This window comes from Bos mutus, unplaced genomic scaffold, assembly GCF_027580195.1.
Source record: "Bos mutus isolate GX-2022 unplaced genomic scaffold, NWIPB_WYAK_1.1 CTG261, whole genome shotgun sequence".
Lineage (NCBI taxonomy): Eukaryota > Metazoa > Chordata > Mammalia > Artiodactyla > Bovidae > Bos > Bos mutus.
In genome coordinates, this window is record NW_027219763.1 from 1 (window position 1) to 141,941 (window position 141,941).

General features: G+C 41.6%; 1 pseudogene; it reads right to left on the bottom strand.

Moving 5' to 3' along the window:
* Positions 1 to 21,827: 21,827 nt before the first annotated feature.
* Positions 21,828 to 86,326, bottom strand: LOC102272248 (ATP-binding cassette sub-family C member 4-like; annotated as a pseudogene).
* Positions 86,327 to 141,941: the final 55,615 nt, after the last annotated feature.

A 141,941-nucleotide genomic window follows, 5' to 3' on the forward strand; every position in this document is an offset into this window, starting at 1 on the left:
GTCTGAACACTTCTCACTAATCTCCACCCCACATCCAGTCATGCTAGGAGTTGAGGGTTGGATTGTGGCCCCTTCTCCAAAAGGTAAGCTCAAACATGACATCTGGGAATGTGACCTTATTTGGAAACAGGGTCTTTGCAGATGTAATCAAGTTAAGATGAGGTCACATAGGAGCAGGGTGACCATACATCCAATAAGACCGATGTCATTATAAGAAGAAACCCAGACAGACACGGGGACAAGGGCCATGTGACATCAGAGGCAGAGACCACAGTGCTGCAGCTGAAAGCCCAGGAACACAAGGAAGCCCAGTGAACACCAGAGGCTGGAGAAAAGGATTCTCCCCTGGAGCCTCCAGGGAGAGCAGGGCCCTGGCAGCACCTGGATTTGGAACCTGTAGACTCCAGAATAGGGAGATGATAAACTTCTGCTGTTTTAAGTCACCCAGTTTGAGGTGCTTTGTTACAGCAGCTCTAGAAACTGATACTCTAGCTTGAGCCCACCCTTCTGTCTTCTCAGCTTTACTAAGACTTGTAACTGCTTCTGCTGTCCCCCCTCCAGTGACCATCAGAGGACTCTCTTAACTCCCACATCAGACCACATCCCTCCTCTGCTCTGGACCATCCAAGGCTTCCATCCCACTTCCGGTCCCTGCCCACAGCTCGGAGACCAGCTCCCTCCCATCCCCCTGCTCACTCTCCTCAGACACGCTGGTCTTCCTGCTGTTCCTCCAACCTGCCAGGTCAGCTCCTTCCTTAGGACCCCCTGCCTCAGACCCCCTCCCCCAGGTGACTGTGTGGCCCCCACCTTCATGTCACTCAGACCCCGTGAGGCACCAGCTCCTCAGGGAGGCAGCCAGGATGTCAGCCCACCTCTCTCTGTCACATCCTCCCCATAAGAACAGGAGCCCCATGAAGGCAGGGCCTTGTCCTCCTGCTGCACAGGCTCCCACACGTATCAGGCACATAGAGACCTGGGCAGGGAGACCAGCAACTGGAGACACCAGCAGAGAGGGCATCTCTGACCCGGGTGCTCAGTTACCCAACCTCACTTCTGGTGTTAATGGAAGATGCTCTTTAGGCAAACTATGTATGACAATCACCTGGATACAATCAGGTCTTGCTGCTGCTGCTGCTAAGTCACTTCAGTCGTGTCAGACTCTGTGCGACCCTACAGACGGCAGCCCACCAGGCTCCCCGCCCCTGGGATTCTCCAGGCAAGAACACTGGAGTGGCTTGCGATTTCCTTCTCCAATGCATGAAAGTGAAAAGTGAAAGTGAAGTCGCTCAGTCGTGTCTGACTCTTTCTCGACCCCATGGACTGCAGCCTATTAGGCTCCTCCATCCATGGATATTCCAGGCAAGAGTACTGGGAGGTGCCATCTCCTTCTCTGAATCAGGTCTTAGTATCCCTAATTTCTAAATAATACACTTTGACTTAAGTCGTGGAAGAAGAAAATTAAAAGTTCAAAATAAAATTGCATCATTACGTGTAACAGATTTCATTAGAAGAGTGATGATTCAGTAACCTAGGGTTATGTGGCTTAGAATGTGAAAGAAAGTGAAAGTCACTCAGTCATGTCTGACTGCAAACCTATGGACTACATAGTCCATGGAATTCTCCAGGCCAGAATACTGGAGTGGGTAGCCTTTCCCTTCTCCAGGGATCATCCCAACCTAGGGATTGAATCCAGGTCTCCCCACATTACAGGCAGATTCCTTACCAGCTGAGCCACAAGGGAAGCCCTAGAGTGTAGGCTTAGAGTGTAGTAGTGATATTTCTGGGCTTTCCAGATGGCACTAGTGGTAAAGAACCTGCCTGCCAATGAGACAGTGTTCAATGGTAAGACACTCAGTTTCAGTTCCTGGGTCAGAAGATCCCTGGAGGAGGGCATGGCAACCCCTCCAGTAGTTTCACCCAGGAAATCCATGGACAGAAGAGCCTGACAGGCTACAGGTCTTGGAGTCATCCTCCAAGGCATCAACACCAGCTCTGAGCAGAAGGGAACATAAAACTCAGGGAGAAGTGGGTGTTTGCCATGAATGCGAGGAGAGTGACCTGCACGGAGGTCTGTCCTTCAACGCAACTGAGTGTTAGCAATTCCACAGACTTCTAGAAACTACTTACATCTTTCAGTATCAGAATCTGGTTTGCATCTTTTTAGGTACTGCAACTGATGAGTCACTAAGATTGTGATCTTCTCCTGCAAGGCCTGGATTGAATACACCTACAAATGTAAAAGGCACAGTATGCAAAAGTACATTAATGGGGGTGCTTCAAACTAGAAACATATTTTGAAAACAGTAAGACAGACTACACAGCAGTCAAAGATCTGTAGTTTAAATACCAAATCAATAATAAAAATTAAATAAACATAAATCAATTAATTTGACTAGGTTCTTAAATTTATCAACAGCAAATCTGAACCTAACTCTGCTCAAAAATTCCAGTGAAGGAGGTACCAAGTTTTTTTTTTTTTTTTCTAAGTCAGCTTAACAATTATGTACATGTTTCATAAACAAAAATAACTGAGTAATACTGAGATTCCAAAACTTGACTGAACTAAAATACTATTTTATCACTATTCAGGAATGGGAGGACAAGTATCTATGTCATATAAAAATGTGTACATTCTTAAACGGCTTTCTAGATTATTATTTATAATGAATGATGCACATATTAGCAACAAAAAATTAATAGATTCTTGGTAATCTTTGCCAGAGAGCATTTGCTAGACACTTGTTCCCAAAGAATATTAGACAGAAAATGAAGGCCAATTTGGCCTCCATCAGTCTCCACAACATTCCCAGTTCCAACCAGGAAGAAAGTCTTCTTTCATTAGGACCGAACACTTTCCAAACATGAAAATAAAAGGACAGAATCCAAGTAGACAAAATCACAGTGGAAATCACCCAGTGGCTCAGAACACCCACCAGTTCTCTACAGACAAGATCCCCGCTCACTATTCAACCTTAAATTTTATTCACAGTTAAAACAAAACAAAACAAAAAACTGTTCCTCCATTTTAAAAAGCAGACCCCAAGGAACTCAGCCCCAGTCTCATCTCACAGGATCCACAACCCTCTAAGGAAGCGAGTGTCCAGGTCTGGGGCCCTGGTGACGTCGGGCAGGGCTCCAGGCAGGTACTCTGGGAGCTCGAGCCCCTCACAGAGCAAATCTCAGGAGCATGGGCCAGAGCTCAGCCTGTGAGTGAGTCAGATGGAGAGTTTGAGGCAGCAGACTGAAGCTCAGTCCCTCTCATGAGCCTGACAACATCAGACAAGAGACTAAACCTCAGATTCTTCATTTCAGAACAACGTCAATGACAACTCACCCACATATTCTGAGAATTCAAACCACCAACACGCTCAGTAAACATCAGGCCCTGCTCCTCCCTAACCAGAAGTGGTCCTGTGCTTTGGACTCAGGAGAGAAGAATCCTAAAAGGACACTCTGTACACTGGATCTGTGATCAGAATCAGGACCCTGGGACATAGACACACAAACCATCACTTCATTAAGTCCAAAAGGATTCATTTTAGCTTTTAACATGTGTTAGTTCAGTGTTCATACTAGGTTTCTTAATTAACACTTTTCTCAGATATAGTACTAAAGCTTTTAAATAGATTTTTTCTCCTTAATTCATAATTACCTGCCAGTAGTCTCTAAAGGTGGATGTTAATAAAATTTAATGGGCTGTTACATCCAAGATGGATGGGCCAACACAAACGTTTTTAAATGTTTTTTTTTTTCCCTTGGGGGAGGTCCTAAGATGGCAGAGGAATAGGACAGGGCGACCACTTTCTCCCCACAAATTCATCAAAAGAACATTTGAACGCTGAGTAAATTCCACAAAACAACTTTTGAATGCAGGCAGAGGACATCAGCCACCCAGAAAAGCAGTCCATTGTCTTCAAAAAAGGAGGTAGGAAAAAATATAAAAGACAAAAAGAGAGACAAAAGAGGTAGGGATGGAGCTCCATCCCGGGAAGGGAGTCTTAAAAGAGAGAGAAGTTTCCAAATACCAGGAAACACTCTCACTGCGGAGTCTGTGGTGAGCCTTGGAACAGAGGACAACATACCCAGGAGGAAAATAAATAAATACTTAAATCCCACAGATTATGTGCCCAGTGGTAACTCCCCCCAGCGGAGAAGCAGCACAGACGCCTGCACCGCCACTAGCAAGCAGGGGCTGGGCAGGGGGCGTGGGCTGCATTGCTTAGTGTAAGGACTGGGCCTGAATGCCCCGAGGACAATCTGAGGGACCTAACTTGAGCTAGCAAACCAGACTATGGGATAGCTACCACGCAAAAAGCCTAACCTAAGACACACGTCAGGCCCACTCACAGAACAAAGGACTGAGCAGAGCTAGCGGTTGCAGACCAGCCTATCCTCCTCCAGTGACAGGCAAGCAAGGGCAGCCAGAGCCGGAAGGGGGCAATCACGGCCCCAGAGAGGCATTATCTACCAAACTGCAAGCAGGCTACTTTGCTAACTAAGACTTCTTGGGGTTCTGGACAGTCAACATCCACCTGAGAAGGTGCACCAGTTGTACACCCAGAAAACCAAGCAGCAGGGACAGGGAGGCGGTAAGTCTCAGTGATCATGCTCACCAAACACCTGGTCACCTGAGCTGCTTGGACCTGGGAAGGGCACAAAACGTAGGCCCAACCGAATCTGTGCCTCTGAGGACCACCTGAGTACCTGAACCTGAGCGGCTTAGACCTGGGAAGTGCATACAACCCAGGGCCGGCCTCAGACAGTTCCCAGCAGAGCAACCTAGAGACTAAGCAATGTAGACTGGGAAAGCACACACGCGCTAGTGGGGGCAAACCCAGTGTGGCTGAGACACTGAGCACACACCAGCGTTGTTTGCAGCATCCCTCTCTCCCACAGCATGACTGAAGAAATGAGCCTAAAAAGTGTCCATTACTGCCCCTTGTGTCAGGGCAGAAATTAGACACTGAAGAGACCAGCAAACAGAAGCTAAAACAGAGGGAACCTCCTTTGAAGTGACAGGTGCAATAGATTAAAACCCTGTAGTTAGTACTGACTACATAGGAAGGGGCCTATAGATCTTGAGAAATATAAGCCAGATCAAAGAACTATCCAAAAATGAATTGACCCCACACTGCCCACAAAAACCAGAGAAAGTCCTAGATATATATATATATATATATATATTTTTTACTATTTTTACTATCATTCTTTAATTTTTATTTTTTCAATTTTAAGTCCTCCATTATTCCTTTAATTTTCATTTTTATAACCTACTACTACTTTGCAAAAAATAAAGAGAGAGACCCTATTTTTTAAAGCAAACTTCATATATATATATATATATATATATATAAAATAATTTTGTGACTCTGTTTTGGGTATTTTTTTCCATTAATATTGCATTTTTGAACATCGAACTTCTGCCCTAGACTTTTAATCTTCAGTTTTTGGTATTTGTTACCAATTTTGTACCTTTAAGAACCCAAACTTCAGTACCCATTTTTACTTGGGAGCGAGATTACTGGCTTGACTGCTCTCTTCCCTTTGGACTCTCCTTTTTCTCTACCAGGTAGCTTCTATCTCCTTCTCCCCCTTTTCTTCTCTACCCAACTTGGTGAATCTCTTTGTGTTTTCCGGACAGTGGAGAACACTTAGAGAACTGATTACTGGCCAGATCTGTCTCTCTCCTTTTGATTCCCCTTTATCCTCCTGGCCACCTCTGTCTCCTTCCTCCCTCTTTTCTTCTCTGTGTAACTCCGTGAACATCTCTGAGCAGTCCAGACTGTGGAGCGCACATAAGGAAGTGATTACTGGCTGGCTTGCTCTTTCCTCTTTGATTCCACCTCATTTCATCCTGGTCACCTCTATCTCCTTCCACCCTCTTCTCTTCTCCATGTAACTCTGTGAACCTCTCTGGGTGTCCTCACTGTGGAGAAACTTTTCATCTTTAACCTAAACGTTTTATCAATGGTGCTGTATAGATGGAGAAGTCTTGAGGCTACTGTAAAAATAAGACTGAAAACCAGAAGCAGGAGGCTTAATTCCAAATCAGGAGAACACCAGAGAACTCCTGACTCCAGGAACATTAATCGACAGGAGCTCATCAAATGCCTCCATACCTACACTGAAACCAAGCACCACCCAAGGGCCAACAATTCCAGAGCAAGACATATCACGCAAGTTCTCTAGCAAGACAGGAACACAGCCCTGAGCTTCAATATACAGGCTGCCCAAAGTCACTCCAAATCCATTTACATCTCATAACTCATTACTAGAAACTTCATTGCACTCCAGAGAGAAGAAATTCAGTTTCACGCACCAGAACACCGACATAAACTTCTCTAACCAGGAAACCTGGACAAGCCATCATTACAACCCCAGCCACAGTGAGGAAACTCCACAATAAAGATAACTCCACAAACTGCCAGAATACAGAAAGGACACCCCAAACACAGCAATATAAACAAGATGAAGAAACAGAGGAATGTCCAGCAGGTAAAGGAAAAGGATAAATGCCCCAAACCAAACAAAAGAGGATGAGATAGGGAATCTACCTGATAAAGAATTCCAAAGAATGATAGTGAAAATGATCCAAAATCTTGAAATCAAAATGGAATCACAGATAAATAGCCTGGAGACAAGGATTGATAAGATGCAAGAAAGGTTTAGCAAGGATCTAGTAGAAATAAAAAGAGTCAGTATATAATGAATAATGCAATAAATGAGATCAAAAACACTCTGGAGGAACAAATAGTAGAATAACGGAAGAAGAAAATGGGATTAGTGAGGTAGAAGATAAAATGGTAGAAATAAATGAATCAGAGAGAAAAAGAAAAATGAATTAAAGGAAATGAGGACAATCTCAGAGACCTCTGGGACAATGTTAAATGTCTCAACATTGAATCAAAGGAGTCCCAGAAGAAGAAGACAAAAAGAAAGACCATGAGAAAATAGTTGAAAATTTCCCTAAAATGGGGAAGGAAATAATCACCAAAGTTCAAGAAACCCGGAAAGTCCCAAAAAGGAAAAACCAAGGTGAAACACCCCAACACATATTAATCAAATTAAGAAAGATCAAACACAAAGAACAAATATTAAAAGCAGCAAGGGAAAACAACACATAACATACAAGGAGATTCCCATAAGGATAACAGCTGATCTTTCAATAGAAACTTTTCAGGCCAGGAGGGAATGGCAGGACATACTTAAAGTGATGCAAGAAAATAACCTACAGCCCAGATTACTGTACCCAGAAAGGATCTCATTCAAATATGAAGGAGAAATCAAAAGCTTTACAGACAAGCAAAAAGCTGAGAGAATTCAGCACCACCAAACCAGCTCTCCAACAAATGCTAAAGTATCTTCTTTAGACAGGAAACACAAAAATGGTGTATAAACTGGAACCCAAAACAATAAAGGAAATGGCAATGGGATCATACTTATAAATAATTATGGTAAACGTAAATGGGTTGAATGACCAAACCAAAAGAGAAAGACTGGCTAAATGAATACAAAAACAAGACCCTATATATGTTGTCTGCAAGTGACCCACCTCAAAACAAGGGACACATTCAGACTGAAAGTGAAGGGCTGGAAAAGATTTTCCATGCAAATAGAGACCAAAAGAAAGCAGGAGTAGCAATACTCATATCAGATAAAATAGACTTTAAAACAAAGGCTGTGAAAAGAGACAAAGAAGGACACTACATAATGATCAAAGGATCAATCCAAGAAGAAGATATAACAATTATAAATATATATTCACCCAACATAGGAGCACCACAATATGTATGACAAAAACTAACAAGTATGAAAGGGGAAATTAACAATAACACAATAGTAATGGGAGACCTTAATACCCCACTCACACCTATGGATAGATCAACTAAACAGAAAATTAACAAGGAAACACAAACTTTGAATAAAACAATAGACCAGTTAGACCTAATTGATATCTATAGGACATTTCACCACAAAACCATGAATTTCACCTTTTCTCAAGAGCACATGGAACTTTCTCCAGGATAGATTACATCCTGGGCCATAAATCTAGCCTTCAGTTCTGTTCATTCGCTCAGTCGTGTCCAACTCTTTGCGACCCCATGAATCACAGCACACCAGGCCTCCCTGTCCATCACCAACTCCCAGAGTACACTCAAACTAATGTCCATCAAGTCGGTGATGTCATCCAGCCATCTCATGCTCTGTCATCCCCTTCTCCTCCTGCCCCAATCCCTCCCACCATCAGAGTCTTTTCCAGTTAGTCAACTCTTCGCAAGAGATGGCCAAAGTATTGGAGTTTAAGCATTAGCATCAGTCCTTCCAAAGAACACCCAGAGCTGATCTCCTTTAGAATGGACTGGTTGGATCTCCTTGCAATCCAAGGGACTCTCAAGAGTCTTCTCCAACACCACAGTTCAAAAGCATCAATTCTTGGCACTCAGCTTTCTTCACAGTCCAACTCTCACATTCATACATGACCACAGGATAAACCATAGCCTTGACTAGACGGACCTTTGTTGGCAAAGTAATGTCTCTGCTTTTAAATATGCTATCTAGGGTGGTCATAATTTTCCTTCCAAGGAGTACGATCTTTTAATTTCATGGTGGCACTCACCATCTGCAGTGGTTTTGGAGCTCAAGAAAATACAGTCTGCCACTGTTTCCACTGTTTACCCATCTACTTCACATGAAGTGATGGGACCAGATGTCATGATATTCGTTTTTTGAATGTTGAGCTTTAAGCCAACTTTTTATCTCTCCACTTTCACTTTCTTCAAGAGGCTTTTTAGTTCCTTTTCACTTTCTGCATATCTGAAGTTATTGATATATCTCCCAGCAATCTTGATTCCAGCTTGTGCTTCTTCCAGCCCAGTGTTTCTCATGATGAACTCTGCATATAAGTTAAATAAGCAGGGTGACAATATACAGCCATGACGTATTCCTTTTCCTATTTGGAACCAGTCTGTTGTTCCATGTCCAGTTCTAACTGTTGCTTCCTGACCTATGGACAAGTTTCTAAAGAGGCAGGTCAGGTGGTTTGGTATTCCTGTCTCTTTCAGAATTTTCCACAGTTTATTGTTATCAACATAGTCAAAGGCTTTGGCATAGTCAATAAAGCAGAAGTAGACGTTTTTTGGAATTCTTTTGTTTTTTCCATGATCCAACAGATGTTGGCAATTTGATCTCTGGTTCCTCTGCCTTTTCAAAAACCAGCTTGAACATCTGGGAGTTCACGGTTCACATATTGCTGAACCCTGTCTTGGAGAATTTTGAGCATTACTTTACTAACGTGTGAGCTTGGTAAATTAAAAAAAAAAAAATTGAAATCATTCCAAGCATCTTTTTTGACCACAGTGCAGTAACACTAGATCTCAATTACAGGACAAAAACTATTAAAAATTCCAACATATGGAGGCTGAACAACACTGTGCTGAATAACCAACAAATCACAGAAGAAATCAAAAAGAAATCAAAATATGCATAGAAACAAATGAAAATGGAAACACAACAACCCAAAACCTGTGGGACACTGTAAAAGCAGTGCTAAGGGGAGGTTCATAGCAATACAGGCATACCTCAAGAAACAAGAAAAAAGTAAAAAAAATAACCTAACTCTACACCTAAAGCAACTAGAAAAGGAAGAAATGAAGAACCCCAGGGTTGGTACAAGGAAAGAAATCTTAAAAATTAGAGCAGAAATAAATGCAAAAAAAGAAGCAAAAGAGACCATAGCAAAAATTCAACAAAGCCAAAAGCTGGTTCTTTGAAAGGATAAATAAAATTGACAAACCATTAGCCAGACTCATCAAGAAACAAAGGAGAAAAATCAAATCAATAAAATTAGAATGAAAATGGAGAGATCACAACAGACAACACAGAAATACAAAGGATCATAAGAGACTACTATCAGCAATTATATGCCAATAAAATGGACAACTTGGAAGAAATGGACAAATTCTTAGAAAAATACAACTTTTCAAAGTTGAACCAGGAATAGAAAATCTTAACAGACCCATCATAAGCACGGAAATTGAAACTGTAATCAGAAATCTTCCAGCAAACAAAGCCCAGGTCCAGATGGCTTCACAGCGAATTCTACCAACAATTTAGAGAAGAACTAAAACCTATCCTACTCAAAATCTTCCAGATAATTGCAGATGAAGGTAATCTTCCAAACTCATTCTATGAGGCCACCATCACCCTAATACCAAAACCTGACGAAGATGCCACAAAAAAAAAAACTACAGGTCAATATCACTGATTAACATAGAAGCAAAATCCTTAACAAAATTCTAACAATCAGAATCCAAAAACATACATAAGATCATACATCAAAATCAAGTGGGCTTTACCCCAGGGATGCAAGAATTCTTCAATATCCACAAATCAATCAATGTAATACACCACATTAACAAATTGAAAAATAAAAACCATATGATTATCTCAATAGATACAGAGAAATTCTGTAACAAAATTCAACATCCATTTATGATAAAAACCTCCAGAAAGCAGGAATAGAAGGAACATACCTCAACACAATAAAAGCTATATATGCAAACACACAGCAAACATTACCCCCAATGGTGAAAAACTGAAAGCATTTCCCTTAAGTCAGGAACAAGACAAGGTGCCCAATTTCACCACTGCTATTCAATATAGTTTTGGAAGTTTTGCCACAGAAATCAGAGCAGAAAAAGAAATAAAAGGAATCCAAATTGGAAAAAGAAGAAGTAAAACGCTCACTGTTTGCAGATGACACGATCCTCTACATCAATTCAGTTCAGTCACTCAGTTGTGTCCTACTCTTTATGACCCCATGAATTGCAGCACGCCAGGCCTCCCTGTCTATCACCAACTCCCAGAGTTCATTCAGACTCACGTCCATCGAGTCAGTGATGCCATCCAGCCATCTCATCCTCTGTCGTCCCCCTTCTCCTCCTGCCCCAATCCCTCCCACCATCAGAGTCTTTTCCAATGAGTCAACTTTTCACATGAGGTAGCCAAAGGACTGGAGTTTCAGCTTTAGCATCATTCCTTCCAAAGAAATGCCAGAGCTGATCTCCTTCAGAATGGACTGGTTTAATCTCCTTGCAGTCCAAGGGACTCTCAAGAATCTTCTCCAACACCACAGTTCAAAAGCATCAATTCTTTGGCACTCATCTTTCTTCACAGTCCAACTGTCACATCCATACATGACCACTGGAAAACCATAGCCTTGACTAGATGGACCTTTGTTGGCAAAAGTAATGTCTCTGCTTTTCAATATGCTATCTAGGTTGGTCATAACTTTTCTTCCAAGGAGTAAGCGTCTTTTAATTTCATGGCTGCCGTCACCATCTGTAGTGATTTGGAGCCCCCAAAAATAAAGTCTGACACTGTTTCCCCATCTATTTCACATGAAGTGATGGGACTAGATACCATGATCTTCGTTTTCTGAATGTGGAGTTTTAAGACTCTACAAGAAAATTACTAGAGCTAATCAATGAATATAGTGAAGTTTCAGGATATAAAATCAACACACAGAAATCCCTTGCATTCCTATACACTAATAATGAGAAAATAGAAAAGAAATTAAAGGAAACAATTCCATTCACCATTGCAACAAAAAGAATAAAATACTTAGGAATATATCTACCTAAAGAAACAAAAGACCTATATATAGAAAACTGTAAAACACTGGTGAAAGAAATCAAAGAGGACACTAACAGATGGAGAAATATAATATGTTCATGGATCAAAAGAATCAATATAGTGAAAATGAGTATACTACTCAAAGCAATCTATAGATTCAATGCAATCCCTATCAAGCTACCAGTGGTATTCTTCACAGAACTAGAACAAATAATTTCATAATTTGTAAGGAAATACAAAAAAAAACTCAAATAGCCAAAGCAACCTTGAGAAAGAAGAATGGAACTGGAGGAATCAACCTACCTGACTTCAGGCTCTACTACAAAGCCACAGTCATCAAGACAGTATGGTACTGGCACAAAGACAGACATATAGATCAGTGAAACAAAATAGAAAGCCCAGAGATAAATCCATGCACCTATGGACACCTTATCTTTGACAAAGGAAGCAAGAGTATACAATGGAGAAAAGACAATCTCTTTAACAAGCAGTGCTGGAAAACTGGTCAACCACTTGTAAAAGAATGAAACTAGAACACTTTCTAACACCATACACAAAAACAAACTCAAAATGGATTAAAGATCTAAGCGTAAGACCAGAAACTATAAAACTCCCAGAGGAGAACACAGGTAAAACTCTCTCGACAGAAATCACATCAGGATCCTCTATGACCCACCTCCCAGAATATTGGAAATAAAAGCAAAAATAAACAAATGGGACCTAATTAATATTAAAAGCTTTTGCATAACAAAGAAAACTATAAGCAAGGTGAAAAGACAGCCTTCAGAATGGGACAAAATAGCAAATGAAGCAACTGACAAAGAACTCATCTCAAAAATATACAAGCAACTCCTGTAGCTCAATTCCAGAAAAATAAACGACCCAATCAAAAAATGGGCTAGCTGAAGTAAACATACATTTGTCCAAAGAAGACATACAGATGGCTAACAAACACATGAAAAGATGCTCAACATCACTATTTATCAGAGAAATGCAAATCAAAACCACTATGAGGTACCATTTCATGCCAGTCAGAATGGCTGTGATCCAAAGGTCTACAAGTAGTAAATGCTGGAGAGGGTGTGGAGAAAAGGGAACCCTCTTACACTGTTGGTAGGAATGCAAACTAGTACAGCCACTATGGAGAACAGTGTGGAGATTCCCAAAAAGCTGGAAATAGAATTGCCTTATGATCCAGCAATCCCACTGCTGGGCATACACACTGAGGAAATCAGAATTGAAAGAGACACGTGTACCCCAATGTTCATCATAAAACTGTTTATAATAGCCAGGACATGGCAGCAACCTAGATGTCCATCAGCAGATGAATGGATAGGAAAGCTCTGATACATATACACAATGGAGTATTACTCAGCCATTAAAAAGAATACATTTGAATCAGTTCTAATGAGGTGGATGAAACTGGAGCCTATTATACAGAGTGAAGTAAGCCAGAAAGGAAAACACCAATGTAGTATATTAACACATATATATGGAATTTAGAAAGATGGTAATGATAACCCTGTATGCGAGATAGCAAAAGAGACACAGAAGTATAGAACAGTCTTTTGGACTCTGTCGGAGAGGGCGAAGGTGGGATGATTTGGGAGAACGGCATTTAAACATGTATAATATCATATGTGAAATGAATTGCCAGTCCAGGTTCAATGCATAATACAGGATGCTTGGGGCTACTGCACTGGGATGACCCAAATGGATGGGATGGGAGGGAGGTGGGAGGGGGTTCAGGATGGGGAACACGTGTACACCTGTGCTGGATCATGTTGATGTATGGCAAAACCAATACAATATTATAAAGTAATTAGCCTCCAATTAAAATAAATAATTTATATTTAAACATAAAAATGAGAATAGAAAAAAAAAAAAAATAATGTTTTCTTCTTAACATTCCATCACAAATGAGGCAACCTAAATAATTAAAATGAAGTGATCAGTTGATGACTTGAATTTTTCCTGAATAATGCTTTTATCCAAATCATGAGGAAAATACACTATTTTCCAAGTTTTTCAAGTAAAGATTTTCAAGTCATGCTATAGAAATTATTGAGTCAGCAATCAGTTGTTTAGCTGTTATTTCTATACAAAGGCTGTGTTAATCTTATACTCCCACATATAATCATATACAAGGGCTGGTCCCTGACAGCTCAGTTGTTGGTAAAGAATTCACCTGTAATGTGGAAACCTTGGTTGATCCTGGGGTGGGAAGATCCCTGGAGAAGGGAAAAGCCACCCACTCCAGTATTCTGGCTTGGAGAATTCCAGGGACTGTATAGTCCATGGGGTCACAAAGAGTTGGACGTGACTGTGTGACTTGCACTTTCACTTTTTACTTTAAGAGAGGACACATCCCGTGGTGGAGGGGACACAAATGGAACAGACAGGGTCCCCACCTTCATTCATTCAACTGGCAGAGGTTTGCTGAGGAGCCAGGCACTGTCCTAAGTGCTGAGGATACACCCACAGGTCAAGATGGAAGACAATACTCTGTACTATTCACAGGAGGACACACTGAACAAGTACAGAAAATGCACCATTGAGCTGTGGCCTGTGCTTTAAAGAAAAACAAAGTGGGGGTGGGGCAGCTGCTGTCTTAGATGTGGAGACACAGGAGCCCTGAGATTCTCTGGGAAAAACATCCTGGAAGAAGACATAGCAAGTGCAGTGGTCCTGGGACAGAAGATGCTGGGCTGAGGCGCCTTCCTGCATTCACAGCTTGGGGGCAGGTGCGGGACTCATTAATGGTCAAGGGCACCCGCTGGGGCTGTGGGAAGACAGAGGGCACCAGTGCCCCTTGGAGGAGCCAGAGGGAACAGCAGGACCCACCTTCCTTCTGTATCCTGTGCACTGCTCCTGGCTCTGGGACAGAGGACCAGTGTGCACAGACAGACGGGTGTGAAAGGACCCCACAGAGCCAGCACAGCTGGACACTGAGTGGGGATGGATCTGGAAAGGCTGAGGGGGCAGATGGCAAGGAAGTCTGTTCTTTGTCTGAGGACCTGGAGCTGCTTCCTGAATGTGATGAGGGATCTGAGAAGGGCTGGAGTGGGAGGGTGAGCTGTGTAGACAGCAGCATGGGAGTCTGATCAAGACAGACCCTAAGACTTGATAATGCAGGAGGCGGGGATCTTGGATATGGGGCTGAACCAGGATAGGATCCATGGCTGGACACAGGTGAGACAGCATCAGTTCACCTAAGGCCCTCACCTTCTGCAGGTGGTAGAACCCATTTCAACAGCATAATGTAAAACTCATGAACATTTTCCTTCATGACTGAAGGAATCTGTTAATCGTAAGTAGAAGTGTGATTCATTCACTTTTAATACAAAACCCTTGACATGATGACTAAGCTTCCACATGACCACCATCTCTCACACCATACTGTTCCATCCAATTCTCTAACTTGAGAACACCCTCCAGTTGCTTCTGAGTGATTACTTAATTTGCTTTCATACTCTTTGCTTTAAGTCACCTAGAGAATGCAGTTCTGATTAGCAAACAACAGTCTTAAGTTTGCTTCTATCAAGTATATATCCAAAGTGGTACATCCAAAATATTTGAGAGGATTTTATAAATACCTCCTGTGCTCAAAACAGAACTCGGGAGAACTTCTGTGATCAGCACACAGTATGACACTAATTGCCTCCCTCTCCCTTCCTTGTGACATGGATGCAATGGCCAGGAGAATCTGTTCCTGTCCTGATGGGGAACTTGTGCAGATGGACACAAAAATGGGGCAACAGCTGTTTGTGAGTTCAGGGCAGGGTGCTGGGAAAAGGAGGCTGAGATACTTATGATGCCAGGAGGGTGGGGATTCCATATCACAGCACTAGTGCCTGTCACTGATCTCATGACAAGACACAAGGCACTTCTCTGAGGAAAACTTATCAAGTCATGATGAGTAGAGTGGAGAGAAGAGGATCAGAACAGAGAGCTAGAGGCCTTGGCACACAATCTTTATCTCTTGTGTTCATAAAGATTTAGTGCTACTATACAGGCTTTTTTTTTTTTTTTTTTTAATTGTGGTAAAATACACCTAATGTGAAATTTACCATTTCTGTCATCTTAAGCATAGAGCTCAGTGGTATTAAGTATATTCACATTGTTGTGCAACCATCATCACCATCCATCTCCACAAATCTTTCATCACCCCAACACTAAGGACATCCTACATTCGGGCAGATCCCACCAAAGACTAATGACCACTGCTTAGTGGACGTGGAATTCCAGCTCCTAATATCCAGAGCTCAGACTTCCTCACACGTCTCCCTCTCAAACACTGGACTCTGCTGAAGTCTCTACTTTGCTATTCTGGACTTTCTGTAAATCAATTGTGTCCCCTCAGATTCACCTGTTGACACCTTAGTTATCAGTACCTTAGAATTTGGTGACAAGGACTTTAAAGAGGTAATCATTACCCTTAATTATACTGGACCTAATCTAATCTGACTGGTGTGCTTAGATGAAGAGACTAAGACACAAGGACAGAGACACAAGCATGAAATCAATAAAGTTAGAACACACCCCCTCACCATGCACAAAAATAAACTCAAAATGGCTTAAACACTTAACCATAAGACATGACACCATAAAACTCCCAGTAGAGATCACAGGCAAAACATTCTCTGACATAAATTATACCTATGTTTTCTTTGGTCAGTCTTCTAAGGCAATAAACATATAAGCGCAAATGGGGCCTCCTCTGGTGGCTCACTGGTAAAGAACCCATGTGCCAATTCAGAAGACATGGGTTTTACCCTGGTCCAGGACGGTCCCACATGCCACAGAGCAACTAAGTCCATGCACCACAACTACTGGGCTTGTGCTCTGGAGCCCAAGAGCCTCAACCACTGAGCCCACACACCCTAGAGCTGCTGCTCAGCAACAAGAGAAGCCACCTCAGTGAGAAGCCACTGCAACTAGAGAGTAGCCCCTGCTCATCACAACTAGAGAGAAACCCCACAGCAACAAAGAGCCAGCACACCATAAATAAATAAAATATTTTAAAATTTTAAAAAATGGAATCTAATCAAACTTACAGTTTTTTTGCACAGCAAAGGAAACCATAAACACAATGAAGAGACAACCTACAGAATGGGAGAAAATATTTGCACTCTCTAATTGTGATCAACAAGGGCTTAATTTTTAAAATATACAAACAGCTCATACAACTGAACAACAACACCATCAACAACAACAACAACAACAAAAACCAATCAAACAATGGGCTGAAGAACTAAATAGACATTTCTCCAAAGGACATATACAGATAGCCAACAAACACATGAAAAGAAGCTCACCATTGTGAATTATTAGAGAAACTCAAATGAAAAGTACAATGAGCTATCATCTCACACCAGTCAGAATGGCCATCATTAAAATAACAATGGCTCAGAGGCTGTGTAGTAAAGGGAACCCTCCTACACTGCTGGTGGGAATATCAGTTGTTGCAGGCACTATGGAAAACAGTATGGAGGTTCCTCAGAAAACTAAAAGTAGAATTACTTTATAATCTAGTAATCCCACTCCTGGGCATATATCTGGATGAAACTATAAATCAAAAAGACATGCACTCCTATGTTCATAGCAGCACCATTCACAGTAGCCAAAACATGGAAACAACCTAAATGTCCATCGACAAATGAGGGGATAAAGGAGATGTGGGACATTAGACAAGGCAGTACTACTCAGCCATAAAAAGGAAAGAATGCCATTTGCAGAAACATGGATGGACCTGAAGTTTATCATTCTAAGTGAAGTAAGTTCAGAAAGAGAAAGCCAAATATCATATCACTTATATGTGGGATCTAAACTATGGCAAAAATGAACCCATTTACAAAACAGAACCAGACTCACAGACATAGTGAACGGACTTGTGGTTGCATGGGTGGAGAGCGGTGTAGGAGAGGGTTGGATTGGGAAATTATGGTTCAGTTTAGTTTGGTCACTCAGTCATGTCTGACTCTATGCGACTCCATGGACTGCATGCAGCTCGCCAGGCCTCCCTGTCCATCACCAATCCCCAGAGTTTACTCAAACTCATGTCTATCGTGTCAGTGATGCCATCCAACCATCTCATCCTCTGTTGTCCCCTTAATCTCCCACATTCAATTTTCCCCAGCATTACGGTCTTTTCCAATGAGTCAATTCTTCACATCAGGTGGCCAAAGTATTGAGTTTCAGCTTTAGCATCAGTCCTTCCAATGAATATTCAGGACTGATCTCCTTTAGGATGGACTGGTTGGATCTCCTTGCAGTCCAAGGGACTCTCAAGAGTCTTCTCCAACACAACAGTTCAAAGTGTCAATTCTTCTGCGCTCAGCTTTCTTCACAGTCCAACTCTCACATCCTTACATGACTACTGGAAAAACCATAGCTTTGACTAGATGGAGTTTTGTTGGTAAAGTAATGTCTCTGCTTTTTAATATGCTGTTATCAAATGCAAATTATTATTTGTAGAATGGATAAACAAGTTCCTACAGTATAGTATAATGAACTATATATTCAATACCCTAAGATAAATCATAATAGAATAGAGTATTAAAAAGAATGTATATATGTCTATAACTGAGTCACTTTGCTATATAAAGAAATTAATACAATACTGTAAATTAACTATATTTCAATAAAAAGCTTTTTTATAAGAAAGGACAGAGACACAGGGCTGCTCAAGGACAGAGGGGAGACCATGTGAGGACACAGTGTGGTGGCTACTGCCAGTGGGTGAGGAGAGCGTGCTCAGCAGAGAACAAAGATGCCCACGCACTGAACTCCCAGCCTCAAGAACTGTGGGAAAATTAATTTCTATTCTTTAAGCAACCCCATCTGTGACAGTTTGCTATAGACTGAATGTTTCTGTCCTCGAAATTTATGCATTAAAACCTAATCCCCACTGCCGGGAGCCAGCACGGGAGTTCCCACCCATGACAAGGTCACGCGGGAGAGCCCTGATGGGCAAGGCAAGTCAGAGCTCGAGGGCCCCCTTGGATCTGCCTGAGCGTCTACCCCAAAACCAGAATCTGTCTGTTTTATTATTTTATGATTTTTCACCAACTCTTCTGACATTAACGGGGCTATCCCCAACCACTTTTCTCTGAAGGAAATCAACTTAAAGCTCTAGTTAATTAGCCTCCTGGGCATAATAGGAGTGTTTCAATCCAAACCCCCTTAGATGGCTTTCTAACTTGCCTGACAGGTTTACCCGGACTCCTATAGCTACGAATACGATTGTTTACAGTCTCCCAACCGCGAGAGGCATGGGAAGCTTAAGATATTCAACTAGTATAGAGCCTCTCGGAGAATTAGAAATTGTTAGAATAGAACTAGTAGAAGATTTCATTGTTGGGCCAATGCTTGCTGCCAAGTTTCCACACCCCTGTATTGTATCCTTGGAAGTGTATTAATTAATATAGTTGGTATATAGAAAAAATAAGTAGTGGCCTTGGTGTTAACAACTTTAGACCCTTAAGGTAATAAATTATTTCCTTTGTTGTAAGCCCATTGCACCTTTGCCCTATAGGCATGCAACTTTATCTAAAACCTTCAGAGGATGGTGCCAAACTTTAAAATAATTATTCTTAGAGAAAATAAGTCTTATGGTTGACAAACCTTTATCAGAGTCATAAAGGTTAACAGGCCTTCTGGCCAGAAGTTGATGTAAATCACCTAAACCATTTGTATAGGATAAGTTTGCAGAAAAGAAAGCCTGGTCTCGATAAGGATCAAAGACTACTGACTTTGCAAGATTTCACACCCTATTAGCCTCTATGCACAACTTAAGGTATATAAGCTCCTTTGAAAATAAAGCTACAGGCCTTGCTCAAAGCTTGGTCTCCCAGTGTTGTTCTTTCTTGCTTCCTTTTCTCTCCTTTTCTTCTCTGTTCTTCCTTCAGGGTGACTGATGGGGGCGTGGGGGCTCTCTGAGACCACTTACTTGCCCGGGCTTCTAGGACCCACTTGAGAAGGTGCCTAAGGTGGGACACCTTCTGCTATTCAAGAGGGCACCTCGACCTCTGTGGTCAGAGCAAACCTGATGTCACAGGTTTTATTGGCTTTCTGTGTAAACCAGTTAGTTCACCTCTTTTTTCCTTTTATCTATCGTTTAATCGTCAATGCCGTCATCCCAAGGGAATCCCCTGGATCCATCTGGGGCTGGACCCCAGTACCCCACTGTATTGGTATTAGGAGGTGTGGCCATCAGGAGGTGATCAGGTCATGATTGTGGAGCCTCCATAAAAGGGATTAGTGTCCTGATGAAAGGAACTACATGACTCCTTACCCTTCCACCATGTGAGGATACAGGAATCAGACCCTCAATCAGACAGACACTGAATCTGTCAGGACCCTAACTTGGAATTTCTCAGCCTCCAGAACCTTGAGAGATAAACTTCTGTTATTTCTAAGCCACCCAGCTCTGGTTCCTGTGAGAGCAGCCTGGACAGACACAGTCCTAGAAACTAACACAGAACCTGACAGCGAGAATTTCCAAACAGCTTCTCTCTGCCAAACACCCCACCTCCTTCAGACAAGGACATACCTGCTGTTCTCCTCACAGCCCTGCTTCCTCCTCCCTCCACACCTGAGCTTCTACTCTTCCTTCAGCAAAGGACTGGGTCCTCTTCTCAGCCTCCACACACCTGCCCAGCCTGCAGGCCCCCAGGGCACTTCCCGCCCAGCCCTGGGCACAGGGAGCTTTCCAACTTCAGTGAAAGCCTCCAGCTGACACTTCAACTTCCACTTAGCATTTACTGTATCCTGTATCAAAACTCTCTAAACCTTGACTCTGCTGAGCTTTCCCCTGGCATCTGTCTTAACAAGCTCCACACAGAGACAGGTTCCTTAGTGGCAGGAATGAGAGCTGTGTCCTAGTCTCCCTTATTCTGCCCAGTGTGGGTCCTTCCCATTTCCTGGCTCACTGTCCTTCTTGTAAACTAAGAGGTTTCATGCAAGAAGCATCTGTAAGGGCATTGATCTCAGTGTATACAGCAGGGTGTTGATAGCACAGCTGGAAGGCTCATTGGCTTTACAAGGTGAACAACAGCAAGGGAACTATCCATGGGGCAAAGATTGGAGGTTGCTTCAGAAAAAGCGAGTTCATGAGACTTTCAAAGAGGCCAGTCTAGACTCCACCAGAGGCCTCGGTCAGCATGTGTTGGCATCAGAGCTGTTCTCCTTCAGGAGTTTTGTGGTCAAGAAAGAGCCACTGACAACAAATTCCAGATACAAAGTGAGAGTCAGGACTTCAGAAAGCCAAGATACTGAGTTTCAAATTCAAGGTAACCCTACACGTGGGCCTAAGTATTAATTTTAGTAAGGATCCATGAAACAGTGTTAAATAATTGAGTCATACTCAGATGTGAAATACATCATTTATAAATTCTAGATTCTATCGCTGCTTTGCTAAGTATTTCGTTAAACCAACAGAATCCGACTCTGTGTGACACCAGAGATGGCAGCCCACCAGGTTCCCCATCCCTGGGATTCTCCAGGCAAGAACACTGGAAAGGGTTGCCATTTCCTTCTTCAATGCATGAAAGTGAAAAGTGAAAGTGAAGTTGCTCAGTCATGTCCGACTCCAGCGACCCCATGGACTGCAGCCTACCAGGCTCCTCCATCCATGGGATTTTCCAGGCAAGAGTACTGTCCTACACACACTGGTGCCATTGCCTTCTCTGAGACTCTATTAAGTATTTCCAAATGAAAAGAATATGCATAAACTGATAGTCTTTCCATGAAGCCCTATGTCAGTACTGAAATATTTACTTAAAACGTGCCTTCAACAAATGATGGAGAAAAAGAACTGGCAACCAGTTACCAGGTTCCCAAGGCCTACTCTCTGATTTAAAAACTTTACAACATCCTTCTTATCCTGGGGTCTGGATCCATCAACCGCAAGTGGTCATGGAGGAATCTGCCATCTATCCCTGACTTCCTAAAAGCACAGATCCCACTGGCCCCCACACACTGGAAGCACCTTCTGTATTTTCCGTCCTGACCTCATTACAATGCAAAATTTTCTCTGATGGACCTTCTGTGGAGGGAAGGGAGGGGAGGGAGGGACACCAGGGCAGAATGAGCTGAGTCTCCTGAAGCACAGTGGCTTTCCTCCAGCTCTCTTCCTGATCTCTACAGGGTTCCTGGAAAGAAGAAATGATATAAAACAGGCACAAACTCACTGTTGGAACAAGTGTCTGCTGACTCCTGCATCCACTGCGCTGAGTGGATCGTCCAGGAGGTAAATGTCTGCATCCTGATACACGGCTCTAGAAAATGAAGAGAGACGTCAGGAGAGGACACTAAACACTCTCTGGGTCTTATCTCTGAATCATGACGGTGTCCAACAATTCCAGGTTCCTTCCAGGAGCTCAGGAAAGGACCAAGACCCTACTTCACACAGACCCACCTGGTAATCAGGGTCTCCGTGCTCACGTCCACTAGGAGTTGCAGAGGAGGAGGGGCAGGATGACAACTGAAACCCCATTTACCTGGAAGAAAGGCTGACCCGGGCTTTCTGCCCTTCACTCAGAGGGGTTTCTCCATCTCCTGTCATAGTTAGATCTCCATCCTGCAGAAGTTTTCAAATCCTGCATGGAGACAGAAAGGGAAAAAGAAACATGGATGGACCTAGAATGTGTTCTCCTCCTGCCATCCTAACCATCTTGTTGTTGTTACTGCTCAGTTGCTAAAGGTCCAACTCTAGCATCTAACCATTTAGCATCATTTCTTTATACAAGTATTTAATCAACAATGGGCTTATCTTTGGCTCAGCTGGTAAAGAATCTGCCTGCAATGTGGGAGAAGGGTTTCATCCTGGGTTGGGAATATCCCTGGAAGGGGAACAGCTATCTTCTTCAGCATTCTGGCCTGAGAATTCCATGGACTGGATAGTCCATGGATTTGAAAACAAGTGAGCCACTTTCACTGTCACTTGATCAACCACAATGATCAAATTGCATAGTGATTAAATTGTAACTCTGAACATTAAATAAAAAAACCTCTCAGGCTTTTCATCTGTTTTCATTCTGTATATTTTTCAAAGAATTTATGCATTTGACCATTTTAACAGATATTTATTGAGGACTGACTATACACCAGGCATTGTTCTGGGAACAGGGAATTCAGCCATGAGGAAACAAAGTCCCAGCATTTCTTTCCACGGTGGGAGATGATGATATGGAAAATTAACCTGAGTACAATTACTAAGGATGAGAAGGAAAAGGAAGCTGCTCAGGAGGATGAAGAGTGAAGGAGGGAGTCCACACTGGGGTGTGAGGGCTCTTCTCAGAGAGGGATGAGCACATCTGGGGGGAGGGGGGAGGGCTCAGGCAGACCTGGAGAGGCTGCTCCTCACAGAGGGAGGGGCAGGTGCAGGGGCCACAGGGAGATGCCCCAGGGTTCAGGACAAGGGAGGCAGGAGAGCAGAGTGAGAATGAGGGGAGTGAGGGCAGAGACAGAGCAGGAGAGCCTGTGTCATTCCAGTAAGAGGGGGAGGGGAGGGAGGTCTGACATGTTCTAAGGTTTTCAAGGAATCACTCCTGTGCTTTGCACAAAACAGACAGTAAGCTTGGTTTATTTGAGGGTGGATACAAGTGAGGAGGCTACTGGAATAATCTAGGTGAGACATGATGGTGACCAGGAATAATTTAGGGAGCAGCAGGAAGGGAGAGATGGGATCACACTCCAGACACATTTGGAAGGTGGAGTCTGTAAGGCCTGCTGATGGGATGGGTGTGGGAATGAGAGAGAAGAGGAGGACTGTGGTGTCTGGGGTGAGGAAGGAGAAGGACAGGGTCCCCATTTATTGAGTTGGGGAAGATGGTGGAGGCAAGTTTAGGAGACTCTGCTTGTGGACAAGCTGAGATGACCTCTCAGTGACATCATGTTACAGCTGGACATGCTAGAGACACAAGTGTCAGAGCTGGTGTCCCAGGCTGGTGAAAACACAAGGACTTGTTTTATCTTAAATTACCAGTTTTGCTGATCTTGGCCTCTGTTTCCCATTATCCAGAGAAGGGATAACACCTAACCCATGTCTTTATAGTGATACTTAATGCAAGTCATAGAGTGACAGACAAGGTCTGTACAAGAAATGGGAACAGAAAGAACAAGCTAGGCAGGCCAATGGGACAGGAACAACCAAAAGGAAATTGAAATATTCAATATTCAGGAACATTGAATAGATCAGCTGGACAAAGTAGATACTTGCCCTGATGGAAGCAGGAAAAACTCAAAGTTAAGAAGGATACAAAGTTTTGTCTTGAGGGTCTTGGAATCTATCATAAGTTATATTTGTATATTATTTAAGAAGTAGACAAATCTGTTTTTTTTTCCCCAGAGTATCTGGGGAAAATATAACAAAAATGAAAAGAAATCCCCAAAATGACAAGATAACAATCAGGTTTAACTTACATAGTTATTATATTAGAAATATTTACTTTGATTGCCTATAATTATCACTGGACAGACGCTGCCATAGACAAGTAGAGCCTACAGGAGTTTATTTCCTATTAAACCCCTCAGGCATCAACCTAAGATACATAGCAGTACCTTTCTGCAGATGACACCCTCACTTCTCTGTCTCTACTTTAGAAATTTGAGGAGAGAAAGCAAAGTAGCACACTGGAGTCTGTATGATAAACAAGTCCTCTGATCTCCTAAGTCTCATTTTCCTCTTCTGCAGAATGTGCTGCAGAAACAGAATCACTAAACTCAAGGATGCTATGGGGATAAAAGAACACCTTTTTAAGGAAGGTGTATGAACACCCTTCATAAATGGAAAAAGGACAGTAATTGATTGTCACTTGCTACTGGTGACTGATGCCTATTTTCTCATCAAACCAACAGTGGGGCCCCATTCATAGTGTGGATCACAATATGCAAAGCACACGACCACAAAAAAAGGAGACTGTCTCCATCATAACCCACAGTGACAGCCACAGGCACACAGGGACACAGGTTTCCCACTCACTCAAAGCTTAAATGGGGTACATCTGATGAAAAGGCAGCAATTGCTCTGTTCATGAAAATTCATCATTATTTCACCTTCTTTCTTTGTTGAGCTCAGAAGTTAATACTATCCCTTGCTTTGGTTTTCAAGAATAACAACAAGGCATTTTAACATAGGTTCTCAGCCCTACACACACATATATACACATACAGTTGCTTGGCGTCCATTTCACTGTTGAAGTCCTTGCAAACTGTTTCACTTAGCTTTCATGCTTTGATTTTACATTATTTTGTTTTGTTTCTCAAAATAGTAACACGTCATAGCACAGCAACCTTAACCATGTTCTAGAAAAAGCACCTAAATCCACACATTCACTTAGCACAGTTAGGGCACAAGAAACAGGCTCTTTCTCTCTGAGTCTGGTAGCAAGACTGTAACTGTGTTGTTGACTCTGAACATTATTCACGGACCAGCCCCAAATGGGAAAACCATTTCACAGGATTTGCAACAAAATCCAAGTCAGGCTAAATTCCTAGCCACCATTTTCCAATTAGGTTAAAGGGAAAGCCTGACTTGAGTATAGACTACAATTCCCCCCACTGACAGAAAGGTGTTCTTATTCACGTTATTTTTGTCTAAGTTAAATTTCACCAATTCTTACTGAAAAGCAGACACACACATGCTAGAGGCAAATTAGGAAATGCTGACGCTGGTTTGATGCCATCCATCCAGAAGCACATCAAGGGCCCTTCAGCGATGGTTGAGACTTACAGTAGAAGCACCATGGAGCAGACTGCTGAAATGGTAAATGTGAGTCCGGACGTGAGGCCCTGGCAGAGGAGGGCTGGACTCTAGAGTCAAGCAGCAGGAGCCCTGCCTTCCTTTACAGCTTTTCTTCCATGTGGAATTGTCCCTCCTCTCACACCTGTCAATATCCTGCCGATCCTCTGAAAGACAGTCCCAGCCTTTTCCTCACAGTATAAAAGATGTCCAGATCTGAACAGACCACAGGGGGAGCCCTTTAATGCTTCTATTCATGGATGTGTAATCCAAGAGAATAACATACCATTTAATCAGTATTTATATTTTTTGTGTAATTTTGCCAAATTACATTTTCCTATTAAGTAAGTTCAGTTTTCATCATTCATTTACTAATTTCATCTAAATCCCAAGGTAGAGTTAAATGTTTCTTCTTGCCATTTTCTGTGAAACTCAATGCAATTTCTGAAAACAATCTCTCCCCCAATGAAATGAGGCAGGATTAAGAAGAAATTTTAAAGCATTACATTTTCTTTAATAAATTACAAGTCAAAACCAAGCAGAGAGGGAAACCTGGAGACTAAAATGGACTGAAGTGGTACCAACAGAGTGCAGGGGCAGATCTCACATGGAATCTGATTCAACCACTGCTGAAGGAGATCTCAGTGAGATGATGAGAAAGTTGATGATATTCAGGAATTAGGGTAATTTTTCAGGTGAAATAATGTTGGTGATGTTTTTTTCCAAAGGCTTTCCTATCTTTTAGATAATACTAATCAAATGTTTTCACTTCTCTTGGGGCATGCAGGAGACCTGGGTTTGATCCTGGGTTTGGAAGATCCCCTGGAGAAGGGAAAGGATACTCATTCCAGTATTCTGGCCAGGAGAATTCCATGAACTGTTTAGTCCATGGGATCGCAAAGAGTCGGACACAACTGAACGACTTTCACTTTCAATGAAATGTTTACAGATGGACTAATCTGAGGTCTAGGACCTGCTCCAGAATAATAATGGGGTGGGGGTGGGGCTGGCAGAGGGCAGGGGTGGAGATGCAGCAAGACTGGCCACCAGCTGATCCTGGTTGGAGCTGGGGGTGGGTACATGAGGTTCATTACACTGTGTTATTTTTTACAAATGTTTGTTGTTTTTGTTGTTCAGTCTCCAATTCGTGTCTGACTGTTTATGACCCTATGGATTGCACCATGCCAGGCCTCTCTGTCACTATCTCCCAGAGTCTGCCCAAGTTCATGAACACTGAATTGATGATGCCATCCAACCATCTGTCACACCCTTCTCCTCCTGCCCTCAGACTTTCCCAGTATCAGGGCCTTTTCCAGTGAGTCAGTTGTTCATATCAGGTAGCCAAAGTATTGGAGCTTCAGCTTCAGCATCAGTCTTAACAATGAATATTCAGAGTTGATTTCCTTTAGGATTGACTGATTGGATCTCCTTGCAGTCAATGGACTCTCAAGAGTCTTCTCTAGCACCACATTCCAAAGACATCAATTCTTCAGTGTTCTGCCTTCTTTATGGTCCTATTCTAACATGCATACATAATTACTGGAAAGACCACAGCTTTGACTACATGGACCTTTGTTGGCAATGTGATGTCTCTCCTTTTAATATGTTAAGTTTGTCATAGCTCTCCTTCCAAGAAGCAACTGTATTTCAAATTTCAATTTCAAAGCATCAATTTGTCTTTCAATTTGATGCTGCAGTCACCATCCACAGTGATTTTAGAGCCCAAGAAGAATAACTCTGTCACTGCTTCCACCTTTTCTCCCTCTATTTGCCATGAAGTGCTAGGACCAGAGATGGGGATACCAGACCACCTGACCTGCCTCTTGAGAAACCTGTATGCAGGTCAGGAAGCAAAAGTTAGAATTGGACATGGAACAACAGACTGGTTCCAACTAGAAAAGGAGTACGTCAAGGCTGTATATTATCACCCTGCTTATTTAACTTATATGCAGAGTACATTATGAGAGAAACGTTGGACTGGAAGAAACACAAGCTGGAATCAAGATTTCCAGGAGAAATATCAATAACCTCAGATATGCAGATGACACCACCTTTATGGCAGAAAGTGAAGAGGAACTAAAGAGCCTCTTGATGAAAGTGAAAGTGGAGAGTGAAAAAAGTTGGCTTAAAGCTCAACATTCAGAAAATGAAGATTATGGCATCCGGTCCCATCACTTCATGGGAAATAGATGGGGAAACAGTGGAAACAGTGTCAGACTTTATTTTTTCTGGGCTCCAAAATCACTGCAGATGGTGATTTTAGCCATTAAATTAAAAGATGCTTACTCCTTGGAAGGAAAAGTTATGATCAACCTAGATAGCATACTCAAAAGCAGAGACATTACTTTGCCAACAAAGGTTCGTCTAGTCAAGGCTATGGTTTTTCCAGTGGTCATGTATAGATGTGAGAGTTGGACTGTGAAGGAGGCTGAGCGCTGAAGAATTGATGCTTTTGAACTGTGGTGTTGGAGAAGACTCTTGAGAGTCCCTTGGACTGCAAGGAGATCCAACCAGTCCATTCTGAAGGAGATCGGCCCTGGGATTTCTTTGGAAGGAATAATGCTAAAGCTGAAACTCAGTACTTTGGCCACCTCATGCGAAGAGTTGACTCGTTGAGAAGACTCTGATGCTGGGAGGGATTGGGGGCAGGAGAGGAGAAGGGGACGACAGAGGATGAGATGGCTGGATGGCATCACTGACTCGATGGACATGAGTCTGAGTGAACTCCGGGAGTTGGTGATGGACAGGGAGGTCTGGCATGCTGCAATTCATGGGGTTGCAAAGAGTCGGACATGACTGAGCAACTGAACTGAACTGAAACTCATCCAGCCTGGATGGATGATGTATTCTGCATATAAGTTAAATAGACAGGGTAACAGTATACAGCTTTGTCCTACTCCTTTCTCAATTTTGAACCAGTCAGTGGTTCCACATAAGATTCTAACTGTTCTTTTTCTTGCATACAGGTTTCTCAGGAGACAGGTAAGATGGTCTGGTATTCTCATCTCTCTAAGACTTTTCCACCATTTGTTATGATACACACAGTCAAAGGCTCTAGTACAGGCAATGAAACAGAAGTAGATGCTTTCTTTGAATTCCCTTTCTTTCTCTATCCAGAGAATGTTGGCAATTTGATCTTTAGTTCCTCTACCTTTTCTGAATCCAGCTGGTACATCTTGAAGTTCTCAATTCAAGTACTGTTGAAGCCTGGCTAGAGGATTTTGAGAATAACCTTAATAGCATAGGGAAGTGAGCACAGATTTTTTTTAACTGGCCATTAAAAAGAACCTAAAGGTGAATGCAACTTCACCAAATGAAACAAAGGCCTTCTGTGATCATTATTATCACATCAGGATTAAAACAGCAGCATATATGACTGCACATTTACCAAGAAGACCAGCTTAAGGTATTAAGCAACAATCAAAGACCTTTCAGATTCAAAAAAAAAAAAAAAAAAAAGAACTTTTAACAAACCTTAGAGCTTAAATCAATGTTATCATTATTTGAAATTCGACTACATGCAACTCAAGAGTCATTACTCACCTCTTCCAAAGCACAAGCCTTTATTACTTCTTCATATCGTTCTTCTTCATATTTCTTCCCAAATAAAATGTTACTCTTCACAGTTCCTGGAAACACCCAGGGCTGCTGAGAAACACATGCGATCCTCCCGAGCACACTGACCTTCCCCTGGCTTGGGGGCAGCTCACCCCAGCATAGCTCTTAACAGTGATGACTGCAACAGACAGGAACACACACAGGTGAACAGGGTGCACTCAGAATGGAACATGCCCCGCAGCACAGCCGACCCCACCCTGGTGCTTGATAAATGACATCAGAACAGCTCTGGAAGTTGCAGGAAAACAGTGGAAAAGAGCATTATTGGTCACTGTAAACTAAAGGTTGATAAGGAATATTAACACGATAACAATCTACTCTGCCTGCAGTCCATGCGGTCACAAAGACTCAGACAAGACTGAGCAACTGAACTGAACTGACTGTCTGAGTTCCCCCAGATGAAATGCTCTACTCAGCAAAGACTAAGAATGTTTAACATCTTCTAGCAGTATTCTTGCCTTGAGAAGCTCATGAACAGTGTGAATAGGCAAAGATATGACACTGAACGATGAAGTTCCCAGGTCAGTAGGTGCCCAATATGCTACTGGAGAAGAGTGGAGAAATAACATCAGAAAGAATGAAGAGACAGAGCCAAAGTGAAAACAAGGCCCAGATGTGGATGTGCCTAGTGATGGAAGTCAAGTCCACTGCTGTAAGAGCAATGTTGCATAGGAACCTGGAATGTTAAGTCCATGAATCTAGGTAAATTAGAAGTGGTCAAACAGGAGATGGCAAGATTGAACATCGACATTTTAGGAATACGTGAACTAAAATGGACTGGAATGGGCAAATTAACTCAGATGACCATTTTATCTACTACTGGGGCAAGAATCCCTAGGAGAAATGGAGTAGCCATCATAGTCAACAAAAAAGCTGAAAATGCAGTACTTAGGTGCAATCTCAAAAACAACAGAATGATCTCTGTTTCCAAGGCAAACCATTCAATACCACAGTAATCCAAGTCTATGCTCAAGCCACTAATGCTAAAGAAGCTGAAGTTGAACAGTTCTATGAAGACCTACAAGACCTTCTAGAACTAACACCCAAAAAAAGATGTCCTTTTAATTATAGGGGACTGGATTGCAAAAGTAGGAGGTTAAGAGATACCTGGATTAACAGCCAAGTTTGGCCTTGGAGTACAAACTGAAGTAGGGCAAAGGCTAATAGAGTTTTGCCAAGAGAATGCACTGATCAGCGCAGACACTCTCTTCTAACAACACGTGTCTACACATGGACATCACCAGATGACCAATATCAAAATCTGATTGATTATATTCTTTGCAGCCAAAGATGAGAAGCTCTAAACAGTCAGGAAAAACAAGACTTGGAGCTGACTGTAGCTCAGATCATTAACTCCTTATTGTCAAATTCAGACTTTAATTGAAGAAAGTAGGGGGAAAACAGTAGACCATTCACGTATGACCTAAATCAAACCCCTTATGATTATACAGTAGAAGTGACAAATAAATTCAAGGAATTAGATTCGATAAATAGAGTACCTGAAGAACTATGAACAGAGGTTCATCATACTGTACAGGAGGCAGAGATCAAGACCACCACACACACACACACAAATAATAATAATAAAAAAATGCAAAATTCTTTCTTTTGAAATGGTTGTCTGAGGATACCTTAGTAATAACTGAGAAAAAGAGGAGAAGCAAAAGGCAAAGGAGAAATGGAAAGATATACCCAACTGAATGCAGAATTCCAAAGAATAGCAAGAAGAGATAAGAAAGCCTTCCTCAGTGATCAGTACAAATAAATAGAGGAAAACAATAGAAGGAAAGACAAGATATCTCTTCAAGAAAATTAGAGATACTAAGGGAATATTTCATGCAAAAGATGGGCTCAATAAAGGACAGAAATGGTATGAACCTAACGGAAGCAGAAGATATTAAGAAGAGGTGGCAAGAATACACAGAAGAAATGTACAAAAAGATCTTCACAACCCAGATAATCATGATGGTGTGATCACTCACCTAGAGCCAGACATCCTGGAATGCAAAGTCAAGTGGACTTAGGAAGCATCACTACGAACAAAGCTAGTGGAAATGATAGAACTCCAGTTGAGCCATTTCAAATCCTAAAAGATGATGCTGTGAAAGTGCTGCAACCAATATGCCAGCAAACTTGGAAAACTCAGCAGTGGCCACAGGACTGGAAAAGGTCAGGTTTCATTCCAATTCCAAAGAAAGGCAACGCTAAACAATGCTCAAACTACTGTGACAATGGCACTCATCTCACATGCTAACAATGTAATGTTCAAAATTCTCCAAGCCAGGCTTCAGCAATATGTGAATCATGAATTTCCAGATGTTCAAGTTGGTTTACAAAAGGCAGAGGAACCAGAGATCAAATTGCCAACATTTGTTAGATCATCGAAAGAGCAACAGAGTTCCAGAAAAACATCTCAGACCACATCAGATCAGAGCAGTCTTCAGTCATGTCCAATTCATTGCAACCCCATGAGTCACAGCACGCCAGGCCTCCCTGTCCATCACCAACTCCCGGAGTTCACCCAGACTCACGTTCATCAAGTCAGTGATGCCATCCAGCCATCTCACTCTCTGTCGTCCCCTTCTCCTCCTGCCCCAATCCCTCACAGCATCAGGGTCTTTTCCAATGAGTCAACTCTTCCCATGAGGTGGCCAAAGTACTGGAGTTTCAGCTTTAGCATTATTCCTTCCAAAGAAATCCCAGGGCCTATCTCCTTCAGAATGGACTGGTTGGATCTCCTTGCAGTCCAAGGGACTCTCAAGAGTCTTCTCCAACACCACAGTTCAAAAGCATCAATTCTTCAGCGCTCAGCCTCCTTCACAGTCCAACTCTCACATCCATACATGACCACTGGAAAAACCATAGCCTTGACTAGAGGAACCTTTGTTGGCAAAGTAATGTCTCTGCTTTTGAGTATGCTATCTAGGTTGATCATAACTTTCCTTCAAGGAATAAGCATCTTTTAATTTCATGGCTGTAGTCACCATCTGCAGTGATTTTGGAGCCCAGAAAAATAAAGTCTGACACTGTTTCCACTGTTTCCCCATCTATTTCCCATGAAGTGATGGGACCGGATGCCATGATCTTCGTTTTCTGAATGTTGAGCTTTAAGCCAACTTTTTCCTCTCCACTTTCACTTTTATCAAGAGGCTTTTTAGTTCCTCTTCACTTTCTGCCATAAGGGTGGTGTCATCTGCATATCTGAGGTTATTGATATTTCTCGGCAATCTTGATTCCAGCTTGTGCTTCTTCCAGTCTAGCATTTCTCATGATGTACTCTGCATATAAGTTAAATAAACAGGGTGACAATATACAGCCTTGACGTACTCCTTTTCCTATTTGGAACCAGTCTGTTGTTCCATGTCCACTTCTAACTGTTGCTTCCTGACCTGCATACAAATTTCTCAAGAGGCAGATCAGGTGGTCTGGTATTCCATCTCTTTCAGAATTTTCCACAGTTTATTGTGATCCACACAGTCAAAGGCTTTGGCATAGTCAATAAAGCAGAAATAGATGTTTTTCTGGAACTCTCTTGCTTTTTCCATGATCCAGTGGATGTTGGCAATTTGATCTCTGGTTCCTCTGCTTTTTCTAAAACCAGCTTGAACATCAGGAAGTTCATAGTTCACATATTGCTGAAGCCTGGCTTGGAGAATTTTGAGCATTACTTTACTAGCATGTGAGATGAGTGCAATTGTGTGATAGTTTGAGCATTCTTTGGCATTGTCTTTCTTTGGGTTTGGAATGAAAATTGACCTTTTCCAGTCTGTGGCCACTGCTGAGTTTTCCAAACTTGCTGGCATATTTAGTGCAGCACTTTCACAGCATCATCTTTCAGGATTTGGAATAGCTCAACTGGAATTCCATCACCTCCACTAGTTTTGTTTGTAGTGATGCTTTCTGACGCCCACTTGACTTCACATTCCAGGATGTCTGGCTCTAGGTCAGTGATCACATCATCATGATTATCTGGGTCGTGAAGATCTTTTTGTACAGTTCTTCTATGTATTCTTGCCATCTCTTCTTAATATCTTCTGCTTCTGTTAGGTCCATACCATTTCTGTCCTTTATTGTGCCCATTTTACATGAAATGTTCCTTTGGTATCTCTGATTTTCTTGAAGAGATCTCTAGTCTTTCCCATTCTTTTGTTTTCCTCTCTTTCTTTTCATTGATCACTGAAGAAGGCTTTCTTATCTCTTCTTGCTATTCTTTTTGGAACTCTGCACTCAGATGTTTATATCTTTCCTTTTCTCCTTTGCTTTTTCTTCTCTTCTTTTCACAGCTATTTGTAAGGCCTCCCCAGACAGCCATTTTGCTTTTTTTTTTGCATTTCTTTTCCACGGGGATGGTCTTGATCCTGTCTTCTGTACAATGTCACGAACCTCAGTCCATAGTTCCTCAGGCATTCTATCTATCAGATCTAGGCCCTTAAATCTATTTCTCACTTTGACTGTACAATCATAAGTGATTTCATTTAGGTCATATCTGAATGGTCTAGTGGTTTTCCCTACTTTCTTCAATTTAAGTCTGAGATTAGCAATAAGGAGTTCATGGTCTGAGCCACAGTCAGCTCCTGGTCTTGTTTTTGTTGACTGTATAGATCTTCTCCATCTTTGGCTGCAAAGAATATAATCAATCTGATTTCAGTGTTGGCCATCTGGTGATGTCCATGTATAGAGTCTTCTTTTGTGTTGTTGGAAGAGGGTGTTTGTTATGACCAGTGCATTTTCTTGGCAAAACTCTGTCAGTCTTTGCCTGCTTCACTCCATATTCCAAGGCCAAATTTGCCTGTTACTCCAGGTGTTTCTTGACTTCCTACTTTTGCATTCCAGTTCCCTATAATGAAAAGGACATATTTTTTGGGTGTTAGTTCTAAAAGGTCTTGTAGGTCTTCATAGAACCATTCAACTTCAGCTTCTTCAGCATTACTGGTTGGGGCATAGACTTGGATTACTCTGATATTGAATGGTTTGCCTTGGAAACGAACAGAGATCATTCTGTCTCTCCTTTATTGACTATGCCAAAGCCTTTGACTGTGTGGATCACAACAAACTGTGGAAAATTCTTCAAGTGATAGGAATACCAGACAACCTGACCTGCCTCCTGAGAAATCTGTATGCAGGTCAGGAAGCTACAGTTAGAACTGGACATGGAACAACAGACTGGCTCCAAATCAGGAAAGGAGTACATCAAAGCTGTATATTGTCACCCTGCCTATTTAACTTATATGCAGAGTATATCATGAGAAATGTTGGACTGGAAGAAACACAACCTGGAATCAAGATTGCCAGGAGAAATATCAATAACCTCAGATATGGAGATGACACCACACTTATGGCAGAAAGTGAAGAGGAACTAAAAAGCCTTTGGTGAAAGTGAAAGAGGAGAGTGCAAAAGTTGCCTTAAAGCTCAACATTCATAAAACAAAGGAAATCAGTCCTGAATATTCATTAGAAGGACTGATACTGAAGCTGAAACTCTAAAACTTTGGCTGCTTGATGCGAAGAACTGACTCGTTGGAAAAGATGCTGGGAAAGATTGACAGCAGGAGGAGGAGGGATTTGAAGGCAAGACTACAGAGGATGAGATGGTTGGATGGCATCACCAACTCGATGGGCATGAGTTTAAGCAAGCTCAGAGAGTTAGTGACGGACAGGGAAGCTTGGCATACTGCAGTCCATGGTGTCAGAAAGAGCTGGACATGACTGAGCAACTTAACTGAACTAGCAGACAGCCCAGCAGGATGTGTATTTTCTGTATCAGATGTTTATGCAGTTTTTCCTGCATCTGGGTATCTTTACTTGACAAACATGTGTTCTTAAAAAGTTTTGTGAGAAAAAAAAAAAAGTTATGTAAGGACTTCCTGGTCGTCCAGTGTTTAAGAGTCCGCCTTCCAGGATGGGGGAAGGGATAGTTAGGGAGTTCAGAACAGACAGGTACCCACTGCTATATTTAAAATGCATAACCAACAAGGACCTACGGTATAGCACAGGGAAGTCTGTTCAATGTTTTGTAGCAACCTGGATGGGAGGGGATTTGGGGTGAGAATGGATACATAGGTATATGTATGGCTAATATATTCCCTCCTCTGTTCACCTGAAACTATCAAAACATTGTTAATTGGCTATGCTGCTGCTAAGTCACTTCAGTCGTGTCTAACTCTGTGCGACCCCATAGATGGCAGCCCACCAGGTTACCCTATCCCTGGGATTCTCCAGGCAAGAACACTGGAGTGGGTTTCCATTTCCTTATCCAATGCATGAAATTGGCTATACCCCAATACAAAATAAAAAGTTAAAAAAATTATAATTACATCTAAATAATAAACACTGAAAGGAAAAAAAAAAAAAAAGAATCTGCCTTCCAACACCAGAAGTTCTGGTGGGGAACTAACATCCTACATGCCCCAGGGCAACTAAGCCCACCTGCCACAATTAGAGATCCCATGCACTGCAACCAAAACCCAAAACAACCAAATGAATAAATACATATTTTTTTAATTTTTAAAAAGCTATGTGTGAAGAATATATCCAAAGATTATTAATTGAAAGAACTCTGAAGTTGTTGTGTTTAAAGAACAAAAGTCCATTATGCCCAGGAGCTTAAATCCAGTGCTCCATGACAACCTAGATGGGTGGATGGGGTGGGAGGTGGGAGAGAGGTTCAAGAAGGAGGTGACATATGTACCTATGCCTGACTCATGTAGATATATGGCAGAAACCAACACAATATTTTAAAGCAATTATCTTCCAATTAAAAATAAATAAATTTTTGAAAGAGTCCATTATGGAGAAATCATCACCTTCTCATGTACATATGCCACATTTAGGTTTCTGTATTTTGTGGTACAAAACACAGGAAACTAAGTACTCATACACTTAGTAAGTCCTTCAAATCTCTTGTAACACAGAGAAATGACATATCTGTGTCTACAACATCAGAGCACTCACCACATTGGGCTAAAATAACCTGCCGGCCTCTCTGTCTCACCCCAGAAACTGGTTGCCTCTGGAGGGCAGAGGCATCAGGGTCTTGCTCATGTCTGTATCTTTACCTCCAGCACATGGTTACACATTCACTACACGTGCACTAACAGGACTGAATCAAGTCACGTGAGGAAGCACTCAAAGCTTCCCTGAGGAGATTTCACCACCTCCAGAGTTCCTGGAGAGGCCCTGTGACAAAAGGAGGACCCACTAACTGTCTCTATCCACCCTGTACAGCTGTCACGTAAATAATCTCCTTCACTGAGACATTTAAACTCCCGACAGTTCAGTTCAGTCGCTCAGTTGTGTCCCATTCTTTACGATCCCATAAACCGCAGCACGCCAGGCCTCCCTGTCTATCACCAACTCCCGGAGTCTACCCAAACCCATGTTGATTAAGTCAGTGATGTCATCTAACCATCTCATCCTCTGTCGTTTCCTTCTCCTCCTGCCCTCAAACTTTCCCAGCATCAGGGTCTTTTCCATTGAGTCAGCTCTTCGCATGAGGTGTCCAAAGTATTGAGTTTCAGTTTCAACATCAGTCCTTCCAATAAATACCCAGGACTGATTTACTTTAAGATGGAATGATTGGATCTCCTTGCAGTCCAAGGGACTCTCAAGAGTCTTCTCCAACACCACAGTTTAAAAGCATCAATTCTTCAGCGCTCAGCCTTCTTCACAGTCCAACTCTCACATCCATACCTGACCACTGGAAAAACCATAGCCTTGACTAGATGGAACTTTGTTGGCAAAGTAATGTCTCTGCTTTTTAATATCCTATCTAGGTTGGTCATAACTTTCCTTCCAAGGAGTAAGCGTCTTTTAATTTAATGGCTGAAATCACCATCAGCAGTGATTTTGGAGCCCCCAAAATAAAGTCTGACACTGTTTCCCAATCTATTTGCCATGAAGTGATGGGACCAGATGCCATGATCTTAGTTTTCTTAATGTTGAGCTTTAAGCCAAATTTTTCACTCTCCTCTTTCACTTTCATCAACAGGCTCTTTAATTTTTCTTCACTTTCTGCCGTAAGGGTAGTGTCATCTGCATATCTGAGGTTATTGATATTTTTCCTGGCAATCTTGATTCCAGCTTGTGCTTCTTCCAGCCCAGAGTTTCTCATGATGTACTCTGCATATGAGTTAAATAAGCAGATTGACAATATACAGCCTTGACATACTCTTTTCCTATTTGGAACCAGTCTGTTGTGCCATGTCCAGTTCTAACTGTTGCTTCCTGATCTGCATACAGATTTCTCAAGAGGCAGGTCAGGTGGTCTGGTATTCCCATCTCTTTCAGAACTTTCCACAGTTTACTGTGATCCACACAGTCAAAGGCTTTGGCGTAGTCAATAAAGCAGAAATAGATGTTTTTCTGGAACTCTCTTCTTTTTTCCATGATCCAGCAGATGTTGGCAATTTGATCTCTGCCTTTTCTAAAACCAGCTTGAACATCAGGAAGTTCACGGTTCACGTATTGCTGAAGCCTGGCTTGAGAATTTTGAGCATTACTTTACTAGTGTGTGAGATGGGTGCAATTCTGTGGTAGTTTGAGCATTCTTTGACATTTCCTTTCCTTGGGATTGGAATGAAAACTGACCTTTTTCCAGTCCTGTAGCCACTGCTGAGTTTTCCAAATTTACTGGCATATTGAGTCTAGCACTGTCACAGCATCATCTTTCAGGATTTGAAATAGCTCAACTGGAATTCCATCACCTCCATTAGCTTTGTTTGTAGTGATGCTTCCTAAGGCCTGCTTGACTTCACATTCCAGGATGTCTGGCTTTAGGTGAGTGATCACAACATCGTGATTATCTGGGTCATGAAGATCTTTTTGTACAGTTCTTCTGTGTATTCTTGCCACCCTTCTTAATATCTTCTGCTTCTCTTAGGTCCCTACCATTTCTGTCCTTTATTGAGCCCATTTTTACATAAAATATTCCCTTGGTTTCTCTGATTTTCTTGAAAAGATCTCTAGTCTTTCCCATTCTGTTGCTTTCCTCTATTTCTTTGCATTGATCGCTGAGGAAGGCTTTCTTATCTCTTCTTGCTCTTCTTTGGAACTCTGCATTCAAATGGGAATATCTTTCCTTTTCTCCTTTGATTTTCACTTCCACTCTTTTTCACAGCTACTTGTAAGGCCTCCTCATACAGCCATTTTGCTCTTTTGCATTTCTTTTTCTTGGGATGTTCTTGATTCCTGTCTCCTGTACAACGTCACAAACCTCCGTCCATAGTGCATCAGGCACTCTATCTATCAGATCTAGGCCCTTAAATCTATTTTTCACTTCCACTGTATAGTCCTAAGGGATTTGATTTAGGTCATACCTGAATGGTCTAGTGGTTTTCTCAACTTTCTTCAATATAAGTCTGAATTTGGCAATAAAGGAATTCATGATCTGAGAGACAGTCAGCTTCCAGTATTGTTTTTGCTCACTGTATAGAGCTTCTCCATCTTTAGCTGCAAAGAATATAATCAGTCTGATTTGGGTGTTGACCATCTGTTGATGTCCATGTGTAGAGTCTTCTCTCGTGTTGTTGGAAGAGGGTGTTTGCTATGACCAATGAGTTCTCTTGGCAGAACTCTATTAGCCTTTGCCCTGCTTCATTCTGTACTCAAGGCCAAATTTGCCTATTACTCTAGGTGTTTCTGTGGAGGTGTTCTGGAGAGGTCTGACAGAATGTGGTCCACTGGAGAAGGGAATGGCAATCCACTTCAGTATTCTTGCCTTGAGAACCCCATGAACAGTATGAAAAGGCACAAAGATAGGACGCTGAAAGATGAACTCCCCAGGTCAGTAGGTGCCCAATATACTACTAGAGATAAGTGGAGAAATAACTCCAGAAAGAATGAAGGGATGGAGCCAAAGCAAAAACAACACCCAGTTGCGGATGGTACTGGTGATAGAAGCAAGGTTCAATGCTGTAAAGAGGAATATTGCATAGGAACCTGGAATGTTATGTCCATGAATCAAGGCAAATTGGAAGTGCTCAAACAGGAGATGACAAAAGTGAACATCGACATTCTAGGAATCAGCGAACTAAGATGGACTGGAATGGGTGAATTTAACTCAGATGACCATTATATCTACTACTATGGGCAGGAATCCTTTAGAAGAAATGCAGTAGCCATCAGAGTCAACAAAAGAATCTGAAATGCAGTACTTGGATGCAATCTCAAAAATGACAGAATGATCTCTGCTTGTTTCCACGGCAAACCAATATTACTGTAATCCAAGTCTCTGCCCCGACCAGTAAGGCTGAAGAAGCTGAAGTTGATCAGTTCTATAAAGACCTACAAGACCTTCTAGAACTAACACCCAAAAAGATGTCCTTTTCATTATAGGGGACTGGAATGCAAAAGTAGGAAGTCAAGAAACACCTGGAGTAACAGGCAAATTTGGCCTTGGAGTACAGGATTAAATTCCTGACTGTGCAATGTGAAGCACCAAGAAGGAAAACACTGTGCATTTATCCAGGTTTATTTGCCACTAAATCTTCTTGCAAAATTAATATCCATGGAACACACCTAGAGGAACACTGTTCTAGACACATTCGATTCAAACTGAGTCACACTCAGCTCTGGGTTCCACTCTGAGGATTTAACAGGAGCTGCGGTGTTGCTTTAAAGCTGACAAAAGGCATCACAACTTACCTTTCCTGCGCCCACAGGTCCGACCACAGCTAACAGTTCACCGGGCCTGACAGAAAAGGAAAGGCCTTGTAGGGTTGGAGTCTCTGATGCCTACAAATTAAAGTTCATGAAAATGTACCCATTTCAATAAAGTAACACACATCACTTCTGAAAGTAGAGAAAATAACATAATAGTTATTGATATGCTAACATTAATTCATAATTTTCTCCTTCCTATTTTAAGATACTGTGTCCTGGAGGCTTATTCATCCAATCCTATCTCTTGGAGGTTTTAAGTAGTTTTAGTTGCCTCTGGGCTGCAGCCCATGGAATCGCAAAGAGTCGGACACAACTGAACGACTTCACTTTCACTTTTTACTTTTATGCATTGGAGAAGGAAATGGCAAGCCACTCCAGTGTTCTTGCCTGGAGAATCTCAGGGTGGGGAGCCTGGTGTGCTGCTGGTTATAGGGTCCCCAGAGTCGGACACGACTGAAGCGACTTAGCAGCAGCAGCAGCAGCAGCAGCAGGAAGCCACCTTCTTTTTATCAGATTTACATATGGGCACAGCTTTAGACACCCACAGAATTTAAGCAGAGATGACAAGGTACCTGCCTGAAATGCAAACTGAATGATATACATTGGTTTATTAAAATAATATACTTAATAGAATATTCAGTGTGGGAAGTTTTTAATCATTTATAAGTTTTCATCAGGTTTTAACTATCTCATTAATCTCCACAAAGTGGCAGCATAAGTACCTGGTGTGCCTGGCCCTTTACTAAATAATTTGCTACTGCTGCTGCTAAGCCACTTCAGTCATGTCCGACTCTGTGCAACCCCATAGACGGCAGCCCACCAGGCTCCCGCCCCTGGGATTCTCCATGCAAGAACACTGGAGTCGGTTGCCATTTCCTTCTCCAATGCATGAGAGTGAAAGTGAAGTCGTGTCCCACCCTCAGAGACCCCCGTGAACTGCAGCCCTCCAGGCTATTCCGTCCATGGGATTTTCCAGGCAAGAGTACTGGGTGGGGCGCCACTGCCTTCTCTGACTAAATAATTTGAAATCTCCACAAATCTCTCCATTTTCATTTGATATAGAATGAACCTCAGTAATGCTCAGAAAGCAAAGGGGCACTTTATATGAAGAAGTCACTCTTGGTAAATTAACTCATAAGTAACAGTCAAAACTATAACAAGAGCTCTAATTCAATACAAACAACCAAAAAAAATGGGGAATAAAGAAATTAATTATGACACCATGGGTCAGAGTGATAAAGCCTCAATTTTATGTGATATGTGCATTACTTTTCCTGTCTAAACAGGGGCAATAAAGTACTTCTACTGTAAGAAAAATATAAAACATGAAGGTACATGTGACAACGCATAATCCAGCTCAAGGGTGAAAGACAACGTACCCAATTACAGGTCACATTCCTGAGAGACTTAGGGTATGTGTGTGTCTTTACACATCTTGAGTGTTAAGAAAATTGTCAGTAACTGCTAAGTCAAAAGGAAAAAAAGTGGTTACATGTAATTAGATAAAATGCCCAAAAGACTAGATGCAGAGTCTGATTAAAAGTCTGAAAAATCTCCACATTGAAATGTTTCTAGAAATAACTGAACTGATTATACAACATTCACATACTAAAAAAATAACAATGATTTTTCATTACCAAAAAAACTAGTTTCAGATTTTAGGAATGAAAAATCAGAAGCTAGATTTTAATGTACAAGAAACATTTTTAATGCCTTTTAAGCTTCTCACTCCTTTCTTTCTGTCTGACACTTGGGATTCCTATTTTACTACTTTTCACTCAGTTATGACAGCAAAATAGTGAACCACCTACAAACACCAGCTTCCTATCACAGCCCCTCAGTCTGTCAAGGACAAAGTTCCCTCCGTGTTCAGGCCTCAGGATCACGCACTGCTCCAGGGTGACCAGAAGGGGTAGCATTTGCCAGCTCACGGCCACAGGGTCCCCCTCCTTATTGGTTATCCAGGCTCAGGGACACTGACTGAACAAGGATCATAATCTGAGCCCGGACTCTGTGCAGACACGTGAGTTCTGGAGGCTCTCACAGGAAGGTTTGTTTTGCTTGTTTTTTGTTTTGTTTTATTTTGTTTTGTTTGGCTGCTCTGGATCGTTGTTGTGGTGTGTGGGCTTAGTTACTCCATAGCATGTGAGATCTTAGTTCCTCAACCAGGGATGGAACCAGAGTCCCCTGTATTGGAAGGTGGATTCTGAACCACTGGACCACCAGATAAGTCCCTGGAACCATTTATTTTAAATCTTAAAGATCAAGACCAAGTCACATCATTTCATGAATGAGACCTGAGTACCTGAGAACTGTCCCCACCTGCCCATCTGGCTGTCTAGGGGAGCAGATTACAGAGCTCATGTCTGTCTCCTGCCTCCCAGCCCAGCAGGGGCTTCATTCAGACTCAGCTTTTCTCCAAAACCCTAAATGCCTTCCCCTTCCCCTCCAAGGACTCTCTCACCTATGACCTAACCTGACAGCCCTAATTACTAATGACCCCAGCAAGGGGCACCATCCTTGTATAGACAAGGTCTGAAGAACAGAACAGGGTGTTCTGTACGACAATGTGATTTGCACAGAAGTCTGTGACCATGCTATTAAGCTCTTGAAGAACAAGATAGTTCATTTTAAATGTTGCATCAGTTCAGTTCATTTCAGTCGCTCAGTCGTGTCCGACTCTTTGCGACCCCATGAATTGCAGCATGCTAGACCTCCCTGTCCATCACCAACTCCTGGAGTTCACCCAAACTCATGTCCATCGAGTCAGTGATGCCATCCAGCCATCTCATCCTCTGTCGTCCTCTTCTCCTCCTGCCCCCAATCCCTCCCAGCATCAGAGTCTTTTCCAATGAGTCAACTCTTCCCATGAGGTAGCTGAAGTATTGGAGTTTCAGTTTTAGCATCAGTCCTTCCAAAGAACATCCAGGACTGATCTCCTTTAGAATGGACTGGTTGGATCTCCTTGCAGTCCAAGGGACTCTCAAGAGTCTTCTCCAATACCACAGTTCAAAAGCATCAATTCTTCGGTGCTCATCTTTCTTCACAGTCCAACTTTCACATCCATATATGACCACTGGAAAAACCATAGCCTTGACTAGATGGACCTTTGTTGGCAAAGCAATGTCTCTGCTTTTGAATATGCTATCTAGGTTGGTCATAACTTTCCTTCCAAGGAGTAAGCGTTTTTAATGTCATGGTTGCAGTCACCACCTGCAGTGATTTTGGAGCCCCAAAAATAATGTCTGACACTATTTCCCCATCTATTTCCCATGAAGTGATGAGACCAGATGCCATGATCTTCGTTTTCTTAATGTTGAGCTTTAAGCCAACTTTTTCACTCTCCTCTTTCATTAATACTGCATAGTTTGGTACAAAAGCAATTCAGTGGACACCTGCACACACTGGGGAGGCACAGGGGACAGAGGGACAGATGCAATTCAATGGGTGCCCCAGGTCCACTTGAACACCTGCATGGAGGACGTGACGTCGGGCTCTCCCACCTGCTGCTCTGGACCACAGGCTGCCTGGCCACGCTCTGTGTGACGACCAGCTCAGGGCACCACTCTGGCCCTGACATGACTACAGCCCGGCTTTACTGAGCACCACCACAAGAGCCCCAGTACCGCCACTCCTGAGGGGCACCTCTCCAGAACCAGAAATCCAGGAAACCACAACAGCTATGTTTCCTGTTTTGATGCTAAGGCTGCTAATTCTACCTGCTTTTGACTGAATGGAAGGTAAAAGCTATTGTTTACATAATTCAGATTTAGTGACTGCCAGGTGGTGAACACAGAGTTCTTTCTGTGCCTGCTGTCACACCATCTCCAACTAATTCTACAGCTAACACCACAACTCTGCCTTCCCTCTGCAGCTCCCACCACAGCTGCCACATCAGATGTAACTAAAACCACTAACTCCGAGCTCACAATCTGAAACCAAAGTCTGCCTCTGATGCAGCCAGGTTCTTTAGAGGAATTGTCCTTGTCTTGGGTGTGCAAGCTGTAATCTTCTTTCTCTATAAATTCTGCAAATCTAAAACACAAAATGACCACACTCTGTGGGCTTCCTGGTGGTTCAGATGGTAAAGAATCTGCCTGCAATGTGGGAGACCCAGGTTTCATCCCCAGCTGGGGAAGATCCTCTGGAGAAGGGAATGGCAACCCATTCCAGTATTCTTGCCTGGAGAATCCCATGGACAGAGGAGCCTGACAGGCTATAGTCCATAGGGTTGCAAAGAGTCGGATATGACTGAGCAACTAACACTAACCCCACCCTCTGAAAACAGACCTATTAATTAACAAGGGCTGGAGTGTAACTCACTGAAACCAATATATTATCTTTCAATATGTCCCATATGGAAGATGCTATTCCAGGATCTTTAATTTTTCAAAGGATGCATATAGAAGCATCACCCTTGAAAAAAAATCAGTTAAATCATTTTGCTCAAAAGGAATATTTAAAATATTCTGTATGAATCCCTGTGGCTGTGTTCTTTTACCTTAAATGGCTGCTGCTGTGGGATTAGATTTTCTTTTCTTGACATGCCAACTGTAACTCCGTAAGTGATGGAAAACACTGTCCTGTGCAGACAACCTCATGACCCTTTTGCAGTTGTAGTGAAAGTCACTCAGCAGTCCCCAGGCAAGAATACTGGTTGGCTTGCCATTCCCTTCTCTAGGGGATTTTCCCAACCCAGGATCGAACCTGGGTCTCCTGCATTGCAGGAAGATTCTTTACCACTAATCCACCAGGGAAGTCCAATTTAAATGTAGTCATTTTAAAGCCTGAAAGCTGTATTATTTTTATAGGAACTCAGGATGTACTTTAGTGACCAGAATTGAGAAGAAGGTGCTAAATGAGCATCAATCAGGTGGATTTTTGGCTATCATTTCAAAAGCAGAATAAATTTTAAAATTTAGTACCCTTAGAGTAAAATTTTATGCTTGATTATAGTTATTTTTCTATGTGGAAAAAAAGATGCCATGTTCAGATTTAAAGAAATGAATGGAAAGGATACAAAAATAGCAAAGTATAACAGATTATTGTTCATACTTGTGAAGCACCTTATATCATTTAGAAATTAAAGAACAATGCCTTAAAGTCTAGACAACCTAAAACGTTGGTGATTCATTATTTCACATTAAAGAAGGGAAAAGTTGGTCTGAGGATATAACTGTTGATGTGGGCAATAAAAAATCTGCTTTAAGATACCATACTGTTAGTATTTAACTGAAGACTTAGCTACTTTATTTCAAGCCTGCATAACTTAAAAGATTTATACAAAGTCAAAAGCCTTCATCTATCGAATGACCCTAAGTTTTTCTTATGGCTGCTAAAAAGCTTAAAGTTGATTTAATTATCTTTTCCTTTGTACTTCAAAAAAATATCCTAACACTGTTGTACCTTAAAGAGATTTCCACTGAGATATCCTGAAAAGTAACCTCTATGAGGCAAGAAGGAAGCTGTTTTAGAATCATTTACTAACTCTTTAATGAGACAGTCATTTTAAGTTTTGACACAGGAAATGGGAGCAGTATAATTTCAGAGAAAAATTTTAGTTGATCAGATTACTGTAGATTTTTAATGATGATTGCCCTGAGTAAACAGATCACTTTTTCTTTCTTCTGTATCCTTTCTCAGTTTTTATTTCTGTGGTATGATAAGCATGCATACTTTCATTTCTTTAGTTTCCTTATGAATCACTAGTTTTTACAAGTTTAGAGAGATCCTTCTTCCCTGCCTTTGACACACAGGATTAGTTCAGAGGCTTCAATCAGTTTAAAATGAGGTTTTGCTCACTAAGTCTCCAGGTCCTTAAGATTTTTTGTTTTAGTTTCTTTATCCTATAGTGGCTGAATTTAGCACTTGGTTTTCAATATTTTACCGTAAGAAATGACAAGTTGCTTTTGACCATTTCTTAAGCCAGAATTCCTTACATTTAGATAATTAAACGTTCATAAGATGAAGATTTACTATTTCATCATTGCTTGCTAGTACAGCTATAGTTTGTTTTATTTGAAAGTTTATGCATATCCCTAATGTTTTCAAGTGCCTTAATTGTTTAATATCTCTGGCTTCAAAGGTTTCTGGGAAAAGGTACACTTACATCTTTGTGTCTAGAGCCAGTAGGCTGCAGTCCAGCTAAGAGTCAGACACAGTGAGTGACTTCACTTTCAATTTTCATGATGCATTGAAGTACCATGGCAACCCACTCCAGTGTTCTTGCCTGGAGAATCCCAGGGACAGGGAGCCTGGTGGGGACGGGTGCCACAGAGTGAGACACGACTAGGCGACTTAGTGGGGCAGTAGTAACAATCTAGGTACCACATGAAAAATGTTATTATAATGCCATGGCTGTAAGCTTTTAGTGAGTGCTACAAAAGATAAGATTCAGTTGAAAATATTTAGAATTTTCATTCCCCCAAAGTGGTAAAAATTAGCTGCAATAGCATAATTATCATTTACCTAGATAGGAATACCTTTGTGTTGCTTTGCTAAGTCACTTCAGGCATGTCCGACTCTGTGACCCTATGGGCTGTAGCCTGCCAGGCTCTTCTGTCCATGGGATTCTCCAGGCAAGAATCCTGGAGTGGGCTGCCATTTCCTTCTCCAAGGAAACCTTGCCACACATTAATGTTAACATGGTAGCTATTTTTGTGAAAATGTAGCTGATGAAGGCTCTCATCTCTGTAATTTTGAATACTGCTCTAACAGAATCATAATATGCAATTAGTTAGATTTTACAAGAAGAGCCTTACAACAGAACTCACAACCTTTTCCCCTCTTCCTTTAGCAGTTTAGTATCTTGAGTTATTAACAATTTGGATTTTTTTTACTCTAGAAGGTATATAGAAACCTTTTCAGATTTTTCATCTGATTTATTCACATAGGCTGTAGTACAACTAAAATCCCTTATTCTACCTTACAGCCATTTGTTGCACAGGCAGATACTGTTGTATATATTTTTATTTCAGTTCATTAAAAACTGCAGAAACAATCTGTATCATATACCGAATTGATTTAAAATAAATCTACGTGTTTACTGGGAACTAAAGAAATCTGCTAATGAGTTTCATACAAAGAATGTGGTAGCATTCACATAGAGTGGACTTTATAATGGAATTTTAGTGGTGCTTTCTATAAATGTTTCAAGAGCATTATGCCAAGAAACACCAAACAGGAGACAAATCTACTATATTAAGGCAGGAGAAACCATCAGGAAGGTCAAGCACCATGTGTGAGTTTCCATGGACAGAAGGTGCAGGGACATGGTTTCATGTATCTGGGAACAAATCATTGTGTTGTCAGTGGGGATAGCAGCTGCTGAGTCAGAAGCAGGTGAACACGATGCAGGTGGCACCACAGAGTCACAGGCATGATAGACGGTGAGTCTACAGTCAGGACACGTGCTCTGTGGTCCCCACTCTGACAGCCCAGCTCCTGGGCTCTGCTCTGGAGGGTGGACCCTCTGGTGGAGGTGCCGCCTCCCTGAGTCCCCAGCCCTGGGGTGGGAGCAGCTTCCCACCTTTGACAACCCCTGGGTTGTCTCACACACCACCATTTTGCCCTTTCTGTTTTTTTTCTCCACTTTTATCACCTAAGTAATTAATTCCCTGCATGGAACTCCTCTTCCACTGTGGGGTTCTGTTTGCCTGACTAATCCACACTGATACAGGAGGATGAGCACAGAGAACCACAAAACCTGGGGGGGGGGAGCATTTCCATTGGTAAAGAGGCTGTGCTGGGTGTGCAATACTGACAGCTTCTTGAGAGCAGAGACCTGTTTTTCTTTTTTTTTTCTGTTTGCCTGAACTTAACAAATAAGCCAAGTGTTGGGAATCACCAGCTCTCCCTGTCAACTTGTCATCAAGTGCAGTCCTTTAACTGAGCATCACTGGTGCTCACTATGCCCACCTGCTGTCCCCTCCTACCCTGGCTGCCACTAAAGTATCCAGAACCATCCAGAAGCTCAGGATGCAGGAGACCCCACCCTACCCCACAGCCAAAATCCAGATCATGGCCTCATTCTATGTATAATACAGTGGTCTGATAATCAAGGCAAAAATGTACACTGATTCCCCAAAGTGCCTTTAACAATCAGTTGTGTATTTGTTAGTTAACCCATTCCACACTGCACTTTGTTTGTCCAATTCCATAAATTCTAACATTACATATGTATGGGTTTTAAGTTCAAAATGTGCTAACACTTTGAAAGCTCTCTTGAAAGTGACAGTGAGAGCAACATGTCAAACATCTTAGGTGGATTTTATATTTAATCATTAGATACAAAACTTAGTCCAAATTTTGAAAAAAAAAATTTTTTGTAACACTTTTGGTTCATGAAGAAGTCACATTTTTACACCATGGGTAAAATCTAAAAATTATCCAATAAATTCATGTCACAGTTGTCTTCTGGCATTCAGGATCTTGGAATGAAAGATTTCTTACCTTATTCCAAAAAGCAGTGAAATCTTGCATGTCCACCATCATTTCACCACATGATGGCAGCTGAGTGTTGAGCTGTGGTATTTCATCAAGTAGTAAAAAATTCTACAGAAAAGAGGGAAAAAACAGATTGTTAAGCTTCAGGAAGAAAGCACAAACAAAAGAATTGCTTTCCTGGTATTTACAAACTTTGAACAGTCCACTATTTTACTAACTGTACTTAAAGTATTAGTTTGTATCAGAACATATTAAATAATATATGGAATAACATACACTATTATTATAGCTCATGGTTGCAGTGGGAATTCCTAACAATGTGCTTTCACAGTCTCGAGAAATTAAACAGAAATAGCACTTGGAAAAACAGCGTATGTTAGAAACTGTATTATGATTATTCTTCATGTTTTTCTTAGAATAATAGCCTTTTACAGACCCCAAGGCCAGACCCAGAAGGGAGTGTGACTGGGATCATGAAAGCATGGACCTTGGAACACCAGGTCAAAGTCAGGTATGAACATTGCCTATGCATTTGCTGATTGTTCCCGAGACTTTCCCAGAAGGGAACAGCCTGGAGTAAAAACAGGGAGATCTGGGCTATGTCAGTGTAGTGTCTTGGGAAAGAAAGATCAAAGAAGGTTTGTAGTCTGCAATTAGAAATAAAAGCTGGACTCAGAGTGGACTCTGCACCTCAGTCCAATAGATGCTGCAGGTCCCCTGAGCGATTGTACCAGATTTCGTGTTCTGTTTTCATTCTTGTCACTCACTCCCAGACCTTTAGGGCAACACATAGTATATATCAATAAAATCATATAATATAGTGTATTTCTTGCTGTCCAGTCACTAAGCTGTGCCTGACTCTGCAATCCCAAGGACTATAGCACTCCAGGCCCCTGTCCTCCACTATCTCCAAGTTTGCTCAAATTCATGTTGATTGAGTCAGTGACACTATCTAACCATCTCATCCTCTGTTGTCCCCTTTTCTTCCTGCCTTCAATCTTTCTCAGCATCAGGGTCTTTTCCAATGAGTCTGTTCCTGGCATCAGGTGGCCAAAGAAAGTATTGAAGCTTCAGCTTCAGCACCGGTCCTTCCATTGAATAGTCAGGTTGATTTCCTTTAGGATTAGCTGGTTTGAACTCTTTACAGCCCAAGGGACTCTCAAGAATCTTCTCCAGCACTACAAATTCCAAAGCATCATTTCTTCCATGCTCAGCCTTATTTATGTTACAACTCTCACATCCATACACGACAAGTGGAAAAATTATAGCTTTGACTATACGGACCTTTGTCATAAAGCAATGTCTCTGCTTTTTAATATACTATCTAGGTTGGTCATAACTTTCCTTCCAAGGACTAAGCATCTTTTAATTTCATGGCTGCACTCATCATCTGCAGTGATTTTGGAGCCTAAAAAATAAAGTCTTCCACTGTTTCCACTGTTTCTCCATCTATTGCCATGAGGTGATGAAACCAGATGTCATGATTTTAGTTTTTTGAATGTTGAGTCTTAAGCCCGGCTTTTTCACTCTCCTCTTTCACTTTCATCAAGAGGCTCTTTAGTTCACTTTCTGCCATAAGGGTGGTATCATCTGTGTATCTGGGGTTATTGATATTTCTGCCAGGAATCTTGATTCCAGCTTAAGCTTCATCTAGGTTACCCCACTTCATATAATGTACTCTGCATATAAGTTAAACAAGCAAGGTGATAATAAACAGCTTTGACATACTCCTTTCCCAATTTGGAACTAGTCCATTGCTCCAGGTCTGGTTCTAACTGTTGCTTCTTTACCTACATAAAGGTTTCTCAGAGGCAGGTCAGGTGGTTTGATATCCATCTCTTTCAGAGTTTCCCAGTTTGTTGTGATCCACACAGTAAAAAGCTTTAGCATAGTCAATGAAGAGGAAGTAGATGTTTTTTTCTGGAATTCTCTTGCTTTCTCAATGATCCAATGGATGCTAACAGTGTGATTTCTGGTTCCTCTGCCTTCTCTAGATCCAGCTTGTACATGTGGAAGTTCTTAGTTCACATAATGGTGGGGATTACAAATTTGAAAAGAAGAGGGACAACTAGAGAGAAAGGATTAAGCAGTAAATGAAAAGGTACAGTGTCAAAACGGCAGATCCAAAAGGCAGGCTCAGACACAAACAAGCAAAACATCTGTAGAGGAAAGAACTCATTTTTGAACACAGAGAATTAAGTGAATCTGAGGCCATTCTTCCTGTCCAAGGAGCAGGGAGCTCTCAGCAAGTTCCTCCCCTCCCGGCCCAGAGAGGAATCCTGTACCCCAGGACTGCACAGTCACTTCCTGGTCACTGGAGTCAGCACAGGAGATGCTTCTCCTGCTTTTACACATTGTAGTCACTCTGCAGGCATCACTACACAAGAGCTCTGTGCTACTGCTACTTATATATACTACTGTCCCTACAAGAGAACCATTCTTATGATATCTGTAATGCACTCTACCTAAGAAGAAAAGGGAGTATCTACAACATTCTGGGAAGACTGCCAGCTTTGGCACTGAGAGAGCTAAATATCTCCTAACTGGAACACAGTGATACCAAACAAAAGGGCATTTTACAAAAAATCCACCGAAAACTGAAAAAAAAATTATTTGTCTCCAAACCTTGATTCTTTGGATGCTAACGGCAGCCTCTGACACCTTCTCAATGGCCATGGGGAAGTAGAGGGTGCTTGAGAACCGCAGAGCCTCGAATAGCGTCACCACCACAAACACTTGGCTGGCTGTGATCTGGTTGTCAAGGAGCTCATTGGTGATGAAGGTGACAAAAATCATGACTTTGCTCACAGCAAAAAATGATGCCAAATTCATGCCCTTAGGAAGGAACTTTTCAGAATCTTGGAAATTTCCTCCTGAATAGGAGAGTAAGAAAGAGGTTTTAAAAGAAGCATCGATATTCAAGTCTTCACATGGAGGTATTACACAGTGCATATCCAAGGCTCCATCCCAACACCAGGACCACACACTTTATAACCATTTCACTCTTCACTCTTCCAACTAAACTGAGGCTTAGTGTCACATTTTAAACACTGTGGGTCAACTGGACTGGGTTTGAACATTCTTTCAACAAGCATTCATAACCACAAGTCCTGGGCCAGGCTCCCCACTGATGACAGAGAGACACAGTCCATACCCTCCAGGAGCTCATGAATTTGTGGGGAAGAAAATAAGACACCCCAAAATTGTGAGGTACTCAAGACATTAGACAGAGGCAGGCACCATGGCCCCTATGGAAGCACATGTCCTGGCTATTGTAAATAGTGCTGCAATGAGCATTGAGGTACATGTGTCTTTTTGAATTCTGGTTTGCTCAGGGCATATGCCCAGTAGTGGGATGGCTGTGTCATATGGTGGATTTATTCCTAATTTTCTAAGGAATATCTGGCCTATTTTCCACAATAGGTGTGCCAATTTGCACTCCTACCACAGTGCAGGAGGGTACTGTTTGTAGACTTTTTGTTGATGGCCATGCCTACCAGTGTGAGGTGATACTTCATTGTAGCCTTGATTTGAATTTCTCTAAGAAAGAGTGATGTTGAGCATTTTTCATGTGTTTATTGGCTATCTGTTTGTCTTCAGAAGCATATATAATTTTTACTTTAAGAAGATTGTAAGTGGAACAGCAGGTTAAAACGACATTTCCCCTCTTCCACTTAACCCTCCTGCCACATGTAAGGTATGGAGTTCATAGTATTTAAGCTCATCTTCATGTGAAAACTTGGTAAGACTTCTAATTTCAGTCAGTAAAAATAGAGGGGAAAGTACAAAAATATGGTGTGATATGCACAAAAACTTACCTTCTCAGTCTGGTAATAAGGTCTATAAATGACTTTTCCCAAGCATTCATTTTTACTGTTCTGATGCCAGTTATGACTTCACTCATGGTCCTGATCCTGTCGTCTGTGAGAGCTGCAGTCTTACTCCTGAGGGGACAGACGAGATGAGCCTCAGTGACCACAGCCCAACTTTCTTCAGCAGCTGCAGAAGCAGCAGGGGGCACAGGGAGGGACCAGGGATTGATGATTCCCTACAGCTCTTCTGTGCTGACATCACAGGAGAACCTTCTCCAAGTGCAAATACTTCTAGGAAGTCAACCATTCAGCCCTACTCAAGGAGTAACTTGGAGAACTTGCAGTACTGGCTGAGGAAGACCCAAAGTAGTCAGGTACAAACTCTCCGCCCAAGGAGGCCGAAGTTGGGCAGGGAAGGCAAAAGACACTGAATCTAATGGGAAGACAGTGTCTGTGCTGTGATAAAATAGGAGTGAAGTGCTGGGGAGCAGGAAAGATCGGGCTGTTAATTCCACTGGGAAAGGAGAGCAAGAGCTTCAGAGACCTGGCAGCACTGGAACAGGGCCTCGAAGGGTAAGGAACATCTCTCCACAGCAAGACAGGAAAGAAATTTTGAATAAACAAAACTATCACATGTAAAATCACAACAAAAAAAAAAGAAAAACCTCAAGGAAAAAAACTTCAAACAGCATATCTCCATCACTTGACAATGTGGACAATGACCCACCTCCAACCCTCTGGGACCTGCTTCAGGTCTATCTCATCACCATTAGGCCCTTCATCACCAGCCACTGTTCTATCACATATGCTGCTGGGACTGTGGGGCTGTATAAAGACCTAGTTAATTAAGACTGACTTTGTCCTTGAGGCTCTTATAAGTTAATGGAAACACTGAACTGAAACAAGACATGAACATAGGTACCTGAAAATTGCTCTACTACAATCATAACAAAAATACATGCAGCTAAAATTGAGCCTATAGGATTATTACTATTTAATAATGCTTAAATAACTTCAATATAGGTAACTTCTGCTCAAGGACATTCCACTTATTCAGGTATGGTGCTGGGAGGAGCCAGTGAGTGCCGTCACCTTTTTCCCTTCAAAATCAGCCTGCAGCTTAGGCCTGGAGCCTCCACTGGCTAAGCCTGAAGGGCCTACAATACATGCAAAGAAGAGACTAGAAAAGGCATTGGTTTTGTTTTTGAACAGAAGCATTAAGCAAATGGTGAATGCTACCAAGCACATATCACCTATTTTTTAAACCAGTGTTTCCCTTACCTGAGTGATGAAAATGAATTTCCAGTGCAGCTTTGCAAAAGCAGAAGAATAATGAGAACCATCATCCCAGCAAGACACGATATTCCTATTTCCATCCAGAGCAGGGCAGTCACTGCGATAGCCTGCAGTGGCCCCACCCACAGATAGTGCAAGAACGTTGTTACCTTAAAAGAGAAAGACAAAGCCTTCTTAGGACTGTATAAAGTCAAAACCAGTAAGGAGACAGCATACAAACAATCTTCTCTGAAGGAACAAACAGGAATCTAAAAGGAAGTGATCTCAGTGAGTTTTAAACCTGATGAAGCAGAAATCCAAGTGTCCACCCCAGATGACACTGTTCCGGGGTAGCACAGGGTCAGCCTCAGTTAGGTCCCAGGAGAACCTGACCAGTCACACTGAAGGAAGATGTTGATTTTTTCCACAACACAGATGAGCTCAGGGGTTCCCCAAACTCTCTCTGTCCCAAAATTCAGCCCCTATCTCCTCAGAAGAGCCTATATTATGGTACCTACCACACTCTCTGATAATTACTCGTGTATTTACCTTCCAGACAGGCTGTGGCCTTTCCAGGACAGAAATTAAGACTTATTCATCCTTCAAATTAAGTAGAGGCCTTACGTTATGTTTGATGAATGAATAATTGAAAGAAAAGTGAAAGTGTTAGTTGCTTAGTCATGTCTGACTCTTTGCGACCCCATGGATTGTAGCCCACCAGGCTCCCCTGTCCATGGAATTCCCCAGGCAAGGATACTGGAGTGGGGTGCCATTTCCTTCTATAGGGACTCTTCCTGACCCAGAGATAGAAAACAGGCCTCCTGTGGTGCAGGTGGGCTCTTTACCACCTTAGCCACAAGGGAAGCCCCCAAACTTAAAGGCCAGGATCATCCAGGAAAGAGAAGTGGTCTATGCAGATCTGGCCAACAGCTGCAACACCCTGGGTAATGTGATCTATTCATAAGGTAAGTGTGAAATGGGTATGATGGGACAGCAGAGAGGAGGTTGTGCAAAGCTGGAGACCACCCACTTGGCATTATTCCTCAAAGGCTCCCTATGCAGCAGCACTGAACAGGGTGCAGGAGAAAGAACAATCCCTGCCCACCAGGCCTTCATCATCCGGAGGAGGAGGAATACAGTCCAGCAACACCAACACCACGTGCCAAGAAGGACCACTCCAGGAGGACCCCAGGAACCCTAACCAAGCTGGGCAAGAACACTGCTGCCTGTCTATTACTGAAGTATGTTGCAGACCTTGTCAGAAAAACAAAATCCTCATCTACAGGACAAAACATATTATCACATCTAAGCTGCACACAGAGGAAATGAGCGTTGGATAAAGAGAACCCTTGTCTTATGTCCTCAACAGAACACTGACTGACACCAAACCCTGGCACCTGGCATCCCAATAAGCTAAATCCAGTAAGAAGAAGGATGGGAAATGGAAGAGGATCCCTCAGGGGCAGCTCACCTGATCAAACCTGTTCACATCGTTGGACAGCAGGTTGACTATCTGGCCTGTGGTGGTCTTCCCCATGGCTGAGCTACTCAGGCAAAGTGACTGAAATGAGAGAAAGATACAGAGAATCGGATTCCTACAGTGATACCAAGTCAGTCTGAGAACATAGCAAAATGGAGTGCATTTTCATGGGGTCTTGTGTGGTGTCAGGGACGAGCAGGATGATGCCTGACAGCAGGGCTTTGGGGACCCATGTTCATCCTTAGACAATTCAATGTGGCGGCAGCCCTGCTTACAAGGACAGCAAAAGGAGGAGCAGGAGACAGAAGCAAAACCCTCCACCCTGTTTCTCAATGAACTTGGACCTGTCCGAAGGATAAACGAATGTAGGTTTAGACTTAGAAGTCAACTAAGTAATTTTCAGCCAAAACCTAAACAGCATATTAAAAAGCAGAGACATCATTATGCCAACAAAGGTCCATATAGTCAAAGCTATATTCTTTCCAGTAGTCATATACTGATATGAGAGCTGGACCATAAAGAAGGCTGAGCACCGAAGAACTGATGCTTTTGAAATGTGGTTCTAGAGAAGACTCTTGAGAGTCCCCTGGACAGCTAGGAGATCCAACCACTCAATCCTAAAGAAAATCAACTCTGAATACTCATTGTAAGGACTGATACTGAAGCTGAAGCTCCAATACTTTGGCCACCTGATGCCAAGAGCTGACAAATTGGAAAAGAACCTGATGCTGGGAAAAATTAGGGCAGGAAGAAGAAGGGACAACAGAGGATCAGATAGTTGGATGGCATCCCTGACTTGATGGACATGAGTTTGAGCAAACTCCAGGAGATATTGAAGGACAGGGAAGGCTGGTGTGCTGCAGTCCATGGGGTCACAGAGAGCTGGACAGGACTGAGTGACTGAACAACAACAACAAGATGAGAGTGGAGAGGCCGCCTCAAGGAAAGAGATTAGGGGACTTGGACTATAAATCTGGTCAGTCATTAATACCAGGTATGACACCATTTAAACACTTTGGTCTTAGTTTCCTCATTCTAAAACTAACCAGTATAATATTCAAAACACTAATCCTGTGAGGAACCTGTGTTCTTAATGCCAGTCTGCTGACTTTACAAAAAACACAGACTGTGCTGTACAATCCCTTGATTTGATAAAAAGCTCTGAAAAATTCCCTGGAGAACTGAGAAACCTGAACAGACCACCTTGAGCTGTTTCAACAGACCATCAGCTGGAGCCATGGATCCAAACAAAATACCATGGTTCATAAAAATGTTCCATTTAGTCCTAAAGTTAAACAAAAAATTCAATGATCAGGTGAGACTATAAAATGATATAGTCACAATGGGAGAGGGTATGACAGTTCCTCAAAAGATCAAACGTGATAACATATAATATAGCGATTTCACTTCGGGAATGTACTCAAATTAAAGCACAAATTTGAACTGACTGTTTGTGCACCATGTTCATAGCACCATTATGTACAACAGTCAAAGGTAGAAACAACTCAAATGTCCACTAACAGATAAATAGATACACACAGTGTTGTATATACATATAAAATAATATGATTCAATCTTAAGAAGGACTTAAATTCTGACATCTGTTCCAACATGGATGAATCTTGAAGACATTGTACTTACATGGCATAAACAAAATGACAAACATTGTATGATTTCGCTTAAATGAGGGACCTAGAGGAGTCAAATTCATAGAAAGAAGCAGTAGAAGGGTGATGACTAAGAGGAGGGACTGGGGAGTCAGTGTTTAATGGGAGCAGAGGTTCAGTTTGGGAAGAAGAAAAAATTTTGGAGATGGACAGTGGTGATGACTGCACAAGCATGTGAGTGTACTTAATGTCAGTAAATGGTGCTCTTAAAAACAGTTAAAGCAGTAAATTTTATGTTGTGTATATTTTACTACATTTTTTTAAATGAATGAGCCAAAGCCACAAGCAATTTTACCAAAGCTGCAGAAAGGTAAATAAATGACAAATCATCTTTATATATGATGTGTGTATTAGTCACTCAGTCACGTTTGCTTTTTGTGACCCTATGGACTGTAGCCATTCAGGCTCCTCAGTCCATGGAATTCCCAGGCAAGAACACTGGAGTAGATTGCCATTTCCTTCTCCATTATACATGATACATATTCAAAATTACAAACTATGAGTTTGAAATTAGCAGCCATCCCATTTCTAACACCCAATCTGATTTCTCCCCAGGACCAGGGGTCAGGAGGTGGAGCCTAAGTATGAAACACAGACGTTCACAGGGACATTTCAGAGCCTCTCGGCAACCCCAGCTTTGCCCTAAGGAATCAGCCCACCTGTTACCTGCAAAGAAGTGTCTTATTTCTCCATCTCAGTAGGAATCTAGATGCAAGGCTTTCCATGAGGAAATTTCCATGTTTCTGGAATTTCAGCTTATGTATACAGTTTCTGACTTTGAAAGAAACAATTATTTTAGGCAATTAAGCCAGTAAATGAACATTTTGGGAGATGTTCACATTCACATAAGCAACATACAAGGTCAGATCAGATTTCCCAAAAGAGGCATTCCAAAGTGTTAGTGGGAAGAGGAAGAAAACCAGGTGGACAGTGGCTCACCTATGCAGCAAAGAAAAAGCTTTGTTTGACTAAACCATCATCTCAAATCTAACTTAAGGTTTTCACAGTGCAGTTCTGGTGACATTTCCTGCATACTTATGGGAGCTAAGCATGTTCTAAAAAGATAAACATCTAGCTAATTTGTGGGGAAATGTGACTATTTGCTTGCTAAATGGTAGAAGGTGTAAGAGAATAACAAATATGATGATGACTGACAATGAAGACACTTAACTAGGGTATGTCACCCAAGGAGAATCTGGACTCATGTGCCATAGCCAAACACAGACAGTGAGATGCCAGGGCCCTGAGTTCACAGTCCCAAGATTTAACAAGATTTTACTAAAGGAAAGATGGGGAAAACACATGCTACATTTTACCCAGAAAAGTATTCCCAAGAAACAGAAGCTCTAGATATGTAGCAAATAATAAGAGAAGCAATATTTTTCATTTAAATTTTTTGGTTTTAGCTTTCAATGAGGATTTTGTTTATTTGTAGTAAAAATTAAATGTATTTAATATGTGCAATGTGATATTTTGATGTAAATAAACATTGGGAAACAGTTACAGTAGAAAAACAAACATATGCCATCATCACATGTAATTACCCTTTTGTATGTGTGGTGAGAACATTTAAGATCTACTCTCTCTACAAATTTCAACTATAAAATAACAGTTATATAATTTTTTTTTCTAGAAAAAAGTAAACAGCCCAGGGCAAAGAGACATCCAAGATCAAGTTTATAAACAGCCCTTCAGCTTATAACACTGGTGTATCTGTGGCAATTTCTCTGTAAAAACACCTAAAATCCTTATTTTTTAAAACTAGCTTATTGCTTTTAAACTAGATACACTGGTGTATCTGTGGCAAATCCTTAATAAAATCACCCAAAATCCTTATTTCTTTTAAACTAGGGTACACTATGGAATAAATCTGTGGCATTTGTCAATACAAAATCACCGAACACACCAAATCAGGTCTTATTAAAAGTACTAAAATACATACTAAAGACAAAGGAAATAATGATTTAAGAAAATAACTCAAGTGAATAGCAACAAATTCTCAGCAAAATTACTAAAAACAGCATACGATTTCAAGTTTCACCCCAACATTCAGCTCTATTCTTTAATACCATTATAAACAATCATAGCTATAGAATATAGCGAGAGAATCTATGTTTGGCATGGATTCCATTTATATTTTTCTTTAGTTCACACAATTACATTCAATATGTCTAGATGGGTCATTTAAACATATAATCATTCCCTTTCTCAAATACATTTTGTGCTCCTAGATTTAATTTTATAAATCCGATCAATGAAGTTTACTTTTAAATACAAAGTTGATGTAAAAGATGGTCTTAATGAACAACAAATTGCCACAAATACAGCTACAAGATTAAGGCATGAAAACACTGAAAACCAACTTGACACTTCTTATACTTATTTTTTAATTAGATTCCATTACAAGCTGAGTGGATATTACACAACAACCTGTGGATAAAAGTTATCAAAGGCAGCCCTGACCCGATCTCAATACAAAACTTTTCATTATTCACTGGTAAAGTTTGCTTAAATGACAACAACAAAATTGGCCTGATGCAAATAGCAAGCTTCTCTAGGAAGGTGTAAATGATCCCAGTTATAAGATGTTTAATTTACAGAGAACTAAATGTTCCTGATGCTTCAGGGGAGGTACACACCGTGGTACCGAGCGACACTCACCTTGCGGTAGATCATATGGCACACGGCTACTCTCAGCCTCATCCCCACACGCTGCATGTGGTAGAAGCACAAGTGGTGCAGAACGGCCCATATGAGCATGCAGGCGCTCAGCCCTGCTGTGTAGCCGTAGGCTTCGTGCAAAGCAGCAGAATCATAATTTTCAACATAACTAATAATTTTCCCCAAAAATATGGGCAGAACCACCTTGGTGCCTTCCTGAAAGAACAAAAGCCTTAATTAGAGCTACAAGTTATGCCAATTTTTCTTAACACAAACTTTACTTTTATTCAGTTCAGTTCAGTTCAGTCGCTCAGTCATGTCAGACTCTTTGAGACCCCATGAATCACAGCACGCCAGGCCTCCCTGTCCATCACCAACTCCCGGAGTTCACTCAGACTCATGTCCATCAAGGCAGTGATGCCATCCAGCCATCTCATCCTCTGTTGTCCCCTTCTCCTCCAGCCCCAATCCCTCCCAGCGTCAGAGTCTTTTCCAATGAGTCAACTCTTTGCACAAGGTGGCCAAAATACTGGAGTTTTAGCTTTAGCATCATTCCTTCCAAAGAACACCCAGGGCTGATCTCCTTCAGAATGGACTGGTTGGATCTCCTTGCAGTCCAAGGGACTCTCAAGAGTCTTCTCCAACACCACAGTTCAAAAGCATCAATTCTCCAGTGCTCAGCTTTCTTCAGAGTCCAACTCTCACATCCATACATGACCACTGGAAAAACCAGAGCCTTGCCTAGACAGACCTTAGTTGGCAAAGTAATGTCTCTGCTTTTCAATATGCTATCTATGTTGGCCATAACTTTCCTTCCAAGGAGTAAGCGTCTTTTAATTTCATGGCTGCAGTCACCATCTGCAGTGATTTTGGAGACTCAAAAAATAAAGTCTGACACTGTTTCCACTGTTTCCCCATCTATTTCCCATGAAGTGATGGGACCAGATGCCATGATTTTCATTTTCTGAATGTTGAACTTTAAGCCAACTTTTTTATTAGCATGTTAAAAAGCCATCTTGACAAAATGCTACACTCATTGCTAATCTAAAGGAAAAATACACAGATTCACTATTTCCAGTAAGACAACCAGACAAAGTTTTAAGTTAAACCAAAATCTTACATTCAAAGATGACAAAGCCTTAGTATTGGGTTGGCCAAAAAGTTCTTTTGATTTTTAAGTAAAAATAAGAGATACAGTTTTCATTTTCACCAAGAACTTTGTTGAACAATGTATTCAAAATTCTGTTCCACTATCTTTTGCCATTTTTTAGGCAACTTCATAATTCCGTCTTCCCAAAACTTTATATCTTTTTGAGCAAAGAACTATTTCAGGTGCCTTTAACAGTCTTCTGGGGAATTAGAATTTTTTCCATTAAGAGAATTTTGTAAAAAACAAAATAAATGGAAACCTGAAAGTGCAATGTCTGGTGAATATGGCAGATGAGTTAGAATTTCTAGGCCAGGCTGTAACAGTTTTTGCCTGGTCATCAAAGAAATATATGGTCTTACATTATGTATTTTCTGTTGACTAATTCCAACACTTCATCAAGAGCTGCTTTAAGTTGGCCTAATTGGGAGAAGTACTCATTGGAATTAAATGTTTGTTTTTCCAAAAGGAGCTCACAATAGAGGACTCCCTTCCAGTCTCACCCTATACACGTCACCTTCTTTGGATGAATACTAGACTTTGGTGTGGTTGGTGGTGGTTAATTTCATTTACCTCAGGATCTCTTCCATTCAGCATTAGTGTACATTATTCACTTTTCATCACCCATCACAATTTGTTTTTGAAAAGGAGCATTTTATTAATAGTTACATTTCAGTAGAGAATGGTATGCAGAAACATGATCAAGAAGGTTTTTGTATTTCTCCTCGCTCAACTTAGATGATCATGATGGTGTGATTACTCACCAAGAGCCAGACATCCTGGAATGTGAAGTCAAGTGGGCCTTAGGAAGCATCACTATGAACAAAGCTAGTGGAGTGGATGGAATTCCAGTTGAGCTATTTCAAGTTCTAAAAGATGATGCTGTGAAAGTGCTGCACTCAATATGGCAGCAAATTTGGAAAACTCAGCAGTAGCCACAGGGCTGGAAAAGGTCAGTTTTCATTCCAATCTTAAGAAAGGCAATGCCAAAGAATGTTCAAACTTCTAGACAATTGTACTCATTTCACACACTAGTAAAGCAATGCTCAAAATTCTCCAAGCCAGGCTTCAACAATACGTGAACTGTCAACTTCCAGATGTTCAAGCAGGTTTTAGAAAAGGCAGAGGAACCAGAGATCAAATTGCCAACATCCGATGGATCATCGAAAAAGCAAGACAGTTCCAGAAAAACACCTATTTCTGCTTTATTAACTATGCCAAAGCCTTTGACTGTGTGAATCACAATAAACTGTGGAAAATTCTGAAAGAGATGGGAATACCAGCCCACCTGACCTGCTTCCTTAGAAATCTGTATGCAGGTCAGGAAGCAACAGTTAGAACTGGACATGGAACAACAAACTGGTTCCAAATAGGAAAATGAATACATCAAGGCTGTATATTGTTACTCTTCTTATTTAACTTACATGCAGAGTACATCATGAGAAATGCTGGGCTGGATGAAGCACAAGCTGGAATCAAGATTGCTGGGAGAAATATCAATAGCCTCAGATATGCAGATGACACAACCCTTATGGCAGAAAGTGAAGAAGAACTAAAGAGCCTCTTGATGCAAGTGAAAGAGGAGAGTGAAAAACACTGGCTTAAAGCTCAACATTCAGAAAACTAAAATCTTAACACTGTGAAGATTGCTTAAAAAAATGGAAATAGAACTGCCTTATGATCCAGCAATCCCACTTCTGGGCATACATACCGAGGAAACCAGAATTGAAAGAGACACGTGTACCCCAATGTTCATCAGAGCACTATTTATAATAGACAGGACATGGAAGCAACCTAGATGTCCATCAGCAGATGAATGGATAAGAAAGCTGTGGTACATATACACAATGGAACCATTAAAAAGAATACATTTGAATTAGTTCTAATGAGGTGGATGAAACTGGAGCCTATTATACAGAGTGAAGTAAGCCAGAAAGAAAAACACCAATACAGTATACTAATGCATATATATGGAATTTAGAAAGATAGTAACGATAACCCTGTATGCGAGACAGCAAAAGAGACACAGATGTATAGAACAGTCTTTTGGACTCTGTGGGAGAGGGAGAGGGTGGGATGGTTTTGGAGAATGGCATTGAATCATGTATAATATCATATATGAAACAATTGCCAGTCCAAGTTTGATGCATGATACTAGTTGCTTAGGGCTGGTTCACTCACGATGACCCAGAGGAATGGTACTGGGAGGTAGGAAGGAGGGGGTTCGGGATGGGGAACACGTGTATACCTGTGGTGGATTCATGTTGATGTATGGCAAAAACCAATACAATATTGTAACGTAATTAACCTCCAATAAAAATGAATAAATTTATATTTTAAAAAATAAAATAAAAATAAGGAAATGTCCCAATAATATTTCAAAATTTTATGTGATATGAAAGGGCCCGTGATCCATGTTGGTGACAAAACAGAGATACTGTTAAAACAGAGATGCTACTCTGATATATTGTCTATACTAATAAACTGAAGGGAATGATATTTTTAAGAGATTAGTGAAAATAACATGAGAGTTTTTCCCTACAAGACCACAGACCCTAACTTCTGTGCATGGATCCTTTAGGTTAAACCCACCTTCTCTAGATTACCTCTTCTCCTCATGTTCTGTTTACTCACAGTTCTTATCATAATGTTTTGTAATAAATAATTCATTGTCTTTCTCACTGATAAAAAAAAAAAACTAAAATCATGGCATCCGGTCCCATCACTTCGTGGCAAATAGATGGGGAAACAGTGGAAACAACGGCTGACTTTATTTTTTTGTGCTCCAAAATCACTGCAGATGGTGACTGCAGCCATGAAATTAAAAGACACTTACTCCTTGGAAGGAAAGTTATGACCAACCTAGACAGCATATTAAAAAGCAGAGACATTACTTTGCCAAAAAATGTCTGTCTAGTCAAGGCTATTGGTTTTCCAGTAGTTATTTTTGGATGTGAGAATTGAGCTATAAATAAAGCTGAACGCTAAAGAATTAACGTTTTGAACTGTAGTGTTGAGAAGACTCTTGAGAGTCCCTTGGACAGCAAGGAGATCCAACCAGTCCATCCTAAAGGAGATCAGTCCTGGGTGTTCCTTGGAAGGAGTGGTGCTGAAGCTGAAACCAATACTTTGGCCACCTGATGGGAAGAACTGACTCATTGGAAAAGACCCTGATGCTGGGAAAGATTGAAGGCAGGAGGAGAAGGGGACAACAGAGGATGAGATGGTGGATGACATTACTGACTCAATGGACATGAGTTTGGGTAAACTCTGGGAGTTGGTGATGGACAGGGAGGCTGGCGTGCTGCAGTCCATGGGATCGCAGAGTCAGAGACGACTGAGCCACCGAACTGAATTTAACTTTGGTGGAAACCAATCATCAAAGTGATTAATATAACCAAGATGGTGCAATGACTTTCAATGTTTGGTTTTTTTGGATAGTTTGAGTATGTTGGCTATCTCCCATATGATATAACATTGTTGTTCTCAATTAATGTCTAGATTTGATCTCTATCAACTTTAACTGGTCTACTCGACTCCAAAACATCATACACCAAGAAATCTCCAGCATGAAACTTTTTTTTTCCTGTGTTGGGTCTTTATTTTAGCGTGCAGACTTCTCTATTTGGGAAGCACCAGCTTAGTTGCCCTGAGGTATGTGATATCTTAATTCCCCGACCAGGGATCAAACCCGTGAGCCCTGCATTGGAAATGGTCTTAACCTCTGGACCACCAGGGAAGTCCTCTGATGAGTTTGATTTTGATAGCTCTCTTCAGTCTGTACAAAGTTGAAGAACCCACAAGAGGAAGAGAAGGAGAATTCAAAATTCAAAACATGAAGCATAACTAAAATGCATTTTCTGCTCAACTAACTAGTGCCTGATCAGATTATTTACAGAAAGCTGACCCCATCTCTCAAAAGGCTGTGACACAGAAGCCCTAAACTTCTGTCTTGTTCTACACATATGTTCAAAGGCTGTAATACCTGCCTTACCTTCCACAAGGTCACAGGAGATTTCATCTACTCCAGAGAAAAGAAGACTGTTTAATGGAAAAATTATGAATAAGATGACCATATCAGAGTGATGACCAGTTCTCAAGAACACAAAGGCTCACTATTACATTTCCAGCAAGCTCCATCATTCACACTTGGTGGCACTAAGAGCTTAAGAAGAGCCCCTCATAGATTTTAAAACAGAGTTTATACAGTTTCCTGAGATAGAAGTCTAGAGACTTACACAGAGAAGCAAGAAAGTCAAACTACACATGGCCGTCCCAGCCCAGACATGATCAAGGGCAGCCCAGTGCTGCAGGCTACAAACCTGGGGCTATCCACCAGAAGCCCAGTGGTAACACCTGCCATCCCAAAGTGTCCTAAAACTGTGATTCTCTTTGGGAATCACTGCTGTCTGTTCAGTTCAGTAGCTCAGTAATATCCAACTCTTTGTGACCCCATGGACTGCAGCATGCCAGGCCTCCCAGTTCATCACCGAGCCCCAGAGCCTGCTCAAACTCATGTCCACTGAGTTAGTGATGTCATCCAACAATCTCATCCTCTGTCATCCCCTTCTCCTCCTGTCTTCAATCTTTCCCAGCATCAGGATCTTTTCTTTCTTTATTTATTTTTAATTTAATTTTTTAACTTGACAATATTGTATTGGTTTTGCCATTTATCAACATGAATCCGCCACAGGTATACACATCTTCCCCATCCTGAACCCTCCTCCCTCCTCCCTCCCGTACCATCCTCTGGGTCATCCCAGTGCACCAGCCCCAAGCATCCAGTATCGTGCATCGATTCTGGACCGCGACTAGTTTCATATATGATATTATACATGTTTCAATGCCATTCTCCCAAATCATCCCACCCTCCCTCTCCCTCTCCCAGAGTCCAAAAGACTGTTCTATGCATCAGTGTCTCTTTTTCTGTCTCGTATACAGGGTTATTGTTACCATCTTTCTAAATTCCATATATATGCGTTAGTATACTGTATTGGTGTTTTTCTTTCTGGCTTACTTCACTCTGTATAATAGGCTCCAGTTTCATGAGTCAGCTCTTTCCATCAAATGGCAAAATATTGAGTTTCAGCTTCAGCATCAGTCCTTCCAGTGAATATTCAGGACTGATTTCCTTTAGGATTGACTGGTTGGATCTCCTTTCTGTTGAAGAGACTCTCAAGAGTCTTCTCCAACATCACAGTTCAAAAGCATCAATTATTTGGCCCTCAGCTTTCTTTATATTCCAACTCTCACATACATACATGACTACTGGAAAAACCAGAGCTTTGGCTAGATGGACCTTTGTTGGCTATTACTCAGCTGTCTGTTACTCAGTTATTTGATCCTAACATCGCTGCAATTACAGAAGGAGTAAGAGTAATGTCACCTACCTAAAAGAATACTGATAAATGCAACAAATTCAGCAAAAAAAGAGTGCAAAATAAAAGCAGGTCATTACTGCCTAAGTGTCTGGGTTTATCTGCTGAGAGACAGTCTTTAATCACCCAGTTGCGCAAGCAGACTCAATGAGGAGTAATACCAGTTCATGGTCTATAGCTTCTACTCTTCTGTCTGTTCTTGATCCTAATCCTCAACTAGTGAGTAATAAAACAACTGAGAAAATCTTCATTATCAAACTTAAGACTAGCCAAATTAAAACTTTCTGGATAAGCAAGCACAAGATCAAAAATTGTTCCCCAAAACTCTTCATCTTTAACATCAGTCTAAGTTTGATTTGTGAATATTCTTTCCACAAACCAATTGAGAATATGGTTCTTACATCTTCATAAGAATTCTTCACAACTATGAAACCATGATTTTTAAAAAGAGTCCAATATAAAACGACAACATTCAGTCAAGTTTCTACAAGCATCTCAGAGTCTCTGGGGCAGACATTTCTAGGTGGAGTCCTTGGTATTCAGCCTCCTGATAGCCCTTGACTTTTGGACCCCATTTCCTGCTTCTTAGGGGAACTTCTCACAGGGTTAAGTGCTAGAATTTCCCTAGTCAGTATAGTTTCTCCATTACATTTTCACACGCACTTAAAAGTTTTCTTACCCAACTCCACCAACTCTGCTTCATGAGAAAAATTAAGAAAATGAAGAAAACAGAAACAAGCTATATAAGACAAAGAAAAAAAACGCTTGAGTGAAATATATAAGCAGAAAAAAGTGAGCTTGTGGGAAAAATTAAGGGGAAATTTACTTTCAGAAATGGGGGAACAGGTGACAAACAGCAGAGCTGAGACAGATCCAGAGCTAAGGAGGAAAAGCAGTGAATCTGGGAAAATAATAACCATTAGGATTCTACATATAACTTCACTCCTCCTGACTCACATCCTGACTGCATCTTAGCATCACCTGGGATTGGTTAAGAGCACTCTGAGGCCTGAAGCCAAGCCTCCAAAAACTGGTTTAGGTTCAACTGATTAAAGATGGACCCTGAAGTTCCCTCTCCCTGGAAGATGCTGGATGCAGAAACTAATCCCATGTAAGCATCTGCTGTTCTCCTGTATCATCAGGGCATCTGGACGTGGAGGGGCCATGAACCTGCTCTGAAGGACTTACAAGTACCACAGAGGGTTTTAACCCGAGTTCCATGTTACATATCATGCTTCTAAGAAAACTCCTTATGAACCCAAACTCATGAGACTTCAATGATGAAATTCAGACCTTCCATCTGACATCACAGAAAAAAGTAAATGTTTATAAAATATTATATTTACAAAATAAAAATATGAATCAAAATTTGTAATGTTACATCTAAAGAGGGGGAAGAATTAGAATGCAACAAGGATACCGATCTTCTTTAAAAATAGCCTCTTTTATTGATTTGAAATTGAAATTGTGAAAACATTATACAGAATTGTAATTACAAAACAATCAAGTTTTCAAAATCAATTCCTTAAATTTCAGAGTAAAATGAAACAAAAGCTATATCCATCCAGTAGATTGGCAAAGTTATACAAAAAAGAATTATTAAAAGTGGTTTTTTAAAAAATTATTTGAAAACACATTCCCTGTGTGATATGCCTATCTAAGAACAATATGAACAGCAACAAAGACAACAAAAAAAGCTTCCAAAATCACATTATGTTTAATAGTGTTGATACTATAAGATTTTTAAATTACTAATTATGTTGGTATCATTGAGAACTGGGATTAAGTGAAGTCGCTCAGTCGTGTCCAATTTTTTGCGACTAGCCTGCCAGGCTCCTCTGTCCATGGAATTTTCCAGGCAAGAATACTGGAGTGGGTTGCCATGCCCTCCTCCAGGGGACCTTCCCAACCTAAGGATTGAATGTGAGTCTCTTGCACTGCAGGCAGACTCTTTACCATCTGAGCCACCATTAGGCATGGCAGAAAAAAGAATAGATGATGAGAGGAAAAGAGATACCAATCTAAGAGTAAAAAGATAAAGCAAAAGCACTACTGTCCTGAATCAGATTTAGATTGGAAATACCCATATAAACTCAGCATCTGTTCATCGTAAACAATGTATTCTAGCTTTATTCAATGAAAAAACTGAGAAACACTAGCCAACCCAACAGCAATGAGCACCCCTAGTGCCCAGGCCATAGAATCTAAATACCATTTCCCACTAGAAGGAGCCAAGGGCTGCTTGGAGAAATTGAGATTCCAGGGCTGGAGCAAATTTGTACTTAAGGATGCACAGCTTTTTGTGTGTGTAAAGATAAACCAGAAACTTGTTGTCACACCAGAAAGCAAAAAAATTAGCAAAGATGTCTACAGTATACACAAAAGACAGGAGTCCTGGGAAGAAACCTATTCTATCCTTAATGGCAGAGGCTGGTTTCACAAAGGGCTTAGAAAACTCATTGCTGTTTACAGGCCATCATGCAGAATAAGAACTCTTGAGAAAAGTCACTTCTAGAAGCCAACTTTTCTGAACAGAAATTAAAAGTTTCACTTCTAAGCAGAATTTTTAATTTTTAACCATGATGAAGGCAATCTTTTTTAAAAAAGTAGTCACCTCTTTCCTTGATTATTAAAGAAAATGGATTGAGGGGGATTAGAGGATGAGTGAAATAGGTAAGGGAGATTAAGAGGCACAAACTTCCAGTTATAAAACAAATAAGTTGTGGGAATGTAATGTACAAGATAGGAAATATAGTCAATAACATTGGAAAACTTTGTATGGTGACCGAGGGTAACTAGACTGATCTGGGTGATCATTTTATAATGTACAAAAATATTGAATTACTATGCTATACACTTGAAACTAATATAATACTGTAAGTCAATCATACTTCAATTTAAAAAAAATAATTTTTCAATGAGACAGTAAAAATACAGTTTTTTTTTAATGAATTGAAAAGCATCACCCTCATATATGTCCCAAGGTGATCACTGAGGATACTACTAATATCTAATGGCTCATGCAATGCTGTCAGGAACCAGCAGGGTGCACATGGCAGGTCTGTTCTACAGGTCCCCGTCCACTTGGCTCAGTGCCCCCTCCTCCTCTCCCTTGCTGTGGGGTCCTCAGTGCTTGCTCTCAGCCCACAGTATCTCTGCCACCAGCAGCCACTCCTCAGCCTGCCAGGTTGAGCAGAAGTGATGGACACATGGAAGAAAGGGTTGGAAAATAAATGCAAAGACCACTCAGCTCTTGGGGAAACAACCATGAGTCGAGGCACAAAGCCCACTTTGGGACGCAGAGGACTCTATTTTCTACCCATCAGTTGATCTCCAAAGTGAAGATTTACACAAATATGTGCCTTCCTATAGCCTCTACCAACCCAGATAATCACAATGGTGTGATCACTCACCTAGAGCCAGACATCTTGGAATGTGAAGTCAAGTGGGCCTTAGAAAGCATCACCATGAACAAAGCTAGAGGATGTGATGGAATTCCAGTTGAGCTATTTCAAATCCTGAAAGATGATGCTGTGAAAGTGCTGCACTAAATATGCCAGCAAACTTGGAAAACTCAGCAGTGGCCACAGGACTGGAAAGAGTCAGTTTTCATTCCAATCCCAAAGAAAGGCAATGCCAAAGAATGTTCAAACTACCACATAACTAAACTTGTCTCACAGTCTAGTAAAGTAATGCTCAAAATTCTCCAAGCCAGGCTTCAGCAATACATGAACCGTGAACTTCCAGATGTTCAAGCTGGTTTTAGAAGAGGCAGAGGAACCAGAGATCAAATTGCCAACGTCTGATGGATCACTGAAAAAGCAAGAGAATTCCAGAAAAACATCTATTTCTGCTTTATTAACTACGCCAAAGCCTTTGACTGTGTGGATCACAATAAACTGTGGAAAATTCTGAAAGAAATGGGAATACCAGACCACCTGACCTGCCTCTTGAAAAACTTATATGCAGGTCAGGAAGCAACAGTTAGAACTGGACACGGAACAACAGACTGGTTCCAAATAGAAAAGGAGTACGTCAAGGCTGTATATTGTCACCCTGCTTATTTAACTTACATGCAGAGTATATCATGAGAAATGCTGGGCTGGAAGAAGCACAAGCTGGAATCAAGATTGCTGGGAAATATATCAATAACCTCAGATATGCAGATGACACCACCCTTATGGCAGAAAGTGAAGAGGAATTAAAAAGCCTCTTGATGAAAGTGAAAGAGGAGAGTGAAAAAGTTGGCTTAAAGCTCAACATTCAGAAAAGCGAAGATCATGGCATCCGGTCCCATCACTTCATGGGAAATAGATAGGAAACAGTGGAAACAGTGTCAGACTTTATTTTTTGAGTCTCCAAAATCACTGCAGATGGTGATTGCAGCCATGAAATTAAAAGATGCTTACTCCTTTGAAGGAAAGTTATGACCAACCTGCTGCTGCTAAGTCGCTTCAGTCATGTCCAACTCTCAGCGACCCCATAGACGGCAGCCCACCAGGCTCCCCTGTCCCCAGGATTCTCCAGACAAGAACACTTGAGTGGGTTGCCATTTCCTTCTCCAATGCGTGAAAGTGAAAAGTGAAAGGGAAGTCGCTCAGTCCTGTCCGAATCTTAGCAACCCCATGGACTGGAGCCTACCAGGCTCTGCCGTCCATGGGATTTTCCAGGCAAGAGTACTAGACTGGGGTGCCATTGTCTTCTCCGGTGACCAACCTAGATAGTGTATTAAAAGCAGAGACATTACTGTGCCAACAAAGGTCCGTCTAGCCAAGGCTATGGTTTTTCCAGTGGTCATGTATGAATGTGAGAGTTGGACTGTGAAGAAAGCTGAGCACCGAAGAACTGATGCTTTTGAACTGTGGTGTTGGAGAAGACTCTTGCAAGTCCCTTGGACTACAAGCAGCTCCCACCAGTCCATCCTAAAGGAGATCAGTCCTGGGTGTTCACTGGAAGGACTGATGCTGAAGCTGAAACTCAATACTTTGGCCACCTCATGCGAAGAGTTGACTCATTAGAAAAGACCTGATGCTGGGAGGGATTGGGGCAGGAGGAGAAGGGGACGACAGAGGATGAGATGGCTGGATGACATCACTGACTCAATGGACATGAGTTTGAGTGAACTTCACGAGTTGGTGGTGGACAGGGAGGCCTGGAGTGCTGTGATTCATGGGGTCACAGAGAGTCAGACACTACTGAGCAACTGAACTGAACTGAACTGATAGCCTCTACCTAAAACAAACAAATTTCACAGTGTGTGTGTGAAACAAACACACCCATTTCTTGGCTATCCCAATATTTATAGGGCAGGGTCAGCAGAAAGGAAAGTGAAGTCTCTCAGTCATGTCCGACTCTTTGTGACCCTGTGGACTGTAGCCTACCAGGCTTCTCCGTCCATGGGATTCTCCAGACAAGAATACTGGAGTGGGTTGCCATTTCCTTCTCCAGCGGTTCTTCCCGACCCAGGGATCAAATCCAGGTCTCCCACATCGGAGGCAGATGCTTTAACCTCTGAGCCACCAGGAAGCCCACCTAAAACAAAGACAACCAACAAAAGTGGCCTTGGACAAAGGTCAGTGATTAGACAACTCCAGCCATTTCTAAGGATCCCAGGAAGAAGATGTAAACCCTGTCCATTCCTCCCCACTCAGGGGAAACAGAGTCATTACTGCTGAGGCTCTTCAAGATCACCCCATTTACACATCAGCAGGTGGAGACCTCATCATCCACCGAGAAGCCCTGATGACCTGGGAGTAGTCTCTGTGTCTCTCGTCCAGGAAGTGTCTTCAGGCCCCTCCTGTCCACCCTGAGGGCTGTGGACAGGCGGAAACCTGTTCTCCTCACCCAAGATCCCCCATGGAGGTGCACACAGGGGCCAGGTTGCTGGGAACTCGCTGGCTGTTCTGTTCTAATTAGGGTGACCCGCATGGGCTCCAGGTTGAACATTAGCCTGGTACTTGTTTCCTCAGCATTATGATCACTCCTGAATTCTCACAGGACAGAGGTTTCACACTTTGAAGTCCTAACCCCAAAAGCCTTGCCCTGGACTCGCATCATCCTGCCTCTTCCCACTGGTGCTGCCAGGAGGGTTTGCACTGTTGTTGGTCACAGCACTGTCTGGGAACCATGGGTAACCCCTGAGTTGTCCTGTGCACCAGAGGAATTAAAAGAGGGCAGGAGGTCACAGACTAAATGTGTTCACATTTTAGAGAATCCTGAGTTGAGTTTAGATCTTCCACTATCTAAAATTATCACCACTTCGGGATGGTAATGAGGGCAAGGTTAAAGGGCTCCTGGTCCATCTGAACACAGCATAATGTTGCTGCTGGTGTCAGCATCCTGGGAAAATCTGGGACCCGAGGACATGGACACCTGAACTCTACCCTCATTTATGATCCCAAATCTGACTTCCTGCTCCAGGAAGTTCTTGGCATCCTATTTATTATCTTTAGACATAGTTCAGGATGCATGTGTCTGAAACCATAAATACAAAGCTCTAAAGACAAGCCTTTCTGACCCTGGACAAGCTCTCAGTCATTAAGATGAACAGGCTCGTAAGTCAGAGTGCCTGAAGCGGAACCTCAGGTTGTTCTTTATGCTCCGTGTGACCACAGGCATCATATGGAACTACTTGGACCATGTCCTATCTTCTAAAATGAGGGTAATACTGAAACCTACAACTTCATTGAGTCAGCCAAAGGAATAAAAGTGATATTACATATAAAGTGCTCATAGCAGTTCCTAATGCATAACTTTTTTTGAGTACTTACTATTGTTACTGCTGCACTACTAATAGTACTGTTGTTGCCACCACCACAACTAGTGAGTATGAGCCCCTGTTACTGCTATTGGAACTTCTAGTACTACAGAGGATGAGGTCCCTTGTTTTCAAGGTCCTCGACTCCCCTCTTCTCTACCATGGCTGCCCCACAACCAGCCTCCTGAAGAAGGGGCCAGGGCTCTACCAACTGACACCTTCCACAGCCCCAGGCCTGGCCATCTTGGATCCCCAGCAGGAACTGCTCCTGGGGCTGGACAACTTTGGAATCAACATTCCACCCCACCCTTCACAAGGCACTGCAGCATCTTGGTGGTCAGAGCCCTCTCTAAGGTGGCACTCTGCCCCACATACCTGTCCCCACCCTATGGCACAATTGTCAACTCACCTTTGTCATCAATGAGAACTCCATCTCCCAGGACCACCCAGTCACCTGGGAGCTGACAGATTCTCTGTCTCTCCATTTGTGTGGGGCAGACTTCACCTGCCCAGCTGCCCACTGCCTGCAGTGCCCTTCAGTATAGCACAGCCTTTAAACAAGAGCCATGCCACCCACCTGTAAACCACCTGGCCCACTCACCTCACCCCAACACGATGGACTGATGACAGCTCACACCTTCTCCACCTAAAACACCCCTTTTACAGCAACTGCATCTTCCATCCCTCCTGCTCTCACACACTCACAGGCCGCCCGTGTCCCTAAGGCAGCACTAAGGGACCACGGAGAGCACGAGCCACCCAGGGGGGCCTGCAGCAGACCCCCAGCAGGCTCAGCCAGAACAGGGGGCTGACGGCACTGTGTCCCCAGGTGGACTGTCCTCTGGGGGATTTTGACCCAGGATCTTCAGGGTCATGGAGGTCACTGACCTCACAGCTTTCTGTCTTTAGTTTTCCCTGCACATCCCCTCCTCCACCCTCTGCCAATGCCAGGCTACCAAGGATCCCCCTTCAACCAGCAAACCACCCCCACAGCCAGGACAGAAACCAGCACGGAGGGTGCACAGAATTCATGGTGAAGATGAAGCTCCTCCCATGTAGGGGTCTGGCCTGGATGACCTGGCCTATGGGGAGGGGGCAGCCCAGGGAAGGGTGTGCTCTTGGAGCTCTGGCAGCTCCAGCCCAGATGCAAGGCCCCAGGTTCTGTTCCACAGGAAGGGGATGATCCTTTCTTAGAAAGCATTTATCAGATGTGCCCCGGGCAAGTTACTTGCTGGGCAACAATTACTTGCTGGGCAACAATTACTTGCTGAGTGACTATAAAATATCTTATGTTTTGGGCTCAAGTCCAAGTTTACCTCACCCAAACCATGAGGCACATATTCCTTGAGGTTGTAGGGTCTTGTCTATCTCAAGGATCACTTTGAACATTTATATCATTTACTGAGCATTAACAATGTCCTAATATGGTATTAAAGGCGTTTTGTTTTCAGTGCCATCCTTCCACAATACTATGTTTTAATTGGTTAAAAGAAAAACATTGGCTTGGCAAAAAGTTCATTCAAGTTTTCCCATAAGCTGAAAGAATTTTTTGGCCAACCCAACTGTAATCCCCTGGAGCATTTGTCTTTAAGCACCTGTCCATTCTAAAAGTAAATACAACCACTGAACTACATCGTGATTCACAGACAAGTTTTAACTTCAGACCTTAAACCACTGTCCTCTCTCCCCACCATCTCATCCATCTCAGTACTGATCTGCACACACTGAGAAGCAAAGCACAGTGTGGAAAAGCTTTTACCTCAAGAAACGTAAGTAGTCCCAGAATGAAATAGAATTTCCAGTAACACTTGATGATTGCTTTCTTTAAAGAAGGCTCCCGTGCATCTTTCTTGGCTCTCAAAACTTCTCGATCCCAGTACCTGTGATGAGAAACAAGCACAGTGAAGAAGAGCCCTGCTCAGGTAAAACGAGGGCGGGAAGAGCAGAAGACGAGCCTGCACTACAGGGCGCTCTGCGGCTGCCCCATAGATGCTAGCTAATGGGTCACAAGGTGCCTGAAGGATGAGCGGTGTAGACCGAAGCACCTGAAAAAGTACAAGACCAGGCCTTGAGGGAGAAGTGTTAGTCTCAGAAAACAAGTTCCTGCCAAGCTTTGCTGGACTCACAGGTCATAAGCACCTCATGGGGCAGACTCCCTCCTCCAGGGCCCCCACCTCCAGGGACAGAGCTTGGCCTTCAGGCTCCCTTCAATTGCACAGATGCACAGGGAACACGGGCTCCCCAGCCTCTAAAGTGGGCTAAGCCTGGGGTCAGCCTGAGGGTGGCGTGCACTGTCAGGGGAGGAGGCTCAGAAGAACCCAGAGGAAGCAAAGCCCCCGCACACTTTTAGCCCCACGTGGAAATTCTCACTCTCCCTCCCCTTCTCCCTGCTGCCTGTGCTCACCCTTGCAGCTCTTCTCCAAGGTGCTGGGAGCAATCATCTGGAAGCACTGAGTACAAGTCATCTTGTTTTATTTTCCGTTTGTAACCAATTTTAAACAAGGGGTTTAGCCACCTGTTAAAAATTAAAGGACAGTGACAAATATCTAAATTACACAGCTCTAATTAGAATCCCAGGTTTGATGCACGATACTGGATGCTTGGGGCTGGTGCACTGTGACAACCCAGAGGGATGGTATGGGGAGGGACGAGGAGGAGGATTCAGGATGGGGAACACATGTATACCTGTGGCAGATTCATTTTGATATTTGGCAAAACTAATACAACATTGTAAAGCTTAAAAATAAAATAAAATTAAAAATAAAAATGAATAAAAAAGAATCCTATGGTGATGGGCTTTGTTAAAAAAACAACAACTATATTTTAAATATATGGTGGAATAATTAGATATGTGTTTACACACTCACACACAGACACACACACACTCCCTAACTCTGTATGCTGAACGGCCCCAGAAGCAATAACACACTGGTAGCAAAGAGCATTCTAGCCCCTGATCTTGGGGTTTTGTTTAACTTACACAATTACATTTTTTTTTCTTGTGTGAAGGACTTTCAAAGTCTACTCTCTAATCAGCTTTCAAATGTTCAATACAATAGGATTAACTATAGTCACCAGATTGGATATTACACCTTCATGAAAGTGAAAGTCGCTCAGTTGTGTCCGACTCTTTGCAACCCCATGGACTATACAGTTCATGAAATTCTCCAGGCCATAATACTGGAGTGGGTAGCCTTTTCTTTCTCCAGGGATCTTTCCAACCCAGGATCAAACCCAGGTCTCTCGCATTGCAGGCAGGAATTTCCACGAACTGTATAGTGCATGGGATCGCAAAGAGTCGGACATGACAGAGGGACTTTCAGTTTCACGAGGATGTAATATGCAGTCTGGTGACTATAGTTAATCCTACTTTTTAACTTATTTTATAATGGAAGTTTGTGTCCTTTGGTCCCATTTACTCAGGTCTTGACTTTTTAATATCCTTCTTTCTAAAACGAAACAACTGAAGAAATGGCTGATTCCAAGGCTGGGGCTGTGTGTGTCAGCACTGATAATTCTTTGTTTTTTTAAACTGTAATAGAAGTGCCTGCCATGAAGCTTTGAAGACATCCATGTCAAAGACATCCATCTCTGGTGAACACATGACAGCTACACAATGAGATAAAGAGCCAGGCCACCCCACCCATGAAGTTCCCGCTTTTAGAAAGCTCTGGTTGACCTGATAACAGGCCATCTCACTGACAGCTTCCTTCTTCCTTCTCATACTTTAATTGCCACTCTTATTTTTAATTCACCAATAAAAAGTGAACCTGTAAAATCCTAGACACCCCACCCTCAACCCCAAAAAAGGCAGAACCCCAAGTCCAGGCTTGCTCATGAGCTCTCTCTCTCTACCCAGGACCTCACTGTGTCACCTCAGGTACCCTCCAGGACATGTGAGTGATACACCTTGCCATTCCAAAGTTCCTGATGGTTGTTGCTGACACGTGTCTCACAATCGTAAGAACCACAAGAGCCAGTCAAGCCACAACACTGGCTCCAAAAGGAGAATTTCTGTGGGGCTGCTCATAACTAGTACGAGCCCTGGTAAGCAGAGCCCCAGGCAATCCCGGCAAAAGCCTCACTGTCTACAGCCTAAGACCTACAGGCAGAGAAAGTCCAAGATGGGTCTGGGACACATTGTGCCATAAAATAAAGAATCATGAGGATGTGTAGGAAGGACAGAGAAGCTTGAATGGCTCTTGCTAGACAAATCTGGGATACTTTGAGCATCAAAACAAATAAATGGCAATGAACCTTAATCCAGTAAATAATGAAAGAATCCATGAATCCTTAGTGCTACATAAACAGGAGAGAAAGTAAAACTCTTGCAAACAAATGCAAACAAACATAAAAGGAGTAATCAGTTACTTTTAAGTTGTGTACATAACTGAAAATGTACTATACTGAATAATTTTTAAATTGTTTTGTGATTCAATCTGTAAACTATGTATCCCAAGATATGTCTGTTCTATACAGATGCTTAGTCCCTTGTGCAAATCAAGTGCTGGTCCAAAAGACTGCTGAAATTTTATATGCTTACTGATATTTTACACTTTTTTATCCTGCATGTCCTGCAACCTTGTAAGTCTGCACAATAAAAATGTTTAACAATTCAGAAAAAAAAGGAACAATCAAGTCAGAAAATCATCAATGGAAATTAAAAATAGTGTGTGAAAGCTTGAAGCAGAGATATTTACATAATCTCAAATGATCTCTCTGCAATTATTTATTATAAAGGGAAAAAAACAGTAACTGTACAGATGATCCCACCAAAAAACTTATTCAGATCGATTATGCATTATTTAAATGATAATAGCATGCAGAGGCAGTCCATTGGTAAACACCATTTTACTGATGTGTCAGGGTAAGGAAATTTCCAAGGCCAGACAATAATAACCCATGGATAGAGATCAAACCAGTCAGTCCTAAAGAAATCAACCCTGATTATTCATTGGAAGGCCTGATCCTGAAGTTCCAATACTTTGGCCAACCTGATGCAAAGAGCTGACTGATCGGAAAAGACCCAGATTCTGGGAAAGATTGAAGGCAAAAGGAGAAGAGGGCAGCAGAAGACGAGATGGTTAGATAACATCACCGACTCAATGGACATGAAATTGAGCAAACTATGGGAGAGAGTAAAGGACAAGGAAGCCTGGTGTGCTGGTCCATGGGGTCCTGGAGTCAGACACGGCTGAGCGACTGAATAACAATGACAGAGATCACATTTCTTCTATCCTGTTATTCCTAGGACAACATGGGTATAGATGCTCAAGAACTATTTGTTGAATGTATGAATATCCATGACTCATTAAAGAAGCAATAAGACTGAACTTCAGATTTTACTAATCCAGGTACCTTGGCACATCTAAAGAGCCCTGGTCCAGGAGTCAGAATACTGGACTCTAGTCCCAGCAATGGTGCTGAGCACCCAGGACCTCAGCTGTCCTCTGCTCCACGTCTCCACTCCAGTTCAGCATCTCCATGACCTTTAACATCTCTAGGTCTCAGTTTCCTTCTGAAACAATGGTGCACATCTAGGAGCTTTACCACTAAGCAGGTTTGACACAAGTTGGGTGATTTATTCCACACGTGTCCCCTATATAAAATGCTCAGGGAATTAACACTGGGACTTACCCAGATGATGACACCCTGCCCCCAAAGTGAAAGCATTAGTCACTCAGTTGTGACCTACTCTTTGTGACCCCATGGTCTGTTCATAGAATTCTCCAGGCAAGAATACTGGAGTGGGTAGCCATTCCCTTCTCCAGGGATCTTTCTGAACCAGGGACTGAAACAGGTTCTCCTGCATTACAGACAGACTTTTTACCATCTGAGCTACAAGGGAAGCCCATAAAACACCCTCTTTAAAATTCTGCTTGAGGAGGAAAAAATGCTCAACATCAAAATATCCAGATTTCTTCCTAACTTTCAATGGGAAAGTTTAACATTTATTTATAGCATTAAATAATGTTCAAAATGTGGCATTTATTTTTTAATTAAATTTTTTATTTTGTAAAGGAGTATATTCAACTGACGACATGGTAGTTTCAGGAGGACAGCAAAGGGACTGAGCCATACATACACATGTATCCATTCTCCCCCAAACCCCACTCCCATCCAGGCTGCCACATAACACTGAGTAGAGTTCCCTGTGTGATACAGTAGGTCTTTGTTGGTTATCCATCCTAAATACATCAGTGTGTACACGTCCCTACCAAACTCCCAAACTATCCCTTTCCCCCATCACTCTCCTTGGCAACCATAAATTCATTCTCCAAAGTCTGAGAGTCTCTTTCTGTCAAAATCGGTATTTAATTGAAATGTATGAAGTCTTTCACTTTTGTTAATACAGTTTATTGCTAACAAGGATGTGATGCATATCCATGACCATATATTTTGATGGATCTTTTTTTCTATATTTCCAGAAGTAGAATAATTGGTGAAGGGCTGAATTGTTTTCCATTAGGTTCAGACCAATTTGCCCTCTTAACAGCTGTTTGTGAGCTTATTTCATTGTCAGCTTTGAATACCTGAACTACATTTTTTCTGGGCCTAAATTTAAAAATAATTCAAACAGTTTTAATTTGAATCTATTTGACTTATGCATCAGTCACTCCGTCCTGTTCGACTTTTTGCAACCCCATGGACTGTGGCCTGTCAGGCTCCTCTGTCCATGAGATTTTCCAGGAATGAATAAAAGAGTGGGTTGCCATTTGATTTGTGAAGATGGAACACTTTTTATGTCTCTTGATCATTTGTCTTTCTTCAAATGTCTATTAATATAGTTTTTCTATAGAGGATTTATATTTTTGAAATAACCTGTAATAGTGCATATAATACTTTTTCAGATTTTCACTTGTACTTTAATTCAGTTTAGAGGTTTTAATTTATATGTCATTTATTATATTGAGCTTTTCTTTTTGGTTTCTACTGTTGCTTTTGTAATATGTCTTTTAAAAATCCTAATATCTAAATCTCTGTGTTTTATTTTAGCTTTTTTTCTTATTTTATTTCTAACAATAAAGGCACCTAGAATTTTTTTTAAGTTTTTGTTATAGGATAGGCCCATTTTTTCCTAAAGCAGTCCATTTTCCCATTATGGTTTACTGAATTTTTCTTATTCCTCACTACTGGAAATAAGCAGCACAGTTAATGAACGTGTTCAGCTGGGGACTGGATTGTCCAGTCCCTTGAGACTCTGTCCTCACTGCAGCCTCTGGGGTGAGCTCTGCATTTCTCTCCACCCTTGTCCCAGAACCCAGCAGGTTGGGATGAGTGCAGGTCCTGTCCCCAGGGATGAGGGTGGGGCAGGGTCTTGGACCAGATGCACTTGGCCCAAGTGTTAAATCCTTGCTCCTCTGACACTGGCCACGTCTCAGTCACTGAACTGTCCCTTGCAAAGGGAATGTGCATGTAGAAACTGTCTGGTATCAAGACAGACTCTCTGGAGACACTTTTCAGAGAAACTGATGACATGACGGGGGATGTGAACTGGCCAAGTCCTGAGATGGTTTAGGAGATTGGTCCTGCTGGGCCCTCAGTAACTATCAATGGTGAATGGAAAGAAATATTTAATTTCAAACTATGATTGTTTGCACCATTTTCAGAATACCACTTGTTGTTCTTCATTAACAATCAGAAATCCACTTGCTGTATTGGAGGCTGAGTGAGCTCTCCAGGGCTCTTGCGCTGACTTTGATCTGTTCCCAGTGAGTGTTTACTTTGATGAGTTTTGGTAATTTTATACAATAACCACAGCCTCAAGCAAGAAGTAGAACATTCCAAAGGTATAGTCCTTGGAGAAGGAAATGGCAACCCACTCCAGTGTTCTTGCCTGGAGAATCCCAGGGACGGGGAGCCTGGTGGGCTGCCATCCATGGGGTCACACAGAGTCGGACACCACTGAAGTGACTTAGCAGCAAAGGTATAGTCAAATTTATTGGTATGTCCTTACAGCAAAATAAACTGCCTAACAAATTTAAATTTATCTCCTGTAGTTTATTCTTGTTTTTTTTTTTTTTTTTTGGTCTTTATAGTTCTGCATCTGATCAGCCTGATGTGTCCTTTAAGAGGTATCAAGTGGATAATTTGCTGTTCAGAGTCTTCCATGGGTCCCCCAGTGTGTTGATTCCTACCCTCTGTTGACCTGAAACAGACAGACTGCAAAATATTTCCCCAGCAAAGATGGGCTTATCCAGAATCAGCAGAGAATTGCAGTTTGAGGTCTGCATTTGTGGAGAGCCAAGTGTAAGTCCCCAAAGTGCCAGGGCTGGAGAGCACTTTTATAGATGGGAAGAGGAGGTTGGAAGGGCTCTTACAGAGTCCATGGCTTTTCATTGCCTGCATCCTTGCTAGGAAAGGACAGCAGTCCTTCTTCTTCCTGTTGGTGCTGCTGTTGTTGTAACCTCATCTATCAAAGTTATAAGAGGCTTTCTACTGGGGACCACATGGGATTACTCGAGCACTCTGTGGTGGTGATGACTGCTCTTTGTCTGGGGGGACTTGTCCTATTCAGAGCATCACTGACCCTCTCAGCATCCCAGGGAGGTGTTCTCTCCAGGTCTTCTCCCCACTTTCCAGAGGCCAATACTAAGAGGTTATGTGGCTAGTTCACGGTCATATAACCAGGAAGTGGCAAAGTCTAGACTCTAACACAGGAACACTTCCAAATGAGGCACATCAGGTGCCATTTTTGTTTCTCATTAAATTTTTTAAAACTGTGGAAAATGCACACAACATAAAATTTCCTGATAATTTTTAGGCACACGGTTCATTATTCCTAACTACCTTCACATTATCGCAACCAGTTTCCAGCACTCTCTTCCTCCTGCACTGTTGTGCCATCAAACACTAACTCCCCACTTGCCTTGCCCCCAGCCCCTGGCAACCACAAGGCCACTTTGTTTCTCTTTAAATTTGACTGCTCTGAGGACTTCATGTAAATCAAATCATAAAATATTTGTCCTTTGTGATGCACCATTTTACAACCCCACCGTCAGTGTGCAGGATTCTAGTTTCTTCACATCCTTGCCAACACTATTTTTTCTTCCTTTTTTTCCCCATGGGAGCCCTCCTAATATGTATGAGCTGGTGTCTCATTGTGGTGCATAACATAACAGGGTTAAGCAACTATATGCCAACAAAAATTAATTCTAAAAAATCATGAGCTATAATTTTGATTAAAAAAAAACTGCATGTGCAGATATGCCAAGATTTCTAGGGTAAAGACTAAGAAATAACCAAAATATCCACAAGTAGACCTGGCTAAAAAACAAATCCTTATTCTTTTCTTCTTGCACATGCTGTCATGTCCAACTCTTTGCAACCCTATGGACTGTAGCCCACCAGGCTCCTCTGTCCATGGGATTCTCTAGGCAACAATAACGGTGTAAGTTGCCATTTTCACACCGAGAATCACCCGAGATTCTTACACCCAAGAATCAAACCTCGTCTCTTGTGTCTCCTGCACTGCCGGGTGGATTCTTTACCTCTGTGCCACCTATCTGAGAGGCCCTTCTTCTTCTTTAGTTTTAAGTTTTTTATAGAAATAGAAAATATATATATATTCTTTTCTAAAATTCAGTTACCAATAGTCAAAACGTATGCTTTCTCTTAGGCTCTAAGGGCTACCTGTGCTGTGAAATACTAAAACCCCAGTGAGGTCATTTGTATAAAGACAGTAAGCTAGTTACTGGCATCATTTGCAAGTTTAGAAAGCAGGTGAAATATGAGAAGAAAAGCAAATAATGAGAAGATGAGAACTCAGTTTTTCTCTACAAGGCGGACTTTGTCTCTGGGCAGTACTTCCTGCCTGGGCTCATGTCAGCTTTCCCCAGGGCAGCGAGTGGGGAACACAGGGAAATCACAAGGGTACCTCAGACTTTACATACAGGCTGGAAATTGTGTTCAACAACTAACTTCACAAAGTCTGGACCCCTTTTAAAAGTTAACATTAAAGTAGTAATGCCAGTGGGAGGGGTGGCTGAAAGCAGAAGCCAGTCTCCACCTTCCATCAGAATCACCTGGAGCTTATTTAACCCCCACCCCCAGAATTTCTAACTTTACACAATTGGTCTAGAAAGAGTATAGGGGGGATTTGCATTTCTAACAAGCTCCCAGGTGAGGAGGATGCTACAGGTCTGAGAGCTCTGAGAACAGTCACCCTAAAGCTTGATTATAGAGATGTTTCATATGCATCATCTCCAGCAGCAAGAACTTTAAGAATTTCCCTTGAGAGACTCCTGCTAACAAGACCAAAGGTGTCTTTAGAATTGAATTCTCTCTGCATTTAAGAACAAGGATCCCAATAGAAGCAGCTCAGAACAGCAGTTACATGCAGGGCATCACATACTGGGAGCCAGACCCTGGTTTGGGATCTAACTTTTGCTATTAAGCTGTGTGATGCAGGCAATTTACTCAAACTCTTAGAATTTGGGGAGAATGGATACATGTGTAGGTATGACAGAGTCCCTTTCCTGCCCACATGAAACTATCACAACATTGTAAATTGACTATACCCAATATAAAATATAAAAAAAAAAATTACTCAAACTCTCTGTTTAAGTGACTTCACATGTAAAATAAGAGGTAATCAGTTCATTTCAGTTCAGTCGCTCAGTCGTGTCCAACTCTTTTTACACCCCATGAATTGCAGCACGACAGGCCTCCCTGTCCATCACCATCTCCCGAAGTTCACTCAAACTCACGTCACATCGAGTCGGTGATGCCATCCAGCCATCTCATCCTCTGTTGTCCCCTTTTCCTCCTGCCCCCAATCCCTCCCAGCATGAGAGTCTTTTCCAATGAGTCAACTCCTTGCATGAGGTGGCCAAAGCACTGGAGTTTCAGCTTTAGCATCATTCCTTCCAAAGAACACCAGGGCTGATCTCCTTCAGAATGGACTGGTTGGATCTCCTCACACCCAAGGGACTCTCAAGAGTCTTCTCCAACACCACAGTTAAAAAGGTTGGGAAGCTCTAATGTAAAAATCTGGTTTCAAGTATTTTGGTTAAAAACTTTTTGTTAAAAAACCTTTTGTTTCAATGTTTTAAGATTATGTGTTATGGAAGAGATGCTGATGATTAAAATCAATTTCTGGTAAAAAAAAAAAAAAAAAAGCATCAATTCTTTGGCACTCAGCCTTCTTCACGGTCCAACTCACATCCATACATGACCACTGAAAAACCACAGCCTTAACTAGACGGACCTTTGTTGGCAAAGTAATGTCTCTGCTTTTGAACATGCTATCGAGGTTGGGCATAACTTTTCTTCCAAGGAGTAAGCATCTTTTAATTTCATGGCTGCAGTCACCATCTGCAGTGATTTGGGAGCCCCAAAAATAAAGTCTCACACTGTTTCTACTGTTTCCCATCTATTTCCCATGAAGTGATGGGACCAGATGTCATCATCTTAGTTTTCTGAATGCTGAGCTTTAAGCCAACTTTTTCACTCTCCTCCTTCACTTTCATCAAGAGGCTTTTGAGTTCCTCTTTACTTTCTGACATAAGGGTGGTGTCATCTGCATATCTGAGGTTATTGATATCTCCCTGGCAATCTTGATTCCAGCTTATGCTTCTTCCAGCTCAGTGTTTCTCATGATGTACTCTGCATATAAGTTAAATAAGCAGGGTGACAATATTCAGCCTTGACGTACTCCTTTTCCTATTTGGAGCCAGGCTGTTGTTCCATGTCCAGTTCTAACTGTTGCTTCCTGACCTGCATACAGGTTTCTCAAGAGGCAGGTCAGGTGGTCTGGTGTTCCCATCTCTTTCAGAATTTTCCACAGTTTATTGTGATCCACACAGTCAAAGGGTTTAGCATAGTCAATAAAGCAGAAATAGATGTTTTTCTGCAACTCTCTTGCTTTTTTGATGATCCAGCAGATGTTGGCAAGTTGATCTCTGGTTCCTCTGCCTCTTCTAAAACCAGCCTGAACATCAGGAAGTTCACGGTTCATGTATTGCTCAAGCCTGGCTTGGAGAATTTTGAACATTATTTTACTAGCGTGTGAGACAAGTGCAATTGTGTGGTAGTTTGAGCATTCTTTGGCATTGCCTTTCTTTGGGATTGAATGAAAACTGACCTTTTCCAGTCCTGTGGCCACTGCTGAGTTTTCCAAATTTGCTGGCATATTTAGTGCAGCACTTTCACAGCATCATTTTTCAGGATTTGAAATAGCTCAACTGGAATGCCACCACCTCTACTAGCTTTGCTCATAGTGATGCTTTCTAAGGCCCACTTGACTTCACATTCCAGGATGTCTGGCTCTAGGTGAGTGATCATACCATCGTGATTATCTAGCTCCTTCCAATTCAGCAGGAAAATTGGAAATGGGGTCTACCTAAATCAATGTGAAGTCCTCATCTTCCCATTTCCACGTACACACATTTTGAAAATCCACAAATAGAACATCCCTGGAGAGTTCCTTGCCCTGCCTGAAGTTAGAGAGATGTCTCTACTTTGGTATCATTTACAGTTGTTGCTGCTTAGTCACTCATGTCCAGCTCTTTTGCAACCCCATGGACTATAGCCTGCCAGGCTCCTCTGTCCATGGGATTTCCATGCAAGAATATTGAGTGGGTTGCCATTTCCTCATCTAGGGATCTTCCCAACCCAGGATTAAACCCACGTTTCCTGGTCTCTTCCTATGGCTTTAATACTGAGCCAACCAGGAAGCCCACACCCATATTTTTCCTTCTTGACCCTCTTTCCTTAAGGGCTACCAAATGGCGAAGAGATATAATTACACACACTGAACACACCACCATCAGAACAAGCATAGAAGCTCCGGTTTTCTGGGATCCCCAAGGCCCTTCCATATAAAAAAAAAAGGAAATGTCAGAACTTGTGGATAAGATGAATGGATTAGCATCCAGAAACAAAAGATATAAAAATCACTCAAGTGATATTAAACCCAAAGTTTCCACCCCACCTAGTTAGCAGTCCCAGCTACCAAATGGAAAACTTTAGTTACGAGCTTCATCTCTCTGAGCCGCTTTTCATCTGTGTTACCTCCCAGCTCAGGGACCCTTCAGTGATTTCAGTACCAGAGGACTCCTGGGAAGGACAACCTGAATCAAGACCCTGCACTGCTTCTGCAAAGGCTAGAGATGCAGATAAGACCCCACAGGCTTCAGGGACCCCACCCCAGGGTGACTCTCAAAGTTGGAAGGAAAAAGCATTCACAGTCAGGAAAGGGCTGGTCAAATACATCCTTCCATCCTCTCAATGTATCCCAGATAAAAGCAAAATGGGTTCAAGAATCATGTCCCCGTTCATTAAATAAAAAACAATAGTGTTCTTACACACATGGAATGTGTCACAACTAGATACCAGGATGTACAGTGAGAGATGCACACGGAGGGCAAGAGAGAAGGAGGGAGACATGGTAACAAACACAGGGACAGAGGGAACCTGGTGCAGTTGGAACTCAGCCGTCACCTAAGGAATGTGGGGAAAGGTGGGACATTATTGGAAGATGGCAACAGGAGCAGGGCACTAATTAGATAAAGGAAGCTGTTCATGGCTGCTTGCTTAGAGGGGAAGGGTGCGAATTAGTTTAAAACTATGAATCCGGAGCTGTCCTGGGAAGCCGGCTAAAGATGGAGGTCAGGGGTCCGGTCCTTCTCCCGCTGGCGGTGAGCCCCCTGGGCAGCCTGGGTTCTCAGCTTCCCTGCCTCCTGCCCCACTGCCCCTCCTGCTCCCAGGACTAAGGAGACTGACGGGGCAGCAAGCTGCAAGGCAGGGAAAACCTAAGCCCCGCCACCAGGACCCTCCGGGTCCTGCTACCCATTTGGCCATCCCACCCAGAGGGCACAGACAGGGAACCCCGCGGCCGGCGTGGGGAGACCCAACCGCCACAAGCAGCCATCGGAAAGCGCTCCGTCGCCCTGACCCTCGGCCCTGAAAGCTCAGCAGCGTCTGGCACTGGCCCTGAGGCGGCGGAGGTGTCACAGCCCAGGCGGGCTCTCACCAGAAGAACAGGCGCGAGCAGAAGTTCGCTTCCTGCAGCGGGTTGGGCTTCTCCTCCGGGGACACCGCCCGCATCTTGCCGGCCTGTGGGTGGGGGCAGCCGGGGCCACACGCAGGTTTGAGGCGAGGCCGCAGGCACCCCTGATGGTGGCTGTGGGGAAACTGAACGGCGTGAGACGCAGGACCCCAGGCGCCCTTATTCCCACCCTGGCTGCAAACTCTACCGGAGGGCGCGCTCTGAGCCTGGACCCCCACCCAGAAGGTGGAGAGGGAGGGCAGGTTGCTGCAGAAACGCCCTCAGCTGTGGTGAAGACCCGGAGAAAGCTGGCAGAAAGAGATAGCAGCCTGCCCTCCGGGCACGCTGCCCTCTTCAGGACCAAAGGAGGGCGCTGTGGGAAGGTCTCCAACTGGAATGGAGCAGAAGCCTGGAGGACCTTCCTGAGAGAGACTCCACCCCACGGCGAGATACCCTGAGCTAGTGGTCTGTACTGGTTGGTGGAGGTGAGCACAGATGACGGGCACAAAGCTGCCAGGCTACTGAGATGACAGCCCCAGACTCCCTAGTGTCTGTTCTACTGCTAGGCTGGCCCTGAGGAATCCTGTTTTCATAAAAGAAGGGAAAAGGAAAGGCTACAGCACAGCCTTCTCCTGGCATGAAGGACATGCATGCCAGTGAAGAGGCATGTGAACTGAGCACAGAGAAAAGGACATAAGCAAGAAGTCAACTCTTACTTTGTTTATCCCTCAAATAAATTTTAAATGAGCTAATAAGCAGGTGTACAAGAGGGAAATAAAGAACTTCCAACGTTTTCCCCATATATGAAGCCCGCATGAATATATATGAAGAAAAATGCATTCAAAAGTATTATTTCTGGAATGAATAAACAAAGTGTGGTATAAACATACAGTGGAGTATCATTCAGCCTTAAAAAGAAAGGAAATTCTGCCACGTGTTGCAGCATGGATGAGCCTCGAAGACTATGAGGTTGTGACTTACAATTAGAATACTTATTTAGTCTTCATGCTGTTGCTGTTACAGAACTCCTAAAACCCTTAGGTGCTCTAAGAGTGAAAAAATATCTTTTGGTAATTGTAACAAGCCCCTTTCAACTACACCTGAGTTTTAGTGAATGCATCTGTTAGTCAGAAAAACCAACCACCTGATTAAAGGGTTGGCGCTTTCAGCCCCACCCCCCAAATCCAGGGAGAAGAGGGACTGGAAACAGTTCAACCACCGATGGCCAATGCTTTAATCAACCTTGCCCAAGTATGCTTCTATGAAGCCTCAATAAAAAACCAATAGGATGGGGTTCACAGAGCTTCCTGGCTGGTGAACATGTGCAGGTGCTGGGAGGGTGACTGACCTGGAGAGGCCTGGAAGACCCTGCCCCTCCCCCTACCTTGCTCTCTGCATCTCTTCCATCTGGCTGTTCCTGAGTTGAATCCTGGGGTCGCACAGAGTTGGACACAACTGAAGCGACTTAGCAGCAGTGGCAGCAGCAGTGATCTAGTTATTTTGGAGAGGGCAATGGCAACCCACTCCAGTATTATTGCCTGAAAATCCCATGGATGGAGGAGCCTGATAGGCTGCAGTCCATGGGGTTGCTGAAGAGTCGGACATGACTGAGCGACTTCACTTTCACTTTTCACTGTCATGCATTGAGAAGGAAATGGTAACCCACTCCAGTGTTCTTGCCTGGAGAATCCCAGGGACTGGGAGCCTGGTGGGCTGCCGTCTATGGGGTCACACAGAGTCGGACACGACTGAAGCGACTTAGCAGCAGCAGCAGTGATCTAGTTGAGTAAACTGTTTTCCTGAGTTGTTAGTCACTCTAGAAAATTACCAAACCCAAAGAGGAGGTTACGGGAACCCTGATTTATGACCAATCCATGAGAATAACAGGTAATGACCTGGACTCATGACTGGCTTCTAAAGTTGAGAAGAAGGGGTAGTTTTGTGGGACTGAGTCCTTAACTGAAGACAAGGTCTAACACTAACTCCAGGCAGATAATTGTAGGACACAGTTATGTCTGGAGAATTGGAGAATTGGTTAGTACACACTTGGTGTCCAGAACTACTGAGTAACTAAAACACAAATACTGTGATTCCAGTTATATGAGGTGCCTAGAGTAGTCAAATTCATAGAGACACAAAGTAGAATGGTGTTTGCTGGGGGTTGGGAGAGGGTGGGGTGTCTAATGAATACAGAGTTCAGGTGGGGGATGAAAAAGTTCTGGAGATGGACAGTGGTGATGGTTGCACAACAACGTGAATATAATCAATGTCCACAATAGTTAATTTTAAAATGGTTAAAATATGCAAGATCCTCTATGACCCACTTCCTAGAGTAATGGAAATAAAAAAAGTAAACAAGTGGGACCTGATTAAACTTAAAAGCTTTTGCACAGCAAAGGAAACTATAAGCAAGGTGAAAAGACAACCCTCAGAGTAGGAGACAATAGTAGCAAATGAAACAACTGACAAAGGATTAATTTACAAAATGTGCAAGCAGTTTATACAACTCAATACCAGAAAACAAACAACCTAATCAAAAAGTGGGAAAAAGACTTAAACAGACATTTCTTCAAAGAAGACATACAGATGGCTAACAAACACATGAAAAGATGCTCAACATCACTCCTTATTAGATGCAAATCAAACCTACAATGAGATATTACCTCACACCAGTTGGAATGGCCTCATCAAAAAGTCTACAAACAATAAATGCTGGAAAGGGGTGGAGAAATTGGAGGAACACTCTTGCACTGTTGGTAGGAATGTGAACTGATACAACCACTATGGAAGATGGTATGGAGATTCCTCAAAAACTAGGAATAAAGCCACCATCTGACCAAACAACTCCACTTCTAGGCATATACCCTAAAGAAACCAAAACTGAAAGAGACACATGTATCCCATTGTTTAGTGAAGCACTATTTACAATAGCTAGAATGTGGAAGCAACCTAGATGTCCATCAACAGATGAATGGATAAAGAAGTTGTGGTATATATACAGAATGAAGTATTACTCAGCCATAAAAAGGAACACATTTGAGTCAGTTCTATTGAGGTGGGTGAACCTAGAACCTATTATACAGAATGAAGTGAATCAGAAAGAGAAAGATAAATACTGTACTCTAACACATATGTACGGAATCTAGAAAAAATAGTACTGAAGAATTTACTTACAGGGCAACAATGGAGAAACACACAGAGAATAGACTTACGGACATGGGGAGAAGGTGAAATGTATGGAAAGAGTATCATGGAAACTTACATTACCATATGTAAAATAGATAGCCAACAGGTATTTGCTGTGTGTCTCAGGAAACTCAAACAGGGTCTCTGTGTCAACCTAGAGGGGTGGGATGGGGAGGGAGAAGGGAGGGTCTTCAAAAGGAGGGGATATATGTATACCTATGGCTGATACATGTTGAGGTTTGACAGAAAACAGCAAAATTATGTAAAGCAATTATCCTTCAATAAAAAATAATTTAAAATAATGGTTAAAATAGTTTACTCATGTTATGTATATTTTACCATGTAAGGGAGGAGAAAATTCCTTTTTGTTTTACTTTTCTAGGCTCTTTGGCTGGGGCTGGGAAATTCAATTGATATAAGACAGATGAACAAGAAAAAAACAGTTTATTAACCTGTAAGGCATGCATGTGTATGCAAAAAAGTCTTTCTTCATACAAACAGTTGTTGCTCTACTCAGATGTGTTTGTAAAAGTGCTTCATTTTTAAGAAGACTGATGGGAAGGACTTTTGACAAGTACAGACTTCTGGTAAGTTTCAAATCAAGAGCTAAATTTAGTAAGAAATTACAGAGTCCTAATGGAAAACCTTCAGAGAAGGCAATGGCACCCCACTCCAGTACTCTTGCCTGGAAAATCCCATGGATGGAGGAGCCTGGTAGGCTGAAGTCCATGGGGTCGCTAACAGCCGCACATGACTGAGCAACTTCACTTTCACTTTTCACTTTCATGCACTGGAGAAGGAAATGGCAACCCACTCTAGTGTTCTTGCCTGGAGAATCCCAGGGATGGGGAGCCTGGTGGGCTGCTGTCTCTGGGGTCACAGAGAGACGGACACGACTGAAGTGACTAAGCATCAGTCAGTTCATTTCAGTCTCTCAGTTGTGTACAACTCTTTGCAACCTCATGAATCACAGCACGCCAGGCCTCCCTGTCCATCACCAACTCCCAGAGTTCACTGAGATTCACATCCATCGAGTCAGTGATGCCATCCAACCATCTCATCCTCTGTCATCCCCTTCTCCTTCTGCCCCCAATCCCTCCCAGCATCAGAGTCTTTTCCAATGAGTCAACTCTTCGCATGAGGTGGCCAAAGTACTGGAGTTTCAGCTTTAGCATCATTCCTTCCAAAGAAATCCCAGGGCTGATCTCCTTCAGAATGGACTGGTTGGATCTCCTTGCAGTCCAAGGGACTCTCAAGAGTCTTCTCCAACACCACAGTTCAAAAGCATCAATTCTTCGCACTCAGCCTTCTTCACAGTCCAACTCTCACATCCATACATGACCACAGGAAAACCATAGCCTTGACTAGACAGAACCTTAGTTGGTAAAGTAATGTCTCTGCTTTTGAATATGCTATCTAGGTTGGTCATAACTTTCCTTCCAAGGAGTAAGCGTCTTTTAATTTCATGGCTGCAGTCACCATCTGCAGTGATTTTGGAGCCCAGAAAAATAAAGTCTGACACTGTTTCTACTGTTTCCCCATCTGTTTCCCATGAAATGATGGGACCACATGCCATGATCTTAGTTTTCTAAATGCTGAGCTTTAAGCCAATTTTTTCACTCTCCACTTTCACTTTCATCAAGAGGCTCTAGTTCCTCTTCACTTTCTGCCATAAGGGTGGTGTCATCTGCATATCTGAGGTTATTGATATTTCTCCCAGCAATCTTGATTCCAGCTTGTGTTTCTTCCAGTCCAGCGTTTCTCATGATGTACTCTGCATATAAGTTAAATAAGCAGGGTGACAATATACAGCCTTGACGTACTCCTTTTCCTATTTGGAGCCAGACTGTTGTTCCATGTCCAGTTCTAACTGTTGCTTCCTGACCTGCATATAGGTTTTCAAGAGGCAGATCAGGTGGTCTGGTATTCCCATCTCTTTCAGATTTTTCCACAGTTTATTGTGATCCACACAGTCAAAGCCTTGGCATAGTCAATAAAGCAGAAATAGATGTTTTTCTGGAACTCTCTTGCTTTTTCCGTGATCCAGCGGATGTTGAAAATTTGATCTCTGGTTCCTCTGCCTTTTCTAAAACCAGCTTGAACATCTGGAATTTCGCAGTTCACGTATTGCTGAAGCCTGGCTTGGAGAATTTTGAGCATTACTTTACTAGCATGCGAGATGACTGCAATTGTGTGGTAGTTTGAGCATTCTTTGGCATTGCCTTTCTTTGCGATTGGAAGGAAAACTGACCTTTTCCAGTCCTGTGGCCACTGCTGAGTTTTCCAAATTTGCTGGCATATTGAGTGCAGCACTTTCACGGCATCATCTTTCAGTATTTGGAATAGCTCGACTGGAATTCCATTACTTCCACTAGCTTTGTTCATAGTGATGCTTTCTAAGGCCCACTTGACTTCACATTCCAGGATGTCTGCCTCTAGGCCAGTGATCACACCTTTGTGATTATCTGGGTCATGAAGATCCTTTCTGTACAGTTCTTCTGTGTATTCTTGCCACCTCTTCTTAATACCTTCTGCTTCTGTTAGGTCCATACCATTTCTGTCCTTTATCAAGCCCATCTTTGCATGAAATGTTCCTTGGTATCTCTAATTTTCTTGAAGAGATCTCTAGTCTTTACCATTCTCTTCTTTTCTTCTGTTTCTTTGGATTGATCACTGAGGAAGGCTTTATTTTCTCCTCTTGCTATTCTTTGGAACCCTGCATTCAGATGCTTAAATCTTTCCTTTTCTCCTTTACTTTTCACATCTCTTCTTTTCACAGCTATTTGTAAGGCCTCCCCAGACCGCCATTTTTTTTTTTTTTACATTTCTTTTCCATGGGGATGGCCTTGATCCCTGTCTCCTGTACAGTGTCACAAACCTCATTCCATAGTTCATCAGGCACTCTATCAGATCTAGGCCCTTAAATCTATTTCTCACTTCCACTGTATAATCATAAGGGATTTGATTTAGGTCATACCTGAATGGTCTAGTGGTTTTCCCTACTTTCTTCAATTTCAGTCTGAATTTGGCCATAAGGAGTTCATGATCTGAACAAAAGGACTAGTTGCTGAGTGAACTGGAGAATATGCTTATAAATTTTATTGTTTTTGTCTAAAATATTACTGGTTTAATTTAGTGTTTTCCCAACATAAAAAAATCCTTTCCCTCAAGCTAATTATGACTTACAACAATTTGGAAAATTACACCTTTGTAAGTAAAATACCTGATCCTCTAAAACTGAAAACTCTTAGGTTCCCAGAAGCTGTGTCAGCTAAATAAGTAAGGCCACCTCCTAAGAGGGACGACTGTTCCACCTCTAGTTAAGTGACGCATGTTCTCTGAACTCAGTTTCTCATCTGTAAAATGGGTACCAAAAAGAAATATCTGGGATTTCCTGGCAGTCCAGTGGTTAAGAATTCACCTTGCAATGCAGGGGAGTTGGTTTCAGTCCTTTGTCAGGAGCCCAGAGCCCACTTAAGCCTCAGTGCCACAACCATTGAGTCTGACCACTCCATATAAGAGAGTCCATGCAACCCAACAAAAGATCTCACTTGACACAGTGTAGATCCTGAGTGCCACAGCTAAGACCCAACAAAGCCAAATTAAAAAAAAAATCAAAAAGTAATGTCTATTTCATGGAGTTATTGTTTATGTGAAAGTTCTTGTTGCAATTTTTGATGCAGAAGGGATGTTCAATAAGTGGAGGTTATTATAGCAAGGTATTTTACCTGAATATTAAATTAATTGCCCTTGCTATGGTCTGAATGTTCATGATAAAGGAATGAAAATGGAATTCTTGAGGTTATAGCTTAAAGGCCACTGGTGCTGGCATAAAGAGCACAGTTTTCAAGAAAACTTAATCAACTGAGTTTTCCTCCAGAGAAGAGAGACTGAAACCCAAGTCAGAGGAGAGCAAAGGTCTGGGGACAAGAGGCAGAGAGTGGGAATCCCTGTCCCCCGTGGTCACCATCCTCAACCTCCCAGGCAAGGAAAACATAGGGAGGATACAGGACAGATGATGCCTTAAGGCCTCCTGCTAGAAGCCAGGTGAGTTGGCCGCTTTGTAGAGGAGACTCCCATACCATCATCTTGTGTTACAAGTAAAAACCTGATTTCCCACTTGGGGTCTGGAAAATTCAGAAAGTGGGAGGCAGCAGGCTTACAGAGTCTGTGAGCCAGGATGAGAGAATGCCATAGAGGGAGATGAAGTATGTGCCATCCAGCTGGGGAGCAGATGAGAACCCAGTTACATCCTTCCTTAAAAATTCCACAGCAGAGTTGATTTTAAAAACAGAATACATTTTTAAAAAATATTTGCCCAGAAATGTGGAAACCAGACTTTTGCCAAAGTTTAAGAAACAACACTAGGAAGATAAATAAGAACTCTTCCTAAATCTAGATCATCTGCTTTAGATCTATCAGATCAGATCAGTCGCTCAGTCGTGTCCGACTCTTTGCAACCCCATGAATCACAGCACGCCAGGCCTCCCTGTCCATCACCAACTCCTGGAGTTCACTGAGACTCACGTCCATCGAAGTTAGTGATGCCATCCAGCCATCTCATTCTCTGTCATGCCCTTCTCCTCCTGCCCCCAATCCCTCCCAGCATCAGAGTCTTTTCCAATGAGTCAACTCTTTGCATGAGGTGGCCAAAGTACTGGAGTTTCAGCTTTAGCATCATTCCTGCCAAGGAAACCCCAGGGCTGATCTCCTTCAGAATGGACTGGTTGGATCTCCTTGCAGTCCAAGGGACTCTCAAGACTCTTCTCCAACACCACAGTTCAAAAGCATCAATTCTTCGGCGCTCAGCCTTCTTCACAGTCCAACTCTCACATCCATACATGACCACAGGAAAACCATAGCCTTGACTAGACAGAACCTTAGTTGGTAAAGTAATGTCTCTGCTTTTGAATATGCTATCTAGGTTGGCCATAACTTTCCTTCCAAGGAGTAAGCGTCTTTTAATTTCATGGCTGTAGTCACAATCTGTAGTGATTTTGGAGCCCAGAAAATAAAGTCTGACACTGTTTTCACTGTTTCCCCATTTATTCCCCATGAAGTGGTGGGACCAGATGCCATGATCTTAGTTTTCTGCATGTTGAGCTTTAAGCCAACTTTTTAACTCTCCTCTTTCACTTTCATCAACAGGCTTTTTAGTTCCTCTTCACTTTCTGCCATAAGGGTGATGTCATCTGCATATCTGAGGTTATTGATATTTCTCTTGGCAATCTTGATTCCAGCTTGTGCTTCTTCCAGCCTAGCGTTTCTCATGATGTACTCTGCATATAAGTTAAATAAACTGGATGACAATATACAGCCTTGACGAACTCCTCTTTCTATTTGGAACCAATCTGTTGTTACATGTCCAGTTCTAACTGTTGCTTCCTGACCTGCATACAAATTTCTCAAGAGGCAGATCAGGTGGTCTGGTATTCCCATCTCTTTCAGATTTTTCCACAGTTTATTGTGATCCACACAGTCAAAGCCTTTGGCATAGTCAATAAAGCAGAAATAGATGTTTTCTGGAACTCTCTTGCTTTTTCCGTGATCCAGTGGATGTTGGAAATTTGATCTCTGGTTCCTCTGCCTTTTCTAAAACCAGCTTGAACATCAGGAAGTTCATGGTTCATGTATTGCTCAAGCCTGGCTTGGAGAATTTTGAGCATTACTTTACTAGTGTGTGAGATGAGTGCAATTGTACGGTAGTTTGAGCATTCTTTGGCATTGCCTTTCTTTGGGAGTGGAATGAAAATTGACCTTTCCAGTCCTGTGGCCACTGCTGAGTTTTCCATATTTGCTGGCATATTTAGTGCAGCACTTTCACAGCATCATCTTTCAGGATTTGGAATAGCTCAACTGGAATTCCATCACTTCCACTAGCTTTGTTCGTAGTGATGCTTTCTAAAGCCCACTTGACTTCACATTCCAGAATGTCTGGCTCTAGGTCAGTGATCACACCATCGTGATTATCTGGGTCGTGAAGATCTTTTTGTACAGTTCTTCTGTGTATTCTTGCCATCTCTTCTTAATATCTTCTGTTTCTGGGTTAGGTCCATACCATTTCTGTCCTTTTTTGAGCTCATCTTTTGCATGAAATGTTCCTTTGGTAGCTCTGATTTTCTTGAAGAAATCCCTAGTCTTTCCCATTCTGTTGTTTTCCTCTATTTCTTTGCATTGATGGCTAAAGAAGGCTTTCTTATCTCTTCTTACTATTCTTTGGAACTCTGCATTCAGACGTTTATATCTTTCCCTTTTCTCCTTTGTTTTTCACTTCTCTTCTTTTCACAGCTATTTGTAAGGCCTCCCCAGACAACCATTTTGCTTTTTTGCATTTCTTTTCTATGGGAATGATCTTGATCCCTGTCTCCTGTACAATGTCACAAACCTCATTCCATAGTTCCTCAGCACTCTGTCTATCAGATCTAGGCCCTTAAATCTATTTCTCACTTCCACTGTATAATCATAAGGGATTAGATTTAGGTCATACCTGAATGGTCTCGTGGTTTTCCCTACTTTCTTCATTTTCAGTCTGAGTTAGATCTATAATCCCTATTCTTCATCCTCTATGTTACAAGTGGTGTGGGAAAAGGAAATATCTCGTCCTGGAAGAAGTGGGAGTACCAGGAAACAGCTTCTAGGTGAGGGTCCTTGGCTTTATGCAGGAAAGAATTGAAGAGTGAGCTGAAGTAGAGAGAAAATGGACTTATTCAGGTAGACACACACTCCATACTAAGAATGTGGACCCTCTCAAAAGGCAAGAGGACCCAGGGTATGGGGTTGTGAGTTGCTATGGGCTGGATAATTTCATATGATAATGAGTGGGAGGAATATTCTTGCTATTCCAGGGAAGAGATGGGGATTTTCAAGAACTGAACCACTGCACACTTTTGAAATGGAGCAGGACCCTATGGTCCTTGCCCCCCATGTCCTCTGCCTGCCTTTTGTCTGTGGAAAATCTTTAGCCAAAGAATAAATTTAATCCCAGAAGTGAGAACATGCAGAAACAAAGGAAAACAGTTAATAATATAGTCATTAAGCATAGTCAAGGACCTCTTAATTCCTTCTCAAGGGCTATAGATAATATTCTGAGCCATATCCTGTGAGCTGTCTTATAGGTACTGAAAACCCCACCAGGTAAAGAACTACATAATGACCAGACTGTAGCCATGACATAAACTGCCACAGTTCTGAGAACTGACCTCGAGAAATGGGAACAAACCAACCCTGGAACTGAAGAGTAACTGTACTTAAAACAATTAAGATGACACTGGTCAGACCACCAATGACCAATTTCAAGATGACTGTCAGCATTGACTCTGCTGTTTCTACACGTAACCCTCTCCCTCTGTCTTTAAAAGTTCTTGTCCATTCATTGTCAAGGGAGGAGGAGTCAGCCTTTGTAGAGGTGCCCACCCTCCCCCCACCCACCACATACTGGCATCCAAAATAAAGTAAATGTTCCTTTCCACCAACCTGGCCTCTTTATTGGCTTTTGAGTGGTGAACAGCCAGACCCTCCTCTTTGGTATCACTGTTTGGCCTTCTATGGTCAGCCTTGGAACTATCACAGCACCAGTCATGGCACGAGGGGAATGAATTTTAGTGTTATAATGAAGGTGTAATGAGTTAGAGGTCAGAGACCAGACCATGCTCAACACCATCTTGATTTTAGCTGGTTCAAGCCAGTTTTTGTGAGATCCTGTTTTTCTCAATATGTGTATCCCCTTCTTTCCTGTCTCACAAGCATAGAAACACTGTTTCCACAGTGATGAGGCCTTCTTAGCCTGTCATCTGGGAGTCCAGACCTGGTTCTCTGTGTACCCTGATGCCTAGGTCCTTCCCTTTCCTATTTAACTAATACCAGGTTGTCTTCCTCAGATGAAGGGCACCACAGACTCCCACTTATTTCAGAAGCAACATCAAGCCCCAGCCAAGAGGGAGTTACCTTAAAAAACAAACAAAACTTATTATATCAATACCTTCCCTTTTGGATCTTCAGGCATAGAGGAGAAATTGGTCTCTTTCTCTTCATCAAGATTATCTCCACAGGTAACAAAGGAAACAGTCATTAAAGGTAAGGTGGGGCCCTTAATATTCAGGAGGCTGGGCTGTGATGGAACAGTCACCAACAAAGCCCATCAACAATTCCCTGGGAGTAAAAGTAGAATCTAGGTAATAAAATAGAGTGTTACCTTTTATCTCTCCCTTTGTGCTGAGTCAAGTTTCACTTGCTCACAGGGTGCCTCTGCAGAGGCCTCTCACCCGGACCTTCAGACAAGACTCCCTGGTGCAAAATAGCTCTGCTAACACCTCAGCTCCGATGGCTGTGTGTAGAGTCGATGCACCCAGCACTGTGATTCAAGATGGGGGCAAGGGGGGGTCGTGTGCAGAAATGCTGACCCCAGTACTGCGATCTGGAGCCATGGGGAGCATAGCTGAGCCTGTTCTGTGAGAACCCACCCATCCCCAGCTGACAGGAATCATACACAGCAGTCCCAGTGGTGCTTTTAGGACAGAGTGTGTCCTCTAGAGAACATTCTGTTGGCACAAGCCACACCTGGCAGAGGGGCTTCCCAGGTGGCTCAGTGGTAAAAACCGGCCTGCCAGTGCAGGAGACTCATGTTGATCCCTGGGTCAGGCAGATTCCTGGAGCTGAAAATGGCAACCTGCTCAAATATTCTTGCTGGAAAATCCCATTGACAGAGGACCCTGGTGGGCTGCAGTCCATGGGGCCACAAAGAGTCAGATGTGACTGAGTGACTGAGCACACACACACACCTGGCAGAAGGAACACCCATCCCACCCCTCACCTTTGAGGTCTGACTGGGAGGGATAGTAACAAAATAGGAAGAAATCAAACCAGCCGGTTTTCCTGGTAGTTCAGATGGTAAAGAATCCACCTGCAATGCAGGAGACCTGGATTAGATCCCTGGGTTGGGAAGATTCCCTGGAGAAGGGAATGGCTCCAGTAATCTTGCCTGGAAAATTCCATGGAAATCTGGTGGTCTATAGTTCATGGGGTTACAAAGAGTCAGACACAATTGAGCGACTTACACTTTTTACACTTTCCAGCAATGAAAGCAGCTGCCATTTGGGGAGACATGAGATTTTGCCTCCAACAGTGGTTGTCAGTTGGCTGAAGGGTGGAATCACCTGTGGGTTTTTAAAAGTATTGACTCCTGCCTCCCCTCTCCCAGGATTCTGATTTAACTGAGATGAGGCTTCAGTCCTGGGATTTTACAGAGGTCCCCTGGTGATTCAAATTTGTAGCCAGCTCTACAAACCACTGCTGCTGCTGCTGCTAAGTCACTGGCCTTTGCCATATTGAGGATATAAACAACTGTAGCTGGATGAAGAAACAGAGTAAACAGATGGAGTGATTCTGCAGGAGCAGGAGTGTGCGTTTCTGTGTATAAGGTGTAGATGAGGTGGGTGAGGTGGGGGCCTATGACCCCTTTTTGCCCCGTGTGAGGCCTTCCTGACCCCTCTTTCCAGGGCCTTGGGACGCTGCTCACCTGGACACGTGGATTCTGCTGCCCCCTTCTGGTTATTTTCAGTGTGGCACAGTTTTCCCTGGAGGTTTCACATAATCCCGCCTTGCTGCTGCTGCTGCTAAGTCGCATCAGTCGTGTTCGCCTCTGTGCGACCCCATAGACGGCAGACTACCAGGCTCCGCCTTCCTGGGATTCTCCAAGCAAGAGTACTGGAGTGGTTTGCCATTGCCTTCTCCGATCCCCTCCTTAGGTTAGCACAAACCTATGAGCACCTCATCTACACACTGCACACAGAAACGCACACTCCTGTTCCTGAAGAATCACTGGGTTTACCCTGTTTCCTCATTCAGTTTTTTATATCCTTAGTATGTGCTTAGTTCAGCACAACCTATGAGCTTGCTAGGAAGGAAACCCTGGGAACTGTAACAGGATGAGCAGCTCCGCAGTACCTTCAGGAGCTGTTCCTATGCAGGGAAGCTCAGGGAGCTCCAGGCCACTGGCCAAGCACAGGTCTGGCACATGCCTGTGACTGGAGCATTCATGTACTTGGAGTCTGGGGTGTGTGTGTGTTCAGTCGTGACGACTCTCTGTGACCCCGTGGACAGAGGATGGGATTTCCCAGGCAGGAATACTTGGAGTGGGTTGCCATTTCATCCTCCAGGGGCTGTTCCCCTACCTGCGTCTCTTAGATCTCCTGCATTGGCAGGCAGATGCTTTACCACTAGCGCCCCCTGGGGGTTTGAGGAAACTGGTCTTATTGTCCAGTGACAGGTGCTTCCCAGGTTCAGTGGTAAAGAATCCACCTGCCAATGCAGGAGACACAGGAGACGTGAGTTGGAGCCCTGGGTCCGGAAGACTCCCTGGAGGATGAAATGGCAACCCACTCCAGTATTCTTGCCTGAAAAATCCCATGGACAGATGAGCCTGGTGGGCTACAGTCACAAGGTCGCAAAGAGTCACTCATGACTCAGCACAGCCAGTGACAAGTGCCTATGATATCGAGCATCCGAAAGTGCAGAGATGTAAGCCAAAGAGCGTCCCAATAAACAGCAGATGCCCCTTATTCTGCTTCATGTGGCAGGATGTGTCTTTACTTTATCACGTTTAATTTTAATGCAAGCTCAGAGGGTATTAGGACCCCTATCTTACAGACAAGGAAACAAGCCTACAGAGCTTAAGGACCTTGATCAACGTCATACAACTCCTAACTAACAGATGCAGCCTCTGTCCCAGCTCCTCCCATGTCCCATGGGACCAGGAGGTCTCCCTGCCCAAAGACCTGCTCAGCAGCTTCAGCCTGACTCTCTGGGTGGGTCCGTGTGGTCCCTCCAGGTGCTCGCAGCCCCTTTGCTCCTATTGCCCCTGACTCAGGTCCTTCCTTCTTCAGGGCAGCCCTAGAGCCCCACGGTTGGCAGGAGGACACCCTTGCTCCTTTCTGGCATCTTCTCCCTGCAGCCAGCTCCCGGGGGTGGGGTCAGGCCAGGTTGTGAGGAGAATCAGGAGAGAAGCAGGAAGGTGTGAGCTCCTGGTCAGCACATTCCTCTGACCTGGGACCTCCCTCTTCTCCTGATGCTTCCTACCCCTCGGGGCAGCTCTTCTCCATGCCCCTCCCCACTCCATTACAAGTCCTCCTGTAGCTCTGCTGTGGATCAGAGTCACTGGGGAGGGGTCAGAATAATATTCTGATTCAGGGGTCACACAAGTGGGCCCTGCAAATTTGAATTTTTATAAAACAGCCTAGTGGGTTGGGATGCAGGGGGTCTCTGAACACACTTTGAGAAGCATTTAACAGACCTGTCACTCACATCTTTGAGCCCTGAGTAGAGAATGAAGCACATCCTATACGTTTAAATATTTTAAAGTTATAAATCAAGCGAACACACTGTCAAGTACACCTTCGTAACCACCTGGCAGACTGGAGTTCCTGGACCCTGGAGTTTGGAGCCAGAAGGCAGGACAGCAGAGGGAGGGGCCGACCCAGTCCCCAGCCCTCCCCCTACTCTTCCCACCTCTGGTTCTGACCCTCTTTGTGCCCTGAGGAATCTGCTGCTCAAGCAAGAGCATCACAGCCTTCAAGTTCAAGCTCAGGCCGCCTCTTCCCACCCATAAACAGCTGAATCTTGACCTCCTGTTGGGCTGGGGCATGGGTCCCAGGAGGAGGCGGGCACAAGCGCTGGGAGCAGGGATTCTAGGGTCCAGGTGCTCAGACCACGGCCTGGAGGGGCGGGGCTCCAGATGGCCACGCCCCTGGTCATCTCTGCCTGCACCTGGGGAGGGTGCAACCACAGGAATACAGAGCAGGGCGTCTAAACCATCTCTTCTCTAACTGTACTGTGAGCAGGACTCCCTGGGATCTGGAGATTCTGAGTCAGTGGGTCTGGGGTAGAAACAAGATTCCATGTTCGTAACAGCCTCCCCAGGCCAGGCCAGGCCAAGAATGCTGGTCCATGCTTCAATAGCAGAGCCCTAGGGCAGGGTGGGCAGAGTTTTCCTGTAAACAGGAAGTCAAAACATTTCCAGGCTTTTCGGGCCATATGGTGTCTGCTCAGAAAAACATCTACTACTTTATTGACCACACCAATGCCTTTGACTGTGGATCACAACAAACTGTGGACAGTTCTTAAAGATGTGAGTACCAGACCACCTTACCTGTCTCCTGAGAAACCTACACGCAGGTTAAGAAGCAAGAGTTAGAACCAGACATGGAACCACTGCCTGGGTCAAAATTGGGAAAGAGGAAAGAAAAGGCTGTACACTGTCACCCTGTTTATTTAACTTATATGAAAAACAATGTATGTATATGTATAACTGAATCACTGCTGAATAGCAGAAATTAACACAACATTGTAAATCAGCTATGCTTAAATAAAATAAATTTTTAAAGAAGCAAGAAAAAAATTCCAAGGGTATCAGTAGGTTCATTATTAGTAATGTTTACTCTGCTTAGCCTGGTGTTTGCCAGAGTTTTCCACTTTAAAAATGCAACTCTTCCCTAAAGAATTAATCAAGGAAGATACTTAGAGTCTATGAAAATGCCATGCCTCCCCCAACTCCCGAACATTCATGGTATATTCAGCCAATGATGAATTTTGTCTGAATTGTTTATGATGGCTGCCATATGATACTTTTCTGTCAGCCTGTCTACATTTGTGACTTGGTATTCTATTGCAAAAAAGAGCTTACCCTTCCTCCTATTTTATGTTTTATCAGAATCAGTATAAACTCATGGATTTATAAATATTTTATAGTTGTAAAAGATAGGGTTTAAAAACCTTCAGTCCTCTGTTTATCATTACCTACTTATAATATTTCTAATGTAATATAAATTCCATCTCAGAGACTCATTTTTTGTCTAGGTATTCTGCAAAATTTAATTTTAAAAATATTTTTTACATAATATGATTAGCTTTTTTTTTTAAGGATTAATTTTATTTCATTTTTAAATTTACATAATTGTATTAGTTTTTGCCAAATATCAAAATGAATCCGCCACAGGTATACATGTGTTCCCCATCCCGAACCCTCCTCGCTCCTCTCTCCCCATACCATCCCTCTGGGTCGTCCCAGTGCACCAGCCCCAAGCATCCAGCATCATGCATCGAACCTGGACTGGCAACTCGTTTCTTACATGATATTTTACATGTTTCAATGTCATTCTCCCAGATCTTCCCACCTCTCCCTCTCCCACAGAGTCCATAAGACTGTTCTATATATCACTGTCTCTTTTGCTGTCTCGTACACCAGGTTATTGTTACCATCTTTCTAAATTCCATATATATGCATTAGTATACTGTATTTATGTTTTTCCTTCTGGCTTACTTCACTCTGTATAATAGGCTCCAGTTTCATCCACCTCATTAGAACTGATTCAAATGTATTCTTTTTAATGGCTGAGTAATACTCCATTGTGTATATGTACCACAGCTTTCTTATCCATTCATCTGCTGATGGACATCTAGGTTGCTTCCATGTCCTGGTTATTATAAACAGTGCTGCGATGAACATTGGGGTACACGTGTCTCTTTCCCTTCTGGTTTCCTCAGTGTGTATGCCCAGCAGTGGAATTGCTGGATCATAAGGCAGTTCTATTTCCAGTTTTTAAGGAATCTCCACACTGTTCTCCATAGTGGCTGTACTAGTTTGCATTCCCAACAGTGTAAGAGGGTTCCTTTTCTCCACACCCTCTCCAGCATTTATTACTTGTAGACTTTTGGATCACAGCCATTCTGACTGGTGTGAAATGGTACCTCATAGTGGTTTTGATTTGCATTTCTCTGATAATGAGTGATGTTGAGCATCTTTTCATGTGTTTGTTAGCCATGTGTATGTCTTCTTTGGAGAAATGTCTATTTAGTTCTTTGGCCCATTTTTTGATTGGGTCGTTTATTTTTCTGGAGTTGAGCTGTAGGAGTTGCTTGTATATTTTTGAGATTAGTTGTTTGTTGGTTGCTTCATTTGCTATTATTTTCTCCCATTCTGAAGGCTGTCTTTTTACCTTGCTAATAGTTTCCTTTGATGTGCAGAAGCTTTTAAGGTTAATTAGGTCCCATTTGTTTATTTTTCTTTTATTTCCAATATTCTGGGAGGTGGGTCATAGAGGATCCTGCTGTGATGTATGTCGGAGAGTGTTTTGCCTATGTTCTCCTCTAGGAGTTTTATAGTTTCTGGTCTTACATTTAGATCTTTAATCCATTTTGAGTTTATTTTTGTGTATGGTGTTAGAAAGTGGTCTAGTTTCATTCTTTTACAAGTGGTTGACCAGATTTCCCAGCACCACTTGTTAAAGAGATTGTCTTTAATCCATTGTATATTCTTGCCTCCTTTGTCAAAGATAAGGTGTCCATATGTGCGTGGATTTATCTCTGGGCTTTCTATTTTGTTCCATTGATCTATATTTCTGTCTTTGTGCCAGTACCATACTGTCTTGATAACTGTGGCTTTGTAGTAGAGCCTGAAGTCAGGTAGGTTGATTCCTCCAGTTCCATTCTTCTTTCTCAAGATCGCTTTGGCTATTCGAGGTTTTTTGTTTTTCCATACAAATTGTGAAATTATTTGTTCTAGCTCTGTGAAGAATACTGTTGGTAGCTTGATAGGGATTGCGTTGAATCTATAAATTGCTTTGGGTAGTATACTCATTTTCACTATTTTGTTTCTTCCAATCCATGAACGTGGTATATTTCTCCATCTATTAGTGTCCTCTTTGATTTCTTTCACCAGTGTTTTATAGTTTTTCTATATATAGGTCTTTAGTTTCTTTAGGTAGATATATTCCTAAGTATTTTATTCTTTCCGTTGCAATGGTGAATGGAATTGTTTCCTTAATTTCTCTCTCTGTTTTCTCATTATTAGTGTATAGGAATGCAAGGGATTTCTGTGTGTTGATTTTATATCCTGCAACTTTACTATAGTCATTGATTATTTCTAGTAATTTTCTGGTGGAATCTTTAGGGTTTTCTATGTAGAGGATCATGTCATCTGCAAATAGTGAGAGTTTTACTTCTTCTTTTCCAATTTGGATTCCTTTTATTTCTTTTTCTGCTCTGATTGCTGTGGCCAAAACTTCCAAAACTATGTTGAATAGTAATGGTGAAAGTGGGCACCCTTGTCTTGTTCCTGACTTTAGAGGAAATGCTTTCAATTTTTCACCATTGAGGATAATGTTTGCTGTGGGTTTGTCATATATAGCTTTTATTATGTTGAGGTATGTTCCTTCTATTCCTGCTTTCTGGAGAGTTTTTATCATAAATGGATGTTGAATTTTGTCAAAGGCTTTCTCTGCATCTATTGAGATAATCATATGGTTTTTATTTTTCAATTTGTTAATGTGGTGTATTACATTGATTGATTTGCGGATATTGAAGAATCCTTGCATCCCTGGGATAAAGCCCACTTGATCATGGTGTATTATCTTTTTAATGTGTTGTTGGATTCTGATTGCTAGAATTTTGTTAAGGATTTTTGCATCTATGTTCATCAGTGATATTGGCCTGTAGTTTTCTTTTTTTGTGGGATCTTTGTTAGGTTTTGGTATTAGGGTGATTGTGGCCTCATAGAATAAGTTTGGAAGTTTACCTTCCTCTGCAATTTTCTGGAGGAGTTTGAACAGGATAGGTGTCAGCTCTTCTCTAAATTTTTGGTAGAATTCAGCTGTGAAGCTGTCTGGACCGGGGCTTTTGTTTGCTGGAAGATTTTTGATTACAGTTTCAATTTCCATGCTTGTGATGGGTCTGTTAAGATTTTCTATTTCTTCCTGGTCGAGTTTTGGAAAGTTGTACTTTTCTAAGAATTTGTCCATTTCTTCCACGTTGTCCATTTTATTGGCATATAATTGTTGATAGTAGTCTCTTATGATCCTTTGTATTTCTGTGTTGTCTGTTGTGATCTCTCCATTTTCGTTTCTAATTTTGTTGATTTGATTTTTCTCCCTTTGTTTCTTGATGAGTCTGGCTAATGGTTTGTCAATTTTATTTATCCTTTCAAAGAACCAGCTTTTGGTTTTGTTGATTTTGCTATGGTCTCTTTTGTTTCTTTTGCATTTATTTCTGCTCTAATTTTTAAGATTTCTTTTCTTCTACTAACCCTGGGGTTCTTCATTTCTTCCTTTTCTAGTTGCTTTAGGTGTAGAGTTAGGTTATTTATTTGACTTTTTCTTGTTTCTTGAGGTGTGCCTGTATTGCTATGAACTTTCCCCTTAGGACTGCTTTTACCGTGTTCCACAGGTTTTGGGTTGTTATGTTTTCATTTTCATTCATTTCTATGCAAATTTTGATTTCTTTTTGATTTCTTCTGTGATTTGTTGGTTATTCAGCAGCGTGTTGTTCAGCCTCCATATGTTGGAATTTTTAATAGTTTTTCTCCTGTAATTGAGATCTAATCTTACTGCATTGTAGTCAGAAAAGATGCTTGGGATGATTTCTATTTTTTTGAATTTACCAAGGCTAGCTTTATGGCCCAGGATGTGATCTATCCTGGAGAAGGTTCCATGTGGGCTTGAGAAAAAGGTGAAATTCATTGTTTTGGGATGAAATGTCCTATAGATATCAATTAAGTCTAACTGGTCTATTGTATCGTTTAAAGTTTGTGTTTCCTTGTTAATTTTCTGTTTAGTTGATCTATCCATAGGTGTAAGTGGGGTATTAAAGTCTCCCACTATTATTGTGTTATTGTTAATTTCTCCTTTCATACTTGTTAGCATTTGTCTTACGTACTGTGGTGCTCCCGTGTTGGGTGCATATATATTTATAATTGTTATATCTTCTTCTTGGATTGATCCTTTGATCATTATGTAGTGACCTTCTTTGTCTCTTTTCACAGCCTTTGTTTTAAAGTCTATTTTATCTGATATGAGTATTGCTACTCCTGCTTTCTTTTGGTCCCTATTTGCATGGAAAATCTTTTTCCAGCCCTTCACTTTCAGTCTGTATGTGTCCCCTGTTTTGACGTGGGTCTCTTGTAGACAACATATGTAGGGGTCTTGTTTTTGTATCCATTCAGCCAGTCTTTGTCTTTTGGTTTGGGGCATTCAACCCATTTACATTTAAGGTAATTACTGATAAGTATGATCCTGTTGCCATTTACTTTATTGTTTTGGGTTCGAATTTATACACCGTTTTTGTGTTTCCTGTCTAGAGAATATCCTTTAGTATTTGTTGGAGAGCTGGTTTGGTGGTGCAGAATTCTCTCAGCTTTTGCTTGTCTGAAAAGCTTTTGATTTCTCCTTCATACTTGAATGAGATCCTTGCTGGGGTACAATAATCTGGGCTGTAGGTTATTTTCTTTCATCATTTTAAGTATGTCTTGCCATTCCCTCCTGGCTTGAAGAGTTTCTATTGAAAGATCAGCTGTTATCCTTATGGGAATTCCCGTGTGTGTTATTTGTTTTTCCCTTGCTGCTTTTAATATTTGTTCTTTGTGTTTGATCTTTGTTAATTTGATTAATATGTGTCTTGGGGTGTTTCTCCTTGGGTTTATCCTGTTTGGGACTCTCTGGGTTTCTTGGACTTGAGTGATTATTTCCTTCCCCATTTTAGGAAAGTTTTCCACTATTATCTCCTCAAGTATTTTCTCATGGTCTTTCTTTTTGTCTTCTGCTTCTGGAACCCCTATGATTCAATGTTGTAGCATTTAATATTGTCCTGGAGGTCTCTGAGATTGTCCTCATTTCTTTTAATTCGTTTTTCTTTTGTCCTCTCTGATTCATTTATTTCTACCATTCTATCTTCTAATTCACTAATCCTATCTTCTGCCTCTGTTATTCTACTATTTTGTTGCCTCCAGAGTGTTTTTAATTTCATTTATTGCTTTATTCATTATATATTGACTCTTTTTATTTCGTCTAGGTCCTTGTTAAACCTTTCTTGCATCTTCTCAATCCTTGTCTCCAGGCTATTTATCTGTGATTCCATTTTAGTTTCAAGATTTTGGATCAATTTCACTATCATTATTCGAATTCTTTATCAGGTAGATTCCCTATCTCTTCCTCTTTTATTTGGTTTGGTGGGCATTTATCCTGTTCCTTTATCTGCTGAGTATTCCTCTGTCTCTTCATCTTGTTTAAATTGCTGAGTCTGGGGTGTCCTTTCTGTATTCTGGCAGTTTGTGGAGTTCTCTTTATTGTGGTGTTTCCTCACTGTGTGTGGGTTTGTACAGGTGGCTTGTCAAGGTTTCCTGGTTAGGGAAGCTTGTGTCGGTGTTCTTGTGGGTGGAGCTGTATTTCTTCTCTCTGGAGCGCAATGAAATGTCCAGTAATGAGTTATGAGATGTCTATAGTTTTGGGGTGACTTTGGGCAGACTGTATCTTGAAGCTCAGGGCTGTGTTCCTTTGTTGCTGGAGAATTTGCTTGGTATGTCTTGCCCTGGAACTTATTGGCCCTTGTGTGGTGCTTGGTTTCAGTGTCGGTATGGAGGCATTTGATGAGCTCCTGTCAATTAATGTTCCTTGGAGTCAGGAGTTCCCTGGAGTCAGGGTTTGGACTTAAGTCTCCTGCTTCCGGTTATCAGTCTTATTTTTACAGTAGTTTCAAAACTTCTCCTTCTATACAGCACCATTAATAAAACATCTACAGTAAAGATGAAAAGTTTCTCTACGGTGAGGGTCACTCAGAGAGGTTCACAGGGTTACATGGAGAAGAGAAGAGGGAGGAGGGAGTTAGAGGTGACCCAAATGAGATGAGGTGAATCAATAATGGAGAGAGTGGGCTAGCCAGTAGTCGCTTCCTTATGTGCACTCCACAACTGGACCACTCAGAGATGTTCACGGAGTTATACAGAGAAGAGAAGAAGGAGGAAGGTGACAGAGGTGGCCAGAAGGATAAAGGGGGAATGAAAAGGAGGGAGACAGATCCAGCCAGTAATCAGTTCCTAAGTGTTTTCCACCGTCTGGAACACACAGAAATTCACAGAATTGGGTAGAGTAGAGGGGTTAGGGAGGAGACACAGGCGACCTGGTGGAGAAAAAGGAGAGTCCAAAGGGACAGAGAGCAGTCAAGCCAGTAATCTCGCTCCCTAGTGAAAAATGGGCCCTGAAGATTGGGTTCTTAAAGGTACAAAATTGGTAACAAATACATAAAAGCAAAAAATTAAAAATCTAGAGTAGAGTTTGGAATTTCAAAAATATGATGTTAAAGAAAAGAAGAAGGAAAAGAAAGAGAAAAACGAACAAACAAAAACAAACAAGGTCATGAAAATTGTAAAGAAAGTACAGGTACAAAATTGATAACTAATACCAAAAAGCAAAAATTAAAAATCTAGAGTAGAGTTTGGAATTTCAAAAATACAATGTTAAAAAAAAAGAAGAAGAAGAAAAATAAAGAGAGAAAACAAACAAAAACAAACAATGTCACAAAAATTATAAAGAAAATACAGGTACAAAATTGATATCATTCAGATATACAATGTTATATAAAAGAAGAAGAGAAAGAAACAGAGAAGAAGAAAAAAGAAGTCACAGAAATTATATACAAAAAACTATAGGTACAAAATTGATAACAAATACCAAAAAGCAAAAATTAAAAATCTAGAGTAGAGTTTGGAATTTCAAAAATACAGTGTTAAAGAAAAAAAAAAAAAAAGGTCAAAAAATTATAAAATATATATATATGAAGTTTGCTGAAGAAGAAAAAGATAAGGTTTTTTTTTTTTTTTTTTTTTTTTGCAAAGTAATAGGTTATAAAAGTGAAAATTAAAGGAAGAATAGAGGACTTAAAAATTTTTTTAATTAAAAAAAAGAAAGAATGATCGTAAAATAATAAAAATATATTTAGGACTTTCTTGGTGTTGTTGGTTCAGTTCATTTTGGCTAGTTCCTTGGTCAGACTTATATTTCTCAAGATCTATAGGCCCCTTCCTATGTAGTCCGTAGTAACCACAGGGTTTTGGTCTATTGCCTGTAGCTTCCAAGGCGTTTCCCTCTGTTATATCTTCTTCTGTTTGCTAGTCTCTTCAGTATCTGGTTTCCGCCCTGACACAAAGGGGACGGTTGAGGACACTTTTTTTTTTTTTTTTTAGGCTTACTTGTTCAGTCACGCTGTGGGGAGGAGGGAGGAATGCTGCAAACAAATAACACTGGCGTGGGCTCGCAGTGCCTCAGCCACCCTGGGTCTGCCCGCTCACGGCGCATGTAGCCACCCTGCCCACACTGCTCAGGCTCTAGGTTGTTCCGCTGGGGAACAATCCGAGGCCAGCCCTGGGTTGCATGCACCTCCCAGGTCCAAGCCGCTCAGCTTCAGGCACTCGGGTAGTCCTCAGAGGTGCAGACTCAGTTGGGCCTGCGTTTTGTGCTCTTCCCAGGTCCGAGCAGCTCAGGTGATGAGGTGTTTGGCAAGCGCCAATGCTGCGACTTATCGCCTCCCGCCACACTCTGTTATCTGGGTGTAAAAACCGCGCACCTTCTCAGGCAGATGTTGACCGTCCAGACCCCAAGAAGTTTTTAGTTAGCAAAGGAGCCTGCTTACAGTTTTATAGATAATGTCTCTCTGGGGCTGCAATTGTCCTCTTCCGGCTCTGGCTGACTGTCACCGGAGGGGAAGGTCTGCAGCCGGCTATCTCTGTTCAGTCCTTTGTTTCGTGCACAGGCCTGGCAGTCTTAGGTTAGGCTGGCTTTTCGCGTGGTAGATATCCCACAGTCTGGTTTGCTAGCCCAAATTATTTCGCTCAGATAGCGCTCAGGTATTCAGGCCAGATTCTTACTCTCAGCGATGCAGCCGCGCGCCGCCTCCCTGCCCAGCCCCCGCGCTAATGGCGGATGCAGGCGTCTGCGCTGCTTCTCCGCTGGGGAGTTACCGTAGGGCTCTCAATCTGAGAGTTTTAATTGTTTATTTTTCTCCCTGTTATATTTGCCCTCTGTGCTTCCAAAGCTCAGCACAGATTCGGCAGTGAGAAGGTTTCCTGGTGTTTGGAAACTTCTCTTTTTAAGATTCCCTTCCCGGACGGAGCTCCGTCCCTCCCTCTTTGTCTCTTTTTTTTTGTCTTTAATATTTTTCCTACCTCCTTTCGAAGAGTTGAGTTGCTTTCCTGGGTGCCTGATGTCCTCTGCCGGCATTCAGAAGTTGTTTTGTGGAATTTACTCGACGTTTAAATGCTCTTTGATGAATTTGTGGGGAGAAAGTGTTCTGCCGTCCTACTCCTCCGCCATCTTGGCTCCTCCCCTATGATTAACTTTTGAATTAAACACTGCTTTGGAATACCCAAAGCTTCCACCAATTAGAATGGATAATTGTGAGCATGTTTGCTAAGTGAAAAGTGAATTTAGTCAGAACCATCCAAAGTAAACTTTGTGTAAAACATGTTCAGTATATCTAAGTCTTAATCTTTGTTCTTCTTAAAAAATCACACAGTCCCAATTTTGACTCCTAAGGGAAGTCATCTGGGCCTGGAGTATAGATGGAGGTCTCATTGAACTCAGGCATGTCATTCCTTCCAGTAATGTCATTTTTTAGTTCTAAATTTAAAAAAACATGTATTTCTCCCAGCTTTTCAGTACACATTGCTATTTTAGTTTTGGGGGAAAATTATTTTTTTCCTTACTACATTAGGTTTAAAAAACAAAAGCTCAGTTAACCCACATTCTTTCTGTTTTTAAAGGAAAATTAACAGCTTACACATAAAACCTTGTGTTTAAAAAACTCTGAAGGCTTTAAAGTGGTCTATTGTGTTTCCAGGGACCTTCTTCAACATTAGGACCATACTGCTGATTCAAGAATAGCATCAGTATAAATATAAGCATAGTATTGTTTTTAGATTAAAAAAAAAAAAAAAGAAAAAACCCTCCAAACTTGAACAGGAATTTATTTCTAACTTTTTAATGCTATTAAAAATATTGATAATGTATAATAGGGCCTTTTGGAAGCCTGTGTGGTCTAATTTTAAACATAAATATGATGGTAACAATTAATAAAGAGGGTAGTGCTGTAGAGGGTAGTACTGATGGGGCGCTAATCACAAATCCAGCATAGTTCAAAAGCAGTGTTTCTCACCTGAGGTTGAGAATCAGTTTTATGTAATTTTACATTTTCAGACCATTTCAACCTAATCAATGATCCACTGAGCACGGCTAGTGCTCAGCTCAGTCGTGTGCACCTTCCCTCTGCAAGTGCAACAGTCACACTGGTCTCTGGGCTGTTCAGGATCCCACCCCTTCTGAGTGTAGATGTCACAGCAGTAACAGATGGCTGCACATGTCTAGTTTTCTTGAATTTCCTGTACTTATTTCTAACATAGTTACAAACAGGCCATAGACTGGCACTAGCCCACAGGCCGTACTATGGTATCACTGTCACAGTTACATTTGCAACAACCCTCTGAGAATTGTAGTAACCTCACTTCCACTATCAAAGAAACTGAGACACAGTGGGCTTCCTAATCTTAAGAGCCAATAATTAGCAGCTAGCAGAATCGTAACCAATCCCAGTCAGTGCCCAGAGGAACCAGTAATTGTCCCTGAAAGCCTGATTCCAGAGCATGTGCTCCTCGTGTGCATATTCCATTTTTATCTGTGAAGGACAAACAGTTTGGTTTAGGCTATTAAATGAGGACCTTCTCAAATACATCTTCTACAATCTACAAACCTACCTTCATCCACATCCATCTTGCTCTCCTCTCCTGGTAATTAGGAATCACCAAGGTCAATGATTCCACCTTGTGCCTTTGGATGCTCTTGGTCCATCCATCTTCCCAACCAAAGAATGGAAGTACAGAAACTATATTCATTTTCCAGATGAAGCTGAGATTCAGAGGTTGAGACACTTATCCAAGCATGTAACTATGGCTACATGGCTATGGGGTGACCAGAGTCCATTTTGTCAAGGATGGTGCCAGTTTATTTTCCTGGCACCTTGGCTGGTTATTGCTTTCCTTTCACTCTCAAGTGTCCCACTCTGGACAGTACATTCTTCAGGTGCTCACACTGCTAGTAAGTAGTAGAGAAAGAACTGGCGTGCAGATCTGTGACCGACTGACTCCAAAACCAGGGCTTTCTGTTATCCCAAACTACCTCTTTAAACTTCAAAATTATGAAGCTGAGAAGGAAGGTTTGTTCTCAATACCATTCATTCATTCATGCATTCAGCAAACATTTATGGAGCACCTGCTATGTGACACATACTGTGCTGGGAGATGGAATTAAAAGTGAATAGGGCACAGTTTAAAGTCTTTTTCTCACTTAGTTTTATAAGAAAACAGAATGCTTATGAATACTCATAGTTAGGGCAGGTTACATAATTTATAGGACTCAGTGCAAAACGGAAAGAATAGGGACCCTTGTTTAAAAATGAAGTATCTCAAGATGGTGACAGCAAGACACTAACCAAAGATGGTTCAGTTTAACAAATGAGAGGTGGTCAGGGTATTGCAGAAATCCAAGTTACCTAGGACAAGGATTAATCTTAAGGTGACTTCCTAGCAGGGGTGACAACTGGGCTGAGCCTAGAGATGAGGCTGTCTCCTCTACATGGACCTTCTTCTCTACTTTTTTTAGACCAAAGGGCACTGAGAAGAATCACTAAATCATCGTTTTGACTTACATGGCAGTCACCAAGAGTTTCCCCCACAGCACAGCCTAATCACTCATGTCTGGAACTGTGATACATGCTGTTGCATAACATCGAGATGGGCTGCCCAGACCTCCCTTCAAGGACTCGTTCTCCAGTTGCTGGAAGTGCTGTAGGTGGGCAGTCTTCAGCCACTAGGTCTTCTGGGGGCAGCTTCTCTGCAATGTCCCATCTGGGTGGAGGTATAAATACCTGGCCACTGGACATGTCAGGATAACCCTGAAGGGCCATCTTCACTCCAGCTCTCCATGGGGTCAGTTAAAGTCATCTGGCCAGTGATGCATCTTGATCTTTCCCTCTGCTCTATCCTGTTTATTTCCTCCTGATGCCACAAGTGTTGATCCCAAGGGCACCCCCTGATACTTATCCCAGCACTAAACTGCATCCCAGTCTGCATCCCAGAGAACCAGCCAGCAACACATGTCAGAAAACATTCCAGTACTTGGGGAGGGCTTTTATTTGAAAATTACTGATTACACACATACTTATAACATTTTAAACCCCCCCAAATAAAATACAAAACAGGGGTAACAAGGACTTTTTGTGTGAATGTGGTTACCTTTGATTTAAAATCCACAATCTAATATTGTCTGACAAAAATGACATTATGTTATTAAAAACAAAAGTAAACTATTAGGTTGAACCACATGGAAGTTCCACTGTATGGCTTATAAAAAGGCTGAACGTTAGCAGTTCCACATGGTTCAATCTAACAGAAAAAATCAATTAGCATTTGAAATTTAGATAACAATATACTTATGAATAACTCACGGGTGAAACATATAGTTAATGAATTAAATTAGGAATTAGAAAATATATAATACTATGGCTATTGATTAGTGGTGAGTATCAAAACTTGCAGGTTGCAGCTAAAGTGGATCTTGGCGGTGGGGGGAGTTGGCTTTATATACTTATATTACAAAAATAATGACATTATTAACCTATTTCCAATTTAAGAATTTATAGGAAAAAAACCTCAAAGTAAAGGAAAAGTTGAAGGAAATAAAGAATGATACAATGAACTAGGGAAAATAGAAAGAGCAGCAATCAAACAAAAAGTTGATTCTTTGAAAACAGGAAAAATTTATGCAAGATTATTCATAAAAAAAGAAGGCTCAAAGAAAATTAAAAAGCCAAAAGAACACAGTTGGAGATGCTGCAAAGACTAAACATATAAGACGTTGTGAATAAATTTATGCCAATCAAGCTCAAAAACTCAGAGGAAACAGAGCTACTCCTAGAAAAATGAAACTTATCAAAATGACTCTGCAGAAATAACACACTGAATAGGAAAAAACATAATTACCAAAAGTTACCCAGACAATGTGGCTACACAACACTGTGAATGTGATTAATGCCACTGGATTATGTGACTAAAAATGGTTATATGGTAAATTTTATGTTATATATACTTTATCACCATTTGTAATGTAAAAAAAAAAAAAACTAAAATCCTCTATCTAGAAGACAGTCTAGCACATGTCTGTCCTTCATTAGCAAATCCCCTAGAAGGGCTCCTATTTTGAGAAAGCATATTTTCTCTTCCTTCTCTTTTAGAACATATAATATTGTCCTTCAGTATTTAACCATATATCTATTTTTTTGTTGTTGTTACTTAAACTATAGTATATTAGTATGTTTTTCCTATCAGTTTTCTCTGTAGTATTTTAACCAGAGGTCTTTTGGTAGAAAAATGGATCCTAGTCATGTTAAAGGAAGTGGTGACACAAAACAGCAACTTCACACAGTCTTCAAGTAAACAGAATCCCTGATATAACTGGAAAGTAATATGTAATTCTGGGAACAGTAAAAAACCATCTGTGACAACTTTGTCTCAAATCTTAGAAAATGAGTTTGGCTCTGGAGTCTCTCAGGACACAAAATCTGGGACACAGCTTTTATAGGTGGCCTATGCCTTTCATTTGCATAATAAAGAAAACATTATAACATATAAATAAATATAATAAATCCTTTTCCAAGAGCTTGAAATCTTGAGTGAAGTTGGAGAACTAACATCTTGTAATGTGTAAATATTTGTTGCTGGTATAAAAAGAATATAATTTAGTTTAAGTAGAAAACCTATTGGAAAAAAGCCTTTGGAATAGACATGAACTCATGGTAGAATCACAGTGTTGACTCAAAAATTGTTAAGGCTGAGGGCTGTCCACTGGAAACATTCATAACCACAAGGTCACTGTGAGTAACATCTGGCTATCTCCTTTTGAAGTACACCTGAGGGAGAAAAAGACAAAATCAACATGTTTAAAAGTTTCAGTGTCCTTCTCCTAAGACAACACATTTCTAGGTTTCCTTCTTCATGTGAAGCAATCATATCACTATAGGGGGAACAGTTTTAAAAAACCAGGGCTGTATTTAATCTATGGAGGAAATAGCTCCACTAAAACCTTCAGTGGGGCTGGGTTAAATGCCAAACAACCTGTAGATCTCCTAGATTTTTGATCATTCTGATTCACAGATATGCTTTATCACTACAATAAATTGATAAGCAAAATCATTTTACTCCCTGGAATAAATTAAAAACAGGGTAACAAAGAGGATAAGAAATCTTGCACCTCAACAGGGCTTCTCATTTTCACACATAAAAGGAGCACAACAGATTCAGATGTTAATATCAGGTTGTAATCTTTATATTTTAAAAACTCTGACTGACAAGAACTGAAACACTGGTATATATGTATGAAATAACCTGGTGTTTAATTTGTTTGGCAAAGCAATCATAGGCCCTATAGAAATGTGATCTGTGGATACTTCCCAAGAATGAAAGGGAATCAAAAGCTTTAGCCAGGAATCAAACAAGTGACTTCTCTAAAATGAAGGATGATACCAAATAATAGGACGGATCTCTGCCAGGCCTTGGAGTTCTTGAATTCTACCAAATTCTAGCTGAACTGTAAGAGATACAGGTTTTCTCAGTGTATAATCAGAACACAGAGGAAGTGAAGTGCTGTCAAGGTCCACAATCAACAATTTTCAGTAGCTGTATTATATCTCAGTTCCTAACAGATGCACATAACAAAATAATGTCAGGGTTTGTGAAGCCTTATCTCTGAATCTGTTTGGGCAAAAAACGACTTCAAATGTAACTCTTTATCCTCAAAGAAGAATGTGAAAAGTTTCGTTTGAGTCTTTAAAATGGAAAATATATCGTCTATCAGAGGCTGACTCGTGTCACAAACTGGGTTGCTTAGACATATGATTCAGATTTCTTTTATAAAACCTGACTACAAGTGCATTTGTGGGTGCTGTAAACAAAGTTATTGTGAGAGAGAGTCACACATGAAACAGAAAAGCACTAGGACACCTACCTTTATAGTAAGTGCACTTTCTTACTTTCTTGTTGCTGTGGCTGCTGCTACTAAGTCGCTTCAGTCATGTCTGACTCTGTGGGACCCCATAGACAGCAGCCCACCAGGCTTCCCCATCCCTAGGATTCTCCGACAAGAACACTGGAGTGGGTTGCCATTTCCTTCTCCAATGCATAAAAGTGACAAGTGAAAGCGAAGTCGTTCAATCATGTCCAACTCTTAGCGACCCCAGGGACTACAGCCCACCAGGCCCTCGGTCCATGGATTTTCCAGGCAAGAGTACTGGTGCTAGCTACTCCCAAAGCAGCTCTGCACAGGACATGCTATATATTTAAATGTCATTTAAGGAGAAAAATAAGCCCTCCAAGAATGCTTGAGCCTCACTGGCTGAAATCTGAAGCTATTACCATTGTAATGGAAGCATTTAAAAATAAAACTCCTGGTGGGGGGTGGGAGAGGGGGTTAATTGCATACCATCACCCTCCTCCATTTTATTAAGCTAGCCATATTTTGTGATTATATCCTTATGTACTTTTTTGGTGAAAAGCAAAAGGAAAAAAGAAAATTAATTTCATTTTCTACTGCTTGATATTCTTTCTAAAATCATCTGGTTCCTTCCTTCATAACCCTTCTCAATATAATTTTTATAAAGAAAAATATTATTTTTAGCAACTTTCAACTGAAAAGGACTTTGCTTCATGGTCTGAAATACCTGAACTGAATACTGAAAGGAACTTCAGTGGTTGGGGATCTCTGATTTAGAGTCTCTAAAGCTATCTAGAAGAACTATGAGTATATTTGTTTTATTATTGGGAGACAAGTCTTCTGTCTACAGTCTTTTTAAAAATGATCCTACTTTTACACCATAAAACACTATATTCTGAAAGCATCTGCTCTCTCATCTGATCCTCGTAATAACTGTGAAGCCAGCAGGGCTGTAATCCCTGCTCTACACCCAGGTGAGGACCTGAGGCTCAGGGACCTTGGGGACACAAGACCACGTGGATGCTAAGTGCCTCCTCCACCTATTCAAACTGGTCCAGGCTCCTAGAGCTAGCATATTAGGATTTTATAACTTCTGGTTGTATTAGGTGATTTCATGAACAGACAACATGACAGCTGTTACACACTGGGAGCAAAGAAACTTCAGAAAGCCTCAACCAGGTCTACTTCATCACAGAACAGAATGAATGGAAGGCATTTATCCTCTATTACAGGCTGAACTGTCCTGTCCAGTTTTACATGTTGAAGTCCTAAATCCCCCAGTACCTCAGAATATGACTATTTGGAAACAGGGTCTTTAAAGAGACAATAAACTTAACATGAAGTCATACAGGTGGGTCCTAATCTAATAGACTGGGGTTCTTATAAGAATAGATCAGGACACAGACACACAGAGAGGGAAGACCATGTGAGGACAAAGAGAGAAGACAGCATCTCTAAGCCAAGGAGAGCGTCCTCAGAGGAAACCAACCCTGCCGACACCTTGACCTGAGACTTGCAGCCTCCAGGGATGTGAGGAAATAAGTTTCTGTTGAGTCACCTACTCTGTGGTACTTTGCTTGGCAGTCCTAGCAAACTAATGTACCCTTCAGCTTTATGTATCTAAAAGGTACTTTCTCTGCTATTTCATGGACCATCTAAATGGGTTAATCAAACAGTGATCAGCTCACCTGAACTGTGTGTTTAAAAAATGTGACTTGGAAGCACCTTTCCCCAGATGTTGGATTTTCTTTTAAGATGAATGAATTCTGCTCTATTAGAGTGAAAACCTTGTTGACTTAGGCTAATGTTCCCAGTGTTACAGCTCTCAACAATGCATTGGTATCTGATGCTTGCACATTCAAAAAACTGATAATCTGACAGCTCACCTAAGAAGATGCAGAGCATGCATAAATAATGCCAAGAAGATATTCAACTGGGATGAGAATCAAGAAATGTATTTCTTTCCTTAGAGGTGACCTGACCCAGAGGCAGGACGAGAATCCAAGACTGAGGTTCTGCCACTCTGAACTTGGGTGATGGCCCCACCGTGGCAACCATGTGAAAGGAGCAGTGTTCTCAGACTCAACGCAGAACACAGTACCTAGGGCAGCACTCAGCCTCCCCCAGCAATTGCCCCTCTGTGCTCCCTGGACCAGCTCTGTGACCTTAGGTAAGCCTGGATCCACTTTACTCATCCATGACATGGGATAAAAATGGACCATCATGAGATTAAGTGAAATCACACATGTGAGAACAATATAAAATGAATTATAAAGAACTACCCAAATGTAACTTATCATTAGTATTGTTAGAGTAGGTGCGGGGTTATTAGGCCAGGAATCACAAGATTTCTAATTCCATGACCTAAGCCTGCTTCCATGTGTATGTTACACTTGATTTAAGACATTCACTGAAAGAACCGATTTCTAATTCTGAGTCTGCTGCAAATTAACTAAACATCAGTTTCATACATAGGGCCACGTTCCTTCTAAGGGCCTTAGTTTCCTCACCTGTAAAATGAAGGTGTTGAATCCTATTACCTTATATGATCTGGACTGATCTAAAATTCTGTGATCTATTTCTCATTACTCAATGTCTAGATAAAATATAATGATAGCATAGGCTTTAAATTAAGACTGTGGCACATAGGTGGGTACATCTCTTTTTGATATGAAATACCTGAGGTCAAAAGAGCAAAAGGGTTTTTGGAGATTCCTGGGTCTCTAGGAATCTCTGGGTCTCTAGGAATCTCTAGGAATCTCTGGGTCTCTAGGAATCTCTAGGTCTTAGGAGGAAAGGTCTGACTGGGAGACATTCTAGTAGATGAAAGCACTCTGTGAATTTCAGGCATAAAAATTACAGAGTTCTTTGTTCAACTTCTCAAGATTTGCACAAAATATAGTACTTATAAAAAAAGTTCAGAACACAGACTTCCTTATTTCTAAACCTGCGTATGAACTCCAACTCCACCAGCTGTTCAGCCTGCTCTGTGACCCAGGCAATTTCCTAACCTATGAGCAGTAGAAGGTCTTGCTCTGCATTTCCTCTATTTCTAAGGAGGACTGAGAAGAGACAGTAACAGAGGGAACTTAGACCACATTTTAGATAAATCTTTCATATAGAAGTACTTAAGATACTGGGACATGTTTTCTTTAAGATGTATTTTAAATACTACACTAGTAATTATTCTACTCACAAGTGAAAATCTGGGAAATGCAAAAAAGCATGAAGAAGGGAAAATACACAGTTAATTTAATACCCAGAAATAAATTTTTGATGGGTAAGCCTCATAGCATGCAGCTGGAAGCCTCATCCCACCATGAACCACAAATGTCGAGGGGTAAGACACCAAACCTTTCTTTCCTCCTTCTATCTTCTCATCAACCCACTCCCACCTTGTTCCAGAAAGAATTACAGGCAGCTCTATGACAATGGCTAAGTCTCTTAAACCAGACCTCAGTTACCATCTCACCTTTTTTAGGAAAGTGTCACGTGACCTGAATGTTACCCATTGAGAAACTTCCTCAAACCATGTACAGTGCATTATACACCCCATCTCAGAGAAAGTGCTTTGTAAACCTTCAAGCACCATTCTGACTATAGAGTTAAGGTACTGTGGGTTCTTGATTTGTCCTGATGACAATTTCACCTTCTAGGAGGTAGAGGAAGCATAGAGGGGCAACTGGACCTAATTCTAAACAGCAAAGAATTAGGGATAAAGTGACAATATTAGGTAGACAGATTAGAAAACAGAAAAAACCCACACCTTTCCCTGGTAAATCTTGCTAAAGCCAAAATATTCTAAACTGTTTTCCCTTAAACTCTCAAATTTCCTGGATATTTCTTGATAGCACTTTTAGTACAAATGTGCTGAGCACCAATCAGAATGAATGTGAAGGGTTTACAAAATGAGTTTTCTGTGCTCTATGAGATTCTGAACCCAGAGTCCAAACTGTGGAAAGTCCAATCTGACATCTCTCAGGCGCAAATGTGCACACACTGAGGAGCACACATATCCACCCCACCCCCAAATCTGCTGCAGAATCCCGGCAGATCTGCCTTCAACCTGCAATGTGTTGTTAAGACCCAGCCATGAGACTTCCTCTGTGGAGGCTTATAAGGGCACAGAGTGCTTGTTATCAGTCACCCAATGGAGATTGTGAAGATTGAACCCTGGAGACAAACTTTAATTACAACTCCCTGCAGCGAGCTCACCTATTTTGCCCTTTCAGTGAGGGCAGTGACCTCAGCCTCACCCAGTTGTCGCGCCATCTTGTAAAATAGGCTGTTTTTATTCTGCAGCAAATTACGTGGCTCTCCAGCTTCTCTATATATCCATGAATCCAAAACCTGTTAACATCAGAAAGAAATCCATTAGCACACAATATCTCTCAGTACCATATTATAGCCCAGACAATATTTCAAAAAAGGGCAAGACAGGGAGAACAGACAGACTCGGTGTGGGTGGTAGGACTGGGTGGTGTTTAAATGATCTGATTACTGTTTTACTGGGCAGACAAAGGCCTCGCCTGAACTTTTAATATTACAATGTTATCGGAAAGGAAGAAAATGAGTTTTACACTAGGATTACTGGCACTCTGTAGCATCTTATATTCTGCCCAGGGTATTTGGGGTTGTTATCATTAGTTAGTGCTTTTAGCTCTCAGGCTCTGAGCTTTGTGGCAATTTATACAGATACACAGAGTTGGGAAATATCTTGATTGCAGAAAATGAAACTGCATTTATCTAAAAAGTAGGGTGATGACCTACAAACCAGCAGGCAGAGCCCTGATCACAAATTAAATGTCAAGTTGATTTGAGAATCTGAGCAGTATTTAGGGAAAAAAGAAAACACGTTCAGAATTTCTTTCAGGTCCTGGATTATGTCAGCTGCTAAGAAGAACAGAATCCCTTGTCTGAGAGGTTGAGATGCTTCTAGAAGTTGGCTGTGGTTGTGGTTTATTCTTCTGAGAGTGGAAGGCTGGCAAAAAGAGCTGGTACAGAAGCAGCTTTTACAGAATTGCTCTGCACAGAAAAATTCTCTAGAAATCCAGTTTTGTCTTTGGTAAGACTAAAGAAGCAAGTAAGAAATAGAGCTCCGAATTCCAGTGATCTCAGCCTGCAGAGAATATGGGGCAGCCCAGTCTAACTGCCTAGGCTCTGAATCTCTAGGATCTGAATCTGTTTTCACAAATTATTAATATCTTTTTTACTTTGTTTCTCCCTCTTAAACTACCTGCCTTTCACCCTTTTTATTGCTCATTAATAAGTCTGCTAAATGGAAATTGAAAAGGAGAGGAAGGGGCTCTTACCTCTGCCTTTCCACTTATTAGTGACTTTGGTTAATGGTTCTGGAGAGAAAAAAGTGTCTGAAATAAATGGCCCAAATGACATAATTATAAAAACAGTCCTGATGCTAAGAAGTACTCAAGTCTTCATTTAGGTCATGTTTAGAGTACATGTATCTTAAGAGAATATGCTGGATGGGCTTCCTGGTGGCTCAGTGGTAAAAGAATCTGCATGACAATGCAGGAATCACGTGTTCAATCCCTTGTCCTGGAAGATCCCACAGGGTGCAGAGCAACTAAATCTGTGGGCTACAACTATACAGTATGTGCTCTAGAGTCTGGGAGCCACAACTCCTGAGCCCATGTGTCACAACTACTGAAACCCACGTGCCTAGAGCCTGTGCTCTGCACCAAGAGAAGCCACCACAATAAGAGGTCTTCACACTGCTCAAAAAGAGTTCCACTCACTGCAACTAGAGAAAAGCTTGTGCAGCAAGGAAGATCCAGCACAGCTTAAAATAAATAAATTTAAAAAATTAACTTTTTTAAAAAGAAGAGAATATTCTGGAACTCTAAACGAGATACAGGTTGTTTTTCCACATCTAGGTATTTCAATTAATTTCATCCTTTGTATTTAATTGGAGACATTTATTAAGTCTCATGAAGGCCATTTTCCTGTTAATCATTTGTTTACTATTGTGGATCATTGCTAAGGGCAGCGTTCTCAAATAAGTACAACAATAATTTAAACTGTTTTATCCACATAATAATTTAAATGTTCTGTAACTTGGCATACCAATTTAGATGCCCCAAATGTGCAATTTTACTTAAGCATAGCATAATAGAACATAACTGTTTTCCCCATGTTGAATAAGAAAAACTGCAGTTTTAAAACACTGGTCTCCATACATCTATGGTCAATTAATCTTTGAAAGAGTAGACAAGAATGGAGAAAAATACAGTTTCTTTGGTTAACAGTACTGGGAAAGCTGGACACCTGAAAATGAATGAAATTAGAACACTCACTCACGCCATACACAAAAATAAAGTCAAAATTGTTTAAAGACCTATTTTAAGACTGAGCACTATAAAACTAAAGGAAAGCACAGACAAAAGACTCTTTGACTACACTGCAGCAAATATTTTCTTAGTTCACTCTCCCAAAGTAAAAGAAATAACAGCAAAAACAGATGGGACCCAATCAAACTTAAAAGCCAAGGCTCACGTCAGAGGCTATAAGAGCTGAGATGGGACACAGACTAAGAAAAGGCCAGAAATAGAAATTTATCAACTTAGCCTTTATATTTACTGGTTTGATCAAAGAGTCTAGATATTCCAGAACAAATAAACACAAAGCAAATCCAAATTCTCTTTCTGTACAGAAAAATAGGTATAATTTTGAATTTTTAACATCTTTTATAAGAAAAGGTTCCTATAATTTTCCTCTGTCCCCTCTCTTCCTGTAACCCAAGTAAACTATAAACTAAATCATACATTCAAGTTGCTACGACAACAATCCCTGAACCCCAGGACCTCTCCTGGAACCCCAAACTTGAATGGCTTATCAAGTTCTAACATTATGTTGTATGAGTCAGTCAGTTACATAAGCTCAATGAAGATGTGTTCATCAAGCTGTTTGTGTGCAGATATTCCCAGTAGCTGTCCTAGACATAAAAATGAAATGGACCCACTGTAAGATAATTTCATCCATTTTCACTGGCAGGATGTTACCAGTGATGTAGATGAGTACATGGAAAGGTGGGGGACAGGAGAGGGTGGAGGAAAAGCCTGATAAGAAAGATGCTGGGAAATGATGACAACAATAGAGATAGATCCCACTTAGCAATATGGAGAGTTGTGAGGGGAAAGACCTGAGAGTCAGACCTCTGTCTTTGGCCACCAGGTGATGACACAGGAGAGTTGTCCAACCCTGGAAGGTAGATTCCTCATTGTTAAAATGGTGCCTGTAGTTTTCTCAGTGACTGGACAATGTGGTAAGTATTAACTCAAAATCATTTCTTAGGTCTTGAAATAATAAATCATTCTCTCACTGGGGGAAAAATGAATGCTGGGTCACAGTCACCTCCACAGCTGCTCTCTCAAAACTGTTGCTTTTGCACATAAGTGACCCCTTCATAAAGTATTTCTCCTCCCTGACTATGCTTTCTACCTCAGTGTTAGTTATCTCTCCTCTGAAAACTTGAATGAAATCTCTTGGCATGTTTTTGAGGGAGTTTTTCTCTTCTCAAATGTTCTAATTGCAGCCATGAAGGTCCGGCTGTGATGGACCGCCAAAAAGCGTGGCCAAGAGGAGCTACCCTCGCTCAGGGTCAGGGCAGCAGCTAAGAAGAGCTACCCCATGTCCAAGGTCAGGGGCAGCAGCTGGGAGGAGCTACCCCCTGCCCAAGGCCAGGGGCAGTGGCGAAAGGAGCAACCCCACATCCAAGGAGTGGTGGCTGCGGGCAAGGAGGGCCGAGAGGAGCTGCTCCACATTCACGGTCAGGAGGGGCAGCGGTGAGGAGATACCCTCCTCCAAGGTAAGGAGCAGCGGCTGTGCTTTGCTGGAACAGTGGCTGTGCTTTGCTGGAGCAACTGTGAAGAAATACCCGACGCCCAAGGTAAGAGAAACCCAAGTAAGATGGTAGGTGTTGTGAGAGGGCTTCAGAGTGCAGACACACTGAAACCATAATCACAGAAAACTAGTCAGTCTAATTACATGGACCACAGCCTTGTCTAATTCAATGAAATTGAGCCATGCCATGTGGGGCCACCCAAGGCGAGAGATCATGGTGGAGAGGTCTGACAGAATGTGGTCCACTGAAGAAAGGAATGGCAAACCACTTCAGGAACCACTTGAGAACCCCATGAACAATATGAAAATGAAAAATGATAGGACACTGAAAAAGGAATTCTACAGGTCGGTAGGTGCCCAATATGCTTACTGGAGATCAGTGGAGAAATAACTGCAGAAAGAATGAAGGGATGGAGCCAAAGCAAAACAATACCCAGTTGTGGATGTGACTAGTGATAGAAGCAAGGTCCGATGCTGTAAAGAGCAATATTGCATAGGAACCTGGGATGCTAGGCCCATGAATCAAGGCAAACTGGTAGTGGTCAAACAGCAGATGGCAAGAGTGAATTTCGACATTCTAGGAATTGGTGAACTAAGATGGACTGGAATGGGTGAATTTAACTCAGATGACCATTATATCTACTACTTCAGGCAGGAATCCCTTAGAAGAAATGTAGTAGCCATCATGGTCAACAAAAGAGTCTGAAATGCAGTACTTGGATGCAATCTCAAAACGACAGAATGATCTCTGTTTGTTTCAAGGCAAACTTTTCAATATCACAATAATCCAAGTCTATGTCCCACCAGTAATGCTGGAGAAGCTGAGGTTGAATGGTTCTATGAAGACCTACAAGACCTTTTAGAACTAACACCCCAAAAAAGATGTCCTTTTCATTATAGGGACTGGAATGCAAAAGTAGGAAGTCAAGAAACACCTGGAGTAACAGGCAAATTTGGCCTTGAAATACGGAATGAAGCAGGGCAAAGGCTAATAGAGTTTTGCCAAGAGAACACACTGGTCATAGCAAACACCCTCTTCCAACAGCACAAGAGAAGACTCTACACATGGACATCAGCAGATGGTCAACACCAAAATCAGATTGATTATATTTTTTGCAGCCAAAGATGGAGAAGCTCTATACAGTCAGCAAAAACAAGACCAGGAGCTGACTGTGACTCAGATCATGAACTCCTTATTATCAAATTCAGACTTAAACTGAAAAAAAGTAGGGAAAACCAGTAGACCATTCAGGTATGACCTAAATCAAATTCCTTACGATTATACAGTGGAAGTGAGAAATAGATTTATGGGACTAGATCTGATAGATAGAGTGCCTGATGAACTATGGACGGAGGTTCATGACATTGTAGAGGAGATAGGGATCAAGACCATCCCCATGGAAAAGAAATGTAAAAAAACAAAATGGCTGTCTGAGGAGGCCTTACAAATAGCTGTGAAAAGAAGAAAAGTGAAATTCAAAGGAGAAAAGGAAAGACATACATCTGAATGCAGAGTTTCAAAGAATAGCAAGGAGAGATAAGAAAACCTTCCTCAGCGATCAGTGCAAAGAAATAGAGGAAAACAACAGAATGGGAAAGACTAGAGATCTCTTCAAGAAAATTAGAGATACCAAGGGAACATTTCATGCAAAGATGGGCTCGATAAAGGCAGAAATGGTATGGACCTAACAGAAGCAGAAGATATTAAGAAGAGGTGGCAAGAATACACAGAAGAACTGTACAAAAAGATCTTCACGACCAAGATATTCACAGTCGTATGATCACTAACCTCGAGCCAGACATCCTGAGAATGTGAAGTCAAGTGGGCCTTAGAAAGCATCACTACAAACAAAGCTAGTGGAGGTGATGGAATTCCAGTTGAGCTATTCCAAATCCTGAAAGATGATGCTGTGAAAGTGCTGTACTCAATGTGCCAGCAAATTTGGAAAATCCAGCAGTGGCCACAGGGCTGGAAAGAGTCAGATTTCATTCAATCCCAAAGAAAGGCAATGCCAAAGAATGCTCAAACTACTACACAATTGCACACATCTCACATGCTATTAAAGTAATGCTCAAAATTCTCCAAACCAGGCTTCAGCAATACATGAACTGTGAACTTCCTGATATTCAAGCTGGTTTTAGAAAAGGCAGAGGAACCAGAGATCAAATTGCCAATATCTGCTGGATCATCAAAAAAGCAAGAGAGTTCCAGAAAAACATCTATTTCTGCTTTATTGACTATGCCAAAGCCTTTGACTGTGTGGATCACAATAAACTGTGAAAATTCTGAAAGAGATGGGAATACCAGACCACCTGACCTGCCTCTTGAGAAACCTGTACACAGGTCAGGAAACAACAGTTAGAACTGGACATTGAACAACAGACTGGTTCCAAATAGGAAAAGGAGTACATCAAGGCTGTATATTGTCACTCTGCTTATTTAAATTTATGCAGAGTACATCATGAGAAATGCTGGACTGGAAGAAGCACAAGCTGGAATCAAGATTGCTGGGAGAAATATCAATAACCTCAGATACGCAGATGACACCACCCTTATGGCAGAAAGTGAAGAGGAACTAAAGAGCCTCTTGATGAAAGTGAAAGAGAAGAGTGAAAAAGTTGGCTTAAAGCTCAACATTCAGAAAACTAAGATCATGGCATCTGGTCCCATCACTTCATGGGAAATAGATGGGAAACAGTGGAAACAGTGTCAGACTTTATTTTTGGGGCTCCAAAATTACTGCAGATGGTGACTGCAGCCATGAAATTAAAAGATGCTTACTCCTTGGAAGGAAAGTTATGACCAACCTAGATAGCATATTCAAAAGCAGAGACATTACTTTGCCAACAAAGGTCCGTCTAGTCAAGGCTATGGTTTTTCTAGTGGTCATATATGGATGTGAGAGTTGGACTGTGAAGAAAGCTGAGTGCCAAAGAATTTATGCTTTTGCATTGCAGAGTTGGAGAAGACTCTTGAGAGACCCTTGGACTGCAAGGAGATCCAACCAGTCCATTCTAAAGGAGGTCAGTCCTGGGTGTTCTTTGGAAGGAATGATACTAAAGCTGAAACTCCAATGCTTTGCCTACCTTATGTGAAGAGTTGACTCATTGGAAAAAATTGATGCTGGAAGGGATAGGGGGCAGGAGGAGAAGGGGATGACAGAGGATGCTGGATGGCATCACCGACTCAATGGACATGAGTTTGAGTGAACTTCGGGAGTTGGTGATGGACAGGGAGGCCTGGTGTGCTGCAGTTCATGGGTCGCAAAGAGTCAGACACAACTGAGTGACTGAACTGAGCTGAACTGAACCTATCAAATGTGTAATAGCATTATGTCTGAAAAAACAATGTACAGACTTTAACCTAAAAGCAATGCATTGCTAAAAAAATACTAACCAATAGAGGAGACTGCAGCAAGTCAGAGCAGTAACACTGATGTTACAGATCACCAGAGCAACAACAATGATTGTGAAAAAGTTTGACATATAGGGAGAATTACCAAAAGGTGAGACAGAGACATGGAATGATCAAATACTGTTTTTCAAAAATGGTGCCCATAGATTTGTTGACACAGGGTTCTGATAAGCTCTCAATTTGTAAAAAGGCAGTATCTGGGAAGTGCAATAAAACATGATATGTCTATTTCTAAAGCAAGAAATACAAATAAGGTTCAAACTGGAAAAGAGTATGTCAAGGCTGTATATTGTCTGTAACTCTGCTTATTTAACATATATGCAGAATACATCATGCTAAATGTCGGGCTGGATGAAGCTCAAGCTGGAATCAAGATTGCCGAGAAATATCAATAACCTCAGATATGCAGATGACACCACCCTTATGGCAGAAATCAAAGAGGAACTAAAGAGCCTCTTGATGAAGGTGAAAGAGGAGAATGAAAAAAGGTGGCTTAAAACTTAACATTCAAAAGATGAAGATCATGTCATCCAGTCCCATTATTTCATGGCAATAGATGGGGAAACAATGGAAACAGTGACAGACTTTATATTCTTGGGCTCCAAAATCACTGTGGACAGTGACTGCAGCTATAAATTTAAAAGACACTTGCTCCTTGGAAGAAAAAGCCATGACAAACCTAGATAGCATATTAAAAATCTGAGACATTACTTTGCCGACAAAGTTTCATCTAGTCAAATCTATACGTTTTCCAATAGATGTTAAGATGTAAGAGTTGGACCATAAAGAAAGCTGAGTGCCAAAGAATTTATGCTTTCAAACTGTGGTGCTGGAGAAGACTCTTGAGAGTCCCTGGACTGATCAAACCAGTCAATCCTAATGGAAATAAACCCTGAACATCCATTAGAAGGACTGATGCTGAAGCTCCAATATTTTGGCCACCTGATGCGAAGAGATGACTGATTGAAAAAGACTCTGATGCTGGGGAAAGATTGAAGGCAGGAGAAGAGGATGACAGAGGATGAGATGGTTGGATGGCATGAGAGACTCAACAGACATGAGTTTGAACAAACTAGGACATAGTGAAGGACAGGGAAGCCTGGTATGCTGAACCCATGGGGTTGGGAAGAATCAGACATGAGTGAGCCACTAAACAACAATGATTTTCAGGAAAGAGAGGAGAAACTAAGAGAAAACTACTTTACTAGAAGTTTCTATCAAGTTTTACAAGGAATGATATGTTTAGAAATTGAACATAAATGAATACAATTAAAATGGTGAGGGTCTTACCGATATCCATCGACAGTCAGTGATGTTGCTCAACCTGTGTGTGATAGTTAGCACAACACACTGGGCAAACTTCTCATGAATTTTATTTTTATTAACTCATCAGTTCTAGAATCAAACAAACTTATTTAGTTCAGTAAAGGCAGGAAAAGCATACTTAAGACTTAAAAATACCATGATACTTTTATAATGTTTTTAAAAATTAATATCTTAACATATAATCTTGTTCCTAAAAAACTAAGTATAAAAAGTCTATTTAAAAATTAACTGTTTTTCATAAAATGACGGAAAATAGTCTTCCCTTAAAATTGCTTAAAACTATGAGTTGGATTTAGGAATCTAGCTCTCAGGATGCCTCAAAACAACATTAACCCCTTATAACAAGTCTTAGTTTTTCCTTTGTTTTCTGGAATTAATATTACCAAGAGATACCATGGGGCCAAGAGAACACTTAGAAACATTTCTAAGAATCACTAAATGTTTTCCATTTACCACATTTAGAAATCAGATTTAAGGTTTCCTGGGCCCCAGCTCCGTACCTTGGATCCACGTTTGATGTGGCTTTGTCAATAATCAATATCTGATTTTTCTTGAGAATAGCCCTGGCAAGGCACACCAGTTGTCTCTGTCCAACACTGAAGTTCAATCCAGATTCTGCTAATTCAGTATTCATTTTACTAGGAAGATGTTCGATGGTGTCTTTAAGTTGCACCTGTGGATACAGAAAGAATGACATTTCCTAAGCAAACTGCTACTGATGCAGACAAACCTCTTACACATTAGAACTCTGATGTCATCAGGACTTCTTTATTTATCATACATGTACAGCCAGGTGATAGGGAGAGCTCTTTCTAAAGAGCATTCACTGAGAAAGATGGTGGGGTCAAGTCAGGACAGAAAGATCTCAGTGTCCCTCATCCCTGCCACAGGACAGCCTCAAGAAACCAAACCTAGGGATTAATTAAGGAAGCCTCTCAAAAAATGAAGCTATTTCTCCCAGTGTGGTTTAAACAGGAAAGTTAAAACAATCTTTATGTTTGAGTCAAGTTTCCCAAAGTTCATTTTGCATAGGAGTTGGTGCACTAAGGAAAAACTTCAAAAAATTTTTACAATAATTCTTTTTCTCTGAAGATATAATCTTACCAGCACTTTACCTTTACCATGTGATGAAGTTTAAAATACACAAATTCAAACAATGGCAAACTGCACCTTATACATCAGTAATACTGGAACCTGCTCTGGTGATGGTTCTTTCCCAAGTTTAATTCTATAAATAGTGGGCCAATCAAGTGCATTTTTTTAGTGTCATAAATGTCTTGCAGTGAGTGAATGAAAACTCATGAAAAACAAGACACAACATCTTATTTCCCCCAGAGTATGGATATAGATGATGTTTATATTAATCTATCTTCATAAAATTGTATTCATAAGATTAGAAAAAACAAACTTTAACTGCCAAAGATTATCTGAAAGTACATTTGGTGGTAGGGGTCAGTTCAATAAATATTTGCTTTGGAAAATTATAGAGTAAGAACCAAACTCAGGCTATAGTTGAAGAACAAAGAAAGCATACACTTCAAATTAAGAGACCAACAGATTGATGAGTGATGGCTGACAAGTTATCTGACACATTACAATGTCAGATAACAACATACCAAGGGTGAGTGAGCAGTTTTCATTTTTCAGGTATCCTAAGTGCTGAAGCACGTCTATAAATGTGAACCTGAATTGTGCTCCTGATGGAGTCCAATCCCATGAAAGGGGAATTCTGAATTAAGATTAAATATAGTATTGTTATGTAGCATTAACATGAAAAGTACACAAAATCTAAAGGGTAAGATTTGGATTGTGGTGCAAGTGGTTGGATTTGCTTAAGACTGACATCCTGACTCACACTTGCCTCTGACTTGGATGACATCTAATCATTAATTTCATTTTATACTTTTCTTCAAGTTTGTCCATATCTACTTCATGAAGAAAAAAGGTTGTGAGGGGAAATGTTTTTCAGAAAATTCTGTTTTTTGAGACTGGCTTCATTTATAAGTCAGGGATGGTTATGAGAATATATGAATATAAAAGCCGTCTGTAGTGTAATGACAAAATCAATTTATACTCAAGTATTAAGAAGGACAATAGAGGCAGAGACAATAATAAGTAGGAGTTACAACTAGAGAATCTGAAAACATATTAGATAATAGTATAATATTACTATGAAATTTATTGATTGAGATAACTGTGTTAGGGCATATAAAAGAATGTTCTTGTTCTTACAAGGTGTACATTTATGTATTTCAAGGTGAAATCCAACTTTTAATAAACATTTCTACAACTTACTAACAATTCAGCAAAATATAGATTATAGAAGAGATGGAGAAAACATGGGAAGACACTAACAGCTGATGAATCAGGTGAAGGTGTGTATGTGTTCATATTCCTTCCATACTATTCCTTTCAGGTTCCTGTGACTTGAAAATTTAAAAACAAAAAATTGGAGACTTGGGACTCCCTGGTGGTCCAGTGGTTAAGAATCTACCTGCCAATGCATAGGACATGGGTTTCATCCCTGGTTCAGGAAGATCCCACATGGCAAGGAGCAAGTGAACCCAAGTGACACAACTACTGAGCCCACACCCTAGAGCCCCAAGCTGCAACTCCTGAGCCTGCAGGCCACAGCTACTGGAGCCTGTGTGCTCTAGAATCCTGGAGAAGGCATGTCAGTGAGAAGTTGTTTACTGCCACGAAGATTAGCCCCTGTTTGCCACAACTAGAGAAAGCCTGCAAGCAGCAATGAAGAAGCAGCACAACCAAAAAAAAAAAAAAAGGAGACTTGAAGCCAGACAGCCTGGGCATAAGTCCTGCCTGGCTCTGCCAACTGGGCAAGTTACTAAACTTACATTACTTTAGATTCCTAAACTCTAAGACTATAATATCATAATTATAAAGACGGGCACCTCCTAAAATTGATACAATATAAAATGAATCAGTACATGTAGAATTTACGACAGATCAATAGATATTGCCCAATATTGCAATGGCACCTCACTCCAGTACTCTTGCCTGGAGGGTCCCATGGGCGGAGGAGCCTGGTGGGCTGTGGTCCATGGGGTCGCTAGAGTCGGATACGACTGAGTGACTTCACTTTCATTTTCACTTTCATGCATTGAGAAGGAAATGGCAACCCACTCCAGTGTTCTTGCCTGGAGAATCCCAGGGACAGGGAGCCTGGTGGGCTGCCATCTATGGGGGTCGCACAGAGTTGGACATGACTGAAGCAACTTAGCAGCAGTAGCAGCAGCAATATTAATAATGCTATCAGCTAGTGCCTCTCATGTTCTGTTCCATTTTCCTCCTTTGCAGGTATCAACACTGAGACCTTGTTACATATGCACTGGTTTGTTTTCCATCTTCTTCAAGAGAATTTAAGCTCCAAAAGGGTAGAGACATTGTCTTTTGATGAGTTTGATAGCCCCAGAATCTGAGCTGTCTAACAAGCTCTCAGGAGATATTTGTTGGCTGTATGAATGACGGCATAAGTGAATCCCATCGTGCGACATATCTGTTCCTATAAATTAGAAACTAAATCTACATAGATAGATAATTTATATACAACACCATTTTTTCTTATTACATGTAAGTGTAAAAGGAATATATTCTTATAACAATTAACTGGCTCAAAGATATGACAATATCACACTTTAAACAGTGGAAAGCACTGAAAAAGTTATGATTTGAGGAAAATGGAATAAATAATACTATTCAAAACTATACACTGGACGCCCAGAGGGATGGTATGGGGAGGGAGGAGGGAGGAGGGTTCGGGATGGGGAACACATATATACCTGTGGTGGATTCATTTTGATATTTGGCAAAACTAATACAATTATGTAAAGTTTAAAAATAAAATAAAATTAGAAAAAAAAAAAAAAACTATACATCTCAGTACAGAATCCTTTAGATTGTTTTTGAGTTTAGGAAAATAATATAGAAAAAATTGAAAAATAATACACTGAAATTGAAGGCACCCTATTTCTATCATATTTCTATTACATTTTTATTTCTATTACATTTAAAATAAACATCTTAAATGTAACCTACTACATGTACTCTATCTACCAACCAGGCACCAACATCCTCACAGGAGGTCAACATAGGTATCAGGTGATTTCCATATTTTGTGGAATCTTCTTCTCAAAAGAAAGGCTGGGCAGGAAGGAGACAGTGAAACGCAAGCAACAGATGGGGAAGAGCTTTTACTAGAGCAGGACGAGCAGTAAAGGAAGTAAAGGGGGAGCCCATTCACCTAATACAAGCCCCAGGAAGTCGACATGTGACCTGTCTCCACAACAAGGAATAAACCATGTGTTTCCTGATGCAAAGGCTTCTGACACCCAGGTTTCTGTATCTCGGTTTCCTGTGTGATGAGACACGCTTCCGTCCAAACAGAGACACTATCAATATCGAACCTTTAACTACATGCTTTTTTTCCCAGTTTTGACAGGACAGACAATATGCTTAACTTCACATCCCAGAATTTAAGCTGTTTCGTTTTCATTTTTTAACAGAAGCAACACATCGATGATTCATTTTGAGAGTTTTATCTACTGTGCTCTTCTAACCTTTGAGTGATAAAGTGCTTTATTTTCAGGTAAACTCATGCTATATGTGTGGATTTGCCTTTACTTTTTAGCACCCCAATCACCACTAATTTTTGATGAACTTTTGTCAGTTTATAATAAAGTGGCTAGTTTTCAATAAAAATGTATTTTCAGCATATTTTGAAAAATAACCGAGATGGGCAGCATCCATTGACTGCCTCCTTCTGAATGTCCATCTCTTCCAAGGAAGAAGGAGGAAACAGAACTAGAGGACTTTAAAAGAGGAAAACATAGCAGTTCCCTTCTAGCGGTCCCCTGGCACTCTCAGGCCAGCTCTGTAAGTTTGGGTTCACATGTCCAGTTTGGCACCATTTACAAACTAATAACTAGGGTTTTGAGTTCACTTAAAAACTGACCTTACTGATTTAGTGATACCTCTTAGAGTAATGGGCTTTCCAGGTGGTACAGTGGTTATGAATCCTCCTGCCAATGCAGGAGATGGAAGATATGAGGGTTCAATTCCTGGTTTGGAAGGATCCCTGAGTAGGGAAACAGCAACCCACTCCAGTATTTCTTGCCTGGAAAACTCCATGGATAGATGAGTCTGGTGGGATACAGTTCCACAGTGGGGCACAAAAAGTCAGACATGACCGAGCATGCACACACACACACTTAGCGTGATAAATCAACCAATTATTCTATTTCTTTAGGAATTTTTCTTTATCACTTATGTATGTTTTCAATGAAAGATTTGGTAGGTTTTCTTTAAAACAGTCATAAAGAAGCAGATCCTAAAGAAACACAATGTTGGGATGATTTCTCTAAGTGATATCACCAAAGTTAACAGGATCAATTACAGAAGCAATACATGGAAACCACATACTTCACTTTTGAAATAAACTCACATCTATTTCTTTTATAGAAAGCTCCAAATATAGTTTAAATAAAGGTAGATCTTAGTATTATCTACCCCTTCTACCACTTCATTTTTTAGAATTTAGATTAACGTTGCCTCTCTGTCCATGGAATGATATGTTCTAAAATTCTAGAATAATTTTTCTACCTGAGAATCTGTGAAAAATATATCAGCTGGGAAACAAATAGAAAAATAATTTACCAGTACTTCCTGTTTTATTTTTAAGATGTCATAATTTCACTATTAAATCCATCCTGTGAATTCAAGATCAGTGGATCTTCCTATTGTTTATTACATTTTATGGTTACTGCTCTCCTTCTTCTCTTCTAGAATTTCACTGTAGGCTCACAAACTTCAATGAAATGAGAGATGCACTTCTTTTTGGGAAGGAGAAGGTAAAGCAATTTGCCCAATTTAGGAAAACAAAATCCCCAAATGGCTGGAAATCTGAGTGGGTATGTAAAGACTCAGTGCTGACATCCTTCAGAGACCAGAATTACTCCCTTAAAATTGTATGACCTCCAAATCTGTCTGCTCACAGTCAAGGATCATCTGTATATTACAGATTTCAGAGCTTCTCTGGAAGGGTGACATCAAATGACAAACACACCAACTCGAAAAATTAGCCACTCAGGTTTGTTTAACAAAAAAATTTAAAGAAACTGCCACACTTCTCTGAAATGAAGAGATCAACCACACATTGAGTAGTTATTAATGTCAAAAAGAAAATTCTGAAAGAGATGGGAATACCAGACCACCTGATCTGCCTCTTGAAAAACCTATATGCAGGTCAGGAAGCAACAGTTAGAACTGGACATGGAACAACAGACTGGTTCCAAATAGGAAAAGGAGTACGTCAAGGCTATATATTGTCACCCTGCTTATTTAACTTCTATGCAGAGTACATCATGAGAAAGGCTGGGCTGGAAGAAGCACAAGCTGGAATCAAGATTACCAGAAGAAATATCAATAACCTCAGATATGCAGATGACACCACCCTTATGGCAGAAAATGAAGAGAAAGTAAAAAGCCTCTTGATGAAAGTGAAAGAGGAGAGTGAAAAAGTTGGCTTAAAGCTCAACATTCAGAAAACTAAGATCATGGCATCTGGTCCTATCACTTCATGGGAAATAGATGGGGAAACAGTGGAAACAGTGTCAGACTTTATTTTTGGGCCTCCAAAATTACTACAGATGGACTGCAGCCATGAAATTAAAAAAGACGCTTTACTCCTTGGAAGAAAAGTTACGACCAACCTAGATAGCATATTGAAAAGCAGAGACATTACTTTTGCCAACAAAGGTTCGTCTCTAGTCAAGGCTATGGTTTTTCCAGTGGTCATGTATGGATGTGAGAGTTGGACTGTGAAGAAAGCTGACCACCAAAGACTTGATACTTTTGAACTGTGGTGTTGAGAAGACTCTTGAGAGTCCCTTGGATGGCAAGGAGATCCAACTAGTCCATTCTAAAGGAGATCAGCCCTGGATGTTCTTTGGAAGGAATGATGCTAAAAGCTGAAACTCCAGTACTTTGTCCACCTCATGCGAGGAGTTGACTCATTGGAAAATACTCTGATGCTGGCATGGATTGGGGGCAGGAGGAAAAGGGGGCGACAGAGGATGAGATGGCTGGATGGCATCACTGACTCAATGGACGTGAATCTGAGTGAACTTCAGGAGTTGGTGATGGGCAGGGAGGCCTGGTGTGCTGCGATTCATGGGGTCACAAAGAGTGGGACACGACTGAGCGACTGAACTGAACTGAACTGAATGTCAGAAGAGTGTCTTCCTGTGTTTTCCTCTAAGAGTTTCATTGTATCTGGTCTTAAATTTAGGTCTGTAATCCATTTTGAGTTTATTTTTGTATATGGTATTAGGGAGTGTTCTAAATTTCATTCATTTCCATGTAGCTGTCCAGTTTTCCCAAAATCCCTTATTAAAGAGACTGTGTTTTCTCCAGTGTGTATTCTTGCCTCCTTTGTCATAGACTAGGTGACCGTAGATGTGTGAGTTTATCTGTGTGATCTCTAGCCTGCTCCATTGGTCTATGTTTCTGTTTTGGTGCCAGTACCATACCATCTTGATGACTGTAGCTCTGCATTGAGTTGGCTAAAAATTCATTTGGGTTTTTCTGTAACATCTTACATAGTGAACTTTGTGGCCAACTCAATAATGTAGTCTGAAATTAGGGAACCTGATTTCTCTTTTTTTTTTCTTTCTTAATATTGCTTTGGTTACTTTCATTCTTTTGTATTACCATACAAATTGTAAAATTCAGGGCTCTAATTCTATGAAAAATGCCATTGGTAGTCTGACAGGCATTGTATTGCATCTGTAGATTCTTTGGATAGTATAGTCATTTTCACAATATTGATTCTTCCAACCCCAGAACATGGTATATCCCTCCATCTGTCTGCATCATCTTTGATTTCTTTTCTCAGTACCTTATACTTTTCTGAGTGCTAGTTTTTGCCTCCCTTGGTAGGTTTTTTCCTAGGTATTTTAATCTTCTTATTGTGATGGTAAACAGGATTGTTTTCTTAATTTTTCCTTCTGATCTTTCACTGTTAGTGTATAGGGATGCACATGCTTACTTTTTTTAAAAGCAAAAGACTAAGCTAGATCCTATGAGGAATTAAAAGTCTGTCTACAATTTAGAAGTGTAAAATTTCTGTCATCAGTAGTATCAATTTGCAAAATGAGGGCAAATACACAAAATTATTAGTATTAAAATATACAAACCAGCAGTACCTTAACAGTCAAAATTCTTTTCCTGCAAGGGTGAGGAAATTCAAAGTGGGGCAAAGGGAAATATGATGCAAATAATAGAAAATTTCTCTAGAAATGAACCTATCCTTATAAAAACTGTTCAAATGCTCCAAGGTTCTGTTAACTGCATTCTAGCTACAGCATTAAAACGATATAATCACCAATAAGCAATCATCATCACATTCCAACTGTATAATTTACTTTTGTAAACACTTTCCTATGGAACATATAGAGTTTTATTAGTATGATCTCATTTGCATCTTTCAGTTAATATTGAAAAACTATTACAGTCTCTACTTAGTAGATATTCCTTAAGACAAGAGGAATAAAATGAACATTGGAAGGTAATTAGGTAATTAATTCATGAGGTCACTAGTAGAATTTGAACACACTGTTTTAACATCTGAGTTGTGTCCTCTTCTGAGGACAAGATAATGGATCTAACTGTTTGGAGCTCTAGGGGAAAAACTAAAATGGAAACATGGCACTATATTATTAGTTTTCACCATCATCAATATGCACACTGTAAGTGTACTAATGTCATCCATCTTCTTCTAGGAAGTAAACAGTTAACAGTATCAGTTAAACTGATAAGTTCCTCTTAATTACATGCAGTGCTATAAATGTACACACATAGACACTGATGCTATCAAGTTAATTACAGTTAATAAATTACCTCTTCTAAGGCATTCCACAGTTCTTCCTCTGTATGCTCATTAAAGGGATCCAGATTTTTCCTCATTGTTCCAGTAAATAAAACAGGTTCCTAAATACCCACAAAATAGGTAATGTCATTATCTTAACCTCTTTTCATTTTATTTCAGTGCTTATAGAACAGAATTAAAATATAAAATATGAAAATTCACTGTAATTATTAATAATTGTTGCAAATATATGTTTACAAAACCTCTAAAACAATATTTCTAAAATAATTTCCCATTGTACAAAGTATGCTACATAATATCCTCCACACTATTGAACATTAACAGAAGGAAGTGTTGAAGAAGTTTTTTTTCATCTTAAGAAAAAACTGAAGAAGAGAAAGGAAGATTTTATTTTTTAAAAAATGCCTTCCAGGTAATAAAGACCTGCTTAAACACACACACAAACTGAGGATACAATTACTTGAGATAGTTTACATCAAGATCTACATAAATTAACTGTCAGTCATGGTGTGATGCTGGGAAATACCAATAGCATGATTAGTTGATATCTGTACCTCAAAGCAAAACTATTAACTATTTTCACATTGGCACTGAAAAAAAAACTAGGATATTTTCTCCATTGGTCAAACTGTCTTATAGAATCTGGAATCTCCTCACATGTGTGAAACAAACATCTCCATACATGCAAAGGGAATATCAACTACTGGGGTTAATGTGAATTGTCTCCACAGCTTTTACGACACATTTTGAACTCAGTAAGAAAATCACTCAAGAGGCAGTCCCAAGATGGCAGACTGGATGGGGAGACCACCTTCTCCCCACAAATTCATCAAGAGATCATTTGAATGTTGAGCAACTTCCACAAAACAACTCTGAGCACTGGTGGAGGACAGCAGGCACCCAGGAAGGCAGCCCATTCTCTTCAAAAGGAGGTAGAACAAAATATAAAAGACCAAAACAAAGACCAAAGATTTAGGGATGGAGACCATCCTGGGAGGGAGTCATGAAGAAGGAGAAGGTTCCACACAGTAGGAAACCCTCTCACAGGTGGGTCTGTGGGGAGTTTTGGAATCTAAGAGAGCAACATAAACTGAAGGAGGGGTGGGGAGCATCACAGAATATGCACCTAACCACAAGTGCCAGCGGAGAAGTAGTCCAGACGCTCACCACCACCAGTGAGTAGGAGCTGGGCGGGAAGGCACGGGCTGCAACATTGATTCTTAGGGTAAGGACTGGGACTGAATGCCCTGAAGACAATCTGAGGGAGCTAACGTGTGATACCAACCCAAATCATGGGATCACCAGAGAGATAAAAATTTAAAAAATAAAAAGACCTTTCCAGGAAAGGCTCTAATACAGCACAGTGACCCTGGAGTGATCACAGAACAAAGGATTGAGTGAATACCAAAGGAGAGCAAACCAACTGCATGTAGAACCTCTATCCCCGGAGGCAGAGAGGCAGGTGAACCACAATCAGAGCCAGAAGGCAGGGGCTGCTGCAATCTTGGCTCTAGAGACCACCAAACTGTGAGTAGGCTCCCAGTTGCAAAACACGTCCTCCTGGGAACCTGGAAGGTTGACATCTTCAAGGAGTGTCGCAGCCTGAGATCAGCTCCCAGAGGGAGACACATGATACACCTGAGACAGTGCTCTCATGGCGTGCCGGGAAACCAGTGGATGGGAATGGGGAGGTGATTAAGATGCGTGGCCCAACTGGGACAGTGCACTTGCCATGCACCAGTTCACCTGAGCTGCTCAGACCTGATAAGGGCACAAAACGATAGCCCATTCATGTCTGTGGCCTTGAGGAATACTCGAGAACCTGAGCGGCTTAGATCTGGGAAATGCATGAAACATAGGGTCCACTTGGGACAGTGCCCTTGCAGAGCACCGGAGCCTAAGCAATGTAGATCCAGGGAGCACATGCTGCCTTGGGCTGTGGCAAACCCAATGTGGTCCATACACTCTGAGCACTCCCTACACATGCCAGTGGTATTTGTTTGCAGTGTTCCTCCCTCCTTACAACACAACTAAACTAGTGATATATTTTTACTACTATCACTTTTTAATTTTTTAATTTAAATTCTTTATTATTCCTCTAATTTTCATTTTTATAACATACTATTACCTTGCAACAGAGAAAGCAATGGCACCCCTACTCCAGTACTCTTGCCTGAAACTCCCATGGACCGAGGAGCCTGGTAGGCTGCAGTCCATGGGGTCGCTAAGAGTCGGACACGACTGAGCGACTTCACTTTCACTTTTTACTTTCATGCATTGGAGAAGGAAATGACAACCCACTCCAGTATTCTTTGCCTGGGAATCCCAGGGACGGGGAGCCTGGTGGGCTTCCGTCTATGGGGTTGCACAGAGTCTGACACGACTGAAGCGACTTAGCAGCAGCAGCAGCAGCATTACCTTGCAAAAAAAAGACCCTATTTTAAAGCAAATTTCATACACACACACACATATATATATACATATATATGTTGTGATTGATTTTGTTTTTGTGTTTTTATATTGTATTTTTATAGTTTAACCTCTAGATTTTTAAGTTTTGGGTACTTGTTATCAATTTCAGTACTTTAAGAATCTAATCTTCAGTATCCATTTTCACTTGGGATTGGATTATTGACTTGATTGCTCTCTCCCTTTAGACTCTCCTTTTCTCCTCCAGGTCAGCTCTATATCCTCCCTCCCTTTCTCTTTACTTGACTCTGTGAATCTCTCTGGGTGTTCTGGGAAATGGAGAACACTTAGGGAACTGATTACTGGCTAGACTGCTTTATCTCCTTTTGACTCACCCTCTTCTCCTGGTCACCTATATCTCCCTTCTCCACCTTCTCTTCTCTATGTAACTCTGTGAATCTCTCTAGGTGTTCCTCACTGTGAAGAATTGTTTCACCGGTATCCTAGATGTTTTATCATCTGTGCTGTATGGATGGCAAAGTCTTGAGTCTACTATAAGAGAAGGACTGAAAGCCAGAGGCAGGAGTCTAAACTCCAAAACCTGAGAACATCAAAGATTTCCTGATTCCAGGGAACATTAATAGATAAGAGCTCACCCCAAAGTCTCCATACCTACCCTAAAACCAAGCTCCATTCAATAACCAACAAGTTCCAGTGCAAGACATATCATGCTAATTCTTCAGCAAAGCGGCATCACAATCCTGAAAACTAAAAGACAGGCTGCTCAAAGCCATGCCAAACCCATAGACACCCCAAAACTCACTACTGGGCATTTCATGGCACTCTAGAGAGAAGAGATCCAGCTCCACCCACCAGAACAGATGCAAGCTCCCCAACCAGGAAACCTTGACAAGCCACTAGTCTAATCCCACCCACAGGGAGCTGACTCCACAATAAAGAGGAACCACGAACTTTGAGCCTACAGAAAGGGCACCCCAAACACAGTAATCTAAACAAAATGAAAAAGCAGAGAAATATTCAGCAGAAAAAGGAACAGGATAAATACCCACCAAACCAAAGAGAAAGAGATAGGAGTTTACCTGAAAAGAATTCAGAATAATGATAGTAAGGATGATCCAAAAATCTCAAAAATAAAATGGAGTTACAGAAATAGACTAGAGACAAGGACTGAGAAGATGCAAGAAATGTTTAACAAGGACCTAGAAGAAATAAAGAAGAGTCAATCAATAATGAATAATGCAATAACTGAGATCAAAAGCACTCTGGAGGGAACCAACAGTAGAATAACTGAGGCAGAAGATAGGATAAGTGAGCTGGAAGACAGAACGGTGGATGTAAATGAAGCAGAGAGTAAAAAGAATTAAAAGAAATGAGGAAATCTCAGAGACCTCTGGGACAATGCTAAATGCCCAAACGTTCAAATCATAGAAGTCCCAGAAGAAGAAGACAAAAAAAAAAAAAAGGTCATGAGAAAATACTTGAGGAGATAATAGTTGAAAACTTCCCTAAAATGGGGGAAAGAAATAGCCATCCAAGTACAAGAAACCCAGAAAGTCCCAAATAAGATGAACCCAAGGTGAAACACCCCCAGACACAGATTAATCAAACTAACAAAGATCAAACACAAAGAGCAAATATTAAAAGCAGCAAGGAAAAACAACAAATAACACACAAAGGGATCCCCATAAGGATAATAGCTGGTC